Here is a 142992-nt window from a genome sequence, read left to right as displayed (position 1 = left end):
TTTGAAGGAGTCAAGGGATTCGCATGTCTTAATGACAGTTGGTAGGGCGTTCCACATTTTGGTGGCATAGGAGCGAAAAGAATTTAGTCCCTTGTTTGTGCCGAATCTGGGTTGTACATGGTTCGTTGTACTCCCTCTGGTGTTGTGGGTGTGGACTTTGTTAACATTAAGGAAGTATCTAGACAGGTACATGGGTATCTTGGTGGTGTATCGAATCTTGTGGACCAGACCCATTGCAAGATGCTGTACTCTGTCGTCGACCCTAAGCCATTCCAGCCTGTCGAAGTGGGCAGGGGTGAGGTGGGTTCGGGGGGCTAGATCAAGTAGGAGCCTGACCAGTTTGTTTTGGGAAGTCTGGAGCCTGGTTTTAAGGGCCTTGGAGGTGCTGTGGTACCAGGAGGTGCATGCATAGTCAAAGAAACCCTGTACAAGGGCTCCTGTTAAGGTCTTCAAGGTGTTTTTGTTGACCAGTGAGGAGATCCTGTAGAGGAATCTTGTTCTATGGTTGACTTTTTTGATTACGTTGGTGGCCATTTTATCACCGGAAAGATTAGCCTCCAGGATGGAACCTAGGTAGGTAATTTCATCTTTACGTGTGATAACATTGTCACCCACTTTAACCAAGAAGCCATTTGCCTTGCTGAGATTACTAATAGAGCCAAAGAGAATGGATTCAGTTTTTCCCAGGTGTAAAGATAGTTTGTTATCAGCGAGCCAGGTGCAGATTCTACCGAGTTCAGAGCTGAGGGCGTTTTCAACCTGCAGTTTGTCCTTGTCCGAGACCAGCAGTGCTGAGTCATCTGCGAACAGGAACAAGTTGCAGTCACAGGCTGAAGTCATGTCGTTTACATATATTAGGAACAGTAGAGGCCCTAGTATGCTTCCTTGTGGAACGCCACAGCTCACTGGGAGGGGGGGGGACAGTGTTCCGTTCACTTCCACCATCTGTTCTCTCCCCTCCAGGTAGGATTGCATCCAGCTCACTGATGTGCTATATGCAGCATTTGATTAGACTTGCAGTCCTAAAACTAAAGAATTTGGTTATAAAATGTGTCCACAATATTGACAGATAATAACAGGCAAGCATTGATAAAATAAAATAAAAAATCTCCTACATTCTCTAATAGGCCATATTATCCAATGATGGCTATTTTATAAATCCAATGGCTTTTTATAAAAATGGGGGGGAGATACATATTATTTTGGGGGTCCTTGACGTGAACATATTTGGGAAAAACACTAGTTTGAAGCGAGCGTCCCAATAGGAAGGAAGCCCAAATAAGCAACTTGTCTCCAACTTAATCTACACTTTAGAAACCGCAACCCGCAACGAGCACAAAGTATTTTAGAATAAAAAGGACATGGCAACGCTGACCAGATGTGTGTGTGTGTGTGTGTGGTGGTGGTGGTGGGGGGTGGTGACTGCTGGCTGCAAGTCTACCAAGGACGGTGAAGGACCAGATTACTCGGGAAATACCCCCCATTTGTATATGCATGTATTACTAGGACACGGTCGGAAAACCATTTGGTGCGATTTTAGCCCATCTCTGGGAATGTCGGCGACCCCCAATCTACACTGTTAAATTTGTCAACTCGTGACATTGACCATTGTACAAATAGAGTTCAATTTGTACCTCTTAAGGGTTCAGCCCGTTCAGCCTCAGCTCAGAGCGTGTCCACCACACAAACCAGTGAACCATTGGCAGGCTCGATCGTTGTGGTTTTTGCGTTTAGACTGATTTGATGTAAGAGTTTATTTTATGAACAGTTTGTAGAATGGGTATACAGACATCAGTTCAACGAAAGTACAAGTCAATACAAAATCTGTTACGAGGATTAAACCAGAAAAAGCACCAAGACTTCTTAAAATAAGGGTCCTCCATTTTCAATTCACCAGAAGACCATATAACACCATGCTGTGTGTGCCATGTGTATATGCACATTAAAGTTTCCAAAAATATGACATTGTATTCCTCTAAAATAGCAGATCTTGTACGTTGTGAGCTTGTAGATAGCTGCTATTTTCAAATAGCCTATATGTATATTATACAGTTAAGACTGGTTAAAAGAAAACCCATGATGGAACCCCATCAAGGAACCCACTTTGAGAACCACTTCCATATGCAGTTGTATATACACAACCATTAACCAATATGTATCATGTCTGCTAGAACTGCACACTTACCAAAGTCAATAGCTTTATGTAAAAACAAAAATAAGGATCATAATAAAGGGGGAAATGTTATTGTCACCATGTAATAATGGCTATAGGCAAATGGATCCTCCTCAGTGGTCACTTGATAGCTAGGGCCTAAATAACGTTATTTGTGGTGGATCGTGGGTGAATTTTACCATAAGGTGTCTGCCAGTTCAGAGCTGTCCAAGCTGGCTCATTAAGTCAAACAGTAGTTCAGCTAGTTTAGCTCAAGACCCCAAATAAAAGTATTAAGTGCACACGTCGCAATGAGACGTGTCATGATCTTGTATATCTGCCATTTCCCTCGTTTCTTTTTCCTAATGCAATTTATTTGATTCTTATATTATGAAATACTTTTGAATGTGTGAATGTTTTTATTTAATTTATTTGAGAGGGGTAAAAATGATTAATCTTGTTACCTCCAGCTGTTAACACCTGCACCTACATTTATAATGGATATATAACTTTGTTGCCTTTGTAATGAACCACACAACACTGATCAAAGTCAATAACTTTATTAGAAAAATAATTTACACTCGCCTCACTGTACAGTATAAAACAATTTGCAAGAATGCAAACACACTGGTTAGCAATTAACAAAAAACAAATAATGTTTTGACTGATAACATCTTTTCAAATGAAATGTGATAACGCAGAGTGAAAAGTACAAAACCTACAAACTCGTTCAGGTCCTTCTCCTTTTAACAATCCATGGAGAAAGAACAAAATGTGACAAAATGCGAACTGGATCACTGGTTCTCAATGTGGGGTCTGGGTGGTCCCCCATGGCATCCTGGAGGGGATTCCAGAGTTCCCCAGCTACATAGTTAGGAACCAAATGGGCCCTTATAGGTCTGTAACTCATGGAGTGACTGACAACACAGATTTCAATTAAAGTTGGTTGAAACCAGAAATGCTCAAATGCTACGGAAATGCTGGACATAATGCAGGTAGGCAGACCTGTCAAAATGTTGACAAGTATGCAGGGAGCCTACAAGATTGAAAAGCAATCCTACTTTTCCTGACTGTCGCACCACAATTTTTCTTCAAATGAATTACTGTTTTGTTTTGAAGGTATGCCAAATGTGATCAGGGATTAAAACAATTTTCCTAAAAATTGTATATAATAATTTAATATGCACGTTTTCAGTCTGTTGCCTTCAAGGCATCTAACCCTAACCCTCCCCCAGATCTTGATTATTTTCAGTATTTGTAAAGAATTTTGGCTGGTACACAATGCAACATAGGATGAACATCTCTGTAAGCCGTTATTATATATTACTTCATAGAACTGAAAATTACTTACTACTACTCAGTACAATATATTAAATGTAAAGTAGGTCAATGCCTACATACAATGTTTACCAAATTTGGGCTCAACTTCTTTTCCATAATTTCCAACCCTTACAAATGAAAATTCACAACTTCCACAAACCTGTGTAGGAATCCACAGTTGGCATTGCATTTCATCCATCATGTTATTCACAATAAAGGGACACAAAGTAAGCAGACTGTTCAAATACAATTTAGCACACACACATCATTACAATGATGGGTACAAAAAAAAAAAACGAATTAAGACTTGTTTTTCCCCATAATGGAAAGAGCAAGGAAGACCGATGCCTCTACTGACATGAATATTTTTATGTCAATGCATTGTTAAAAAAAAAAGTCACACTTCCCCTCTAAAACTATTATACAACCCAGCAAAACTATATGCTCAACATGGTTCAGACAGCGAATACTTCTTATTCAAGCTCATTTCATGAGATGAAGCTACACGATGTATATGGCTGCCGGCACTTGTAAAGCCAAGAGCCAAGCAGCGTACACACATCTAATATCAGTCAAGTGCTCTGGTGTTGCATGTGCATCTCTCTGACGAGGAGTTCAGATGGTGTGTTGCATGTGCATATCTCTGAAGAAGAGTTCAGATGGTGTTGCATGTGCATCTCTCTGAAGAGAGGAGTTCAGACACAGCCAGGCAATTCGTCTTAGACTGAGGTAGTAGACCAAACACTTTATCAATTTGACAAAGTACTTGAAAGAACAATTCATTCTCCTGGAATGAAAAAAAAAAAAAAAAGGGTAACCACAAGTAATACCATAACCAGTTAGTTCTCAACTGGTGTCTCACAACCACAGCGAGATCAGGAGCAAATATATTTTATAATACAAATGCATGTATTTCTATTTGAGTTTGTCTGCAAATCGGCCAAAACATCTCGACCACTTTTGAGTCCTGACCGGACCCCCTAAGCATTGCTCTAAATTTGCAGATTGTTTTCTTAAGGCCAGCAATCCTATAAAACAAATTCAAACATTTATTCCATTAAGATGCAGTTACAGACCACCATTAAAAGATGCAATTAAACATCCTCCACCAATTAATTTATCAAGCTCCTCTGAGCCACTGCAAACAGACCAAAAGTGCAAAATGTCCAGTCAAGCTTGCTGTAATTTCGTATATTTACGTCTTGTATCAGACAAGGGGACACAGAGGGAGATTGGGGCAGTGTCTTTACTATGTAAGGAAGCAGCTTCAAACTTTATTCTTGCTCTTCTATTTTGTTATCTTCATGTGAATGTGTTAATGTTATGTTTGGGCTCCTTAAATGACCTGTATTGTCAGTCATTTGTAAATACCATTGGACCATTCAGTCAAGGCTGTCAGTCAGGTGGACCTTACCATTCCATCCAATCCATTGGCAGCTTTGCAGTGTGTAAGCCCCATATACTGGTCAGTCTCTTCATAGTGACACTTCAGCACCGGCCTCTCCCCCTTTTCCCTGCTAGTCAGGTAACAAAAGGAGCCAGTTAGAGAATAGAACAGGAAGGGACAAATGACATCTAAACACTTCTACTGGTCTCTCACGCGCACAGAACCACAGACAACATGATGCATTAACTGTAGAGAAAAGCCTGTGTTGAATAAAAAGGTTTTTTTTTTAAAAATGCGTTACATCAGAAGCCAAAGATACTGAAGCATTCTCGGGTACTTCCACGACCTACAACTCCACACGCCATGCACATCACAATGCCTTAGTTTAAAGACAAGGCCAAGAAAGACCTTGCTGCTTTTTTCTTAAGACGATAATAGAGCAGTGATTAAACATGGGGTAAGGGTGGGGGAGTGAGATGTTAAAGCAGCCATTTCTGCTACCAAAGCAACAACAAAAAAAGTGTTTACACAAGCACAACAAGCAAAGACATGCACTTCAATTACTTTCCCACCATTACACAGGAATTAAAACTTAGGATAAAACATGCAAAGATTAGTATCCAGGCCTTCAACAGTTAGATAGATCCTTCTGGGTCAAAACAAACTCATTTAAATCTGGATCAAATTGTGCTTTTCAGTAGGTAATGTCAATAAAAAAAAGACATGTATGGAGGCTCTCCTAATTTCTCTTTCCTAACGTAACAATTTAATTTGGAATACCAATTTGTGAAAACTAATCTCACCAAGTATGGGGATTTGTTTTGGATGAGCGAAACTCAAAGGATGGAATATGTAACTACACATACATAAAAGCACTCTTGAAATGCCAACTATATTAGGTGAACTGGAAATTTGATGGCATGCAAGGTGACATTTGTAACATGTGGCCAACATTATGCCGGCAAACCTTTGGTCCATTTTCCTTCCACAAGGAGCCTTTAGAAAATTTGAAGACGAAATTTGAAGAGAAGAATTTGCCGAAACATGAATTTGCAACACAATTTGAGGTTTTTTGTACACGTGTGCGTGTAATGTTTATTAGAGCAGACAAACAGCAAAAGGATACAAGCCAAAAGGTCAAGCCAAAAAATAGGACTGCTGAGGTCCTTTTTTTTTTTCTTCAATAACAAGACACGCATTTACTTTGACAATACAAATTGTAGATTCATTGTAGATCGTTTTAAATACATGTTTAGGAGACATTAAGCTTTGCTGCTGTAGGCTACTTAAAACATGATAACCATAATTACTATAAAACATACATAAAGCTATAAGCCAAATAGACAGCTCCAGCACATGACTGCAATCTAATTCTTTTTTTTCTTCAAACTTTGTTATGGAAAACTTATCGACCAGCTTAAAAAACAAACAAAAAATAAAATAAAATAAAACCAGTTCGCCAGAAGCAGGGAGGGAGTGTGAGCTACTTGTTTCGAGTCCAAGCGGATTAAAATATGTACAAAAAGATACCTTGCCAGATGTCACCAATTTTTGGGGAGAACAAACAATACAAAAACAAAAAAAAAACAGAAACAGGCAACCGTATGGAATTTTTAGGGCCTGATCAGATCAAAGTCTCTAGAAAAAATGGTTTTGTTGTAGTTTATCAAAAAGCCCTATTTTGCACCACTCTACTTCCACTGTTGCCCAAAAGAATCCTGATAGAATTCCTGGTTGTCAGATTTGTAACCATAGTTACCAGAATGATCGCCACCCAGCGGCTGCTGAGCAATGGGTTGCGAGCCCCAGTTCTGACTATTGGTCTGCCGGCGTTTGGAATCGGGCTGGCTGTAACCATCAGCTTTGCGCTTCCCTCCTACATTTCCACCGCGGCCACCACCCCGAGCACCACGTACCCCGCCGCGGGCTCCTCCTCCTCCTCTCATCGGCACGCCTCCTCTGCCTCCTCCCCTCACTCCTCGGCTGGGGCCGCCGGGACCGCCTCCTCGTGGGGAGTAGCCACCGCGACCGCGAGGAGGGCCGCTCGCTCCGCGTGCTCCCCTCCCGCCAGGCGAGGACCCTCCACGCGGGCCCCCTCTGCCTCCTCCCCCACGGCCCCGGCTGGGGACCTGGAAGTCATCGTAGCCATAGTAGGGGTCTTCGTAGCCACCGCGGTAGTTGTGGTAGTCATAGCCATAGTAGTCATAGTAGTCGTCGTAGCCGCCATAGCCATAATCGGGCGCGTAGGCGCCGTAGCTGCCTCCCCGGCCACCGGCGGCGCCTCGGCCCCGGCCTCTGGGAGGAGGTGGCATGGGTGGAGGTGGCCCGTAGTAGTAATAGTCATCATACCTGTAGTGGGGGGGAAAAACACAGTAGTTACAATGCAGTCTTAACCACTTTCAACCTGGCATCGTTGGCAAAACTGACAAGCTCAAAACACACCATGACACGTTGCAACTTGCACATGTGTAGATCGGCTATTTTCGGTATTAGTCATTCGTATAAAGGGCTCAAGGTTTTTAAAGGTCCACTTCACCACTTTTCAACCCATCTTCATATAATAGGTCCTCACTAATAATCATGATAAAATGGCACGATTTTTTGGTACTCTGTCTGTCTCATAGGAGGGCTGTGGGCAGTTTAGAAACCGTCCTCCAGTGACATCATCATTAGGCAGATATTTTTATAAACAAGATTTTACAAAAATGTTTAGATTTTCATTATCGTGAGAATGATTGCTTCCATTTTCACATTGCTAGGACTAGAAAGCCTGCAGTTTCTATTAGCTTGTATTCCCCATCGATGTCACTGGAGGACGGTTTCTGAACTGCCCACAGCCATCCTATGAGACAGACCGAGTAGAAAAAAATTGCGCCATTTTTGCATGACTATTAGTGAGGACCTATTATTATATTATATAGGAAGAGTGGTCCTTTAAGACTGACAAGCAAATTCATAAATAGAATTTAACAGAAAATAAACAAAAGGGGAAAAAAATATGAAAACGTGCATGGATCTTTCTTACATTTGGGTTTTGGCTGCTTGTCTCTGGGCCTTGCGTTCTTTCCTTTTTTGATCAGGCGGCTTGGCAAATACAATCTCAACGCACTCTCCCTCCAATTCCTTCCCATTCATCCCGTCCAACCCCTATGAAGAAGAAATATTGAACATTAAGTAAATATTTTTATAAGCATCCCAGAGGTGCAAAGTTAAGCTGCATGGCTGTTTTTCAAGCAAAGTGAAGACCTGAATAGCAGGTCTGGGCCCTTAAAGTCAAAGCTTTTTAATTTGTCAGGACCAGTCAATTCTTTGAGTCAAGCAGTCTTTCCCGAAATTATGCCAGACAACTAGCATATGAGTTAACAGATTTATTGATTTTAAACCTTTTCAAGACACTTGACTGCTGTGTGTCAGTGCTGATGTAGATCAAGTTATTAACTATACTTTAAATATAAATCAATTTGTAATATTTAACTGCTGAATCCAATTAAGATCAAATAAAGTTCTTAGTGGTCACAGCTCTAACGTACACAGATTAAGAGCCTCATTAATAGTTCTACTCCTGCTTTGTGCAGGACAACAAATAGATACCTAACCACACAAGTTTTAATTTGCCATTTTATTATTCAATGACCGCTTTCATTCCCCAAAAGTGTGTTAATTTTTCAATAAGTTGCTGAACTGCTACATAACCGTACCTTGACTGCACCATCTCTATCTTCATAGTGGATGAAGGCGTAATCTTTCAGCTTTTTCACCCGCTCCAGTTTGCCGAACTCGCCAAAGGACTTTTCCAGGATTTCTTCTGTGACTCCATTTGCAAGATTTCGCACAAATAAAACCCTGACCTGTGGATTGTACAGTAAAATGAATAATTAAACACAGTACTTCCTGCTGCATATTATAAGGCATCCTTGGATTTAATCAAGTCAGCGATTTAATCAGCCACAAAGTTTTACCTGGTGGCATTTTCACACCCAGTCAACAAAATGGTCAGCTCATTAACTCAACTTAAACATTAACCCATTCAAGATGGGAACCCCTTTTGGTGTTTATGGATTATGTTATTCTTTGGCTATTGAAAAATAACAGATCTACAAGCTCATAGTGCGGCACTCGGTGCCACACTACGAGCTTGTAGATCTGTTATTTTTAAAAGAGAAATGTGGCCCAAATCTTTGAATAAAATATTCTTTCAGAGCGAATGTTTTTAACTGTTCCCTGGAACTACATATTTTCAGATGGGGGCCAAATACAGATCATTCTGGGTGTCCTTGACATGAAATAGTTTGAGAACCACTGACATAGGAAAAAAAGGATTTAGAAGACACTTTAAACCAGTGGTTCTAAAACCAATGACTTTCCGCCTGACCTACCTTTGACATCACGTCAGGGTCAGGGTCTTCGATGGGGTCAGCCCATTCCACAGTCACCACGTTACCCCAAACTTTAACCTTGCCGCTCATCAGCCGGCGGCGAGCTTGTGCTGCAGTTTTGTGGTCTTCATACTCTAGGAAACAGAAGCCCCTGTTCTTCTTCTTGTCATCCGGTTGGTGGTAAAGTATGACATCAGTGAGACCCTCTGTGTTTAAGAAAGAGTGGGGAGGGGAAAGGATTTGTACATGATACAAAGTTGGGATAGATAGATAGCGTCCTGTGACTGTGTCCAAGAATAGCAGACCTCCAAGCCTACAAGGCATTGCAGAAGTTGGCCGTTCTGAAGGAGCCTTAAACCATTATAAAATGGTATACAGAAGTACGTAAAAATATACCCAGGCCACTCAGGAAAATGTATGCAAGTCACGGTAAAATGCAAGATTATAGTTTCATTACACTTCCATTTTACTAGTGGAAAGGTGACTCACCTGTGACTTTACTAAACTCTTCAACAATCTGTTCCTTTGTTTTACTTTTGGGGATGGAACCCACAAAAAGCCGGTTATTGGCTACAGATATGCACACTCCAATGTGCTTGCCGGGTCGAATTTCGTGGTTATTACACTGTGGAATGAACAAAAACAGGTAACCAATTTTAACCTGCTGTTCCCATTTTATTTTGTCGGGAGGGGGGGGGGGGTCAAAAATAGAAGATCTACAAGCTCATGTTTCATAACACAGCAAGCTTGTAGATAGTGTGCCGCTTTCACTATTTTGGGGTAAAACAAACACTCACCAATTTGACAGCCTCCTGGGCAGATTCTTTTGCGCAAAAAGTGACAAAGGCGTAGCCCCTGTTCAAACCACTGAGAGGGTCCATCATTAGCCTCAGGTCCCAGATGGGACCGGCCTTCTCAAACAGGGGCACCAGCTCATCTTCAAACAGATCACGAGGAATCTTGCCAACAAAAATCTGAGGAGAAATGTGTAATCAGTCAAAAATAGAGGAACTAATGACATTTACCCTTCTTAATTGCAGATCACCTATTTCCGGCAAAGAGACTTGGTGTAGAGGGAAACATTACAATGTCTAGTATAGAGCACTTGGGGTCAACCAAGTCTAAAGGTTTTAAGTGAAGATGGTACCTCTGTTCCGATGGTGGGCTGAGCACCCGAGTGCACAGACTCTGGTGGAGGGCCGCCATACTTCCTCTGTCCCGTGGTGACATCTAGTGTGTAGTTGGTTCTGTCTAGGAGCTCTTTGATCTTACTCTCATCTGGTCCCTTGGTGGAATCTGAAACTTTGGTCCCTTGTTTCTCCCTCTGTCTGTAAGTCTTCATTACTCCACAGAGAAAAGCACTTTTGTTCTGTTAAGAGAAAGCATGGATATCAATTTACAATTTACAATTTAGGCATTTAGCAGACGCTCTTAATCCAGAGCGACTTACAATAGGCAAGAACAAAAAGCATGGGAATACATCACATATGTAACAAAATGCATTTATCGCGAAACATGCGTAAGCTAAGACCGTGACTAGAACATATCTATATAATGACACTATACATATAAACTATAACTAGAACATATCTATATAATGACACTATACATATAAACTACACATATGTGCTATACTATGCTGTACATATATACTATGAAGTGCTATGACTACATACAATGCACTTATTGTGCTGTCTACATGACATGCTATAAGTCTGTTTCAAATGCTATATAAGTCTAAGAAGTGCTGTCTAAGGGGGTAGGGTAAGTGCTATGGGCCATGATGGAGTCTGAAAAGGTGGGTTTTCAGACATGAGATAGGTATTAAAAAATCAACACCCCATTTATAAATACAAAACAAATTGTATATATAATAATTTTACAAATACCATACAATTAATTTTGACCACAACAAAATAATGGTAATGCTCATCACATCCGGCTCACATGTGAACCCCCTTTTTTATTGTTAAAAGCCTGCGTATAGTATATAGACCATTTCTCCTACTTACAAGATCCATCTTGCCAAACCAAATACAGCTGATATCTGGAAGTCATTGTTTGTACAAAAATGGTTCAAACAAGTCCCAGGGCAAAACTGGTGTGCTTTGATCAGTATAATTCATCATTGCATTCAACTTGGGGAAATAAGTTGATAATGTTGGAATAATGTTGACGTTAATCACAATGACAAATTATGCTGACCAAAGCAATAGTACAGCTCAGACACTCCTAACATTTCGTACAACAATGGAGTTGCATTGAATACTGTGGGATATTGTTTTGGCAAGATTGAGATCGATCTCCATATATGGACACAGACAGGCGGTAAAAACGGGTGCTATGACAGATCTCCATATATGGAGACGGGTGCTATGACAACAGGTATTGCATACTAGGTTCCCAACTTGCATCGTTCCCAAGTAGGCCGGAGGCTGACGGGCACAGGTTTAGTGTTGATAAGCAAAATTTTAAATGACACTGTGGCCATATCCTTTCAGATGTTTACACAGGAGAGACAAGTTTCATGTTATGCGCAACAAACATTCCAAACGGATTAATTTTAAACAACCTTAAACGGTGCTGTACATTACCCATTACTAAAATGTTATTTGATACATTCAGTAGACCATTTATATTGTTACCAATTTCACACCCCTAAACACAAGCTCCAACTCCATGACCAACTTACTTGCACGTGAGACAGGTCACTCTCTTTGAATTGGACCAAGACTTGTAGAGCTCCCTCCTCGTTGAATTCTTTCAAAGCTTCAATCGCCCTCTCATCTAGGTCACTATGTGCTACCAGTCCTAGGGATAGAATGTGAAACAGTAAGTATAAATACACAACTCTACAGACCAATGGGGGACAAATACATGCTTTCATTACAAGACCATGGCAGAGAGACCGATAACCTAATGATGATGCTTTGAATATTGGCTTTAATTTAATTATAAGACATTAGTCAAAATCTATCTCTTTGGTCACAAGATTATTGAATGTATTGTTCTGAAATCCTAATTGATCTCCAAGCTGCTTTAAAAAGTACCCAAGATAAAGCCGAAGAAAAGGGGGGGGGGGGGGTCAATGTTTCACCGTTTGTAATATCCATACTATTCAGACTCACAATTTGCCATTGAATACATCTCTGCTGCATTACATTATTACAGTTCTGCTGTCTGACAGTTATGTATTATAATAAAGCCGTTCTTGATCAACTTTAATATTGATGAAAATCAATCAGCAGTGGGGTACATGCAGTATTAACACAAAAAGCCAATAATGTTGACTACCAATAAAATCAGTTTGTACAGCAGAAGCTGATGTGTGACCCCAAACTAGAGGTGAGGTGCTCCAATTTTCACTCAAAATGACTCAATCAGTTTGATGTGGGTTTGATTTTGAGAGCACCTCTAGCCCAAACCTAGAATGCATTAAACCTAAACACCTGAACATACTTTGAGCTAGCCGTACACATTGTAGTCTAGTCCCGTTTAACAAGTTCCTACCATCTGCACCAGTCACACAATCACTTCTATTGTTCTCGACATTCTACTGATCCGGTCTTGATGCCAGCTGGTCTTGCACCAACCCCCTTGAACCCTACTAAAGACAACACCCACCCTTTCACTAAAGTGAAACTAATTCATATGAATGACAATGGCATGCTGCTCCAACAGTGACCAGATAGTGATAATTAACGTTAGAAAAGACAGACCACCTTAAAACTGTGGCAGGTTTTAATCACTGCCAGGGAGAGATAATGATCAACATGTAGCTTCAAAGAACAGATGCCATCTGTGAATACAGTAAAACCCCCAGTGCTTTTAAGAAGCTTTAAACAAACAGACTTTAATGTATTGCACCAATCTATTTGCAATCTGTAACTTTCATGCCCTGCCTAGGATTGGAAACCATGTATTCTACAAGTTAACTTTTTACCACCAGATGCCAACTCTGCTTTAGTCATGGAGATATTGCACACTAACAAGCTAGGCAGGAGAACTATAGGCAGGGCAACAGGTAAACCAGAAGGTGGCCTACCAGACACAAGGGTGTAAATGTATCAATGGAAGTCAGAAATCCCCCCTCCTCCATGCAGATATGCTAGTTAACCTATTGCATTCACATACTCTGCACAACAGTGGTTTCCCCCCCCCCCCCCCCCCCCCCCCCAACACACACAGCAAACAAATCGCCAGACAGCATAAGTGTGTATACACACACTATACAGGGTATCTGCACATGTCTTAAGTTATAATAATGAAATTAGTACGTTTAAGACGTTTTTTTTTAAATACCAAATGGTCAAATATTACACATTACCACCAGATCAAATATGATCATTCTGGGGGGCGTTGGTTGCTACCTGTGAAGTTTGGGAACCCTTTGTCTGCTCTACAATTACAGAGTGGTAGAGTTAAAATAAGTTCTGGATTGCAGCTTTAACTCAGTGATCATTACCTCTGAGAGCACAAATGGAACCAAGTTTCACATTAGGGTTTTACTGTACGTGTTGTGTTACACTGGGCTGATGGCGTTAGAAACAGAGATGGCTCTTTACCTGCAACATAGATCTCGTCTAGCTTCTCAGCGACCTTCTGGGGCAGCCCGGCCTCCAACAAGGTCTCGAAGTGCTCCGAGTGGGCTACCACGGCGCTGACGGCGGCCTCGGACGTCTCCATCGGTTCTTGTTCCTCTGTGCCCCCGTTCCCGTTAACATGATCCGTAGCCATGTCGTCAGACATCTGTGTGTGTTGAGATTAGAGAGACGTGGAGTGGGAACTTTAGATTAGAGGCAAATCAAATAAAAACACAGATCACAAAGCCGAGAGGGGGGTCCCACAACAGATAAGCAGCATGCACACCAAAAGTGTGCAGATTGGCGCCACTGATCTGATCTGGACGCTGCAAGAGTCTTTGAGGTAGCCCACACTGAAATACTCTGGTCATCCAAGGTCTAAGTCTGATTGTGTGAAACATGCAAAACCGACGATTTGACGATACATGAGTTTGTTTTGAGTTTACCAACTTAAACCTCTTATCATATCGATTAATCGAGGTATAATTTATGATCCGTGGACACCACGCCTCTGCATGCTAACCACCCTTTGCCTTAGCTAGTGTGTCGTGGATGAGCACTGAACAGGCCCCACCACGGCAACCCTCGGCGTGCGGAGGGGGGAAGCTAACGTCGGCTAGCGACGGTCAATGATAATAACAAGCATCCATCGCGTAGTCTTATTATGCTACTAATAAGAGTCATAACGTGTATAATGTAAATAACACGCAGGCGGAAAACGTTAACGTTACAACGAGGGGAAAAAAGCGGGACGGTTTTCAAAATGCCGGCTGGAGGGACGAGCAGCAAACAAGCCTTTATGGTCATGCTAACGTTAGCTAGCCGCGTTGTATCGTTTCGGTTTCTTATTGATTAACCGAGTCCCTCCGCAAAGGTTTAGAAGAAACACTCACCATGCGAAGATGCTGTAATGCACACGACGATGCCAATTTGCGTTGTCCAAGCAAGCTGCTTAAAAAAAAGAAAAGGGGAAGAAAGCTGCTGTTATTCTGATTCTTCTGAACGCCGGTGGTGTTGCTGCTGCCTTCCTTTACTCCCGTTCGTTTGGTGAGGCAAAATGGCGAAGACGTAACGTCGCGAGCTCTCTCAGAGTCTCACTGACTGCACGGGGTTTCTGCAGCCGCGGTACAGGGGCCTCTGGCTCAAGGGCAGTGTTGCCAGATTGTGTGAGAGAAACAAGACAACCAGATCTTTATGAAAACAAGCCCAAAAGAAGCGAGCACTTCGCCCTTACATGTATGTAAATACATAGGCTATTTAATAGCAGATCTAATATTTTCAAATTAATTTGACATTTTCATTTTTAACAACACAAATCTAAATCTTGTATCGGGTTCCTGGCATTTCAGATGGGGGTCTGCAGACTGCAGACAAATATGTATTCATTTGGGGGTTCCTTATTGACTTGGAAATGTAACCCTGGTTTAAACATTAGGAAACAAGCCCAAAAATGGGCTTGTGAAAATGTAACCCTGGTTTAAACATTAGGAAACAAGACCAAAAAACCGCAACCCGCAACTACAATCAACTTTACAGAAAAACAAGTCCAAAGTCGCTTATAATTAAGATATAAGATATGGCAACACTGCACAAGGGCTATGCTTAAGGGGAGGGATTACCTCCTCCCTCCCTCTGGAAAAGTAACTAAGTACATTTACTCCCCGGGACCCTCCCTTCAAGTGGTGGAAAGTAGCCTAACTACATCCTCCCTAAGTAACTTTGATTGATTGATTGAAGAATTTATTAACAGTTTGCAGAATTACAGTACATTTCAAGCACAAACTCAATACAAAGGCTGTTAACTGTGAGTGGACGACCCAATTAAGCATTACACTTGTTTCCAATAGGGTCCACCATGTTCAAATCATCAAAACATTTAGAGACGTACAAATAGACACTTCTATAGACAGAACAGGAATTCATCATAAAGGAGGTAAAAAGGGAAAAGAAACATATACAGTGAGGGGAAAAAAAGGGGTGGGCGGTGGGGGGGATTCACGTTCAGCTCCGTTAATTTGTTTGTTTTCCTTGGAGGAGCTGCGTTGGGTCCCCAAGTCGGCTCCGTGGCCGTACCTTGAGTTGGCTGTGTGGCCGTGACCGTCTCTTGTGTTGTCCTTGTGTTGGGTCCCCAAGTTGGCTCAGTGGCCATACCTTGAGTTGGCTGTGTGGCCGCGACCGTCTCTTGTGTTGTCCTTGCGTTCGTGTTTGAGGGATTCCGATTTTACAGGGGCCAGTTTCGAATTGCAGCCGTCCGTAGGTGCCCTTTGAGAGCGGTTTTGAAAGAGTCAAGGGATTCGCATGTCTTAATGACAGTTGGTAGGGCGTTCCACATTTTGGTGGCATAGGAGCGAAAAGAATTTAGTCCCTTGTTTGTGCCGAATCTGGGTTGTACATGGTTCGTTACATTTGTGGCAACACAAACATTAAATGCCATTGACAATGAAAGGAAAATCTATGTTATATGTAGACGAACAATTCGGCTTTTTTATTTTATTATTCTTTTTCATACAGTTTATATATATTTTTTAAATTAAATATACATAAATACATTAGTGGTTTATGAAGAAGATATATTCATTTCTTATTGGATGATGTACGACGACAAGAGCGCCCCTCATTTCACATGGGTGTGATTTTTTTTCCTCGTCAAATATTTATCCCACGATTTTGTAGCGCATTTTTTCACCTGGAGAGCCACAAACTGAGCGCACATGATTCCTTCAATGCATGAGGAGTGAGCAGGCCGCTTCTTATCACCTGAGGCTGACAGGGGGGAGTTTCCCCAGTAGGACGTAGCGGAGGGAACACGTTATTTAAACCAGTTTGGTTGCCCTCCATCAGGCACCCCACCTGACCAGGGGGTGGCAGTATGGAGACCATTCAGACTCAAATCCGGCACCTTTATAGCTGTGAGGCGACAGAGCTATCACTGCGCCACGCCGTGCCCCCACCCCTTTTTTTTCTTTTTTGGGGGGAGGAGGCCTCAGGATGGTGTGTGTCTGTTCCTGTTTGCAGCCATGGCTGCCAGTTCCCATCTGATGTCATGTGGGAGTTCCGACTGCTCCAGACCGTACATAATAACTGCTAGCTTGCATAACGTCTTCAGACTAGGACTTAGATCTAAGATATACAGGTCATCCTTTGTGTTACCTCCTCCAAAGAGGATGGCACAATCTCCCACCGTGGAACAGCCCATGTTAATTATATAACACAGACCTTTCCCCGGTTGAGCCATCTTCCAGGAGGGCTCAACCGTCTTCCAGGACAAGGTCGTTGGACTGAACTTACACATGGAATCGCACCACTCGCCGTGTACTTCTCCACCACCGTCTGCTTTGCCACCAAATATGTATAGCTCTCCATTGTAGGCAAAAGATAAATGATAGGTTCTGCATACTTCTGGAAGAAGCTGTGTGGGTGTGCTCAGCCAGTGGTTGGTCTCTGTATCAAACACTCTTAAGGGGTGGTCGTCGTCCAAGGTACTCATTCGATCTTCTCCCCCACATACAAACATCTTTGTCCCAATCATGGTGGCACTGTGCGATGTTGAAGGAAGGGCTGGAGTGCCCTTGGTGTTAATTAGAGACCAGACCATTGTGATGGTGTCCAACTTGTAGATGTCATTACTTGTGTAGTAAGTGTCTTGGGTACGTCCTCCATAGATATACATGAGCTTCCCCAATACACAGGCTGAGTGGTGCCTTCTACCCTCTGGTACAGTGCCGGAAACCACAGGGTTGAACCATTTGTGGGTGTCGACATCGAATGCATAAAACATATTTTCATTTCTAGGATAACCCCCGTACATGTAGATTATATGTTCTATCAGTACAGCTGTGTGCCAATGGCGTCCAGTGGGAACCTCAAGGGGACTTTCTCTCCCAGTTGTCAATAACGTCTTCCATCGTAAGGACACAGTGTTGAAGACATTGACATCAATCTCCTGGTGTAGGCAAGAGCGACAGCCTCCAATGGAGTACACCTTGCATCCCACTGTCACGGCAGCACCAACGCAGGAATTCAGTTGAGGTCCTTTCAGATGCACAGTCCAGCACAACATGGCTCACACACCAGCACCACTGTGTTGGTCAAGTCTTTCTTGCAGTGCAAAAGTATTCAGTGCACACTAAGCTGTCATAAACAAAAAGCAGACTTTAATGACACATGGGTGGCAGAAGGCCTTACTGAAGAATCTCAAATCGGGATAGCAGGAAAACCACAAACACTAAAAGGTTACAGAACAAAGTATTTGACTATCTTTTGTAATTTGCTGTTTAGTGGCAATTATATATGCTACTGTAGATTTGATGACAACATTGACGATGTCATGGGCTGACAGACACCACTCTGAGGTAAAACAGGGTTTACACACACTGAGGATGTCACTGATGATGTCAGCCTCACAAAAAGGTCATGAGTTACAAAGCCAAAGGAGGCTGATGCCTGTTCATCTCCCTATTAAGAAAAATTGATCACCATAGCAACCACTTTTCGAAATGTATCCCTTACGGGTTTTGCTTCCTTCATTATATGCATTAGGCCTTCATGGCCTGGACCCAATGTTGAGAATCAGTGATATAGGTGATTTGGGAGATTCCTCCACTTCATTGGCCTACAGCAATTTTTGAATACATTTATGAAACACTATAGAGTAGTATAGAGTAGACCATACTACACCTGTTAAACATTGCAAATCAGCCCCAGCATACAGGAAAACATCACTGTGCGCAGAGCAAAGACATCATATTATTCAAGTAGACTATACAGTCAGTACTGAGAGATGACATCAAACAACTTTGCTCAAGAACTGAAGCTCACGCAGTCATTCGTCAAAGGACCTCTGACCTCTAGGTCTCCCAATGAGTCAATTGAGTCAATTAGTCAATGATTTGCTCGATCCACTCTTGACATTAAAAAAAGCGATGTCAAGGAATTGACCTATAGCTAAGCTCCTCCCTAAACTGCTATGGTCCAATCACAGCTAAGCATAACATGGGTTAGACAAATACCAATAGTTTTCCTATATGATAAAACACTGTTTTAAAAAAGAAATGCCACGCACATATTTTTCCAGTGCATACAGTATGGCAGGCCCTGTTGACGGATTTGGAAGAGATTTTGAAGGTCTGGTTCCAAAAATTAACCAGTATTTAATGTGTAAAATCCATGATATTACATTGGAATGAATGAGCCCGGCTGGAAAGTGTCCAAGTGTGAGTGTCTAAGTGGAAGAGTCCGGGTCTTTCTATAGGTCCATTATGTAGGCTGGTTAACCACTCCCCCAATCAGCGTACCAAAAAAACTGTCATCTCCAGTCTCCAATCAGTGAACGACACTAGCCTGGAACACGGAAGCTGGACCCTGCTAATGCATGGTTCGCGGGGGTAACAAAAAGTGACGTCATCTCCAGTCTCCAACCTAATATTGTTAGTATGACATCACTCCTCTCTATATAACATTACTTATTAATTAATCATTGTAGTTACGTTAAAAATATGACACCCTGTGCTATGTGCTGAGTTCTCAACAGGCCTGAAAATGAAGGCCCAGCCCTATGGGCCCTAAGTGGTCCAGCCCGACTACATTTTAGGCCCGGCCGGCATGGTCGGGTTTGGGCAGAATTTGAGAACTCTATCACAGAGTAAAAGTGAAACGCCAATCAGCACCATCTTCATAATAAATAAATAAACACAAGCAGACAGAATAGAATTATTATTTTCACTATACAATATATATATATATATATTCTTTCTTTTTTCATGCAGCCCGGGGCCGACCCGGCCCTACTGATTAGCATACATTTTAGGCCCGGCCCGAAAACATCGGGTCGGGTTGGGTTTGGGCAGAATTCGAGAACTCTAATGTGCTGATTTTATTTTATTTTCATTTGACGTTTACCAAGTTTCACAAAAGTCCAAACTGATGGGAATGAATGGCTTATTATGTTTATCCTTCTGGTGCTACACAAACTGGTCTGTACAATTACCCTGTTAAGGCTGATGCTTTAAATGTAATCAAATAATAATAATAATAATAATAATAATAATAATAATAAACGATAAATTTTTAGGTCAATGTCCATGTTTTATTAGTGAGTGTTATACAGTACTAGTGACAGCATACTGTCTAGTGCTATAATCTGCTAGTCTGCAAACTATAGCAAGGCCACAGAAGGCATATAACATCCACATCTTGATGACCAAGGTTTGTTGCACCTTAAGATATTGGCATTAATAGAACACATTGGTGAAGCTTTTTTTTTCTTTTTTACAAATCAATGTTAGTCTCCCTTTTTTTTATCACTGGGTGGGGGTGTCTTCCAGACCTTGTTGAGGATCTTCACTATTTCCTCATAAATAATGAAGACGATGGCCATGTCCAATACACACGCGACCCAGTCAAGGTACGGTTCCTTTGTAGAAGCTGCATGGGACAGAGGAAGGAAGAGAGAGTTTATGTCCTTTGGGATACTGCATTTAGACCTGTTACACCTACTGTATATGTTGTTATACCTAACGCCATTTTTTTGTTGTTGCAATATATTGTTGCTGTCGGGTAGAAACTATAAACCTCTTACCTCCGTTTGTTGTAGCAGATCCACTACTAGTAGGTCTACTACTTTAGCTAAAGCAACAGTTTTGGACATGAGTTTTCCACTCGACAAAAAACAATATAGCAACACCATTCTTTTGAATTTGATCTAAGGTCTAAGTGGGATAATGTAGCATTTGTCCATTCCTGACATTTCAATTGTTTGTTTTTATTCCATGGATGATCTCTGTGCTTTATCCTTATAAATGGCACCCTTCTATGAATCTGTCATGATGTAACCTCTATTCTCAGTGTGAGGGCTGCCTCAGCAGCCTCACATTGAGACAGCCTATATTGTATGGTGACTTTTCCTTTTTGTCTATTTGTTTAGGTTATATACATTCTCATGATGTTTTACATACACGCAACACACAAACCCATTGAAATAACTATACACAAGACACACAGCTGGAATGACAATTTATTATTTAGTTTTGTCTGTTTATTTACATTTTGAGCTGACTGAGTTTTCTTTGAGTTTCCAGTTCACCGATTGGCTGGCCAGAGCAAGGGGAGCCAGCTGCTCCATATTGGCAGCTGCTGGGGACAATCGGACTGCACCACAGTCTCTCTGCACCATGGGGAGGGGCAGGGGTTGTTGATAGTGTGTTTGAGTTACAGTCTTTGTATTTACCCCCTTGTGTTTCTGATGGTTTGACCCATCCCTATATATGTTCCCCTCATGTGCCATTCTGGTTAGATCAGTTGTGTTGTTCAGTTCAGTTTTTGTTTAGTTATATTTAAGTTGATCTCATTTCGTTTGGGCCCACATTTGTTATTCGTTTATTATTATTTGGAACCAAGATAAAAATACAACAAATGAACTTTTAAGTTAAACCCACAACAAGTTTCCCTGTGTCTCTCCTTCCAACCAACTCGGTCCCTGACAGATGGTGGCAGTGGTGGGATCGGCCGGTGGAGAGCACAGGAGGGTTTCAGTATTCTTTTTTTTGTTTGTTAAAAAACAAAAAAAAACAAACAAACAGATGAATCATGTTACGTGGAAGAGGAACAAGAGCACCAACAAAACCAACACAGGAGGATGAGGAGGATAATCCAGAACTTGGAGCCACTGGAGAGGACACTGAGGAGACCAGCCGAGAGCCAACACTGGCAGACCTTGCTGGTATGTTTCAGGCCCACATGGCCATGCAGGAGACCCGGGATGCTCGTCAGGAGCAACGTTACAATGCACTGAAAAATCAGTTCCAACAGCTGCAGCTGGAGGTGGAGCAACAGTGTCTCCAGAGGGTTCTCCAGATGTCACCACCTCAGGTCGGTTTCGGTTCTCTCCAGAACCTAGATTAGAAAAACTATCTGAGAATGATGATATTGAGCATTTTCTGATGCATGCAGCATGTAGCATGTAGGTGGCCTAAATCAGATTGGGTTTTCCGCCTAATTCCACTGCTTACTGGCAAGGCGAGAAGTGCCTATGTACATATGGATGTTGATGAGACTCATGATTACGAGAATGTTAAAAATGCCATTCTAAGAAAGTATGACATTAATCCAGAGACTTATAGGCAGAGATTTCGCAACACTGATGTTGAATCGGGTGAAACGCCCAAAGAACTGAGTAACCCTTAATTTTACGGTACGGTAATTACCAGGTAACTACCAGGTAATAATAGGTAAGTACCTGGTATTACCTGGTAACAACCAGGTAGTAGTTATAAGTATTTACCCATTAATTACCTGGTAATTACATGGTAACTTCCAGATACATTACTCAGTAATTACTATGTAATTACCAAGTATTGCCCAGTATGTATAACTATTTACTGTATAATCTCCTGGTAATTATATGGAACTTACCATGGTAAATGACACACTGGTTGCCAGGTAATTACCAAGTATGTTCCTGACAATTACCAGGTATTTATACATTTTTACTATGTAATTACCAGGTAACTACCCGGTATTTATAAGTATTTACTCTGCAACCAGTCACGATACCCTGGTTGCAGGTACTATAGGTATGTAGGTACTATAGGTATACCAAGTATTTTCAACAACTACCAGGTATTTACTCTGCTACCAGGCAAGTTACCCAGTAGGTACTAGGTCATTACCAAGTAATTTCCTGACAACTACCAGGTAATAACATGGTAACTGTGTTTACATGGGTACTACCCATGAAACACAAACAAACAAAATTACCAGTTGTTACTAGGTAATTTCCTGACAACTACCATGTAATTACCTGATAGGTACCCAGTAAGAAAGGAGGAACTGTACTGTGAAAGGAAGTGTGCTCTATTTCCATGATATTACCATGTACCTACCTCAGTGATGTAAATAGGGTGCGTTTTGCGTCCCAAAACGCACTTTATAGTTTTGGGCCGCACTTCAAAAACATGCGTGCGTCCACGGGATGCACTACTGTACTCGGTGTACAGTAATAATAATCCACGTGAGAAATAAAAATCGCGGGAAAAAAATGCGGTAAAACAAATAATCTACGGACACGATCATTTTGCATGGCCGCATGCGACCTCATCCTACGTTATAAACGATAAAATCCACGTAGGACTCGTTGTAGAACCACTAGTTTGTAAGTTAACAACAACACAGTCTGACGGGCGCCGCCATCTTGCTCAGAGTCGAGCGCTGAGCGGAGCGCAGCCTGGAGACCAGAGCCGTTTAGAGAGAGAGAGTGACGACAACTGCAGGGCAACAAAAAATATTAGCAACCCTATTTTCTAAATCTAACATCATCATCTGCTAATGATGATGATGTGTGCTGCTGTGCACAGCCTACCTCCTCCATGACTGCTTCTACTTAATCTCCAGGTTAGTTTTGTAGCATTCATTTTTATTTTGTATGTATTGTGTAATGTGTCATGAAAACTGAGATTTTTAACAGTTAAAACTGGCAGAATTATTATAGATTTCATATAGCCAAAATCATATGAAATATGTATGTAGTATGAATGTTTTTTTTATTATAATTTATTTTGCTAGCTTTAGTTATAATAATAATTTCTTCTTCGTTTTCTACATGAATATAACCACATTATAACCATATAAGATGAAATGGGAGTTAAATGCTGCAATTTGTAAAAATGGCAAAATATGACTCTTAAACGTCGCTGAAGTGGGACTCATCAAATGTCCCTGGGACTCATCTAAAAGACCACCCCTGCATCCCGGGACTCATTACATTGAAAACCTATTTACATCACTGCTACCTGGTAATTGTAGATTATAATTGTACTGTGAAAGGAAGTGTGGTTTGTTACAGTGAAAGTACAGGGTAATATTATGGAAACAAACCACGCTTCCTTTCACAGTACAGTTCCACCTTTCTTACACAGTAACTTGCAAGGTTTTACCTGTTAATTTACACAGTAAATACCTGGTAATTAACAGTTATTGCCAGTTCAAAATTCAAAGTTCCAAGTCTAAAATACACCCTGATGGGTAATGGGGAGGATTATAATCTACAATTACCAGGTAGGTACATGGTAATATCATGGAAATAGAGCTCACTTCCTTTCACAGTACAGTTCCTCCTTTCTTACTGGATACCTATCAGGTAATTACATGGTAGTTGTCAGGAAATTACCTAGTAACAACTGGTAATTTCCTGGTAGGCTACCCATGCGTTTACATGGGTAGTACCCATGTAAACACAGTGCTTACAGTTACCATGTAATTACCTGGTAGTTGTCAGGAAAATACTTGGTAATGACCTAGTACCTACTGGGTAACTTGCCTGGTAGCAGAGTAAATACCTGGTAGTTGTTGAAAATACTTGGTATACCTATAGTACCTACATACCTATAGTACCTGCAGAGTAAATACTTATAAATACCGGGTAGTTACCTGGTAATTACATAGTAAAAATGTATAAATACCTGGTAATTGTCAGGAACATACTTGGTAATTACCTGGCAACCAGTGTGTCATTTACCATGGTAAATTCCATATAATTACCAGGAGATTATACAATAAATAGTTATACATACTGGGTAATACTTGGTAATTACATAGTAATTACTGAGTAATGTATCTGGAAGTTACCATGTAATTACCAGGTAATTAATGGGTACATACTTATAACTACTACCTGGTTGTTACCAGGTAATACCAGGTACTTACCTATTATTACCAGGTAATTACCTGTTAGTTACCTGGTAATTGCCGTACCGTAAAATGAAGGGTTACCAAGAACGGTATGTAAGGTTAAAGGAGCTCTATCAGAAGTGGATCCGACCTAAAGATAAAACTGTTAAGGATGTGGGTGAAATTATCATTTTGGAGCAATACTTACGCATGTTGACCCCTGAGCTTCAGATATGGATCAAGGAGCGTGATCCCCAATCGGCAGCAGAGGCTGCGTCTCTAGCTGATACGTTTGTGGCCGCCAGGAGGACAGGACAACCATGGAGCTACAGCACCTGGAGGGCTGCAAAAGACAATCGCTGGCCTGCCTCTCCTCAATACCACCAGAAGGCAACACCAGGTGTGGGTAAGGCTCCCATCAGGGAAAACCAGCCAACACAAACTAAACAGGCTAATAGACTACCCACTTGCTACTTGTGTGGAGAGGAAGGCCATATCAAACCCAATTGCCCGAAGAACCCAATGAAGCTCACTCAAATGTGTGTGGTGCCACGAAAAAATTATTTAAAAACGAATAATGATCAAAGCATGAATATGGCAACTGTTAAAATTAATGGGAAGACACTGAAGGCCCTAATTGACACGGGCAGTGATCAGACCCTTGTGCACCAGAAATTTGTGCCACCCAATGTTATTTGCCCTTTTGAGACAATCCCCATTTGCTGTGTGCATGGAGATAAGAAGCCGTACCCCACAGCAGACATGTACATTGAAGTGCAAGGGCAAACGTATCTGTTGAACATTGGAGTGGCCGATAATCTGACAGGAGGTCTGCCTGGACCGCTACGCGCTTCTCCGCTTCACTGCAACATGTAGAAATAAGTGCCTTCATGTTTTGCACAGGCACCTGCAGAGCTCTGCTGGCTGTAGCCAGACCGCCAAAGCGGGTCTCGTTGTTAATGGCCAGCAGGCTGAGCTGGCTTTGGAGACACTGGATCGCTTGATCCATCTCCAGCTGTTGGGTTTCTGACTCTTGTTGGATCCGTTGAGACAGACTGTCATGTTCGGCCTCCAATGAACAGAGAGCATCCAGGGAGGATGTCCTCAGCTCAGCCAGTGCCTGAACATGACTGGTCAGAAACATATTGACCTCCTTCATTGCCTCCACCTTGTCAGCCTGGGCTCTGTGGTCTTCCACGGTCTTCCTCATGGCCTCATTCAGCGTTCTGATGGATGCGACACTGGGAAGAAGGGAGACCGCAAGAGCCTCCTGCATCTAGCAATGTGTATAGTATGTGGTCTCTCTCTTCCAGCTGGACAGTGCACTGCTCCAGTTGGCTCTGGCTGTCGGTGAAGAGCTCCATCACCTTCTTCAGCTCCTCCTCTGCAGCAGAGATCTTTTCCAAATAGCCAGTTATAGTCTCGTCCTGGTTGGTGATCTGCGCCGTCATGTGGCTGTAGTTCTCAGCGGACAAGTACACCCCATTCTTGTCTCGAGCGGCAGCCAGGTCACGCTTCAAGCGCTCAATGTCCTCAATGTATTTTGTCCTCAATGTATTTTGAGCGTCTTCTCGGTCATCTTCTGGTTTATCTCCGGCTTATTCATGATGTTCTTGGCTCTGCTCAAACTGTATGTCCAACCTCCTCAAACAGGTTTACCAACTGCTAGGCATCAAGAGGGTACGAACGACACCTTACCATCCACAGACGGATGGACTAACAGAGGTTCAACCAGACTCTTGAACAAATGCTCCGTAAGTTTGTTGATGACACTGGCTCTGACTGGGACCAATGGCTACCTTACCTCCTGTTTGCATATAGGGAAGTACCCCAAGCCTCAACTGGGTTCTCTCTATTTGAACTGCTGTATGGGCATGAGGTGAGGGGACCTCTGACCTTGCTGAAGGAGACCTGGGAAGGGGACCGGAGGGAGATGTCGATGTAATAACCTATGTGTTTCAGATGCGAGAAAAGCTACAGAGGATGACAAAACTGGCTCAGCAGCACATGGCAGAGGCCCAACAGTATCAAAAAACGTGGTATGATAAGTCAGCACGACAGAGGTCCTTTAGCCCAGGACAGAAAGTTCTGGTCATGCTACCCACCAGCGACAACAAGCTACTGGCAAAGTGGCAAGGGCCATTTGAGGTGGAGAAACAACTTGGACCTACCACCTACCAGGTTGCAACACCAGGACGGCCACGTTCAAGTAAGGTGTTGCATGTGAACCTCAAAGAATGGGCTGAAAGACCAGAGAAGACTGCAGGGGTTATGATGATCAAAGTGGTGGACGAGGAGGAGGCTGTAGACGACCAATATTTGCCCTCACCTGCCCCAGCAGTGCTTGATCTAGGCCATCTGTCAACTGATCAACAAAACCAGGTGAAAGCTTTATGTAATCCGCAAATATTTCAAGAATATCCAGGCCGCACAAATATTGTTGAACATGACATTGTCTTAACAGAAAAAGCTGACATAAAACGTATGAGTTACAGGATCCCAGAACGCCTCCAGGACTCCCTGAAAAAGGAGGTGGATCTGATGCTGTCCCTGGGCACCATTGAGGAGTCTAAAAGTGAGTGGTGTAACCCAGTTGTTCTAGTCCCAAAGAAAGATGGCACAATACGATTTTGTATTGATTTTAGATACCTGAACTCTGTGTCAAAATTTGATTCTTACCCAACACCACGTATTGATGACCTGATTGAACGGCTGGGCAAAGCAAAGTACCTGACCACCATTGACTTATGCAAGGGCTACTGGCAAGTCAATCTTTCCAGGCGGTCTAGGGAGCTGACAGCCTTTCGGACTCCATGGGGGCTTTTCCAGTTCTGTGTTATGCCATTTGGGTTGCATGGGGCCCCAGCAACCTTTCAAAGACTTATGGATCAGGTATTGAGAGGATGTTATGACAATGCATGTTCATATCTTGATGATGTAGTTATTTTCAGTGCCTCTTGGGACGAACATCTTCGACATCTGGGGGAGGTCCTGGGGCGGATCCAATCGGCAGGCCTGACCATTAACCCTGCAAAATGTGTGTTCGCCAAGGAGGAGACGGAGTACTTGGGGTTTGTAATTGGGAGGGGGGTTATCAAACCACAGGTCCACAAGGTCCATGCCATCAACTCCTGTCCCCTACCTCATACCAAGAAGCAGCTGAGGTCCTTCCTGGGCATGGCAGGCTTCTATCATCGGTTTATACGCAATATGTCAGACAGAGCGGCTATCCTCACAGACATGACCGGAAAAACACACCCCAATGGTCTCCGGTGGACGAAGGAGGCAATGGCAGCCTTTAGAGACATTCAGCAGGCTCTGGGTACGAATCCTGTCCTACACAGTCCTGACTTTGAGAAGCCGTTCGTTTTACGGGAACTGCCCATAGATCCGAAGTCCCGTTAGTCCGAACATGCACTGCTCCCGTGCTTGCGGTTATGTTTAGGTTAGGATTAGAGATAGGGATAGTAATTTCGGAACAAGGAACCTTCTGACTAACGACACGGCACCCGTTTTACAGACTGATGCTTCAGACAGGGGGATCGGAGCTGTTCTTCTGCAGGGCCCGATGGAGGACCAACACCCCCTGGCATTCATCAGCCGCAAGCTGGTGCCGAGAGGTTCGTTATTCCACGGTAGAAAAATAAGCCCTGGCCATCAAGTGGGCCCTCGACTCATTCAAGTATTACCTCCTGGGGAGGGAATTCACTATCCAGACTGACCATAGAGCCCTCCAGTGGATGCAGCGGATGAAAGACACCAATGGCCGCATCACAAGGTGGTACCTGGCCATGCAACCCTTCCGCTTTACAGTGCAGCACATCCCCGGCAAACTCAACGTGACTTCAGATTACCTCTCTCGTTGTTTCAGCGAGAGTTCCGAAGGGGGGGAGTGTGTGAGGGCTGCCTCAGCAGCCTCACATTGAGACAGCCTATATTGTATGGTGACTTTTCCTTTTTGTCTATTTGTTTAGGTTATATACATTCTCATGATGTTTTACATACACACAAACACATTGAAATAACTATACACAAGACACACAGCTGGAATGACAATTTATTATTTAGTTTTGTCTGTTTATTTACATTTTGAGCTGACTGAGTTTTCTTTGAGTTTCCAGTTCACTGATTGGCTGGCCAGAGCAAGGGGAGCCAGCTGCTCCATATTGGCAGCTGCTGGGGACAATCGGACTGCACCACAGTCTCTCTGCACCATGGGGAGGGGCAGGGGTTGTTGATAGTGTGTTTGAGTTACAGTCTTTGTATTTACCCCCTTGTGTTTCTGATGGTTTGACCCTAACCAAGAAATAAATACAACAAATTAACTTTTAAGTTAAACCCACAACAAGTTTCCCTGTGTGTCTCCTTCCAACCAACTCCCTGACACTCAGTAAAAACTGACCTAATTTCTGGGACAGCTTTTTTCTGTCAACACCAAGTTCTTTACCAAACATAGCTGATTTACAAGTGTGGGCTTGCAGATCGGCTATGTTTGGCTTCTCCCCAGAATAGGCATAGCAGGGTAGTTAATGTGGTTAATGATATTCATAATGATGTTTTCATATTTGTCAAGGTGGTGCACTGTTTTCATATTGCTGGATAACAGGGATACAATTTATATTTTATATTTCATGTGCATATATACCATAATCCTAAATTCATACAATACTATACGGGAATCATTTGTTTTTCAAGCTACCTATTTTTTCTGTCTCCCTTTGATGTACACGTAGGCATCCTTTCCTTTCTCATAATAGTTCTCCACGTAGAGATCCTCCTCAAATCCCATGACCTTGTAGAACTTCTGGGCCTGCTCGTTATCTGTGGCGACATGTCTGCAGGGTAGGGGAAATGGGATTGAGAATTAGTTACAGCAAAATGAAAGGAGGTGAAAATAACTCTTTAATTAGTGGGTAGAATCTCTTCAGTTTGCGATGGCAGTCAAAGTAATCAAACAGGTGCTTCATCATTATGGTTGCTAGAATGAGAGTACAGAGGGTTTTAAACAAAGTCCATATTTGATCTCAAGTGAACTCCACTGTTAAGTACTAATTGTACTGTATAGATACTGAACACCGTACCAAGTCCTCGTCTTTTCCAGTTTTCTTCCGTGGCAAGGGCCATCAAATATAGGTGCTGACCAGAGTGGAGATGTGCAGAACGTCTGCTGCTGTGTTGAACTGGATTGATGGCACGTCCATCAACGCAGCAGCAGACCCCTCCAGCCAAATGCCACTCTTTATCTTGCTTGGCGAATGCTGAAGTACAAAACAGGGAAGATTAGCAGCAGCATCAATAGCCAGGGAAACCATAACATCTTTGTGCAAATAAATATGGTTAATTACTAATGGATTGGTGAGTGCAACTGTTTGCATGCAATGTTAAAAATATATTTTAGTGATCCGATTGTCAAGTTATGTAACACATGTCTCTCACCCGCCCTGGACTGATTTGGGTCTTTTGTTGCATCCTTCCGTTCTTTGACATCAAACGCGTGTTTCAACTCGTCTTTGAAAATTACATTTAAAATGTTCCATTTGTCAGAGTTGAGTATCTTCAATTCGACCTCCCTATTGGAACAAGAGTAAATATTATGAGCTTGTAGATCGTCTATTTTCACATTTTAAAATGTTTTTCAAAATACAAAATAAGATTAGACATAAGGTACTGTATAAGGTGCTGCAAATACCATGGTGTATTATCTATTACATGTCATCACTCTTTGCTCATTAACACCAAATAAAAGTTTAACCACATATTTCATACTTCACGATTGTTGAAAATGAGTGAACACATTGAAAACTAGAAAAAGTGCCCTTCGGCACAGGTCTCCACCAGGAGGATAGGACTGAGATGTTTGGCAAAATGTTTAGGATTAATATAAACATGTTTTTGAGGCATTTTGTTCCAAAAATGTGTTTTGCAAAAATAAACCTGTTTGTGGCGCTATAACAGGCCAATGTGAAAAGGGTGGGATATATTCCTCAGCCTAGTAAGAAAATGTGTGAAAGATTTCACGTAAATTGCATGCTGCGTTTATGATTTGAGGCTTTTTGTTCAAAACGAGGCAATCTTGCAAACTGAAAGCCAATTATAGCCAATTAGGATAGAATATGAAATATCGGACAGATCCGACTTGAGCACATGACCATAGAGATACTGTGTAACGATTTGTGAGATTTTTGGACAGAATCTGGAGGAGTAATATCAAAAAATGTGTTTTACAAAAGTCAGCCTCCTGGTGGCGCTATAAAAGGCAGATGCGGAAAATACAGGTCAAAGGTTTGTCCTTGGCCTCTAGGGAGTGTGCATGCAACGTTTCACGCAGATCGGTGCAGTTCCAGGTAAAAAATGTGAAAAGATGCCTCATGGTGGCGCTATAACAGGCCGTTCTGGAAAATGTGGGGCAGAGGTTCATTGTTGGCATCCAGGGAGTGTGTGTGCAAAGTTTGGCATCGACCGGGTTAACGGTGCCGGAGATTAGCTGGTAACAGACGGACAGAAGGACGGACGGACACACACACGGACGGAGTGCAAAACATACTCTCTCCCCATGCCTTCGGCCTGGTGGAGACAATAAATACATATTTTAATGTTGGCCTAAAATAGTGGCCTAAAATAGTGATGCCAAGTTGAAACTAAAGCTGTTAAAAAAATGGCTTCAATATACAGGTGACTCACTCAGACTCAAGCTTCATGGGCTTGGGCTGGGGCTTGGGCTGCATTTGCCTTTGGTTTTTCTTTTTATTCCATTTGTCCCTAAAAAATAAAGATACTGGTTAAATATGTATTGCTATCTTATATTATTTATATGAGATAGCAAGAAGAACAGGATATGAATAGAATGGATAGAATACTTTATTGACAAAATGGCAATGATAAAACAGCAGCGCCAAATGCATTGAACACAAAAAATGTGGTCCATTGTGGTCCATTAAAACAACACAAACAATAATAAATACTAATATAGACAGTTAAGAACAGTATAGGACAAGCAACTCAACAAAGAAAGAGCAGCCATGGGGAAGTCCAGCCAGGTGAAATGTTTATCTTAAGCCATGATTTCAGATCAGTCTTACACTTTAGAAGAATAAGGCATTGAGTTTAGTAAAGCTTCAATCATAGGGACAATCATAAAGACCATTCCTTTTTTTCCTTCCTGTTTTACAGATTGAGGCCAAGAAGTGAGTTACCAAATGTCCATCCCTATTATGCTACTTTTACAGTGTCAGTCGGCTAGTTGAACTATTTTAAAATGTTTTTCAAGATAGCAAAATATGGCAAAGACGTTTAGGGATAATGGGTAAGGCATGCCCAAGATAGGGCCAATATGCAATAATATCTTACACATACATACAGTATTGTCATTTAAAGGTATAATACTGTAAGCAGAGGTGGATTACAAAGCGGGCCTACTGGGCCCAGGCCCAATAACTCAGATTTAAGCCAAACTGTTGCTTTTGTTTTTTTCCAAGAAAGAGTTTGTGTGGGCTACAGATGTTGTACATTCTGACTGAGTGTCTGAGACTCAGAGTACAGACACTGGTCAGGAGGCCATTGTGAATGGAAGACAAGTCACAGAGGGCATGAAGTCAATCTGAGTTTGAACTTGGGCAGAATTTAAAATGAATTTATGACAAATATAATCAGTCCAGCTAACACTGGACTGATTATATTGTGGATGATTTAGCATGAAGCAGAACCAGGGGGAAAATGGATTGCTTCAGCCAGACAGTGGATCTCAAAGTGGGGTCTGAGGACCTCCAGGGGTCGTTGAGGGGGTTCCTGGGGAGGTCAACATTACTTAATATAGCATCAAAAATGTTTTAACCCCTTTTACCCTAGTATTACATTGGCTATCCAAAAATAGCCCGTCTACAAGCTCACAATGCTTCCCAATACGATGCATTGGATCTTGTAGATCCAAAACTTCCTTCAGCTCAATTCCAACAAAACAGAGATTTTAATCATAGGCCCTGAAAGCATCACCAACGCCGTTCGGCTCTCTCTAGGCCCTCTGGCATCCAATATAAACGATTCCGCCAGAAATCTGGGTGTCCTCTTCGACAACCGCATGAACCTGGAATCCCATGTTAAGAAGGCAGGGCTTAAAGCCAAAAACAATCCCAAGACTGAAAATGTTTTTTTGCAAATCTGCACTGATCTCATTAAATGACCCCTATGAGATCCTCCGGACTGAAATCAGTCCCCAGGACTGAGAACTTTAAGCCCTGTAAGAAGGTCACCCAGTCCTGTTTCTTTCACCTTCGTAACATCTCAAAAATCAAACCAGTCCTTACTCCCCAAGACCTAGAAAAAAATCATCCATGCTTTCATCTCCTCCCGCCTCGACTATTGTAATGGACGCTACACCACCCTCAGCTCCTCCTCAATCCATAAACTTCAACTAGTACAGAATACAGCTGCCAGGATTCTTACAAACACACACCGCAGATCTCACATTACTCCCGTGCTTGCTGCACTCCATTGGCTGCCCGTCAAATCCAGGATCAATTTCAAAATTATCTTAATAACATATAAGGCATTACACGGACTGGCTCCACTTTACATCTCTGAACTACTGCATGCAAAGCCAAACATACGTTCTCTCAGGTTCTCTGATAAGCAGCCAGGATTGGTTTAATGTGGTCCCGCCTCCGAGACCTTGTTAGTAGTCTAGCTGCGGAGTTTTGCACAAGTTGAAGACGGGAGATAACCTTTTTGTTGAGCCCTGAGTATAGTGAATTGCAGTAGTCTAAACGAGATGAAATAAAAACATGAATGACTTTTTCAAGGTCTGAAAAAATGACTTAATTTTAGAAATATTTCTAAGTTGAAAGAAACAAGATTGTACCACTTTCGTTACTTGCACATTAAAAGATAAATCCGAATCAAACATCACGCCCAAGTTGCGGGCCGAGGTCTTAACATTGTTTGACAGAGTGCCAAGATGTGAGTGGAAGGGGATGGTGGAGTGTGAAGGGCCAAATAGGAGGATCTCAGTTTTTGACTCATTAAGTTGGAGAGAGTTCTGGGACATCCAACATTTGATTTCAGATAAACAGGTGAGAATTTGGGTCATGTTACTGGTGTCACCGGGCTTGAGTGGAATGTATAACTGTGTGTCATCTGCATAACAATGGAAATTGATGTTGTGTCTGCGTATTATGTGGCCTAGAGGAAGCATATAGATAGAGAACAGTAGCGGCCCCAAAATTGAGCCCTGGGGGACGCCAGAGCACAGGGGGGCCTGTGAGGATGAGGCCTTCCCAATGACGACCGAAAAACTCCTATCCATGAGGTAGGAGCGGAACCATCAGGCATCTGATGAATGTCTGACGACCGAAACGTTGCAATAAAAACCAACCTAAGTGAAGACAGTGTGCGGGATTCTCTTTTTTCTAACCACTGAATTAAAATTGAGTGGTCGACTGTGTCAAATGCTGAGCTAAGGTCAAGAAGGAGCAACACAGAACAATTACCAGAGTCGGCAGCGAGCAGAAGGTCATTGGTGACTTTTACCCAGTGTTGTAACTAACGCCCTTACATCACGTTACGTTACCTAACGGCGCTACTTTTTGCAGTAACTTGTAACGGAGGCTTTACATTTCCATATTCCATAACGGCCTTATAGTTATTGTCCGAGCGTTACCCGCGTTATAGCGTTATTATGTCAACGTATGATCCAAGTGAAAAGTTTCCCCATACAGCGCCGTGAGTCTGTCATACAGGCTCTGTGCTGACTGCTGCTGAGAGAGCGCGCCGCTCTCTGTGTTGTACTGTGTTGACAGTTTCGTTTGTGCTCTCATACTAGCCTCTGAGCCCACATGGCTACGCACCCTAACATGAACAAAGCATGTCGCAGAAGAGGTCATTGATTGGCTAACGTAGGGACAGATTTCAGGGTAAGCCAATCAGAGACAGTCTCACAGAGTAGGGCGGGTCTTTCGTATGGCTGTGGTAAACAGTTCTAAACTCAGACACACAAACCCTCGTAACGCATAAACAGAAAACGCCGGTTGAACGAACATTATTACCACACGCTACAATGGCAAATACGGAACGGATGACAGCGAGATCGGATGCTTTGTGGGTTGGAAATACAAGCATTATTTGAGTACTTGCGGGTCAAGGAAATGTTTTAACATGCCATGGCGTGTCCCCGCTGTGTGTGATTCGATTCACCGTACTGCCTTTATTATTACTGCTGCGTCCCTCCTGCGCAGCACAGTGCCTGACGTTAGCCGTGCGTTAGCCTTGCACACCGTTGCATGCAACCGGGGACCCGTGGCCACCTCCCCGGGCACAGTGATAGGGCTGCCCTCTCCCCCCCAGAAAAGCATTGAGGTGAAAATGCTAATTATGTGGCGGACAGAAAGCATTGTCCACAATGCAAATCTAAGAAAGCATCTTAAATCAGTCCATGAGCTAGGCTGCCTCACATCACCAAAACAGACAAAGATCGATTTTAAATCGCCACAGAGGCATGTCACCAAGAGTCAACTTGACAAAATGATTGCCACTTGCCAGGTATGTTGTTGAGGAAATGCTTCCCCTCAACGGTGGAGTCTGTTCCTTTCAGAGCACTGGTCAGCAAAATACTAGTGAAAGCAGGGCCAATGTGCAGAAATACATTTTCCAAATACCTGAACAGTGAATATTCTAAAATGGAAGATGAGCTCAAAAATAAATTTGATGAATTAGAATATCTCTCTACCACTGCAAATAGGCCTATATGGACTCATTTTTTATTTGATTATTATTTATTTTTTTCATATTGCAAATTTGCACAGCACCATTGGTTTTGAAGGCAAGTTGAGGCTACAATGCCTGTCAAAATTTCTGAACATGTTATTGTTCCACTACATTTCATAATGTTAGGAGGGAGTTGTCTTTTCTCTTACTGTGCGGCAGAACAAAAAACCTTCTTTTAAATCGTTTTTTATATTATTATTTCTTAAAGTAAAGTAAAGTAACTTTTCAAGTTACTTTCATAAAGTAAAGTAAAGTAAAGTAACTTATCTAAAAAAAGTTACTTTTTTAGATAAGTAACTATAACTATAACTCTTTACTTTTTAAAAGTAACTTGAACAACACTGCTTTTACCAGTGTGGTTTCTGTGCTGTGACACGCACGGAACCCGGATTGAAAATCTTCAAAGAGGCTGTTAGAATTCATAAAAGAGATAAGTTGGGTAGATACAATTCTTTCTAAAATTTTAGATAAAAAAGAGAGCTTTGAAATAGGTCTAAAATTATTTAGAATTGAGGGGTCCAGTGATGGCCTTTTCAGGAGAGGCTGAACCAGAGCTGCTTTGAGACTGGATGGAAAGATGCCTGATGATAGTGAGCGATTTATGATTGTTAAAATGTTAGGGCCTATTGTAGGCAAGACATCCTTGAGAACTCTGGTTGGGATAATGTCCAGAGGACAGGTGGAGGATTTCATTTTAGAGATGATTTTTTTCCAGGGTTGACAGGGGAATCTGTTCAAAATGGATCAGCAGTGTAGGGGGGGGATTGCAGTCAGCGAGGCCTCCAGGCCCCGGGGTAAACTGTTGCCTAATTTCTTCTATTTTACTAATAAAGTGTAATAGGAACTCTTCACACTTTTCAGGGGATGCTTCTAATTGCTGAGTGGGAGGTGGGCCAACTACAGAGTCTATAGCCTGGAAAAGGACTCTGGGATTGTGGCTATTTGAAGTGACTAAATTAGAAAAATAAGACGTTCTTGCCTCCTTGACAGCATTCTTGTAGGCAGCCATGCTCTCTCGGAGTGTGTTGTAGGAGGTAATAAGTTTGTCTTTATTCCATCTTCGCTCTGCTCTTCTGCATTGTCTTTTGCTCTCTCTTGTCTGCTCATTAGACCAATACAGGGCGTTAGATTTACGAAGTTTTGTTTTAAAAGGAGCAATTTTGTCTAGGATAGTAGTGCAATTATTGTTAAACTGATAAAGCAACTCATCAACAGAAAAGTGAGAGTGAGTGGTGGGATTTGATGGGGCAGCTAAGAAGGCCTGATGGAACTGGCTGGCTGTGTTTGAATTAAAAACACGGGAGCAGGTGGATAGAGGGGGCTTGGGGTCAGGAGAGGGAAGCAAGGACTGAAAAGTCACAGCTCTATGGTCAGACCTAGGAAATACTGTTGCTATAGTGCCATTCACATTAAAGCCAGATGATAGAACCAGGTCGAGTATGTGACCCTTGTCATGAGTGGGACTGATGACAGATTGAACAAAATTAAAAGATTCATAAAGTGTAATAAAATCTGAGGCTAAGACACAAGATGATGCACAACATACGTGGGTATTCAGATCTCCAAGAATCAGAACCCTGTCGTATAGGGGCATAATGATGGTTAGTAGGTCTGAGAATTCATTTAAGAACCCAGAGCTTTTTGGAGGTCTGTAAATTAAAACACATAAGAGTGGGATATTGCCATTGATTAGAAATCCAAAACTTTCAAATGAGGAGAAAGTGCCAAGAGAAATTTGGGAACATTTAAAACCAGTGGCGGGCCGTGCCGAAATGAACTAGGCCTTCAACCCCCCCCCCCCCCCCCAACAACCTGTCATATGTTCTTATACAACTTTGTAAAATTGGTGGAACTGAACCATCAGGCTCTGTAATATCCCAGCTATGCTGCACCGGCGGGGACTAAACACACACGGCGCGCGCGCGCCACACACACACACACACACACACACACGCACACACTCAAGTGGCTCCGCAGCGCACAGCCAAATGAGACTCGGCCACACACACACACACTGTCAGCACGGACAACCTCAAGTCCTGAAGTCCACAACCATAGCCTATAAAACGATCAATCATCAATAAGCTGCGTCGCATCGCGATCGCATGTATATAAATATTATATAAAGATCCTTACCATGGCTGCCTGCATCATACCAATGGTCGACCCTGCAAGCTTTTCTTGAAGTCCTTCATTCTCGAAAAATGCTGTAAATCCACCACTAAATCTGTTTATTCTCCTCCTTCAGCCGTTTTCCGCGTTTGTTTGTGAGTTAAATCTATTTAGCTCCTCAATCAACCCACATATGGGAACGCGCGCAGAAAGTTTGAAACACCCAGTTCTCTTTTCTCATTTGACAATATTTCCCCCCCAGTGATGGGATCCAAGCAAGACGTTAACGTCACCAAAGGCCAGCTAGCTGGCGCTGGTACATGAAAGAAAACGCCCAGCAGGGCAAACTCGAAATCTGATTGGCTAAGGAACCTGTCAATCTCTATATTGCTCCCATTAATTTCAACGGCAAGGGGATTCACTGGAGTTTCTGCAGGCCTCCCGGTAGAGAATTTTACCCGGAGACAACACAATGAAATAATCTCATTGGTTAAAAAAAAACAAGGGCTGTTGTACCTGCACAGAATGGAAGCAGAGCATCCAGCTGTCTGAGTGAGAAACAGTGCAGTGGCAGCGAAATAAATATAATATTATATATAATATTATAGATATAATATTTGTTAAAAATAAAAACGTATTATAAAATATAAATTTTAATTTCTGCATCAGGCAAGTGGGCCAGCAGAGAAGGCCTTGCTGGCCCACTATCTCTATAGATAATGGCAAGGCCACCACCAGTTTTGTTTTTTCTGGGCTGATTAAAACAATATTGGGGGACATGCCTCTTTAAGAGGGGCAGTGTTCTCAGGAGTTAGCCATGTCTCAGTAATCATAAATAAATCAATATTATTGTCTATAATAAAATCTCGACATAAAAAAGACTTATCCTTTAATGCCCTAATGTTCAGAAGACCCATTGAAATTGGGGGGATGGCAGGTGGAGCAAAGTTGTGAAATTGACAGTTAATAGAGGGGTTTATTAAATTGCTAAGGTTGACTGAATGTACTGGGCGGTCATAAGGTAGGTACATGGGTATCTTGGTGGTGTATCGAATCTTGTGGACCAGACCCATTGCAAGATGCTGTACTCTGTCATCGACCCTAAGCCATTCCAGCCTGTCAAAGTGGGCAGGGGTGAGGTGGGTTCGGGGGGTGAGGCCAAGGGAGGAAGGAAGAGAGAGTGTGATGGAACATGTTCCTTATTTTACTTTCTGCCACTTGGGGGCATAGTTGTTCCATTTTTCCTTAGTTAGTTCTTCCCTGTCTCCAGGGGGCGCTGTTTTTGTTGTCTTTCTACTTCTGTTGCTTGGCCTCTAATGTTACAGGAAGTGTCCTAGACTTCCTTTTTCACTGTGTAAACTCCAAAAAAGATCATTGCTGAGTCTGTAGAATGATCCAAAGCCATCAGTCTGTTTCAAACCCTTTGAGTGGCAAAATATGTAAGTGGGCATATTATATAACATTGTGACAATGCATATTGGTATATATTGTGAGATATTTTCTACTCTTGCATGTTATGTTTGATGTATGGCATTGCAGTCTGCAGTGGTGGTAGTTTCGGCTTTGAGGCCATGTGGATGTTCATCTACTACAATATAACAAATAACTACTTCCATTTCTCCCATGTATTCCTTACCTCGTTGTATGCGTACAGGAGATACTTTGTTGTTAGTTCACTATTGTGTGACATTAGCAATATGTTCTTTGTATTCCCTGTATTAATTGTGCCTTCTGTTTCTGTATTTTGTGTTTCAGTTTTACACTTTCTTGTATAATAAAACTACTCCTGTGCAACATCCGCCTGTTCTTTGGAGGACTTTAAACATGGCAAGAGAGAGTGAAGCCCAATCCCCATTTACATTGGGTGTAGCAGCACAGTAAAAATATTGCACTCTACGAGGGACTTCTACAAACTGTGTTTGGACATCTTTCTAACCGGTCAACACAATGGAGGGATCTTCAGAGAAGCTCTCTGTTAGATCATCAGCAAGATCATCTGCATCAACTACAGCCAGTATGGCAGCAGCAGAGGCACTGGCTGAAGCACAGGCTGCCAAAGCCAGAGCAGCCTATGCTGACAAAAAAAATTAACATTAAAAAGGAGAAGGCCCTCCTAGCAGCTGAAGCAAATTATCAACAAGCCTGCTTGGATGCAACAATTGAAGCACTACAACTCCATAAAGAAGCAGATGCTGCGGTGGCCAAAGCGGAGGTAATGGAGTCTTTTGTTGCTCAGTTTGACATTACAGAACCATGTGAAGATTTGGAGTTCCTACCCATACAAGCAACTCCAGTGCAGAAAGTGAGTGAGTACATAAATAAACACACAAGTAACCACACTGAGCTCACTGAAACTCAGAGCGACACGCCAACTCTCTGTGATGACACCCCCCACCTATCAACTCTCCGTGACGACACCACCCACCTATCAACTCTCCGTGACGACACCACCCACCTATCAACTCTCCGTGACGACACCACCCACCTATCAACTCTCCGTGACGACACCACCCACCTATCAACTCTCCGTGACGACACCACCCACCTATCAACTCTCCGTGACGACACCACCCACCTATCAACTCTCCGTGACGACACCACCCACCTATCAACTCTCCGTGACGACACCACCCACCTATCAACTCACCATGACGGTGCCCACCTATCAACTCACCAGGACGGTGCCCACCTATCAACTCACCATGACAGTGCCCACCTATCAACTCACCATGACGGAGCCCACCTATCAACTCAGCCAGACGGAGCCCACCTATCAACTCACCATGACAGTGCCCACCTATCAACTCACCATGACGGAGCCCACCTATCAACTCACCATGACAGTGCCCACCTATCAACTCACCATGACGGAGCCCACCTATCAACTCAGCCAGACGGAGCCCACCTATCAACTCACCACAACAACACTGTCCATCTATCAACACGCCGAGACGATCACAGCTCTCACCTGCTACACCGAGACGAACGCTCTCACCTGCTACACCGAGACGACAGCTCTCACCTGCCACGCCGAGACGACAGCTCTCACCTGCGACGCTGTGACGACAGCCGTGAAGACAGCTCTCATCTGCTACGCCGTGACGACGGCCTTGAAGACAGCTCTCACCTGCGACGCCGTGACTACAGCCGTGAAGACGGCTCTCACCTGCAACGCCGTGACTACAGCCGTGAAGACAGCTCTCATCTACTACGCCGTGACGACAGCTCTCATCTGCGACGCCGTGACGACAGCCATGAAGACAGCTCTCATCTGCTACGCCGTGACGGCGGTCGTGAAGACAGCTCTCACCTACTACGCCGTGAAGACAGCTCTCACCTACTACGCCGTGAAGACAGCTCACGCCTGCGACGCTGTGACGACAGCCGTGAAGACAGCTCACACCTGCGACGCCGTGACGACAGCCGTGAAGACGGCTCTCACCTGCGACGCCGTGACGACAGCCGTGAAGACAGCTCTCACCTGCGACGCCGTGACGCCGGCTACCTCCTCTCATCACCCGTTGGCAGCAACCCAAACACTACTGACCAGGTAACAAGTGACCTCGCCAGATTCCTAGCAAAAAGTCAGTTGGTAACTGGAGGACTGTCCAGGTTTGATGACAAGCCAGAGAATTATCTGAGCTGGAAGGCTACATTTCAAAGTACCACTGCAGACCTGGGTCTTACTGCCAGTGAAGAAGTAAACCTCATCAAATGGCTAGGCCCAGAATCATCGGAACATGCTAAAAGGGTCAAAGCAGTCAACATACGCCACCCGTCTAATGGTTTGAATATGATTTGGACAAGACTCCAGGAATGCTATGGCTCAGCAGAGGCAATAGAACAGTCCCTGTCCACCAGAATAGACAATTTCCACAAACTCTCCAGCAAAGAACCTCACAAGCTCCGGGAGTTGTCAGACTTGCTCTGTGAGCTAGAAGTTGCAAAACTCGATGGGTATCTGCCTGGTTTATGTTACTTTGATACAGCCAAGGGAAAGTGGAGAGCAGTTGGCTCAAGATTTAAAGATGAACACAGAGTTTCCTTTCCACCCTTCTATGTGTTTTCTGAGTTTGTAGAAATATTGCTGGATAACATTGATACAATTTATATTTTATATTGCATGTGCATATATACCATAATCCTAAATTCATACAATACTATACGGGAATCATTGTTTTTCAAGCTACCTATTTTTTCTGTCTCCCTTTGATGTACACGTAGGCATCCTTTCCTTTCCCATAATAGTTCTTTACGAAGTTATCCTCCTCAAATCCCATGACATTGTAAAAGTTCTGGGCCTGCTTGTTGTCTATGGCGACATGTCTGCATGGTAGGGGAAATGGGATTGAGAATTAGTTACAGCAAAATGAAAGGTGAAAATAACTCTTTAATTAGTGGGTACTATCACTCACAGGTAGAAGCTCTTAAGTTTGCGATTGCAGTCAAAGTAATCGAACAGGTGCTTCATCATTATGGTTGCTAGAATGTACACGTAGGCATCCGTTCCTTTCCCATAATAGTTCTTCACGAAGTTATCCTCCTCAAATCCCATGACATCGTAAAAGTTCTGGGCCTGCTTGTTGTCTATGGCGACATGTCTGCATGGTAGGGGAAATGGGATTGAGAATTAGTTACAGCAAAATGAAAGGTGAAAATAACTCTTTAATTAGTGGGTACTATCACTCACAGGTAGAAGCTCTTAAGTTTGCGATTGCAGTCAAAGTAATCGAACAGGTGCTTCATCATTATCGTTGCTAGAATGTACACGTAGGCATCCTTTCCTTTCCCATAATAGTTCTTCACGAAGTTATCCTCCTCAAATCCCATGACATCGTAAAAGTTCTGGGCCTGCTTGTTGTCTATGGCGACATGTCTGCATGGTAGGGGAAATGGGATTGAGAATTAGTTACAGCAAAATGAAAGGTGAAAATAACTCTTTAATTAGTGGGTACTATCACTCACAGGTAGAAGCTCTTAAGTTTGCGATTGCAGTCAAAGTAATCAAACAGGTGCTTCATCATTATGGTTGCTAGAATGAGAGTACAGAGGGTTTTAAACAAAGTCCATATTTGATGTCAAGTGAACTCCACTGTTAAGTACTAATTGTACTGTATAGATACTGAACACCGTACCAAGTCCTCGTCTTTTCCAGTTTTCTTCCGTGGCAAGGCCCATCAAATATAGGTGCTGACCAGAGTGGAGATGTGCAGAACGTCTGCTGCTGTGTTGAACTGGATTGATGGCACGTCCATCATCAACGCAGCAGCAGACCCCTCCAGCCAAATGCTCTTCTTTATCTTGCTTGGTGAATGCTGAAATACAAAACAGGGAAGATTAGCAGCAGCATCAATAGCCAGGGAAACCATAACATCTTTGTGCAAATAAATATGGTTAATTACTAATAGATTGGTGAGTGCAACTGTTTGCATGCAATGTTAAAAATATATTTTAGTGATCCGATTGTCAAGTTATGTAACACATGTCTCTCACCCGCCCTGGACTGATTTGGGTCTTTTGTTGCATCCTTCCGTTCTTTGACATCAAACGCGTGTTTCAACAAAATTACATTTAAAATGTTCCATTTGTCAGAGTTGAGTATCTTCAATTCGACCTCCCTATTGGAACAAGAGTAAATATTATGAGCTTGTAGATCGTCTATTTTCACATTTTAAAATGTTTTTCAAAATACAAAATAAGATTCGACATAAGGTACTGTATAAGGTGCCGTGCAAGATGGGGGTGTGGCCTGGCAAAACACATCCCAAATACCATGGTGTATTATCTATTACATGTCATCACTCTTTGCTCATTAACACCAAATAAAAGTTTAACCACATATTTCATACTTCACGATTGTTGAAAATGAGTGAACACATTGAAAACTAGAAAAAGTGCCCTTCGGCACAGGTCTCCACCAGGAGGATAGGACTGTGTGAGATGTTTGGCAAAATGTTTAGGATTAATATAAACATGTTTTTGAGGCATTTTGTTCCAAAAATGTGTTTTGCAAAAATCAACCTGTTGGTGGTGCTATAACAGGCCAATGTGAAAAGGGTGGGATATATTCCTCAGTCTAGTAAGAAAATGTGTGAAAGATTTCACGTAAATTGCATGCTGCGTTTATGATTTGAGGCTTTTTGTTCAAAACGGGGCAATCTTGCAAACTGTGAAAGCCAATTATAGCCAATTAGGATAGAATATGAAATATCGGACAGATCCGACTTGAGCACATGACCATAGAGATACTGTGTAACGATTTGTGAGATTTTTGGACAGAATCTGGAGGAGTAATATCAAAAAATGTGTTTTACAAAAGTCAGCCTCCTGGTGGCGCTATAAAAGGCAGATGCGGAAAATACAGGTCAAAGGTTTGTCCTTGGCCTCTAGGGAGTGTGCATGCAACGTTTCACGCAGATCGGTGCAGTTCCAGGTAAAAAATGTGAAAAGATGCCTCATGGTGGTGCTATAAAATGTGGGGCAGAGGTTCATCGTTGGCATCCAGGGAGTGTGTGTGCAAAGTTTGGCATCGACCGGGTTAACGGTGCCGGAGATTAGCTGGTAACAGACGGACAGAAGGACGGACGGACGGACACACACACGGACGGAGTGCAAAACATACTCTCTCCCCATGCCTTCGGCCTGGTGGAGACAATAAATACATATTTTAATGTTGGCCTAAAATAGTGGCCTAAAATAGTGATGCCAAGTTGAAACTAAAGCTGTTCAATATGGCTTCAATATACAGGTGACTCACTCAGACTCAAGCTTCATGGGCTTGGGCTGGGGCTTGGGCTGCATTTGCCTTTGGTTTTTCTTTTTAGACCCCCCATTCCATTTGTCCCTAAAAAATAAAGATACTGGTTAAATATGTATTGCTATCTTATATTATTTATATGAGATAGCAAGAAGAACAGGATATGGATAGAATACTTTATTGACAAAATGGCAATGATAAAACAGCAGCGCCAAATGCATTGAACACAAAAAATTTGGTCCATTAAAACAACACAAACAATAATAAATACTAATATAGACAGTTAAGAACAGTATAGGACAAGCAACTCAACAAAGAAAGAGCAGCCATGGGGCAGTCCAGCCAGGTGAAATGTTTATCTTAAGCCATGATTTCAGATCAGTCTTACACTTTAGAAGAATAAGGCATTGAGTTTAGAAAGCTTCAATCATAGGGACAATCATAAAGACCATTCCTTTTTTTCCTTCCTGTTTTACAGATTGAGGCCAAGAAGTGAGTTACCAAATGTCCATCCCTATTATGCTACTTTTACAGTGTCAGTCGGCTAGTTGAACTATTTTAAAATGTTTTTCAAGATATGGCAAAAAATATGGCAAAGACGTTTAGGGATAATGGGTAACACCGGGGCTCCACCGGGCGCGTCAGCGTCGCGTCTCCGTCACCGTCAGGGAATGTTCCCTTTTTAATCAATGAAGGGTGGCTCCACTGCCCGCGTTGCGTGACATTAACGCGTGCATTAAAATTGAACCGGTGCGTTTTTTGACGCACGCGACGGAGACGCAACGCGTCCGGTGGAGCCCTGGCGTAAGGCATGCCCAAGATAGGGCCAATATGCAATAATATCTTACACATACATACAGTATTGTTATTTAAAGGTATAATACTGTAAGCAGAGGTGGATTACAAAGCGGGCCTACTGGGCCCAGGCCCAAGAACTCAGATTTAAGCCAAACTGTTGCTTTTGTTTTTTTTTTCCAAGAAAGAGTTTGTGTGGGCTAGAATGGCTACAGATGTTGTACAGACACTGGTCAGGAGGCCATTGTGAACGGAAGACAAGTCACAAAGGGCATGAAGTCAATCTGAGTTTGAACTTGGGCAGAATTTAAAATAGATTTATGACAAATATAATCAGTCCAGCTAACACTGGACTGATTATATTGTGGATGATTTAGCATGAAACAGAACCAGGGGGAAAATGGATTGCTTCAGTCAGACAGTGGATCTCAAAGTGGGGTCTGAGGACCTCCACCGGGTCGTTGAGGGGGTTCCTGGGGAGGTCAACATTACTTAATATAGCATCAAAAATGTTTTAACCCCTTTTACCCTAGTATTACATTGGCTATCCAAAAATAGCCCGTCTACAAGCTCACAATGCTTCCCAATACGATGCATTGGATCTTGTAGATCCAAAACTTCCTTCAGCTCAATTCCAACAAAACAGAGATTTTAATCATAGGCCCTGAAAGCATCACCAACGCTGTTCGGCTCTCTCTAGGCCCTCTGGCATCCAATATAAACGATTCCGCCAGAAATCTTGGTGTCGACAACCGCATGAACCTGGAATCCCATGTTAAGAAGGTCACCCAGTCCTGTTTCTTTCACCTTCGTAACATCTCAAAAATCAAACCAGTCCTCACTCCCCAAGACCTAGAAAAAATCATCAATGCTTTCATCTCCTCCCGCCTCGACTATTGTAATGGACTCTACACCACCCTCAGCTCCTCCTCAATCCATAAACTTCAACTAGTACAGAATACAGCTGCCAGGATTCTTACAAACACACACCGCAGATCTCACATTACTCCCGTGCTTGCTGCACTCCATTGGCTGCCCGTCAAATCCAGGATCAATTTCAAAATTATCTTAATAACATATAAGGCATTACACGGACTGGCTCCACTTTACATCTCTGAACTACTGCATGCAAAGCCAAACATACGTTCTCTCAGGTCCTCTGATAAAGGCCTTCTGTCTATTCCAACCACTAGACTCAAAACAAAAGGTGACCGTGCATTTGCAGTGGTTGCCCCCACTTTGTGGAATGCCCTGCCCTTTGAGCTAAAGAATGCAGAGTCTGTCGACGGTTTAAGACCTTGTTAAAAACTTATTTATTTCGTCAGTACTTTATTTTATGATGTATTTTTACTTGAATTATTTGCATTTCAATGTTTTACCTTCTATTGCTTGTTTGTTTCAAGCCCTTGTTTTAACATGATTGTTTTACCTTGTTGTACAGCACTTTGTAACATTGTTTTGAAAGGTGCTCTATAAATAAAATGTACTTACTTACTTACTTTTTTAAAAAAAAATAGAATATTTTAAAAACATTTTCACAATAAAAATCCAGTATGGGGGTCCCTTCCTAGCACGAAAAATGTTCAGATGAGGGTCTGTAGCTAAATAAATATTAATTTGGGGGTCCTTGACATAACAAGTTTGAGATTCACTGGCGATTACGTTAATTTATGATTCATTGTATTATTCATTCAGATTTTAGACTTTGTTTGTCTTCATATTGGAGGTGGTAAATGGTAAATTTATATAGCGCCTTTATCCAAGGCGCTTTACATAGGTTGTGCATTACATTCACCCATTCACACACACATTCATACACCGATGGCGGGCATTGGCGGCGGAAACCATGCAAGGCACCAACCAGCAATTAGGGGTTCAGTGTCTTGCTTGACACTTCGACACTCTCTCTGGGAGCTCTCCCCCGGGTTCGAACTGGCAACCTTGTGGTTACCATCCAGCCACTCTACCCCTGACCCACCGCCGCCCCTCAGGTGGCTTAAACGTATCTCTTCTTTGAGTTTGAGAGTGGTGTATAGCAACATTATCATGTCAAGGACCCCAAATTGACATGGCTCTAGCTGAGATTTTCAACCATTTTAATTTCAAGGACCCCCAGTTTGACATGCGTTAGGCTACGGACCCCCATGTAATGGCCTTTCTATCTCTGGGATCCCAATTTATATTTAAAATTGATGTTAATTCAAGTCAAAGAGTGTACAAATGTAGACTCTCTGAGTTACCGACCCATAAGGGTCAATTTGGTTCCTACTTCCTAACTATCTATCATTTAGCTGTGGACCCCCTGGAACTCTCACTTTGAGAACCAATGGATGTATACTATAGGCTGATTCCAACACAGTCTCTGTGTTGCTTATTCTTAATGAGCTGTACCTTCGGTGGGTCAAATCATTTGTATTTGTTGTGTTCTATGTGCTTCAAAACACATCAATGTATTTACATCACAGAGTAACAGGTGTCTCTCTGTCTCTTATTATATTATATAATACATGTTCATCCAATGAGGAGAGAGAACCCATGTATCAGTGTTACAGTTCCAAATGTTCTGCTAATTTAAATGTTTCATTACTTCCAACTTGTGAATTCTATATCCTGATTGGATGAGATTGGTATCCTGACCAAAACGTTTCTGTATAGGCTTAGACTACTAGTACTAAAGAGTTGGAGATGGACCCGAAACCCCCTGCACTCTATATTATATAGCAATGCTTTCTTCGATTGATTGATTGATTTATTAACACTAACAGCAGAATTACAGTACATTTCAAGCACAACTCAATACAAAAACTGTTAACTGTGAGTGGACGAGACCATAAATAAAGCATTACACTTTCGATGCGATTCTGTTTACTAGACATCGCCAACTCTTTGGGTTCAAATTTACAGCCATTTACGACATTTTGAATCCTTAAAATAATACAATATCAATCTCAATCTCAAATTTATTTGTAGGCTACTCACCAATTCCTTCCATCCTTCTCCATGAACTGGTAATCGCCTTCTTCCCAGTCCCACTCTCCCAGCATGATCCTCAGTTTACGACGGTATTTGAAAGAAAACTATCCACAAACAAAAACGAGAAATCACAGGTATAAACACGTAATTTCACAAACAAATGAAAAAGACAGAAAAAATAATGCGTATTTAGTTAGTGTAACGTAAAAACATCAACCTATACCGTGTTTCAAGTTGTTTGAGACTGTCTCTGACGGTTGACGTACAGCTGTCTGTCGTAGCCAGGCCTCGCTATACTGTCCACATGTCCAGTGTATCTCAATTTGAATTCATCATTAACGTCAAACGTCACGGTCGCTGCGCAGCGCTGCGCAGCACTGAGCCATATATCACACAGGCTGGAACGCACCTCGCAGTTTCGCCAGAGATGTACTTTGTAGATCTGTTCTTTTTGGGGAAACTAGGATCATCTCTCCCCAAAAATAATATAATCATATACACGTCGTGACGTGTGGCTAATGTATATTATTCTTTACTGATGTGTTTGTTGTTGTTGTCTCTATAATACTAACTTGCACTTCCAGATACAGTGCAAAATTGTTGTAACAACTTTGTTGTATTAAAGTGTGCCTAATTTATATAATACATCTTTATAAGATTTAATATAGCAGCACTCACGGCCCCCGGAGTTGTCATTTATTAAAAGGCACTTTTATTTAAATATGTAAATGGCAAATTGGCAATAAGGCGCTTTCAAGGACAGTTCGCCTTGAGTGCTGGTATTGTCTTATAGAGCTTTGTTTTATAAAATAAATGCAATAAACAATAATAAACTGTCTATTTACCATTTAGGGGAGGGAGAGAGAGAGAGAGAGAGGGGGGGGGGGGAGTCAACTGTCGACCGACTCTTCTCTTCCGACTGAAATGGGATAGTCCTACTCTACTGGAACATTAGCTCTGGCTACCTGACTGGCTGCAGTCAACGTAGCACACCGATCGAGTGGAAAAGTTGGAAAAGAGTGGAGATAATTTGACCAAATACACGTTTTCTACCATGAATGAACTAAAGTTGACAACTGTGAGTCTGTAACAAGAGAAGCTGACCCAAGTCTGCAGCAACATTTCTTGGGTGAGTAGTCTGAGAGCTAGAACAGAGAATATGAGACACTTGAGAGTACTATATCTATTTATATTAGTAGGATATATTTTCGATGCGCGATCCAGGCGTCACCAACACGATGCGAAACCTGGGAAAATGGCCAGTGGGGTGTGGCGTGTGGGGGACTGACTTTTTTTTATTTTTTTATTACAGGGGTCAGTAGGTGCCTTTTGGGCCAGTTTATTGATAGTTTGTTTATGGATTGAATTTGAATTTGACTGAGCCTCTGTGTGTGTGTGTGTGTGTGTGTGTGTGTGTGTGTGTGTGTGTGTGTGTGTGTGTGTGTGTGTGTGTGTGTGTGTGTGTGTGTGTGTTTTGTATTTCAGAGGCATCCAGACTTCCTTTAACTCCTGTGAGTCTCTTGAACCCAAACCCATCTGTCAAGAAATCACCATTCTCAGTTCCAGCACAGAGAACAACAAAAAGGTATGCAGAGGCATAGGGATTTAATGTACTTGGTGACGTGGACCTAAACACTATTATTATTGAAATGCATTGTTAATATTTACAGATATTGGAGATAGTCCTTGAACCTACTTTATTTATTTAGAAGCAAATGGACGTGCTGACCTACTGACCTGGTGCATAAAGTACTCAATTGTTTTTGTTTTAAGTAAAACAAAAGTACCAATACTGCAATATAGAAGTACTCTGTTACAATTAAAAGTCTGGAATTCAAAATGTACTTGAGTAAAAGTACAAAAGTAGTGACATCAAAATGTACTTAAAGTATGAAAAGTAAAATACCCATTACGCAGAATGTCCTGTTTAAGGTTTTCAAATGTATACAAATCTTTTGAAGATAGCAGATCTACGACGCATTGTGCAGATCTAAAAGCTCTCAATGCATAGCATTGCAATGCATTGTGAGCTTGTAGATCGTTTGTAGATTGTGTTTATAGCAGACTCCTCACTGTCATGTGCACTTGCAGTTTCGGCAACTCGAAAGCAAACTCCACATGCCCCAACATTTTATTTACCTGTGTGTCAACCCCTTACCTCGGATCGGTGGCTAGACTGGCATATTCACCGATACCGATATGACCCAATATGACAAATAAGGCCCGATACCGATACTTTTCCGATACCGATACAGTATCGGGACATCTATAGCCGAAATGTATAGTGCTGACGTCGTTAATGTATGTTTTCTAATAAAAGTCAAAATGTAACAAAGTAAATAGTAACTCAAGTTTTCAAATAATTGTAGTGACGTAAAAGTATAATATTTGCCTCTGAGATGTAGTGGAGTAGAAGTACTGAAAATTGGAAATACTCCAGTTTCTTCAAGTCTTGCTTCTAGCTAACAATCTTATCTAGAGTGTCCTACAATCAGTGAGGTTTCACATTTTGTATGATTGCTTCGACAAATCCTTGGCACCTTTTATCCTAGTCTTTTCAACCAGCAACATATGTCAGCTGGTGCATAGGGCAGTAACAAAGTCTCTCCACTTCCATCTGTCTTTGGCCATCTTCTCTATGGACCCCCAGCTCTGATGGTTTTGTTGCCGGAGCGCCTTCTCTATTCCAGTGGTTCTCGCATGATATCGGAGGGGTCCCTACGCCCCAGATGCCGGAAGGGGGGTCATTTGGGTCTGAATGTCCCTGCACTATTGGGGGATGACTGGTCTAGTTATATATTTAAGCAGCAGATACCCGAGGCGGGGCTTGCAGGAAAAAAATGAAAAAGACCATTACTATAACTGTAAAATATTAGTAGCCGAATGGAGGCATGTACGCTTAGGGGGTTGATGCTATATGCCCACCACAGGGCTCCGGTCAGAGAGCATGAGTTGAAAGGATGACATATTGTTGGCATTTTTATGGTCTTTATATTAAGTTGTCATGGATGAGTCGAATTAATGGTATTTCCTCAAGAACACATTCTGTTGGTCAGGTTTGTCTGTGCAGCTGCATGTAAAACTGCACAGTACACACAATGGGGTCCTGTTGCATTAGGGAGTGCCCAAACAGAAGCCTGAACGAAAGTAGAACAGGTTGGGTCCTAAAGGGTTGCCCAAAATAGGCCTGCACAAATAAGGCAAATAAATGAAGCTATGGGGAATTTTCTACAATAACTATACTATGAAACTGGTCAAACAAACCAAATTGTCAATATAAGAAAGAGAAAACAAATCTACAAGCTCACAACCTCGGCTATTTTCACAATATTTATCTAGTCTAACAACATGTAATGCCACAACTCCTACAATTTCAAGTGCTTATCGTGGTTGGAGTGGGATAAAAATTATAAAAAATAAATAAAAAGACATCATCATACGTCATCATCAAATACTTAATAGTGGGTGCAGCAGCATTGTGAGGTCACAATTACCTCAAAAGCACCGCTAACTTAACACTGGGGTGTGATTTAAAGACAGTAGCAGTGAATAAAGAGTAAAGACCTACCCTGGTATACAGGAACAGTGTTCATCATTAATGTGCTTGTAAAGCCTGCTTTACTTTGTTACCTGTAGCTTCAGCATCTTTTTAACCTGTGTCCACAGCTGAGACACTTTGACAACCCGGACAAGTCCTTCAAACACATAATGTACACTGCAGTGCAGACAGCAGGCAAGTGAGTATAGCTACAAAGGCCAAGAATAGTTTTCTGCTGGTCTCACACCAAATAGAGCCACAAGGTGGAATAATTGTACATTAGTTTTAAATATTTCAGACATGAGGGCATCTTTACAGAATTAAGTCTTTTAAACCAATACAAAGTTGCATGCTGCCATAAATAGGAATGCAATGATTCTGACATTACTCTGTCATACAGCTGCATTTTATAAATTTGGCCCTTAGAAGATGGAGACTGTGGAATTTATTTTAACCGTTTTATTGTTTAATAATGCTACTTTAGAGGAGGCGAGATTCAATGAATATACCTGTACACAAGAATTAACAATACAAATCACATTGAGCTTGGGCTGGTCAATTAACTGAAAATTATTTAAAAAAACTAAATTTAGAAGAAATTAGCGATCTTCAAAGAAGCATGTTTTTTAAATGTTCTATTGCTGAATTGTTTCATCGGATTAATCACTAATTGTCTTCTTCATTATACTTTGGTTGAATCAAAAAAGAATCAAGGAGAATCCTGTCAAATCAGGCACAAGCTGTACAGTAAGCCAGGCACACACTTGGACAAGTACGTGTATGCATATTGCTCAGCCTCTGATTGGACAACAGACCAAGGTGGAACAGCCACATAGATTTGTCCTCTGATGAGTCTTTGATTGTATAGCACCCAGCCAAGACCCGGCCCACAACAGTCCTGTCATTCAGGGTCAGCCCTATTGGCATGATACGATATAGGCTGTGTGTTGGTCTGGCGAGTGGGAGACTGGGGTTCAATCCCCACTACCTGCGAATCACTAGCCTGGCTAATAAGCCAGACCGAATCAGCCGTTGGCAAAAAAAAAATTGCCTGCCGGCGGATTACGGTCTGGAGAGGCTCAATTGTACGCCCATTTCCTACACCAGAGAACTGGTGTGGCCAATAGGGACACGGTATGCAATATGGGCGGGCTTTGGTACAGTGACGTTCAACGCTTGAGACCTTTGACTGACAGTAGCTCTGACCAATTGCGTCAAAGAGAAAATGTTTGAACCCGCCCCCCAGGAAACAAGATCCATAGACAGCATCTCCAGACTCAAATACCACATGACAGTGTGATTTGAGTCTGGCTTATTAGCCAGGCTAGCGAATCACTACAATCACATGACTTCACACCACACAATGTACTGTGTGTGTCCTGAGTCAAAGCAGTTTCCAGTTGAATAGAGTGCTCATCTGAAAAAACTGATTTAGGTTGTAATGAAAATACTAATGCTTATATGCAGAGTGCAAGACACCGGCAGGGTTTCCATAGTTAAGCTTCAAAAACGGAAGCTCCACGGCGGAGTGGAGTGGGCATTTAAGTCTTAAACTCCTGATTTCTTCTCTGAACATAGCAGGTGTACAAGCTCACAAGATAAGTCTATTTTTGGTGGGCTGCGTGACACGATGTGCAGTGATGCTGATTCAAGGTTGAACCCAAACACAGGAATTCAAAACACCAAACTCAGAAAACACATGAAAATTGACTTACTTTACTTATATACTAAACGAATAATACATGACACTTCAGCATAAATATTAAATACATAATCGTAACAACTTGAACCTATACCTAGACAGGTTAGAGAGTAGCTGACAAACACGAGAAGTGAAAAAAAATATTACTGTACAGAACAGAATGTAATGTATATGATATTATTCCATACAGTCTTAGGTTATACAATAACAATAATGCTATATGTATAGTATAGCACCTTTCAAAACAAAGTTACAAAGTGTTTCAGAGATTCAAATTCAGTAGGACACAATACGATATACGTTAAAACATTTGGGGAATAAAGGCAGCTTCAACACAACATAAACCAAGGGTTCCCAAACTTTTCAGGCCGCAACCCCCCAAAATAATATTTGAACCGGGGACCCCCCCACCCTGATAAGCACTTGGAAGTGGAGATGAGGTGTTACATTTTGTTTGACTCAGTTCAACAGGTAAATATTGTGGAAAATTGCCACACTACAAGCTCACTACAAGCTGTGATCTAGCCGCACTACAAGCTCACTGCTGTGATCTGCTTGTAGATTGGCTATTTTCACAATGTTTGCCTCTTTCTTAGGTCACTTTTGACAATTTGGCAGGCTATTAAAAAGGTCTTAAGGTGGCCTTACACTAGCCGATAATCGGGCATTTTTGACACTCGGGGGGTGCCCGACCGCTCAAAGCGCGATCGGGATCGGCCCGATCAACATAAAGAATGTTTGGTATTTGCTCTGCTCCGCTCCGATTATCCTGTAGTGTGTGGTGCTATCAGATTTCAGATTGAAAAAAATCGGCTAGTGTAAGGCCACCTTTAGTCATTCAATTGTATATTAGAAAAGTGCAGACACGCTGTACTGTATGTTGGGTTTGTATTGTATGTCCATCCTCGGCAAGGCTCAAGAGGAGCCAGAGCAACACACATGGCCAGTTTGGGAACCACTGCCCTAGACCAGGGGTTCTCAACCCGTGGGTCGCGACCCCTCGGGGGGTCGCCAAATTATTTTAGGGGGTCCCCAAATTATTTTCAAAAAAAAAAAAAGATTTTTTTTTAAATTTTATTTTCACAATTTTTCAAAAATAGCAGACCTACAAGCTCGTAGCGCGCCACTCGGTGGCGCGCTATGAGCTTGTAGATCTGCTATTTTTCAATAGCTAAATTATAACAATGCTTAAAACACCAAAAGGGGTTCCCGCCCAAAATGGTTTAAGGTTATTGTAGCAGTCAATTTATATTGGGGGTCGGGAGGGGGCGGGGCGGGGGTCCCGAGACATTGCCAAAGCATTTCCAGGGGTCCCCGGCCAAAAACGTTGAGAACCCCTGCCCTAGACAACAGAGTACCTGACAAACATTACAGGGACCAAAACATATCACGTAGGCCTACTGTATGTATAAGATATTGTGTACACACAGTTTTATACTATAAACGGCCTAAAATGTACACATTTCATTATATGGATGGACATTTAGTAACCAACTTCTTGTAATTATCTGTTAAGCACGATTGAAGCTTTAATTAACTCAAAGCCTTGCTGTGCTTCTTACTCCTCAAATAATTGAAACTCTGTTGTAGTAGGGACATTTAAGAACGTTCAACCTGGCAGCACAATTTTATAGATTTTACATTTTCAAATGTTCTGAAATTCAACACTTTCAACACATCACAAGCTGTAGATGTGAAACGTCGAGCTCCAGAACCAAACAAGAATTCACATTTCACAGAGACCACAGCTAAAAAGGGAAAGATGGCTGTTCTAAACTCCCTCTTCTCTTTACAGCCGAGTTCAATTGACACATAATAATAATAATTTACACATCTGATTTCCCTTAAGCAAATTAATGTATAATTTACACATCTGATTTCCACTTTTCCGCTTTTTACCCTTTATCGTGTGGGTGGGGCTTAGCAGGATATTATTAAGGTGAGACTTGATGCTCATTATGATTTCACTTCTGCAAGAGTGTGCATCTGTGAGGTAAGTTCTGTATTTTACATTTAAGGGGTTCATGTATGTTAGTAATTGTTTAGTAGGGCACACTCACACAGACCCACAGGAACGCATCCAGGGTGCGTTCCTGTGAGCCGCCCCACGTCCGAAACGGTTGAGAAATGACAGTTACCGTGTGGGGGTCCCTCTACTGTACCCTCTACTACTGTACTGTCACTGTACTGTACTGGCACACCCGAAATCACCATACAGTTAATATGTGCGTGTATGTTTGTGTGTGTGTTAGGTTGCACACAGGTGGTGAAAAACAACCATGCTGTTTTCGTGCTACCTACCCACCCACCCAGCCAGGCAACCACACACATAGCTCCATAAGGGACACCACTCAAAAATTGAATGTAAATCAGATCCTGTCCTCTTACAAAACCCATGTCAATATCAGGTACTCTTGAAACTACTCAATGTGTTTACAATCATGTGACTGCATCTGTCTGTTGTGTATGTGTGATGTTGTCTTTGCACACTTAACAGTGTGCAAAGACGAGCACAGTTCAATTCAAGGTCTGCTAATGGGAGTGGGACTAAACACCAAAGAAAGCACTATGGCTTGTTTCCATTGGGGTCCTTCGTACTCAATTCATCAAAACATTTAATGGTGATGCATCCCTCTTCTCTGCCCAGTAATAGATTTCCACTACCGCCAGAGTGAGAGCACCATGACACCCAGACCAGGGGGCATAACTTGGTACGGAGTCTACGGACGTCCCCCAACCCCCTGACGTTCGATTTGGGCCCATCTCCTCAACAATGTTTATTCTGGGTTTCCACCCTGCCTAACTGCCCCAGTGCCAGGCCCCATCATCCGCCCGCAGGTGAGCCGTCTCCCAATGAGGATCACCAAAAAGAAGGTAAAATTTGTGCATAGTCCCAGAAGCTATACAGCAACATTGGATTTGATCAACTTGACTTGGCTGAAATAGTTTTACAAAAAAGAAAAAAGTATGTTCTTCAGTATACAGTTACTGTCAGTAGTTCATCTTGTATACTAGAATTTAAACAATACATGATTAATATCAAATTAATCATGTTTGTTCTAAATTCTAGTATACAATATGATGATGCATGTTTGCTACTGAAAATTGGTGATGATTGCAACGTATAGCTGGTGTAATCAGAGCAAACTGTTCCACTCATCAATCCATTAGTAATTAATTATATTTAGACAAAGACATTAGTTTACCTGCCCAGTTATGATACCATTACTTAGCTAATTTTCACCCTCTTCTTATTTTGTATTTCAGCACTCGGCAGTCTAAGACAACAGAAAACAGCAATGTGTGGGTGCTGTGTGCCTCACAGTGAATACTTTCTGAGAACTTTATATCAAATTGGTTGGAGTCCGACCAGACAGGGGAATTGGTATGCTGTTCAGTATCTATACAACTATCAGTATATACTTCACAGTGGAGTTCACTTGAAATAAATCATGGATTATGTTTTAAAAACAAAACTAAAAACATGATTAATGTATAAAGTCTGTGCTCTTATTCTAGGATACAAGATGAGCTACAGTTCTATACTGAAAGAAATCGGATTGGGACATCTTTCTGTGAGTGGTAGTATTTTCAACAAACGTAATGATGATTGTGTTTGGTTTTCACAAACACTAATTCACCCCCAAAAATCCATTAAACAAACAATAATGTAGCTGTTAACTAATCCTGAAACACATTTCCTTCCCTGCAGTCATGTCGAGGCTGAAGATGAGAAAGTCCAAGCATGGTACACCAAACTTGGATTCAAGAAGGACATTGGAAGTACGGGATTATTACAAGAACACGCCAGGGGCTAAATGCAACGACGCAAATATTATGATAAACTTTAGCACATCAGGCCATCAATGCAGCAGCAGGCACCGGTCGGCACCTATGTGATGGCACTTGCCACGGCCCAAAACTGGCAAAGACAAACTTGGCACCAGACAAGCCCTATACTGAAAAGAAAGCCCTACTCTCAGATTGGAATGGGCTGTGCAACCGTTTGCTCTATTGGTAATTAACTATATTTACACAAAGCAGTCAAAGCATCCCTGTACATAGCAACAATTGCTGTGTATAAACAGTTTCGCAATACAATACTGTCACTAGCTTTGAAATTAATCATGTTTTTAGTTTCGTTTTTTAAGTCTGTGCTCTCATTCTAGGATACATGATGATGAGACGTGCTACAGTTTCATACAGACAATAAAGCTGAGTGAGTGATAGTATTTTCAACAAACGTAATGATGATTGTGTTTGGTTTTCACAAACACTAATTCACCCCCAAAAATCAACAAACAATAATTTAGCTGTTAACTAATCCTGAAACACATTTCCTTCCCTGCAGTCATGTCGAGGCTGAAGATGAGAAAGTATGGTACACTAAACTTGGATTCAAGAAGGACATGGAAGTACGGGATTATTACAAGAACACACCCGGGGCTAAATGCAACGACGCAAATATGATAAACTTTAGCACATCAGGCCATCAATGCAGCAGCAGGCACCTATGTGATGGCACTTGCCACGGCCCAAAACTGGCAAAGACGAAAACCATATGAATAGGGCAAAGCCCTATTCATATGGCCTCTGGACAAACCTCCCCACCAAGGCAACCAGGACCCCACCGATCCACACCTGTGGTATGCGGTGGATTCCATGCAGACATGTGGATGAGACCAATACAGGGGCCTAGGATTTATGGAGGTAGCTCGAATCCAACACTACTACGGGAAGGGAAAACCAGCAGCGATTGCGATGAGGCTCAGAACAGTTGATTTGCTGTGTGAGTTTGGGCTGTAATTTCTTATGATATTTGGCTTTTAGAGAGAGATCGACAGCCACGCTCAATGCTCCTCCCTATCCCTTTCTCGGGGACTTTGACAATTAACCTGCTTGTGAATCACCAGTGGTGGAAAAAGCACTCAAATATTATCAATACTAAGTAGAACTACTCCTTTACAAGTAAAAGTCCAGAATTCAAAATGTACTTAAGTAAAAGTACAAAAGTATTGGTATCAAAAATTGTTAAAGACGAAAGTTCAACTGAGAGGTGGAACGAGCCGTCATCAAACTCTGTTCCCATAATTCAACCCATTCGGCCCTGCTCCAATCAGATCGGTGTAACTCATGTCTGTGCTCCTTAAAAGGACACCTCCTCCTTGCTTGTCTCACTTGTGCTATCTGTTCAGTTCAGGGCGGGCTCCGGAGCACCTGCCTTCCATCAGGCAGGATTTGATCCGAGGCTCGTGACCAGATCCTCCGATGGGGACCACCATTTCTGTTTCTTTTCTGTAATAAATATCATCGCATTCATTAATTCTGTGTAGTGAAATCTCTTTAAGTTGAAATATACGTAAAGTATAAAAGTATCCATTATATAGTATGTACCATTTCACAAGTTTTCAAATATGTATTAGCTATGATGCCAGGCTGGGGACAAAATCTAATGCATCAAACAAAGGGAGGCATACTGGATTTATACCATTAAGGGCACCAGTTACGGAGCGAGTTACGGGGCGACTGTGGGGGCGACTGTGGCTCAAGAGGTAGAGCAGGTCGTCCAATGATCCATGGGTCGGCGGTTTGAATCCCGGCTCCTCCTGTCTACATGTCGAAGTGTCCTTGGGCAAGACACTGAACCCCAAATTGCTCCCGATGTGCTGGTTGGTACCTTGCATGGCTTCCGCCGCAATCGGTGTATGAATGAGTGTGTGTGAATGGGTGAATGTAATGCACAATCTATGTAAAGCGCCTTGGATAAAGGCGCTATATAAATGCACCATTTACCATTTACCATTTAGTTACACTCAATGAGGACTTATAGTTCATTATATTATAGGCTACTGCATGTTTCGTTATCTCTCAAAATAAACTATTGAACTGGGTATTTTAAGATATGATTGGCCAATGTTTACAAACTGTTATGATGTACATATGTTCCAATGTTTCCCTTTGTTTACACCATTTGAGTATGGAAAGGTATTTAATAGACTGACTGGGTAGACCATGATTGGGTTTCAACTTTCTTGTCATGTTTTATATTTGTGCGATGCCACAATGCACACAGGTATATGCTCTGAATTCTTGCCTATGTTCTGCTTACACACCATCTCTTGGTACATATTTCTTTGGTCTCAGTCACAAAGGGCATCTTCTCGGTGTCTCTGGGGGAGAGGGGGGGGCAGAGCAGCTCACAATTAATTTCCAATGGGAGTCACATGGTTTTGGAGATAAGCTTCCCTGCTTGCTCCATGGGGAGGGCAGAAGACAGCCATAGAGCAAGCTTGTATTGTCAAAACCTCGCGACTCCCATTGGAAATGAATTGTGAGCTGCTCTGCCCCCCCCCCCCCCCCTCTCCCCCAGAGACAGCACGAGAGCACCCTGTCTTTCATATGTGAGCAAGGCCTGTTTTACTTGCTCATACATATTGCCGTTTTGTTTTGTTTTTTTACTTGTATTACCTTGCTCTGTGTGTTTGTTCTTTTCAATTCTTCTTAGCCAGGGTTCACTTCACGTCATGTTTCAGGGCTAAGCACATATGCTTCACCATAGCCGCAGTGCACACACAAGTAGCCTTTTCTTTTTTTCAGAGTGAATAAAGACCTACCCTGGCATAATAGTTTCATCATCAATGTGGTTGTAAAGCCTGGAGACGTCATGCAGGTTGATGTTGATCTTGATGCTAAACTTTTACATAGTCACCTGTAGCTTGTTGATCTTTTTAACCCGTTTCCACAGCTGACTGCTGAGACACTTTGACAACCTGGACATGTCCTTCAAAGTAAACACATAATGTAATATGTACACTGTTCTGTCTGCTTCTATGAAATAAATGTATCCTTGGCTTTTACTGGGATGCCATTCTTCTTTTACTTTAATGGCGTGTTGCAATGCTTTAAGGTGCACACCGCCACGACACCTACTGGCGTGTAATTGTATCACCTCCTGCCTGGATTAATTCACATTATTAAGCAGATTCATCATCATTGCTAATAATACTACAGTATTTTATATTACTTGGTACTACTGTTAATAGTAATAATAGTTAGAAGAAGAAAATCAGTAACTACTAATAGGTGATAATAGTAAATACTGAAATACATTTAAATCTGGATTTTGTGCTGCGTAACATTTCCAATTTGTTTTTGTTCCCTTAAATCTAGATATTTAGCCTATTATTGACAGAAATCTTAAAACAGCTAGGCGTAACATTGAAATTATATATGTTGTAATATAGTGTATAGGCTGTATGAACTGCAATTAGAAACTTTATCAGAACAAATCAATATCCAAATCAATACAATTACAAGTATTCCAATTAAAACACACATTACACAATATGTATTTATAGATAGATAACCAATCAGTGCATCATATCACAAAACAACTATGAAACAACAAAACACTTCCTGTTATTGCACAACCCCTGTAGCACTAGGCATAGGCCTATATATTGCATAAACCCTTATTGCACTTAAGACAGCAGAAAAGAACAAAACATGTATCGCAGCAACAGATAATTTCTTAGCAGCATTGAGTGCAACTACCGCTGTGTGTGTGTACAGTCATAGGCTGCACAGTTCTACGTTTATATCAAACATGCTTCAAAGACACAGACAAATAGTCCGGCAGCCGGTGGTGTGAAGTGAGACATTTGGTAGCCTATAGTTTTGGTTTGGTTTTGGTTGCAAGGAGTTGCATGGTGACCCATTGGTGTGGTTTGGCTTTAAAAGTAAAAATATATATATAAATATCAACATCATGTGCAAGTGAAAAATATTGATTCTTTCTACTTGCCTACACAATTTTGGCTGGGACGAGCATGACGTTTTTTTCCCCAATTAACAAGTCTATCTTTGATCACATGCTATGCGACACCAGGCCTGTCCCTGGAGCCGCCCCTGATTTGCATCCCTCTGGATAAAACTAAACTAAAACCTACCAACCCAAAAATAATGAGTAATGGAAAAAGTATTACAGAAACTAAACTAAACTAAACTAAGCCCAGAGCTTCTTGTAACAGGTGTGCTCAGCCAGAGAGACACAGAGAGCACTTCACTTCCCCAGACACTGTGTGTGTGTGTGTGTGTGTGTGTGTGTGTGTGTGTGTGTGTGTGTGTGTGTGTGTGTGTGTGTGTGTGTGTGTGTGTGTGTGTGTGTGTGTGTGTGTGTGTGTGTGTGTGTGTGTTTTGCTTGTTGGGGTGTGGAGGCCTCCCTCAGACTGAATCCTCAGCTGCTGCTGAAAGAGAGAGAGACTGCAGACTAGAGCAGCAGTTAAATATAGCCCAATCCAGACTCTACTGGGCTCTAGATTCTTCTGTCTAGCAACAAAAGCAGAGAAGTGTCTCCTTCCTTCTGACAGAGTATAAGAGGCCCTTCGTGCTCCTCTCCAGAGCTGAAAGCAACACATACAAGTATACATCTGGATGTGAGTGAAATCAGTGAATGAGCAACTTCTTCAAAGCAGAAACGGACAACTAGAAGGAAGAGAGGACTAATATGATTTGTCTGAACTATCCCTCACACTGTCTGTAGCTCTCTCGTTATCTCGCTGTACCACTCTCTTTCTTTCTGTCTCTAACACCCCCTCCTCCCTCTCTCCTGCTCACTCTGGTGCTCTCTCTCTCTCTCACACACACACACACACACACACCTCCTCTCAGTGAGCGCTGTCAGACTGTCAGACCAAACTTCTGGAGACAAGACGAGGCTCTCCGCTCTTCTCCACATCAATCTTCTACTGTGCTTTTGGACTTGGATGGAAGAGAAGGAAAAAAGAGGAGCAAAATAAAAAAAGAACAGTTTAGGTGGAAAAAAGGAGAAACTATACATTTCAGGAGAAAGATAAACGCTGATAGAACTAAAGTTGTGTTGGGAAGGACTACTCTACTGTGACTTTGGATGCTGACAGAGAAGGACCACATTTAAAGGAGAAAGAAGATTAATGAATACAAGAAAAACAAACAAAAACACTGTTCAAACAATATGTGTGACCTCTTCTACATGCTACTAATCTGACATAACACATACATTGACTGCTACTGAATAGGACGGTTGAAATTCTGGAATTTACTTCACTACCTCATTTATTGGTACATCTGCAAAATCCAGGTAAGACTGCCTGCCTTAATGACATATCATTTCTCTAACTTCAGTGGTTCCCAAAGTGGTGTCTGGGGTGGGGAGGGGGATGCAATAGGTCTCCAGCAAAACATGCATGAGCATCAAAAATCAGTTTGACCACTTTAAACCTATACATCGGCAAGCTCTTCTATTAACAGAAAAATGTTGAATATTTTAAAAACACAAATCTTTTATCGGGGTCCCCTGGCATCAATTATTTTGTTAATTTGGGGGTCCTTGACATGAAAAGTTTGAGAAGCACTGCTCCAATCACAGGCTACAGTAAGTCAATGTTTACGAATGAATGTACTTAAAGGGTAAGACCACTTTTGTAGAGGTTTGGGTTGTGTAGTTACCTTGCCATCATGTAACTAAATAAAATAAATCAAGTGACCAGTGATTAGAAATTGATCATTAAAAATATTCTCCTCATTGACTTACATTGTACACTGTATGAATCAACTTTGTTTGTGTTGATTTACGTTCTAAGAGTGACTTTGAGAGGTGTTTCAGCGTACAATGTAAGTCAATGAGGAGCATATTTTGAATTATCAATTTCTAATCACGAGCAATGTTTTGGATTTCTTGTCCACATTTGGAGTTACATCATGGCAAGGTAACTACACAACCCAAACCTCTACAAAAGTGGTCTCACCCTTTAAGACATTGTGAAAGTGGAGCAAAAGTGAGCTGTGCTGATCAAGTCAAAGATCTTGATAATAAGAAACTTATTCAGGGATTTAAGCTAAAGAGGCAATGGTTACATGTGGGACAAAGATACTATTCTTTAAGGGGTTCTATAGATTAAACTACAGCTCTTGGTGTGCTCTGTTGTGTTGGCAAACTCTCATATCAATTAAATGAAGAAAGAAAACTTAAATAAATAAATCAGGGGGATATAATTATTTTGTTCAGTCAGCAGACTCGGCACTAATGCCTGTTTTGAAAGGGTTTTACAACAAAATATACTTAAATTAATTCCATTCCATCCATTTGGTTCCATTTTTACACTGTCAGGATACGGATCTACATCGTTTACCCCTGATCATATTAACAAGAATCTTACTAACTTTACAACCTTATCCAAGCCAATGACAAGTGCTGCTTAACCACTAAATCATAAATACACCCCTTGTGCATTGTGTCAGTGGCACAGTGGTTGAGGTGCCTCCATGGCCACATGCTCCCTGAATTGGTGGGTAATCGTTGGCCCCGCATGCCACATAATCATATAGGCTCTCTGGCCTGACAGCGCGTCGCGTGTTCGAGTCCCATTCATGACGACCTTTGCTGCATGTCTTTCCCCAACTCTCTGTGCCTCTTTCCTGTCCATCTTCACTTGTAACTTTCAATAAAGGCAGAAAAGCCTAAAACAATTCAATCTTAAAAAATAAAATAATAAATCGCATCCATAGGAATGCCACATTTTTGGGTCGGCTGACAATCTCAATTTTGGAGTGATTTTCTTGACCGATATTGTTTGTCAAACAGTGTAACATTTTCAAATCAATTTGAGAAACTTTGAGTTTTATTTTATGTTATGAGAACATTTAACTTATGAACAAAACATGTAAACATTTCTCCTGTCATGTCATTTTGCCCAAATTATAGGGACGCCAGGTTAAAGCTGTTAAAAACCCGGACACAGATGTCATTCAAAAAAAGTCAACTAATGGCCGACATATCGGCCAAATGGATGTATCAGTCTGGCCCTATATGTAGACTTGAGTCATGAATGGACCCGCGTCAGTGAGCTATGATGAGGCACCCCTTACACAGCCAGTAAATGTCTGTGTTTCAGGAAATGGTGCATTAGTGGAAGCATTAATTGAATAGATCTTTTACCAGAGTACTTTGAAAGCTTTCCCCTTGGGGAATGAACTGCAGCACTATAATAGTTGCAGCATCAAGATGCGAGGGGAAGTAACAGTGATGCAGCAATAATACAGTGAACCACAAGTCCTGATGATCATGGCCATGGTTTTATGAAGAGGAATTGTAGCTTCATTAGTTTTACTGTTACTCTACGGTTGAGTGATGAAAGGTACAGTAAATGCACTTTGTTGTTATTGTCCACCACTGGATATCACCACCACAGCCAGCTTGCGATGCCCGGCCCAGACATCTCTAGGGACAATTCATTAATAGACCCTTTTCCTCTGTTTTCATTGCAAGTTATTTTGAAGACCTTTCCTTTGTTTAGATACAGTTAGTGGGAAATAGTTGGACAGTGAGTGGGAAAATCCTTTTCTTTTTCTCCTTCTTTTTTTTGCTGCATACTCTGGAAATATACAAATCTTTGATATACTGTAAGAACAAATATCTTATTTATAGCATTTGTTGTTTCAAACCTGATATAATTTACATATAATTATGAATTAATTTCATAGGGCCTAAATGGAAACCGCAAGGACATTTGTTTGGTGCTATCCCTTTTGGACCAAGTGTATTGACTGTACTCTGTTGCTGTTTTACATTTCTGGCTTATATACTATTCAATCAATCAATTGAGCATTGGGAAAAAATATATATATAGCAAAACTATTCAATGTACAGGGTCATGTGATGCATTGTGAGCCTAGATCAACTATTTTTTAATTTGCTTTGAAAAAAACAAATCATTATTACATGAACATTTGGTTACAGTTGTACATCTCTCAGAGTTAAATAAACACTGAGGATCTTACTGTGTAGACTCAGAGAAATGTGGAAATTCATCAGTCTCCATGTGCATTCAGATCATTTCTGGGTGACGCACCCCTTTAACTCCTTTAAATCATTTGCCCCATTATGACGCTGCCGTCATGCCTCTCCCAGCGGCAGCCAAAGGCCAAGTGATAAGACTTGGAACCATGAGATCACTTTTCTAATTCAGCTCAGCAATCTCTGTGTATACGTGACGTGTGTGTGTGTGTGTGTGTGTGTGTGTGTGTGTGTGTGTGTGTGTGTGTGTGTGTGTGTGTGTGTGTGTGTCTATTAAGGTGGGGGGTTGGGGGGTGCGGGTGACAGAAATGTCTGCCCTCGTGTTTGGTTTCATAACAACTACTGTTGCCATGCCATCAAAACAGAAAGCTGAGCACACAGATGGATTGTTCGTTTGGGTGTCATTTCTGTCACCCAAGGACAATCATACCAAAACACTGCGGTGACATCACACCAAAATACAGCTGACAACATCAGTGGTGGACAAAATACTCAAATCCAGCAGGCCTACTTGGGTCAAAGTATAGATACAAAAGAATACTAATTAATTACAAAGTACATTTTCTTTTTTATATCAACACACATTGCTGTATTAAGATTTAGATTAAGATTTAGACAATTACCCCCAAAATATTTCTAGAAATGTCCATAATGGTGACAATAACAAAGGTCACACATTGTACACCAGGACGGCTTAATGACGGCCAGTGAACTGAGAATGTAACCTCAAATCCTAAAGCGGTTATAAATTACTATTCATTGTCTCCACCAGGCCGAAGGCATGGTGAGAGAGTATGTTTTGCACTCCGTCCGTGTGTGTGTCCGTCCGTGTGTGTGTGTGTGTGTCCGTCCGTGTGTCCTTCCGTCCGTCCGTTACCAGCTAATCTCCGGCACCGTTAACCCGGTCGATGCCAAACTTTGCACACACACTCCCTAGATGCCAACGATGAACCTCTGCCCCGCATTTTCCAGAACAGCCTGTTATAGCGCCACCATGAGGCAGCTTTTCACATTTGTTACCTAAAACTGCACCGATCTGCGTGAAACGTTGCATGCACACTCCCTAGAGGCCAAGGACAAACCTTTGACCTGCATTTTCCGCATCTGCCTTTTATAGCGCCACCAGGAGGCCGACTTTTGTAAAACACATTTTTGGATATTACTCCTCCAGATTCTGTCCAAAAATCTCACAAATCGTTACACAGTATCTCTATGGTCATGTACTCAAGTCGGATCTGTCCGATATTTCATATTCCACCCTAATTGGCTATAATTGCCTTTCACAGTTTGCAAGATTGCCCCGTTTTGAACAAAAGCCTCAAATCATGAACACAGCATGCAATTTACGTGAAATCTTTCACACATTTTCTTACTAGGCTGAGGAATATATCCCACCCTTTTCACATTGGCCTGTTATAGCGCCACCAACAGGTTGATTTTTGCACAACAGGTTGATTGGAACAAAATGCCTCAAATCATCCAATTGCCATACAAGGCAAACATGTTTATATTACTACTAAACATTTTGCCAAACATCTCACACAGTCCTATCCTCCTGGTGGAGACCTGTGCCCAGAAGGGCACTTTTTCTAGTTTCTATTACATTTGAACAGTCCTCTGTGCGACTCAGTGTGAGTCCTGGTATACTGTTGAAGCTAAGCTAAAACAGACAGCAAATGTGAGATATTTTCCTTTCCTATCCTTCCCATCCTCTCTCATAAACCTGCCTCTGTTTCCATCTCTCTTATCTCTTTCCTGCCACACCTGCGGCTTGGTTTTCCTGTCTCCCTTCTCTTGCCCTTTTTCTTCTTCCAGTCCATCAATCCATCCCCTTCTCTTGCAGTTCTCTTATTCCCTCTCCCGCTCCCTACCTTGACCCACCACCAATCAACCCTCCCCCCCACCCCAAACACCACTCTTTGTTTAAGTATAAGTACTTGAGTAAATGGACTTATAGCTACTTTATATTACACCACTTTCTGTCTGCCTTTATGGGGGAAGTGACATCATGCTGGTTCAAATGTGAAGTCTGGCCGGCCTGTTTGACAACCCCATGCATCTGTGGGAGTGGTGATGTCATAGCTCTGGACCCGTTCCCACTGATTAGGCTCTGGGATAAAAGGAGTGGCATGAGGACAAAAAGGTGACACATGTGTCCCCTGTGATAGTGTCATGGCTCTTCTTTTTTACATTTAAAGTATATTTCTCTCCCCTTTTTCTCCCCAAATCAGTCATTATGCCAATGAATTCCTCCAAATGCTTGCCACTGCTATCATTTCACAGCTTGGGAGCCATGAGTGTGAAGAGCCCTGGACACTTGGGCCCCATTTAGACTGCAGTCACATGAAGTAAAATCCGATTCAAATCTTCATGGCCCGACCTTTCACACTATACCGTTTGCAAGTGACCAGATCCGATCTGTGTGTTCAGACTGGTTTTAACAACTCAACCCAAAAGCCACATCATCAGGTTGTTGCATTCAGACTGAGACAGATCTCCTCAAATCGGATTTGACTACAAATGTGACGTAAAAATCGGATTCCATGCGACCTGTCTGCATTTAAACTTTTTGTCTAAATGCAGACATGGTGCTATTGAACACCCTTTACGTCTGTGTATTGGTTCAAAGAAATTACATTTTGGAGTTACAGGCTCCATGTACATTGTACATGGCTGGATTGATCACATGCAGTCATCACACTATGACTCTAAAGATATTTTAAAATATTTATTGTGAACGGAAATTACATATGGTCATATAATTATTTGCTTAGGAATGTGACAAAAACAAAAAACAAATTATCCATGAATTCAAGTCTCCATGGCACGAGTAATCGATAGAAAAAAAGATTATTTTTTGGGGTGAAATATATACCTTTAATTAATAACCCAATAACATTTATAGCGCATTCATAAACCTGCTCTTTCTGGCTATAGTTCAGATAATATCACCCACCTCAGCACAGAAATAGCAGCATTTGTGACGTGGTCATACGGTATAGCACGTGCCACCGCTACAAGTTGTCACTAGCAAGTGGCAATAATGATCTGTCTATTTATGCTATATCCGTGACCTTGCTAAAGATGGTAACTGGACACCGAACTGATATTCAGGTCCTCACCGTTAAAGTGTCACTATTTCAAGCACGGGTGCTTGATGCCGATAACGTACAGTACTGTACGGTACATTATGCCCTACAATGTTGAGTGGTTGCTTCTCCACGGGTGGATCAGAAACGATCACATCAACGTGCACATTCCGTTCAGATTCTATTCAGTCAAATGGCTTCAGTAAATACTGAGTCAAACAACTTAAATACTGTCCGGGGTGCTCACAAAAGCCTGAGTAGACATTACAATGACCCCAAACATGTTTGAAAGTGAAATAATATCCCACTGGCAATGTTTATAAAAATGAAACATAAAGGACGTCTGTATTTTACAAATGATTTATTTAATAAACCTCTTTTGCTTTTACCGGTCTATAAAAGCATACACATTTTGGATACTTTTTTTGGGGCGCTAGCCCTTCCTATATACAGGTTTAATGTTTGTCTTTAGTTCAATGTTTGTTTTAGAAACACCATTGACTAACACAAACATTAAATGCCATTAACAATAAAGAGAATTGAATGTTTGTTTTGACACCATTTGTTTTACATCACCATTACATCACCTAATCAACATGAGTTTAGCCTCGGAAACCCAGACGTTTTATTTCCTGGAAGAAAGAAAATAACATGAGTTAGACTTTAATATATTAGCGCCCCTCACTTCACACAGTGATTTTTTAAATCAAGTTAACTCGAGTACAAAATGACAGAGCAACCCTAACTTGAAGACTCAACTTTTTGTCACTGGTATTAGCATTGGCAACAGTGTATACTGTACTGCACACCCCACTCTGCTTGTGTGAGTTACAATGACAGGAGCATCCTCATAATCCCTCCGTCCCAGACCTTTCATTCCCTTATTTGGTCATGTCAGAGAGTGTGCCTGTGTGCGTGCCAGAGTGTCTGCAGACTTTGCATGGCGGAACAAAATTCTTCACAGGATACAAATGGTTACTGTCCGGTAGAAACCTTGTATGACCAACATAAAAACCTTACTTTCAGATAGGAAACACTCACGTCAAAGTAGATTAACAATTTATTGACAAATGGAATACAGTTAAACTTGGCGTTAAAGGCTCCGCGCTCTGGGAGATATTCTCTGAATTTTGTCGAAGCAGCATGCTAAGCAAATCAGAGAACATTAGCAAACCCCCCCCCCCCATGGGTATACAAGAACAGGCACATATCAAGACAGTACTGCGTCAGGCACCCAGAACTTAAACGTAAATTGATTCTATGGGAGCCACGTGACAGCTTAGCTAACAACACTGTAGAGCTCAACAACCTGATGTTGGATAGGAAAGTGTGGAGGGCAGTGATCCAGGAGTGCCGAGTTGGTGTTGGCTAGACCTCACTCTCTCAGTAGACCTGTAACTAACTAATTGAGTCATGCAAACTTGAAACATACAACTTGAATGCATTTCAACATTAAAGCAACGAATTAGATTAGAGCTATGCAACATTCAGTTTGCGCATTTGAGCAATACGTAAACAATACATTGACATTAATTTAGCTTGAATCAGCAGACATATTTCCCAAGTATTTGAGCCTATGCCAGACTTATCAAAAGGTGGTGGCTGGGGTGGTGGAGGCAAGCTTTGCCAGCAGCCGCAGTTCTGTGAGCGATGAAGCAGCTGTCTGTAGCCAAGAGTAATATTTAAAGGAGCCGCTCTCCGCTCTGTTAAGACCGTGAGCTCTGATTGGATAATGGATGTGTGACGGTCAGCTGAGATTGTGAATGAGGAATAGATGCTAGGCTGATTAATAGCTGAATGACAGCTGAGTCATTCGGACTAACGTTCCCCTATATCACTGGCTTAATTTCCAGGAACTGGAGAAAATAAATTGTGTTCCAATGGATCAAATGTAGGCCTAGTTATTGCTCTTTTCATTGGTTCAATATTCATAAAACAAAGACACAATTAACCACGTTCATTTTCACTTAAAATAAATGTAAAAAATCACACCCGTGTGAAGTGAGGGCGCTCTTGTCATCGTCCAAATTTACGTCATATTTGGCGGACATTTGACCTAATTTCTCCTTTCATTGTCAATGGCAAATATGAGACATGTGGTGACAAGATTTACGTCATATTTGGCAGACAATTGACCTAATTTTCCCCTTCATTGTCAATGGCATTTAATGTTTGTGTTGCCACAAATTTCCGTCATATTTGGCGGACATTTTACCTAATTTCTCCTTTCATTGTCAATGGCAAATATTGAGACGTGTGTGGACAAAAGCTGTATAAAAATCACACCCGTGTGAAGTGAGGGGTGCTCTTATCATCATACGTCAACATCAGCATACATCATCTTATTCCCGACCAATCACAATTTGCGTCCTCACCTTCGTCTTCAATGTTTGTGTTTAGACAATGTTTGTGTTTACACAAACACTCAAAGCTGGCCATTCATTGTCATTGGCATTCAATGTTGGTGTTATGTTTGTGTTTACACATAGCCTACCATCAAAGCTGGCTAGCGCCCCTCAAAAAAGGAAAGTGAGCTTGTAGATCGTCTTTTTTCCCAACCTGAAAATGTATATTCTGTTTACTAAAGAGCAATGATTGTTATTGGAATATATAAGTAAGTACCGGTAAGTAAGTAGCCTTGGGAACCAAACTTTCCTGAGCCATGAATGAGGCCCATAGGTCAGGAGCCTATCTCCTGTTTTCGTAGCATGAGAAAGCTAGTAGTAAAGTACACACCCTGGACATGCCGCTAGTACAGGGCTTCTCAAACTGGAGAGGGTTTCAGGGGGTCCCCTAGCTAAATGATTGATAGTTACAATTTACAATTTAGGCATTTAGCAGACGCTCTTAATCCAGAGCGACTTACATTAGGCAGGAACAAAAGTATGGGAATACATCACATATATAAAATGCATTTATCAAGAAACATGCGTAAGCTAAGAACGTAACTAGAACATATCTATATAATGACACTATACATATTAACTATACTATACTACTACTATATAGTTAGGAACCAAATGGATCCTTGCAAGTCTGTAACTTTGATAGTGTACACAACATTGTGACACACTGTGAGCTTGTAGATCTGCTCTTTTGGTGAATGTTCATCCCAGAATAGGAATGTTGGGTTAGTGGCTAGTGGTTGGATAAGTGGTTAAACAGAAAGTATAAAAGTTATTTTCAGTCTGTCTGTCCTAAATGGAAACAAATATCTTCTCTCAAGTTTTCCTCATGACATACGGCATCGTTCGGGGGAAAGATGTATATCTACACGTACCATTAATGTGACATTAATGTGCTGCTAAGTCACAATGTCATTCAGGGGTGCCGTGGATTAAAAGGTTATTTACAGGGGTGACCTGATTGAGACAAAACTGTTTGAGAACCACTGCGCTAGTATGTCACAGGGACTTATTGGGTATCGTTTTATAGGCATGACTCGACTCGGGATTGAATCGTGACTTACTTATCCAACTTGGGCAAAGTGTACAGTACATTATATTAGTGGTTTTCAACACGTTTCATCTCAAGGTCCATTATTTATTCGGCAGATTTGATGAGATTTAGCCTCTCAGACGCAAGACTTAGAATATTTTGTTTCCATCCATGCAGCATTGATGTGGTACGATCAAAATAACAAATCTTCTACATTATCTAATTGTGTAGACTTCTTGTAAATTAAGTAGGCCTAATGCAGATGTTTAATAACAATGTAACTCCATTTGTTACCCATTGTAACAAATGGGTTTCATTTTACACTCTCAAGAGTTAAAGATCTATAAGTGTCCATCTGGTCATTTAGCTGGGGACCACCTGGAATCCCTTCAAGGACAACCGGTTGTCCCCGGACCGCTGGTTGAGAACCACTGCAGTATGCATACATGCATTGTGTATATTTATGTACAGTGAGTGAAAGCTGATGGGTCAGTTCCAGTTGGTGTACAGTATTAAAGTATGAAACCATGTTTGTGTGACGGAAACGATTATTCCATAGATTGACTGACTGACTGACTGACTGACTGACTTGTACTGTTAACAGTACAAGTATACCGTAGTACAGTTAAGGATAACACAAAAAGCCCCAGGGGGCTTGTTTCCATTGTAGTCCATTGTACTCAATTCATCATACAATAGTACAAATACAATACAAAACATGTTGAAATAAAGCTCAGTAGAATCAATTATATATATACAATTATACTATCAAGGCGTTCAATGACAGTGATTATTTTAGTTTAGTTCTGAATGCAGGTAGGGAGTCGAGAACCTTTATGTCTTTTATAGGTCATTCCACATTTTGGTGGCAGCATAGAACAAGGTCATATGATCTCCTTCTGGTGTTATGCCCGTGGGCATCACTCACTCTAGAGAAGTCATTTGACAGGTAATATTATTGGCAGTGGCACTGGGTGGCAGTGCTCAGGAGGTAGAGTGGACGTCTTGGAATCCGAAGGTTCCAGGTTCGATCCCAGGCTTCTCTTGGCAAAGCACTATATAAAATAAATGCGGTCCATGTAGGCACTGATCCTAGTAGTAGTAAAGACCAGACCCATTGAAAGATGTTGCACTCTGCCTTCAACTGTGAGCCAACACGATAGTAGTCTTATTAGTTAAATAAGGTTAAAAAAAATGTGTTGCAGTCAAGAGATGCTCAATATAATAATTATACCCGTCACATTTCTGCTATACACGGGGACATGTGTTTTTGAATACCAAAGCATCTGAACAACTTGCTGAGAATTATTAATAGCTGTGTGTTTGGTTATCAGCAGCAACTGCTCCATTCACTTCAAGCTTGCCCCAATGGTCCTTGGCATCTGAGGCGCAGCTGTTTGTCTGGTGAGATTTTAAATGGGTATTTTTAGTGTCTCATTATGACCCATAAGGGTGTAGCTGCAGGGATATCACTATGTGTTTAGTTATTATTATTATTATTATTATTATTATTATTACTGTAAGTCATCAGCAGTATAAAAGATGACAATATTTCTATTTCATTCACAGTAGAGCAGTAGTTCTCAAAGTGGGGACCAGGGGTCCTTGAAGTAGTTCCAGGGGTTCCCAATGCCGCAAAATGTGTTAATATAGCATCAAAATGTGTTTAACCACTATAATACATTGGCTATTTTCAAAGAATCTTAAATAACTAAATAAATAAGAATATAGAATATTTGTAATTTTTTCAGATGGGGGGGGGTCAAGATATATCTCTGCTGTTGGGCAGAATTATGTCCAAAATATTAAAGTGCAAGACCACTTTGGTAGAGGTTTGGGTTGTGTAGTTACCTTGCATTGATGTAACTCCAAATGTGGACAAGATATCTAAAATAATTGTTCCAGTGATTAGAAATTGATCATTCAAAATATGCTCCTCATTGACTTATACATTGTATGCTGAAACAGCTCTCAAAGTCACTCTTTAGTACGTAAACACACACAAAGTTGATTCAGACAATATAGACTATAGAGCATCACCAAACCTCAGTTTTCTTTTTTTTAAATAAAAATGTTAACTTCCTGTTGATTTTACTATCCAGTCCGGGTTTTCTTCCATATAAAAATGACACCGACGCACACACGCACGCATGTATGCACGCATGCACGCACGCACGCATGCACGCACACACGCACACACGCACACACAACAACAACAACTACTAATAATATCACCCGGCTGCTGAACGGTTGCTGCCGATCCGCTGCCAGGATTCTCAGTGCCTGAGTCACTGTACTGCTTTCATCACCAGCACCCCCAGGCTTTAACGCATTCAGAATCAGGACGGGAACCCCTTTTGGGAATCAAGCCATCCAGGATCCTGGTGAATCATGAGCATAAAACCTTTGATTCTGTGAAAATAAATATTTTAATATTTAATTATATGATATTCTACATTTAATAAATACCCTTTGTTTAGCATTTATTTTCCCAAGTACATTTTGATGCCAATACTTTTGTACATTTTGAATTCCGGACTTTTCCTTTGAACTGAGTAGTTCTACATTGCAATATTGATACATTTTTTACTTGAGTACTTTTTCCACCACTGCTTCCAGGTGACAATGAGATCGAGGAGCAGCACCGTCCAGCCCACTCCAGAGGAGGAGGGGGCGGAGGAGCAGGTGAGCACTGTTTTGACAGCAAATTTAGATTTTTAGTTTTAGTCTTAAATGAGTAGTTTTCATTTAGTTTCAGTCACAATTTAGTCACCTGGAATGTTTTAGTGTGTAGTGTAGTTTTAGTTGACTAAATATCATAAGATTTTAGTCGACTAAATCTACAGTTGTTTTAGTCGACTAAAATGTATTTTGGCGGGCCTTGATGGCGTGCGTCGTAATGGCTGATTTTACACTTGCTGAAATATTACAGATCTACAAGCGTTGTGAGCTTGTAGATCTGCTATTTTCAGCATGCAACAAAGTACAAAATGACTTATGTCTTTTACTTATACTGGATCTCTTGTCCACTAGTCCCTTCCTAACATTTCAGTCTAGTTTTTATTTGTTTAATCATCGTCATCGTATAGCTTAGTTTTCATTCAGTTTTCGTGACTGAAAAAAGGGTAGTTGTCGAGCATTTTTCGTCATAGTTTTACAGTCGACAAAATCAACACTGCAGGTGAGACACGCCAAGCCCTGCGCAGAGAAAACCTTCATCCAGGAGGAAGAGGAGGAGGAGAACACGCCCATGATGAAGCTGACCAAGAGGAGCAAGAAGAACAACGTCCTGCAGCCAGAGGAGGGGACCGGGATCATAAAGAAAGCCCAGAATGCACCACAGCAGCAGCCCACGAAGCCTTTAGGCGTGGTGGATCTCTCCAAGGAGGACCTAGTGCATCTCCTGGGGGTGATGGAGGGTGAGGTCCAGGTGAGCATATAGAACGCTAATGCCTAGAATGAGAAACGCTTTAGCTGCCAATGAAATCAGACACAATGGGCTAGCTCAGTCGTTTTCAAGGTTCCAGGTGGTCCCCAGCTAAATGATGGAGAGTTGGTGATCAAATGGACCCTTAAAGATCTTTAACTCTCTCTTATTGTACGCTCTCAATAGTTTGATTATTGTTAAACATCTGCATTACTTAATTTACAAGATGTCTACACTATTAGAGAATGTAGATTTTTATATATTTTTTGATCAACCTGTTATCTCTACTATGGTACCACATCAAAATCATATCCAACAACAGGCTAAATGTCATCAAATGGTGGTCTGGACACAACAGCACCCTCTAGTGGGTGAACTCTGCTGGTTGTTCAACATTGTCTACTTACTCAACCGACACCACCTTGTGGTTAGCGAGAGATTGTATGGGTACAGCATTTACTGTTAAACACGCACGCACGCACGCACGCACTGTGGCGGACCGCCACACACACACACACACACACACACACACACACACACACACACACACACACACACACACACACACACACACACACACACACACACACACACACACACACACACACACACACACACACACACACAGAAATATATGCACCTCTGTTACAACCATGTTCTCTGTCAAAAGCCATCTGTCTAAAAAACACAGACCTCAAGATGAAATCTCTATTTATCTACAGAGCTACGCTTTTCTCTAATTAGGGAATAGGGGTCAAGCACGAAGGTGCAAATACCCCTAATTGTATTTGTACGGCTTCCGCCATTGTTTGCAGTTTTGTCAGTTCTGTGCTGACAGTGCTGTCATTTTCCATGAAATTCGGCAATATGGTAGAGGGTTGTGAGAATGGCTCTGACCTTTAGATCTCCCAATGAATGAATTATATGATCTGCTCTATCCACTTTTCTGATGTCAAAAAGGCGACGTCAAAGATTTTCATAGCCTGGTTAAAAAAAAAACACTCCCCTTGAAATCACATTTTCTTGTGTGGAGTCTGGACCCTGCTGCTAATGCATGGTTGTCTGCGGGAGTACAGCGTTGATAGACAACCCCTTCAGCCAATCAGTGTAACAAAAAAAAAGTGAAAAATGTGCCCAAAGTATAGTGACTTTTTGAAGATGAATGTGGTTAATGTCTCGGCATGTAGGCCAGAGAAGACATTATCGGCATGCTGAGATCAGAGCGAACGGGTCCAGAGATGCTTGAGGCTCACTACGGCTCTGCCGTGCCCGCCAAACCGCTGCAGGCCCTGCAGAGGGACCGCCTCCTCGCCAACACTCGGACCCCCACAGACGACGTGTACCAAACACCCATGGCTGAGGTAGGTGACACTTTGAATGGAGAACTTCACACAGAGAACATTTGCTTGCATGAATTCCCTAAATCTCTGACATTTTTTGAAAAAACTATGAACTCAATTGCACCCAAAAAACCTGAGGAACATTCAGTAGATTGTCTGTGGTCTGGGGTTTTCTGAATAAAACAAGTGCTCTGATTTGCCTGTGGACTGTGATGTAAAAGTCCACAAATCCCTGCATATATGACATAACAATTTGCCAGCAAATATCACTGTTGAGGGATTTTGCCTGTTTTCATTGCAGCTCAAAAGGCTTCAGAACACACAGAAAAATGTTCAAAGTTCAGGTTGTTTGGGTGTAATTGAAGTCATAAAACCTAAAAGAAAAAAGAAAAATAAATGAAAATGAATGTCATGAGACCTTTAAGTAAATGTGCTTGGTTACTTTCCACCTCTGGTCCCCCGTATGTCTGTCCGTCCTGTCAGCTGGACAGACTGGAGGACAAGCAAAGGGAGACGTACAGGAGGATGCTGGAGCAGCTGCTGGTGGCTGAGAAGTGGCACCGCCGCACGGTGAGCGAGCTGGACAACGAGAAGCGCACACACTCCGACTTCATGAACAAGAGCGATGACTTCACCAATCTACTGGAGCAGGAGAGGGAGAGGTGAGGGTGTGTGTGTGTGTGTGTGTGTGTGTGTGTGTGTGTGTGTATGTGTGTGTATGTGTGTGTGTGTGTGTGTGTGTGTGTGTGTGTGTGTGTGTGTGTGTCTGTGTGTCTGTGTGTCTGTACGTGTGTACGTGTGTGTATGTGTGTGTGTGTGTGTGTACGTGAAATAGACCATTTTCCTGGTCCACACAAGAGAAATGGTTGTTTTAAGGTTAGGCTTTATGGCAGTGCTACTCAACCCATGGCCCGTGGGCCGCATGCAGCCCCTGCTTAATGTATCTGCGGCCCGCCATGGTCATACCAATACAAATATTGTTTTCATTGTTTATACGTATTCTTTTTTCCAAGAGAAAGTGATATGGCCTGATCTGTAACTTCATCATTAATCACAATGTTTTTGTTAATTGAGATTTGGCCTTATAGATCGAAATGTGGCTTTTTACTGTGTGTTTCCTTAACTTTTAGACTAGTCGTGTAGTCTGTTACAAAATACATTTGTAAATGTTTCAAAAATAATGGATCCTGGGGTTCATGTGGCCAACACTGGGGACCCCCTGGGACCCCTTCAAGGCCCCCGGGGGGTACTTGCATGCACCCCACGCTGAGAACCATTGCTGCTACGAAAAAGTTTACTGTAAGTTCAGAGAGTTTCCTGATTCTCAAGGCATTTGGAAATTACGTTATCTTGTTGGACTGTACGACTCAATCATAACTTAAAGTACATGGCTATTTATCCATTTATTGGGAACTTTACAGCCTCTACTACAGTGTGTAATAATAATCCATGTAGAAATGATACGTAGCTTGCAGAGTTAGTTCAGGCAGGTATACTCGAGCGGCTCCATGATCTGCTCAAGGGTGCATACATATACTCAAGGGGTTAATATGCTGCATTACCATGTGGGTGTATTCAGTGTTTGCAAGACCCACATGTCATTCGCTGATGTGGCAGTCAGCTGACCAATTGGGCGGGGTATTTAAGCTCCCCTAGACATATAAACATAGACGCCCTTTCCGGCTCTGGAGCGTATGTGCTCAAGGGAGGTGCAAAACATTTCCGAGATTCCTTGCGAAGCCCCGCGGAAGCATGAGCGTGCGTCACAGAGCGCATGTTCGGGTCTGTAAGTCCCGGAAAAGATGCGCTGTGATTGGCCAGTAATCACTTGAGTGGCAGCGTGACGTAACGTGCCTTCCACACTTCCGGCGTACTTCCTCTCCCAGTGTAAATTCTTCTGCCCCTCCTTCAACACACATCACTCCAACGAACGGCAGCGGCCAATGAGGCATCTATTTTTTTAATATCTATGCCCTAGACTGCATGCTCTTTATGTGTTTCCTGGTTTTTATGTGATGCTTTCTCCCACCACCACCCCAGTACCACCGGTGGGCTCTGCTATTTATGTTCCTCATGGGGGGTTGTTATTGTATAATGTATATCTATCTCCCTGCTCTTAATGTTTAATGGTGTTTAAATGTGCCGAGCAGAGAGAAAAATGTAGCAGAGCCGACCGCCAAGATAACATTTTGCACACTTTATTCTCATTCTATAATAAATATTGGTTAAATCTATTCGTGAGTTATCTGACTGAAGCAAGGTTTATATGTCATATGGAGAACCGTTTTTTTCTCTGTCTTCTCGACAAATTTTGCACATTGTTTTTTTGCATGCTAGGAGCCTCAGATAAGGCCCTCAGCAGATTGCTGTGATAGTGAATGTCTTATCAACGCTCCATGGACGATGGTTTCCATCAACACAGATATGATCCACACAGAACTACACACAACACAACAGTGTTTCCCAAGCAATGGGTCAGGACCCATATGTGATATTTTTATGGGGTCTCGACTTGCAAGTGAATCCCTGCTTCATCGTGGGTCCCTGCTTCATCTCTCTCTCAGCTGTGAGGTCCTTGGTCTGAAAAACGTTGGAGACCCCTGGTTTAAGTGGTTGAGACTTGGAACCATTGAGACGTGGAGACGCAGAATGACGTTTGCACATGGTTCAATGTGTTTTCTGGACGACAAGAATTTAATTGTATTATAAATGCACCTCCAATGTGTTCGCATCTGCTGTCCATACAGCATGAAATTTCAAATACCTGGTGCTGTGCGTCAGACAACTCTGTGAAATATTGCATCAAAGGACTCCATTCAACATGCTGATGCTGAACAGGATAGAGCTGCCTGGCGAGGCTCGCTTCACTTGATAAGTCTGAGGAATGCTCCCCACCATATGAACTATTTTTCTAAAGGGAGAAATCCACCATCTAAAATAAATAAATCAACAATAATCGTTATAACAAAGAAGAAGAAGAAGAAGAAGAAGAAGAAGAAGAAGAAGTGAAGTGTATAGTCTGGACTCTGGAGATGTCACATAATGCGAACATTCTGCAAAATAAATAGTTGACAAATTGGCATGCATTTGGCGAAAACAGACAATCTACAAGCGTTTTTGTTATTTGCCGTACAACAAGGTACTACTGTATAATGCTGTTTAGCATTACATTTACATTGGATTTAGCTTTTGGGAGAAAAGGCAGTACAAAAGGACAAATGGAACTAAATCCATTTGTATGCTCTCAGAGTTAAATTAACAGTGGGACTGGGGTCCCAGAAATAAAGAATGGTATCAAATGGGGGTTCATGACCATACTGTATACAATGCATATCAAGCTGAGGTCCATGATATCACAGCTTTGACATACTGTACTCCTCCTCCTGACCCATCTTCAGCACCCCCCCCCCCCCACCCCTATGGAGTGCCACCGCTGTATCATAACACATTCCTGTATGTTGGAGTCAGTCTGGATGGGAGATGTACCACAGCTGATATCACAACAGCCCTAAACACACAAAGGGAATGACATCATTTATAAGACAGTGGTTCTCAAAATCATTTCAATTTCAAGGACTCCCAGTTTAGGACCACGTACGGACCCCCAAAACTCTAAGAATGTAGGCTACAAATGGAATGCTTTCGGGTCCATTTGTACACTATCAAAGTTAGAGACTCGCAAGGATCCATTTGGTTCCTAACTATCAATCATTTAGCTAGGGGACCCTGTGGAACACTCAAGAACTGGGGGTCCCCCCGGACCCCAATTTGTTTGAGAACCACTGACTGTTCTAAGAAACAAGCAATCCAGAACGATCTGAGGCTCTGTGATTTGTCTAATAATAAGTGAACACGCTTACCCATGTGATCCCTAACTTAACTGTCCCATAATGAATTGAATACGTAGGACCACAATGGAAACAAGCCTTTTTGCGTTATCCTTTTAGCGTCAATGTAGCCACACAGGAGTAAACAGCTCTTTACCAAGACTTTCAACAGGGAGCAGGGACATTTTAACCACAGTTAACCTGTCACCCTGATGTCCCTAATTTGCAAATGTTTTCAAAAAGTTTCCAAAGGTTTCAACAATACAGCAGCTCTCAACTTGTTGCGTTATGACGCATTATGAGCAGCTTGTAGATCAGCTATTTTCACCACATGACACAGCTGCACACAGAAGTATAAAATAGGGCTTAGATGGTTGTTAAGGCATTGCAGTATTAGAGTTATGTTCCTTTCATGAATCACAACACTGGAGTGACTCACCCAGAGAATTCAAACAACAAATGGGCATTCCTCATTGGTGCAGAATGTTATGGTTAACTGTGACTTAAGATAGAAATGACATCAGCATCTCCAGGCCTGCTGTGTTTGCTCTGATGGGCTCCGCTAGGATTAAGTCTCACCAGTGTTAATTTCGTCAACTAAAACTATGACGAAGAATGTTCGTCGACTACCTTTTTTCACTGACGAAAACTAAATCAAAACCTGACTAAATATATTGATCATTTCATCAACAAATTGAACGTAGACTGTCTCACAAGACTTTCACTACCAACCCTTTTCACATCAAGGTCCATTATTTATTCAGCATTTGAGCCACGGACCACCATTTGATGACATTTGGCCTCTCAGACCCAAAACGAAAAAACATTTTGTTATCGTTGGATAAGATTTTATCCACAGTTCCATGCTGTGTTTCAGATGTTTAACAGGAATTTAAAGGACCACTTCACCACTTTTCAACCCATGTTCATATAATAGGTCCTCACTAATAATCATGATAAAATACCACCATTCTTTTCTACTCAGTCTGTGTCTCACAGGAGGGCTGTGGGCAGTTCGGAAACAAGATGTTTTTTACAAAAATGTTTAGATTTTTATTACCGTGAGAACGATGGCTTCCTTTTTCGCATTGCAACTTTTCAGGACTAGAAAGCCTGCAGTTTCTATTAGCTTGGATTCCCCATTGATGATGTCACTGGTGGACGGGTTTGTAAACTGCCCACAGCCCTCCTATGAGACACAGACTGAGTAGAAAACAATTGTGCCATTTTATCACGATTATTAGTGAGGACCTATTATATGAAGATAGGTTGAAAAGTGGTGAAGTGGTCCTTGAGAGTGTAAAAATATAAAAATAAAAAAGAAGAAGAATTACGCTCTCAAGATGTAAAGATCTACAAGGGTTCATTTGGTTAGCAACTGTCCATAATTTAGCTGGAGACCACCTGGAACCACCTCAAAGACCACTGGTGGTCCCCGGACCACTATTTGAAAACCACTGGCCTACAGTGTGTAATGTGTATGTCATGATGACAGACACTATGAATCGGTCTGTAGGCAGGGGGACAGACACTATGAATAGGTCTGTAGGCAGGGGGACAGACACTATGAATAGGTCTGTAGGCAGGGGGACAGACACTATGAATAGGTCTGTAGGCAGGGGGACAGACACTATGAATATAGGTCTGTAGGCAGGGGGACAGACACTATGAATAGGTCTGTAGGCAGGGGGACAGACACTATGAATATAGGTCTGTAGGCAGGGGGACAGACACTATGAATAGGTCTGTAGGCAGGGGGACAGACACTATGAATAGGTCTGTAGGCAGGGGGACAGACACTATGAATATAGGTCTGTAGGCAGGGGGACAGACACTATGAATAGGTCTGTAGGCAGGGGGACAGACACTATGAATATAGGTCTGTAGGCAGGGGGACAGACACTATGAATAGGTCTGTAGGCAGGGGGACAGACAGACGTTCAGGAGAAACGCCAGCTGCTTGAAAGTTATATTACTGTACACTGTAGCTAACAACAGCCGAGTATATCAGTCATCTTTACATATCACATTGCATATTTACATTCAGCGAAAACTACGTGTTAGTAAATATTGCCGGGGCAGATCAGATCAAATAGGTGGATGAACGGTTATAGCTGAATGGTTAGGGTGCACATTATAGTCTGTTGAGACAGACTTTATGTGGCTTGCACAATTTTGAAATGCTTCCGTCAAACGGTGTAATGCAAGCGCTGAAATTGCGGCGACCCACATGTTGCACGCTATTGACGATTTTTTTTACTGTAATTATTGCATTTAAGTTATGATTTAGAATTGTGAACAGCATGCACAATTGTACGCTCGCAGGCACGCACGCAGGCACGCACGCACGCACGCACGCACACACGCACGCGTACACACGCACACACGCACACACGCACACACACACACACACACACACACACACACACACAGCGCTACTCCCGTATTTCAGTGGCAGAAATCCATATCACTTGCTGCTAAAAGCTGCACTGTCAGTCCACATTCATGATCTCATACACAGTAAAATGCTCGGTCATAAATTGATCCATTCCTAAGTCGGAGAGTATACAAATGCATTTGAATGGACCCATAACATTTGCATACTCTCATAGATAAAACAAACGAATGAATGATATGTAGCTTGCAGAGTTAGTTCAGTCAGATATAAAGGGGCTCATTCAGTGTTATGCAATACCCACGGCCACATGTCATTCGCTGACGTGGCAATCAGCTGACCAATTGGGCGGGGTATTTAAGGTCACCTAAGTCTGGATTCTTCTTGCGTTCCTTCCTTGCATATGTGTTCCTGGTGTTGTTATGCACTGTTTGGTCCCACCGCTACCCCAGCACCACCAGTGGGCCCTGCTATTTCTGTTCCCCATGGGGGGGTTGTTGTATATCTGTCTCCATGTTCATAATAGTTAATGATGGTTGTATAATTGTGCCGAGCAGGGAGAAAAATGTAGCGGAGCCGAACGCCAAGATAAAATGTTATATGCACACTTGTATTCTCATTCTATAATAAATATTTGTTCAATCTATGCGTGAGTTATCCGACTGAACCTAGATATTAGTTACTGTGTAGAATAGACGCAGCTACTGAAAATCCATGCGGTTGCAATGACTCTTTCTGCAGCGAGCGACACACCGGATTCTAATGAAGGGGGATGTGCAGCGAGGGTCTGCCATTGTCACGGCCCGCAACAAAACTCTCCTCTTGCATTGTCGCCTCGTTTCTATGGAAACGCTGCCGGCCGGCGAGGCAGACAGGCCGGAATAGAGCAACAGTTTGGATAAGAAAATCCAACACCAAAATATGCAAATGGTGTATTTCAGTGAGTCCTCAAACGAAACTAAAGTCCTCAAACGTTTTCATGTCAAGGTCCCCCAAAATGATGGGACCTCCAGGTTACATTTGAGTTTAAAATGTTCGCTTTCAAAAGAAATAATTAAGATTCATGATGCTCTATGAGCTTATAGGCTATCTGCAAACTTTGAACAGCCAAAGTATAAAATATGGTTAAAGTGGTTAAAATGATTGTGACACTATATTAACACATTTTGCAGCCCCCCCCCCCCCTCTCCCCAAGGACCCCGACTTTCGGTTCCACTGGTATTTAACACCTGCCGAATGAGATTATTTCACGTGCACTGCTGGCCCTTGTTTGCCTGCTCCCACCCTGGGAAAATGCAGACTCCCTCCTTCCTGGCCTGATGAGCCCCTCCTCCTCCCTCCCTTTTCCCCCAAAAAGAGGGCAAGTGCCATTCTGTGCCATATATGGACTAAATGACATCACCAAGCAGTGTGGAGCTAAGAGCGGCGCTCTCCTAAAACACAACATTCACCTTGCATTGTCCTGCTGCTGATGACATGTTGCTTGGAATGTGACGGGTCTGATTCCCATTGGAGTGGAGCGAGGGTGGGCTGAGGGGGCTCACATGCAGACTTTAATGCCATAGTCCGGCTTCTCTGCTTCCAGTCCAGCTTCCTGCAAGAATCCCCCAAAACACATTATTATTAGATAATATGGACCAACCTGCCTTGCATCCTAACTTGTGGGTAAGTTTAGCCGAGTTTTACAAGTTGGCTTATTTGCACGTCACACACTTTTTTCTCTTTAACAGTCTATTATGTAGAATGCTATTGGCACTGCTTTGCACATCACGTTCATTTTTGAGAAATGTCTTTAGGTAGAATGCTTTGGGCGATTTGTTTCCATGCAGAGTAATGCAGTCCAACCAAAGACCATTTAAATGTCTATTTAGGCTTTTGGTGCCAGTTCAATTCATGCTCCATATGAAAACAGGACCTAGCTGTTTCAGAGTCAGTCTCCCTGCATCAAGGGGTTGTGCAGAAGTCCAGAGAGACTCCCGCAGAGTTTGGGCTAAACATCTACTGAACACACAGTAGACAGTACCTACAGTACATTAAATCTTAGGTTAATCTTTGTTTTGTAGCTCTGTGGTTGTCTTTGCTCTGACTCAAGAGATGTTTTACTATCAACTCCGACAAACGCGTTTTGGCGCGCCGGCCTTCGTCAGTGTCGGTATTCGCGTCTGTCTGGTTTGACTGCAGGTATATTAAACACTAATTCTACTATTCTATTATTACTATTAGAGGTGTACCGATCTGATCACGTGATCGCAAATCAGGGCCGAAAAGATCGGCTGCTATGTTTCTGAATTGGAAAACCTTATTTATTTTTGCTTGTAGTCAAAATAAGAATAATCTTGCATTAAGATAAGATTTTGTTTGTTAAAAAAGGTAATTATTTTAATAACTGATCTGATTATGGACCCATAATAAGTTTTGCCATAATCATGCAGCTCTATAACAGTGACACAGACATGACAGCAATGGTACAAAACCTGTTTATGCAGTAGTACTACATTTGTATTATTTTGTACTCACTTTAAGCTTTCGGTGCATGTGCATTTAGATATTGAAATAGCCTACTATTGTGATAAAAATATAAATATCGGATCGGGACAAATCGGTATCGGCATATACTCAAAATCAAATGATCGGAATCAGATCGGGAGCAAAAACACGTGATTGGGATAACCCATATTACTATTACTGAGAGTGCGTATTCCCTGAATCTGCACCCAGCATACACCTGAGCCCCCACAGACTGTCAACTTCTTGAGTTGAGATAGCCTTTCCCTTGAAGTGAGTTGTGTCACTATCAACACCCTCATCATTGTCTTTGGCTGTTTAAAGTCCCTGTGTCTACTGTTGTTCTGTGATGTTACTGATGTGCTGCATGGGGGAGAATCACATGCACTGGTGCAACTTACCAAATGCCAAATACATCATTACTCAAGTACTGTGTAGTGCAACTTTGAGATACTTTGAGTATTTCCATTTTTCAATACTTTATGCAAATATTGCACTTTTCTTTAGCGGTGCTAACCCCTCCAGCATGTGACTTTGTGTGTACATTAGTCGGTAGTAGCACAGTTACTGTGGTTACTGCGTCTCAGCGGCTGCGTCTATACTTCATCACTCCATTGCAATTGTTTGACAGCTTTCACTAGTTACTTTTCAGATTTAGATTATAAATAGAAAATATACATTAACCATATAGCGGAGTGTTTTGTTTTTTCCATTGTGCTGTGTTACTTAGTTTAAACAAAATAATGTGAGTATTTCTTCCACCACTGGTCTATAATAATGTTGTTGATGTTAGCGATGTGCACTTTGCTTAGCATGGCTGGCCAGTGTCAGTGTCTCTGCTGGCCTGGCTGGGAGAAGAATCACATGAGAATCCAGGCACTAATCTGTCCCCCCCCCCCCCCCCCTAGTCTTCTGTCATGCTGCGTACCATTTATTCTGCTCACTCGCACACTCATCCGGGCTCCCATGCAGTGCCCACAGACTCAGAGGTCTAATGCACTCAACTTTGACAGTCTCATAAGCCAGGGAGAAGCCGTGAGAGGATGTACTTCAGCGATTCCATTCCCAACCAGTGTGGGCCGGGGGCCCACTGGTGGGCCGTGAGTAAGGATGGACCTCGTTCATTTTGTATTGATAACGAGCACCTTATCGATCAGGCTTATCATGCCGGGTTCTTATCGAGCCCACTATCGAGCATTTTCTATCATTTTGTAGGAACTGTTAACTGGTTCATGTAAAAGCGTAATCTTGTTTACCCGGGCAGCGCTGGTTGGCAAGTATCAATACACTTTTAGTCCAACATGTTTGTGCCAGCGTGAGGTTTGTGCCAGCGGTGATTAGATTATTTCTTGATCGCCTCTTGTCTCGTTTGTTGACGTCATGGGCCTCTATGTTCGATAACAGGCTTGATAAGCCCAAAGCTTATTGATACCGGGTACTCAATAAGCTTGTTATCGGGTCTTTTCGGGTATCGGGTTTCGAGCTCCATCCCTACCCGTGAGGGTATTGAAAGTGAGCCCCCAAACAATTGGCAAAACACTAAGATTTGAATGATGATGTAACATTAATATTAAATATATACCGGTATGTATTATTATCCCATGAAAACTGTGCTTTCATAGTGATACTAATAAATAGGAACTTAACATACACTAAATATCAATACATTGTGGACAAAACCTTATCGAACGAAAACAAAATATTAGTCTGAGAGACTATCTCATCAAATGGTGGTCAATGGCTCAAATGTCAAATAAATAATGGACCTTGATATGAAAAGGATTGAAAACCACTGGTGTACAGTATGATCACACAAGTGCAGTTACAATAAGTATATGGAAAATGATGCTGCTATATCCACCCTTCAATTTCTTAGCCTAAATATATGCTTCAACTTCTGATAAATGAGGAACATACACAAAAGAGTGGAAATATGAGTACTTGATTATATCACTCTCATTATCTCACATGTCCTTTCCCTCTGTGTCTTCTCAGACTAAAAAGGCTGCTGGAACAGGAGAAGGCCTTCCAGGCTCGTAAGGACAAAGAGCACAGCCGGCGGTTGGAAAAGGTGAGAGCAGAGCTGGTCAAACTCAAGTCCTTTGCCCTGATGCTGGTGGACGAACGGCAGCTGCACGCGGATCAGATTGACCAGCAGAGTCAGAAGATTCAAGATCTCACACAGAAGCTCCAGGAGAAGGAGCAGCGGCTGGCGGCAGCCAGCAGTGCGGCAAAGGAGGACAGCCAGAAGGTCCTGAAGCTTGAGGCGGAGCTGGAGCAGAGGGCAGCCAAGTTCACCCAGGAGCATGACGACATGGCCGCCAAACTAGCCGACCGGGAATCCCAGAGTAGTCAGCTCAGGCTGAAGCTGGCTTGTCTGGCAAACAAAATCGAGGAGCTGGAGGAGAGCAACGGGACGTTGCAGAAGTCTGAGCAGGACCTCCAAGAACTGAGGGAGAAGATGAGCCGGGGTGAATGTGGGAACTCCACTCTCATGGCTGAGCTGGAGAATCTGAGGAAGCGAGTGCTGGAGATGGAAGGCAAGGATGAGGAGATAACTAAGGCAGAGGCACAGTGCAAGGAATTGAGAAAGAGGCTGCAAGATGAAGAGAATCACAGCAAGGAGTTGAGGCTAGAGGTGGACAAGCTACAGAAGAGAATGGTTGAACTGGAGAAACTGGAGGTAGCTTTCAACAGGAGCAAAACAGAGTGTTCCCAGCTTCACGCAAACCTAGAAAAGGAGAAACATGTAGTGAAAGACATGGCTGGAGAGCTGGAGACAGTGAAGAGCCGCATGAAAGAACTGGAATGCTCAGAGTCCAAGTTTGAAAAGGCGGAACTGGTCCTGAAAGACGACCTTATGAAACTGAAATCATTTACAGTAATGCTGGTGGATGAAAGAAAAAACATGGCTGGGAGACTCAAACAGGAGGAACAAAAAAGTGACGATCTGAATAAGATTTTCAAGGCTGAGCAGGGAAAGGTCATGGAGGTCACAGAGAAGCTTATTGAGGAGAGCAAAAAACTCCTTAAGCTCAAATCAGAAATGGAGGTCAAACTCACGACACTCACTAAGGAGAAAGATGAACTCAAAACTAAACTTGCAAGTGAGGAGGAAAAGTGTGGAGAGTTAACCACCAAAGTAGGTGTGATGAAAAAGAGAATGGATGGACTGGAGGAGGTGGAGAGGGAATTTTTGAAAAGACGTGCCAACGTGGACAGCAACAGAATCCCTGATGACGACAACAAGATAAAAGAGCTCACTCTGGAAATCGAGAGACTGAAAAAGCGTCTCAAACAGCTTGAGGTGGTAGAGGGGGATCTGATGAAGACAGAGGACGAGTACGACCTCCTGGAGAAGAAATTCAGGACAGAGCAGGACAAAGCAAACGTGCTCTCTCAGCTGCTGGAGGACATGAAGTGCCAGATCGCCAGGAACAAAGCCATAGAAAAGGGCGAGGTGGTGAACTCTGAGGCGGAGCTGCGAATGCGCTGCAAAATCGAGGAGACCAAAACGAGAGAGCTGCAGACCGACGTCCAAGCCCTGAAGGAGAAGATCCATGAACTGATGAACAAGGAGGACCAGCTCTCCCAGCTGCAGGTGGACTACTTGGTCCTCAAACAGAGGTTCATCGAGGAAGAGGAAAAGAAAAACAGCATAACCCAGGAGGTGGCCAACCTCACCAAAGAGCTGGAGGCCACTAAGCGCTACAGCCGCGCACTGAGGCCCAGCATGAACGGCCGCAGAATGATCGACGTTCCCGTCACTTCCACTGGAGTGCAGACAGATGCCACAGCCAGTGAGCCCCACGAGGACGAAACGCCGGCGGTATTTATCAGAAAGTCGGTCTTGGAGGAGAACCACATTATGAGCAACCTAAGACAAAGGGGCCTCAAGAAACCGACCGTTCTGGAGCGCTACCCTCCGGCGGCATCAGAACTCGGGGAGAGGAAATCCAGCATCCCGTGGATGAGAAAGAAGGAAGCGATCACCATCACGCAGACGGGTCCACAGCGGATGGACCCTCAACTCAACGGGGACTTCTCTTTCCGCCAGCCAGCTGAGCTGACCATGTCACAAAAGCCAGGACAGCCGCTGCATATACGAGTAACCCCCAGTCCTGAGAACTGCACGGCCACTTTGGAGATCACCAGCCCTCGAGCAGAAGACTTCTTCTCCAGCACGACCATCATCCCTACGCTGGGCCTGCAGAAACCTAGGATCACCATTGTCCCCAAACCCACCACGGTGTTCTCAAAGGCCAAAGCTGGTGAGACAGTCCCTGACAGAGTGAAATCTCCGGTCACCATAACCACCATCTCCAGGACGAAGTCTCCAGAGCAAGGCAACAGGGGATCAAGTTGTGACGGCGCCCCATCACTGATGTCCATCATTACGGTTTGCACCACCCCTGTAGCCGAGTTAGCTGCCGCCTCCTCGCCCGGGCTCCAGGAAGCAACCACAGGCCGTGCGGTATTCAAGGTGACGCCAGACAAGGAAAAGGTCCCCATGTCCATCAAGAACTCCAACTCCAATGCTAACATAATCACTACAGAGGACAATAAGATCCACATACACCTACTGGGCCCACAGTTCAAGAGGCCCACGGAGAGCTGCAACAGTCCTGTCGTGACACTCCGGCCACTTGGTTCGGGCTCAGAGAGCAAGGAGACAATGGGCACTGTACTCCGCTCCCCGCGGCAACCCAACACCACTGCAGTGGGCAAGGTGACTCCTAGCAAAGTGATGAGTAGCATAACAATCACACCCATCACCTCGGCACACTCCAGGTCAACGCAGTCAGTGGTGAGACATCTACAGATTGTTCAATGTTAATTGCTTTCCTACACTAAAAGGTTATTGTTGTATGCTTGCCTAATTGGTTAAAGGCCCCATGAAATGACTAGAGAGAGAGTCCCCTTAGGCTACACATATCTACGTGTTTCCTGTAAAAAGTCGTTTCATCTCGGGGGTGGCGCCTGGGGCATCTTGTCAAGTTAAGCAGAACCTTTTAATAACCTAATCTTTGCTTAAACCAAAAACTTTAACTTACATGGAAATCACATGCCTAATTGTAAATTTAAACTAAGATGGTTTATTGTGACGATTCGCGTCGGTGGTTAATCAATAATCAGCTTGTCGGTGATTTATCTATAAACAATGACCACTCAGCCATACATTATCCTGCTTATTACACGGCTACTTTAATACATACATTAATAAATTGACCCAAAACACAACAAAACAAGGTATTTCCTTGCTTGGTAATTAAAGTGTCCAAGTGTCGCGCTGGCCAGCGTCTGCCCAGCTGCAGCACAGTCGGAAAACAAGGAAGTGAGTTGATCAAATAGAATCCATTTTCGGGTACTGCATCGTCTATTCCTCGCTCAAATGTTTTCAAAAACATTTTTGAGAGCATATGTTTAGCTGTAATTTCTTTGTTTTGTGTGTGTATGTAAACGCTATCATGTTGGAAACAGCAGTAAATCAGCGGGGCACAGCAGGTGCTCAGAGGGTTTGATTAGGCATCGGTCTGTTATAGAGTGGAGCGGTCATTATCCAGAAATAACAGAGCGCTGAATTTGGCGATTGACCAATCAGAATTAAGCATTCAACCAAGCCGTGTAATAATATTAGTTAGTTACTGCGAGTGTGGTCTAGCTAAGACCAACAAGGGACTCATGGGTCGCTGCCCTCCACACTCTCCATCCAACATCAGATTGCCGAGCTCTACAGTGTTGTTAGCTATAAGCTGTTGCGCCGCAGTGCATCTACGATAATTATTATATTATTGTTGTTGTTATTATCTTGTGATAGTCAATTGACAAATATTATAGAACTTACAGTAGATGTTTTCCTGCTCCTTCTCCTTGTAGTCTACTGCTGCATCCTGGTGACCAGAGGAAAAAAACATTGTCATTGTATGTTTCTGCAAACCATAGATACCCGTTATAACGTTGTTGACGTTGTTTAATGCAATCAGATTCTAGCTGTCAAGGCCAGAAAGTAGTTTTTTGCCAGGCCCACTCAGTAGGCGTTCCCGCATAACTTCCAGGTATGATGATGATGTCACACGCATACCCTATAACATAGGTGAAATTCATCGCAGGACATGGGTGATGAACAAATTTAAACGGTTTCATTTCATGGGGCCTTTAAAGGACCACTTCACCACTTTTCAACCTATCTTCATATAATAGGTCCTCACTAATAATCATGAAAAAAATGGCACAATTTTTTTTCTACTCGGTCTGTGTCTCATAGGAGGGCTGTGGGCAGTTCAGAAACTGTCCTCCAGTGACATCATCGATGGGGAATCCAAGCTGCAGGCTTTCTAGTCCTGAAAAGTTGCAATGCGAAAATGGAAGCCATCGTTCTCACGATAATGAAAATCTAAACATTTTTGTAAAGAAATCTTGTTTAAAAAAATCTGCCTAATGATGATGTCACTGGAGGACGGTTTCTAAACTGCCCACAGGCCTCCTATGAGACACAGACTGAGTAGAAAAAAATTGTGCCATTTTATCATGATTATTAGTGAGGAGTCGGACCTATTATATGAAGAAGTTGAAAAGTGGTGAAGTGGTCCTTTAAGACACACATTTTTAAACACAACATATGTATAGCAGCAGGCCTACTACAGTATGCTGTCGTTAACTAAATGTGCTGGGCAAAGCAAACAAATGTGTGTTATGCATTTATTTTATTGTTTTAATCTTTGACATGTCCTCATAATCAGTCAGCAGTGATTTGAGGCATTTTCCTCTTCCAAAACAAAAATATCTGAAACAATGTCTAATCTTTTACATTGCAGTTGCTTCTGAAATGTTACAAAATCATATCGAGTGGTGTGTGCTCCCTAGATAGCACTCTCTCCAGGTATAGCACAGTCATGTCTCTTGCATATAAACCGTACTAACAAATGGAGTGACTTGACTTGCATTATCAACTGAACCCAGGCCTCTCATAAGGTCAGGTTAAGTTGATGCACACATTTCCCCTAGCTGGCACCAACTCACACATCCCCCCCCATTTTAACGGAACAGGAGTGCACTATAGAAATAACTGTGGGGCAGCACAGCTTGGAATTCCATTAATTCAATAAACTTGTATCATGTGACCATTAATCTCCAATTACCAGCCACTGTCAATACCTTATGAATTGGTATAAATAGAGCTTGTCTTTCATTTACATGAAATTCTCACTCGACACACTCACCCACTGCCTAGCAAGTCACGACACTTGACTTGATATTTTTGACACAGAGTATGCTACTTAACCTCTTTCAACGTGGCGTCTCTTTTTGGGCCTGTGATAGGTGAACATTAAAAAAAAACATTCGAAAGTAGCCGATCTACAAACTCACAATGGGTCGTCACACATCGCAAGTTTGTAAATCTACCAGTTTTGAAAAGAAAATTCACATATTTTTTTTAAGGCTTAAGTGAATTACTATGATGCAAATGTCTTCTCGGCAATTATTTTCTTACGTTATTTGTGATCTTTTCCAGCCCGTCTCGGATGTGCAGTCAACTCGGACGGCGGGCTCACGAATCCCTATGTCCAAAGGTATGAAAACAGGTGGCAATAAGGCCACACTGAGTGTCGCCACACTAACAAGGGTAGAATCACGGGCTGAGGGCCAGTCCATGAAAATTGAACTGCGGAAAACGACGGCTGTGTGTGGCAGGCACGTGCACACATAGACGTCAAAGGGGTCTTGAGCCTCTGCCTTTTTACCCGTGTCTGAAAAAAAGCCCTTTCCAGACCATGAATGCAGCATGTACTATGGTGAAATAAATGCAAATCCCCCCCCTCCATGCCATACCCGAAGGCAGCATTCAGGAGAATTGCCTTTTCCCGAACTCTCCTGAACTTGAATGCAGCATTATATTGTACGGCGAAAGAGAGAGAGAGAGATTTTATATTCTATATAAAAGGCAGGTTGTGTGCCTGTTTTCAGGTTATTTTTCATTTCCACTTCTGATTCAAAAAGCATCTCTGCATGTGTTGATGTGACTGCTGAACCACTGCTTAATGAATGACTGTAGTTAACTGCGTCTGGATGGACCACTGGGGCTTGCTGTAGATCAGTGCTTCTCAACCTGTGGGTCGGGGTCGCCACTTGATTTGTGTGTTGAGCTTGTAGATCTGGGAGGGTCCCCACTAGTTAAAATATGATCATTTGGGAGGGGGGGGGTATGTCCCCAGTTCATATGATCATTTGGGAGGGGGGACACGTCCCCAGTTCATATGATCATTTGGGAGGGGGGTACGTCCCCAGTTCATATGATCATTTGGGAGGGGGGGCACGTCCCCAGTTCATATGATCATTTGGGAGGGGGGACACGTCCCCAGTTCATATGATCATTTGGGAGGGGGGACACGTCCCCAGTTCATATGATCATTTGGGAGGGGGGGCACGTCCCCAGTTCATATGATCATTTGGGAGGGGGGGTACGTCCCCAGTTCAAATATGATCATTTGGGAGGGGGGGTACGTCCCCAGTTCAAATATGATCATTTGGGAGGGGGGGCACGTCCCCAGTTCATATGATCATTTGGGAGGGGGGGCACGTCCCCAGTTCAAATATGATCATTTGGTAACGAAGTACATTTACTTGAGTAATGTTACTTGTGAATGTGAACATTGTTTGAGTATTTGTATTAAAGTTCAGTATTTTTTTATTTGGATACTCCACTACATCTGAAAGACATGTATAGTACTGTATAGTACTTTCCTGTAGTATACCAGGACAGGGGAAAAGTGCATGATGAATCACTGGGGTACTCAGAGTTGAATACTTTGTTCACCACTGTTCTTTATGTTGGTATTTCATCGTATCATACCGTGACCGTACATCAGTGGTGGAAAAAGTACTCAAATGTCTTACTTTAAGTAAAAGTATAAATATTGTAGATCTGCTATTTTCAAATGGCCGAAATGTATATAGGGCTGAAGTGGTTAATGCATGTTTTCTAATCAAAATTAAAATCTCCAAAGTAACTAGTAACTAAAGTTTTCAAATAATTGTAGTGGAGTAAAAGTACAATATTTGGATCCAAAATGTAGCGATGTAGAAGTGAAAGTATTGGAAATTGGAAATACTCAAGTAAAGTACACATTCCTCACAACTGTACTTAAGTACAATGCTTGAGTAAATGTACTTGGTTACTTTCCGCCACTGCCGTCCATGCAGTGTTACATGTCACCATTTCCTATGGAGGTTTCCAAAGACGATTCCTTATGTGTGGATTCTGTGGAAGTAATTGTTATGATTTTATTGAAGACACGCTGTGGAATCTAAATAGTAAAATAAACATTTATCTCCAAACCAAGTACAGCATTGTCTGTTATATATTCATTTTTCCCCCGGATTTTTTGTGTGATCTTGCAGCAACATTTTGTTAAAAACCAAAGTAAGCCTACCTACCTAGTACCGGCATGTAATAATAGGAAACCTTCATAATTCTTTACCCATCCTTCTATTGATAACTACTACTACACTGACCGACCTGGAGCTATCATGAATTTAAACGGCATTAATTGAGCTCCTTAAGACAGTGGTTCTCAAACCTTTTCTTGTAAAGGACCCCCAAAATGATACTCATTAGCCTGCGGACCCCCCATTTGAAAATATATGCCATGGACCCCCATAAGATAAGACCTTTACAACTCTAGCAGTGATTTTCAACCATTTTCATTTCAAGGGCCCCTAGTTTGAAATAATTAGGCTACGGTCCCCCATTTAATGGTATTTCTATCTCTGGGACCCAGTGCTGGGTCAAGAATGTTGTCATGTCATGACATGACAGGAATCTCTTCTAAAAAAATAGGCTATATTATGCAAATAATAAATAAAATGTCTGTCTGTCTGTCTGTCTGTCTGTCTGTCTGTCTGTTTCACATATAGCAATCAGAGTATAATTTTAACCAACTAGAGTTTGTAGTAGTGATATTTCACAGTGATTTGAATAAAGTTTACATTTGATGGTCTTGTTTTTCCAATCATCTAGCTCCCCCACATGGTCAGATAAAGCAACTGTTCCTGGACATACAAAGCAGCTGCATATCAATCACTGATACTCTGCAAGAGCTGATAAAACAAGATTTAAAATGGCCTACACTTAATAATTCCCTCCTAAGGACAGATGATTTTATTTTTACAAATATTACTGGAAGGTTAAAATGAACAGGATCTACAAAGCATCATGTTTGAAAACAAAAAGTTAAAGTTAAGAAAGGAAAGTGACTTATATAATTTGGAATTGAATAGCTTTTCAAATAAATAATTACTTTGGGACACAGATATGATGTGGTGGTAAAGACCTCTGCCTTTTGAAACATACTTAGTAGTTCCTTTGAGCTGCGTTCTGTTTGGAAATGTGTGCACATCAAAATATATAAATGTTTAAGGAACTGCAATATTTCTTCCCAAAATTGATTTTATTCAAATCAATGTTTTATAATCAATTAAATTGATGAGTTTGATTGAGTGCGTCTTTCATGATTTACTAACAATTAATACATTTATTTTTGCGTTGACTAAATAGCAGACATACGCAGACATACAGAGCGCATCACCACGCTGCGACCCTGTACATCTGCTATTGTTGAGTGTGAGAACTACCAGGTTGTGGAGCAGTGAGTACTGACTGAGTAGTACATAACTAGCTAGCATGTATTTTGGTGTGGGTGCGAACACAACACAAACACAGGGGGTTCACAGTCACACACCCATGGGAGGCCGATCCCCACAAACCCATCATACCTTCTTGCTGTGAAGCAACAAGGCCATAACCACTGACTGAACTGCCCATGATTGTATGTTGGATCACATAAGTATTTCCGTGGCACTATGGTCGAAGCCTTCTGTCACAGTTTGTCTCTCCCTCAGTCTGTGACTCCACCCTGGCCACTCCCATATCCCATTCCAGCCTTAGGCCTGACTCACACCTTTACAACAGACTGATGTATAGCTGATGCATGAGATTTATTTACTGATGCAAGCTCGCAATTCATTTCCAATGGGAGTCACATGGTTTGACACAACATTGTTGTTGTATGAGGGGGTGGGGGGCAGTCGAAACACAGCCGAAAGCCATACAACACAAATGTTGTGTCAAACCATGTGACTTCCATTGGAAATGCATTGGGGCAAGATGTAAACAAACCCTTTCATACATCTAGCATGCATCAATGTTGTATGCTAGATGCAAAGGTGTGAGTCGCCCCTTAGAGTATACTCTGATTCCAGCACATTCAGTTCCATTTACACACCTGTCTTCAACTCCCTCATCAGCCCAGCAGTGAACACTTCTCCAATAAACCTGCTCCCTATAGAGCGTCGCAGTCCCGCCCCCTACCAGGGCCCAGGAAATGATTCCCTGTTCATTTTCCTCATAGACATTTCAAAAAGTATTTATTTAAAGACCTTTACAACAAATAATTAGAAAGAAGAAAAAAACGGCAGGTTACAACACTTTTTTTTGTTGTTTTTCTTCTTTGTAATAATTTTTTTTGTCCGAAATATTGTGTTTGTTGTCATGATTTGTCACAACTCGAGTTGGCTTTGTACGATGCTTAAAAGGTCTTTAAATAATTACTTTTTGAAACGTCTATGGGAAAAATGCATTGGGAATTATTTCCTGGGCCTGGCGTCGTCATGAAAGGGGGCGGGACTGCGACGCTCTATAAAACTGGACTGAAAGCCAATGTTAGCCAATTAGGATGGAATATGAAATATCGGACAGATCCGTCTTGAACACATGACTATAGAGATAGTGTGTAACGATTTGTCGGATTTTTGGACAGAATCTGGAGCAGTAATATCAAAACATTTTTTTTGGACAGAATTTGGAGCAGTATTATCAAAAAATTTGTTTTTCAAAAGTCGGACTCCTGGTGGTGCTATAACAGGCCATTCTGGAAAATTTGGGGCAGAGGTTCATCGTTGGCATCCAGGTAGTGTGTGCAAAATTTGGCATCGACCAGGTTAACGGTGCCAGAGATTAACTGCACACACACACACACACACACACACACACACACACACACACACACACACACACACACACACACACACACACACACACACACAGTCACACAGTCACACACACACACACTTGCCGCCCGATGGCAAGTGCCTCTGAGACCTAATGTCGACCCCTGGTGTGCGTGCGTGTGCATGAGCAGCAACCTCACTGTCATTCACTGTCTATTAAGAATTCTCTTTATCTTCCAGGAAACGTTATGCACTATGTGAAGATGATACATGGAGGTCCCTACTAGTCCTCTGTGGTCAGTGGCCTTCGAGAACAGCCTGTCTACGGCAGCAACCTGTGAGGAGGATACTGCAAGTGGGCCCCCAAATTATTGGTGAAATAATAATATTAATGATATAACTAAACCCTAGGAGAAGCTCTCGTCATCCTGCTAAATACCTAACCAACACTGACTTCGCTGATGGCACTTACACCCGCCTTCTAATGAGAGCGCAAAATCTGTCTTGGAAGAGCCACCCATCGACTAACCTAATATACGGCAACCTTCCCCGTGTTTCTCTATGGTTTCTTCACTAGTCCGATCCAGAAGAACACAGTTTGCCAGCCACTGCTACAGAGCTGACAATGAGGTTATATCTTCTCTTCTTCTCTGGAGTCCTGCCTCAAAGCAGACCAGAGGTAGAAAACTGTCGTTCCCTGATGTCATCGCTAGGGACACATGCATCAGTAAGCAGGAACTGGGGATGGCAATGAAGGACCGGAAAGTCTGGTGTGGCATTGTGAAATCCATGATCTCGACCGCGGTCGAAAAATGATGATGATGATGATTGGTGAAAACAATGAGATTTTAATGATAATTATAACATTATCATAAAAGAATAACCTTAAGAAATTGTATTGTATTATGGTTTCATTCGCACACTGTTTCGTAGCGCCCACAGGAAATGTATTTATTGTAAAATAATGTACAGTGCAACTCAGGTCCATTTGACTAAGATATAGATAGGGGGTCTAAGTGGTAAAACAGAAGTGACATTCTGGACTTGCACGCCTGGACTTGCATCACGGCACTGTAGGGTGCCTCAGCACCCACTTTGAGAAACCCTGTTCTACACACATACTTTGGTGGAGAAGGTTACGCTCTTAAATCTATACTCTTCAATGAAGCAGGCATGCTTTTATTGTTATTCTTCCGGTTTGAGGAAAAGAAAGTTCCAGATTGATGGTTCCGGCCTCAGCGGCCTGATAACTACAAAACAATGACTACAACATGACGTAACGATATCATCCACTCCCGACCAGATCACATGGCAATTTTGTAAGACTTTCTTTCCTCTGAGGTGGAAAGTCTGGTGACGCAAGGTTAGTTGGCGAGAGATAACAGCAACAGGGCCATCAATTCACTCCACATTTAGAGGTTGCATACAATTATTTATTTATATTTATGATTTCTAGACATTTAGAGTCATCTGGCTAAGAAAATACATTGCCTCATTTTAAAAGATGTGTATCAAAGCTTTAAGATTATGCTTGATCGCGAATACTGTTGAGATGAAAAGTTACAGTAAGGGAAGTTGAAAATTGCATAGGACATGAAGATGGAATGGCAAATGTATGCATCATTATGAAACGTCTAAGTAAGTATAATAAATCAGAATTGATTTGAATATTAAGTGTGTATGAGACAGAAGTGTTGTAGACAAATTAAAGTATCAATTAAAATGGGGATAAAACAAATGTAAGTCTATATATGTTAAAATACAGTTTTTGGTTCTTCATAAGAATTAATCACAGATTTTTGTGTGTGTAAGGAGTGGTTTGGATTAAAATGAGGCCTATTATCGACAGGCCTCATAATCTGTATTGCCAAACAGTGGACCTCTCTGATGTTTTGAATGAAGCGATAAAATTTTACCTCCACAGAAGAGGCTGAGTGTATGTCTTTACTTTAAATGCAATAACATTGAAGATTTTAACATTTTAACAATAGCTACGTCTCAGGTCTGTCAAGTTCAAGAACACTGAGCCTTCATATGGAAAAAAAATCACACCTGTGTGAAGAAGTGAACGGTGGAACTATACTGTAATTGTTATACTTACTGAACTCCTGTACAGACGTGCTGAAAAAGACTGGTGTTACACAAAAAACTCAGCTTCCCATCATGCACAGTATGAAGCTCAACAGTGCCACTTTCTCACCTGTTGGTACCCTAAACAGACAGACATAGGGACACACAAAGCTACATGATGGCCACCGCTCAAAAACTCAAAAGATACTGTAAATGTAAAACTTTGTGTGCCATTAACAAACATAGAGGAAGTAAGCGCGGTGTGACGCATTGTGAGCTAGCTATATATATATATATATATATATATATATATATATATATATATATATATATATATAATTTTGCTACTTTTTTGCGACACAGTAGTATGGAACAACATTTTCGGCACTCACACCCACGTTGCACCGCCGAACTGATTGATATGCCCATATTATGAAGATCTCTGTATCTGTCAGTCCTTGACCCTTTAATGCCCATATATGGGCATGACATGCCCCCTTTTGTGCCCATATATGGAGCTGACTGATTTGTTGGTTGATGCCATGAAGACACATTGAGGTTGGACAACAGGGCGCAGCTGCATTGGGAACTCCTTATATGGTTATGTCAGAGGTCCCCCATAAGCCATTTTTTTTAATATTTAATATTTCTTTAATATAAAATACTGTATACTTAACACTTTGATTGCTACAAGATCTCGGCAGGCCTATTTGGATGTTGCTACCGTTTAACATTGCACAAAGGCCTTGTTCGGGGGGCCACAGCAAAATGTTCTCTTATAGCGAGAATCACACGCATACATCAAAAGAAAGCTGAACTTGTCCACTTCAAATGATTTTACCATGTTCCATTCTGGAGATATTGACCTTTTTGCAACACCTGCATTTGCCTGGAAGTGGTTATCTTGAACAGCGAGCAGAGTTATGGATGGTTTAAAGTCAGAGACATTGACAGGCAGATATAAAATTGAACCCAATAAATATCCTATACATCCTATACACCGAATGAAAGCCCTGAATGTGTACTTTTACGAGGAAAAGAGTAAACATTGATCCCATGTACAGTTAGACAGTAATTGGTTATTGAATGCAGCTTGTGCCCACCAGATAACTTCAGAGAAGACATGGACGTGAACTCCTCAATATTCACAAAATAAGGCCTATAGCGACATATAAATACTATATACCGTATGAAACAGAAGACTCTCTGCTTTCATAAGAAAAAAACTTCTACTGTAGTAATAATAAAAATCACACCCATGTGAAGTGAGTGGTGCAACTCTGTCCCATATTCTGTTCTCTGCTTATTCAATACAGCTCGCTATATACGGACTGAGGCAGAAAGTCATGTAAACCTTTTATTTACAGTTTGGTCTGTAAACTTCTACTGTAATAATAAAAATCACACCCCTGTGAAGTGAGCGTTGCAACTGTTCTGTACTTATTCACTACAGCTCGCTATATACGGACTGAGACAGAAAGTCATGTAAACCTTTTATTTACAGTTTGGTCTGTAAACTTCTACTGTAATAATAAAAATCACACCCCTGTGAAGTGAGCGGTGCAACTGTTCTCTACAGTTGCGCGGTGCTTTTCAAAAAAGCGTTACAATCACACGTCCGAGCGATCTCCGATTATGACGGCTCTGCATGGCGATACGTGATCCCCCAACGGTAGACTGTCTGTTGTCATGGCGGCCCCTCTCGATAATGTAGTTTGTTTGTTAGTTCGTAGTATTGTAGGCTCGGGGATCGTTTGGTCGCTACAGTATGAAGAAGGAAACATGCATCTGTCCATGTGTGTTGCAGATTGCAGAATGCAATGCCGATCGGATCCGGTGCATATGTGTTTAGGCAGCGATCCGTTCATCATGTTTTTTTCCGAGAGACAGAGCCAGGACAGAGCCCCCATCTCGCAAGGCCCTCCTCCTGCAGGAGAAACAGGAGGGGAGGGGGGAATCGAGTACTATAGTGTTGGGTAAAAGCCAATAGGTGGAGGAAAGCCTGGTGAGGCGAGGTTAGGTGAAATTTGATTCTTTTCACACACCGACTAGATCGGCATGGGCGCATCCATTTTACACTGGCTTATACACGTAAAGCGGCCCGCCCTCCTGTTTTCAGGATGGGAGGGGTTTTTTTTTTTTTTTTTTTTTTTTCTGATCACGTGAGCGGGACTAAGCAGCAATGATAGGGGGATGGTTCTTCATTGTCCGGGTGGGTAAAAAGATGAATGAAAGTATGCTATAAAAAAGTGATTAGAACGTATGGATACGTGGTTCGCACCGGACGTTTGATTAATTGATAACGTATTGATATGCGATTAGCGTCGGCTGTGTTAAACTAAACAAAATACATACATACATGGATGCACCTGGGACGTATCCTCAGTGATGTATCCCAAGGTCATCGGGGTTTCGGGTCTCGCAACATCATACCCCTCACTCAGGTGACCCAGCCGGGGTGATCAAGTCCCGACTTACGTCCCAGTAGCTACCCTCGATCAGTCCCATTAGGGAAAAACCAGGGCCACACAATCCGTTCCTCCTGAACTACTCTGCCGGGACTGGGAGGTACCATTCTGGCGCGTGGAAGGACTAGGCTCTGTGGGTTGACTCCTGTCCGGGCCCCTCCTACGTCTCACCAGGTCCACTCCTGCTCTCACCAGGTCAGGCCCTGTGCGTTGCACCAGACTCCCAGCACCAGGCACTTTATTCAGGAATGGTGGATTCTCGAGCCGCAACAGTTCCGCAGGCTCCACCTTGCCCTTGGTGGTGCCGCAGGCTCCGCTTGAGGCCCGAATGGTCCTCCTAAAGGCCTCACCGTGGGTTTGTTGGGCTTCTTCCTCACGGAAGACACAGGCTGGGGCGCCAACCCATACTGCTCCCGGGTGCCGTCTAATTTCCGGCTGCCACCCGTCTCTCCGGTGGTCACCAGACTATTCCTGGTTGTCACGTAGTCTATTCCTATGAGTCACTATAAATAGAATAACTAAACAAAATACATACATACATGGATGCACCTGGGACGTATCCTCAGTGATGTATCCCAAGGTCATCGGGGTTTCGGGTCTCGCAACATCATACCCCTCACTCAGGTGACCCAGCCGGGGTGATCAAGTCCCGACTTACGTCCCAGTAGCTACCCTCGATCAGTCCCATTAGGGAAAAACCAGGGCCACACAATCCGTTCCTCCTGAACTACTCTGCCGGGACTGGGAGGTACCATTCTGGCGCGTGGAAGGACTAGGCTCTGTGGGTTGACTCCTGTCCGGGCCCCTCCTACGTCTCACCAGGTCCACTCCTGCTCTCACCAGGTCAGGCCCTGTGCGTTGCACCAGACTCCCAGCACCAGGCACTTTATTCTTAACTGTATATATACTATATAACATCAAAAGTTTAAATAGGAGATACAAGGCTTTTGACCGACAACGATCTTCAAGACATAGCAGGGTGGCCCACTATGCACAACACGTGTCTAGTGTGTATTCCCTTGCCCTGGGTGTGACTCCTCCTAAACCTATTATTTGTGCTTCGCCTAAGACTACAACAACACCATTTCATGAGTCACACTCATTTTGTCCTTATGTTATCTTGCATAATACAAATAGATACCCATTACTAAAAATAGATATATGACCACATTACTATATGACTGAAAAGAAAATCCAAAAGCAGTCAAACTCTGTAGTTATCAATTATATTTAAAAACTAGGGCACCGGCCTACTCTGGGACCACGCAAGTCAGGAATTATGTAAATCAGGGAATATGCACGTTGGGAATTCATTCCCCACCCAATTATACAATACCTGTTGTACCTACAGTAGTCAGGGTACTTGCTGGTAAGCACTCGCACCGGCCTACTAAATGATCATACAGGTCGGGAGCGATGCAAGTTGGGAATGCGTGGCCATCCATTCACTTCATGGGGCCAGTCCAATGGCGGCTCTTCTACATAGACTTCTATTGAGCGTGGGGATAACCGGAAGTTTACGGAATGCATTGGAGTCTATATGGGCTCGCGCGAGTACATGAACCACGTGACCGGGTTTTCTGCCCCCTCAATATTGCAACTCTTCTATTAGATGGCTCTGCCACTACCACAAGACCAATGGGCTAAATATGGAGATACGAGGATCCCTGATGTTCTCAAGACATCATGCTGACGTACAAGAGCATATAGAGTTCAATTGTACAGGTACAGCAGCACAAACGTTATGCAAAGCTCGGCCAATTGGTCTGCTGCAGAACACATGTTCTCATGTGGCGGTGGCTCAGGGGTAGAGTGGCTGGATGGTAACCGCAAGGTTGCCAGTTCGAACCGGGGCTCCCCCAGAGTTAGTGTCAAAGTGTCCTTGAGCAAGACAGTGAACCCCTAATTTCTCCTGATGTGCTGGTTGGTGCCTTGGATGGTTTCCGCCACCATCAGTGTATGAATGTGTGTGTGAATGGGTGAATGTAATGCACAATCTATGTAATGTGCCTTGGATAAAGGTGCTATATAAATGCACCATTTACCATTGCTCACATTTCAATGGAAAACATTGGGGGGAATACTACAGGTAAGCATGGAACATGGGCTGACTATTAAGGATTTCAGCTTGCCGTTAGCAGTTTTAAACACCAGCTAAAATAACAAACTGATGGGAGGGAGGGTTACGTGAAACTTGGTTGATTTTTAACACTGTGCTATGCAGCAAGCCTTTGGCATACTCAGTCACTGATGGACGAACTGAAACCTGTGTCTGCAGACTCTGCATAAATCGACATGGTTAGATAAGCCTGGCAACGGCTTGTGTCATCGCATCACAGGCCTATATAAGGTGTTATAAAGAGGGAAGGATGGAGTCAGAGTGAATCAAACAATTTGATTGTACAGAGCTAGAGAACTAGAAAGAGACTGCTGAAAGTGACAGAGAGAGACTGAGAAAGACAGAGAGAATTGATGTTTTTTTAGAATCAGGCATGGTCTTCGAAGGTGTTGTGGTAGAACTCCTCAATACATTTTTAGGGGACTACGTTATTAACCTTGACAGCTCTAAACTGAAGCTTGGCATATGGGGAGGTGATGCTGTTCTCAGAGAGCTTGAAATCAAGGAAAGTTGCTTGAGTGATCTTGGCATTCCCTTTAAAGTTAAAGTGGGACAAATAAAACGTCTCGAGCTGAAGATCCCATGGAAAAACCTCTACACCCAGTCAGTGGAGGCAACACTGGATGGTGTCTATCTGCTGTTAGTACCGACAACCCATATAAAATATGATGCTGAGAAGGAAGAAAAACAATTGCAAGACACTCGCCAGAGGGAACTGAAGAGGATAGAAGAGACAAAGCGGAAGGCCTCCGAAAAAGACAATCCTACGCTAGAGAAGCAGAACACCTTTATTGAGAAGCTGATCACTCAGGTCATCAAGAACCTACAGGTCAAGATTTCCAACATCCATGTACGCTATGAGGATGACATGACAAATCCCAGTCGTCCATTGTCATTTGGTGTGTCGCTGAAAGATCTTAGCTTCCACACCGCTGATGAGAACTGGGAACCTTGCCTTCTGGATGAGAATACCAAACATTTCTTTAAGCTTGTGCAGCTTAACAACGTGTTTGCCTACTGGAATGTCAACTCGTTGCTCTACTCTAATCACAGTCCAGATGAAGCTATACAACGTCTCCACAACTCCGTTCACTCCAGTCATGACTTCATATTTCATCTGATGACAGCTGATGCCAAACTCCGGATGAATCCAAGGTCAGGTGTGGACTTCTCCTCTCCCAAAGTGGACCTGGCAGTAAATCTGCCATCTGTGGCCATTGAGCTCAATAGACCACAGTATATAAGCATTCTGGAGTTTATGGACTCGGTGTATATGATGGCACGGAAACTGCCGTATAGGAAATACCGGCCTGAGGTCCACATTCACACCAATGCCCCAATATGGTGGCGCTATGTGATCACGAGCATCCTGGAGGTGGATGTGAAGCACCGCTTCCACATGTGGTCGTGGCAGCACATCCGCCGACACCGGAAGACAGTGAAACGCTACCGGGAGCTCTACAAGGATAAGATCACCAGCAATAAACCTGTCTGGGAATTGCTGAAAGAGCTGGAGGAGACTGAAAGGACACTGGATGTATTTAACATCACGTTGGCCAGGCAGCAGGCTGAGATGGAGGCGAGCAAGGCAGGCCTGCGTATCTATCGTCCTGGTATGAAGATGGAAGCAGAGCAGTCACAGGGATGGTTTGGATGGGTGTGGAAATGGGGAGGAGAGCCAGATAAACATGTTGCACAAGTGAAAACTGGAGCTTTGGATGACTTGATGACCCCAGCCGAGAAGGCCAAGCTTTACACCGCCATTGGATACAGTGAGGTTGCTGTCAATGACAACATGCCAAAGACCTTTGTGGATATGAAGGTTGATTTCCACATGGAGAATCTCTCTGTGTCCTTCAAAGACAACACCATAGATCAGAATGAGATTATCAAGATTACAGTTGGAGAGCTCAGGGCCATTCTTACACAGAGACCAGGAGCAAAAGCCATCAAACTTGAACTTGAGCTCAATATGTTTGAGGTCACAGGCTTGGCCGATAAACGGGTCACCCCCACCCTAGTGTCGTCAAGGAAGGCTGCGATGGAAAAAGGAACTCAGCTGCTAAGCATTAACTTTGAGACCAACCCGCTGGACGAGACTGTTGACCAGAAGATTTACGTTGAGTCACAACCCCTGGAAATCATATATGATGCTGTAACAGTGAACAGCATGTTAGAGTTCTTCAGGCCCCCTGACAACCAGCAGTTAGACCAGCTGACCAATGTTACCCTGATGAAACTGGAGCAGTTCAGAGACCGTACATCCTCAGGTCTGATGTATGTAATTGAGACACAGACCACTCTAGACCTGGAAGTGAAACTGTTGGCATCCTATGTCATCATTCCCCAGACCGGCTTCTATGACTCCACTCAAAATATCATGGTGTTGGACCTGGGAGACTTAAAAGTGTCAAGTCAGAGCAAGAAGGGCCTTCCCCAGCTGTCAGTGGGCAGCAGTGCCATTGTGGACATCATGTCCAGAGCATACGACAGCTTTGACGTACAGCTCAACAGTTTGCAGTTTCTCTACAGCAAACCAGATGGGGACTGGAAGAAGGCTCGTAAGCAGAAGCAGTCAGTGCTCCACATCCTAGAGCCGGTGGATCTTAAGGTGGTGTTCAGCAGGGCAATGGTCACCACAGACTCGCGCATGGCCAAGTTTAAGATCTCTGGGGAGCTACCTTTGCTATCTCTTTGTATCTCTGAGGATAGGGTTCGAGGTGTTCTTGATCTGATAGACAGCATCCCAGTGTCTAATAGAAAACCTGCCCCATGCAGGCCTGCAAGTAAAAGAGCAGATCTGGTCAAGAAGGATCCTCAGAAGAACATGACCGATTTCCTTGTGACATTTGAGATCAACGAGATGTCCATAAAGCTGTGTCATCTATCAGTGGGTCGGGAGGTCACCATCCTACACCTGGACATAGAAGGAGTGGGAACTGAACTTAAATTGCAAACCTTCGACACGTCCTCATACACGTTTGTGCGCGAGATCTGCCTAAAGTGCCCCGAGTATATGGATTCTCAAGGACAGGAGGTTCATCTCATCACCACTCTAGACAACACGGAGGATGACTTGCTCACTCTGGAGTACATCAAGGCTGATAGGAATGGTCCTGAATTCAGGTCTCGACACAACAACACAGAACAGCTAATAAAGGTGAACCTCTCATCACTGGACATGCACCTTTACACTGAGCCTCTCCTCAACATCATGAACATCTTCAAGAACCTCCCCCCTTTTTCTTGGGGGATGGAAGGAGGAGGACAGGAGGAAGACAGGGGCAGGAAGAATGAGGAATATGTGGTTGCCAAGAGATATAGTTCAAAGAAATCAACGTTTGAGGATGTTGTGCATCTGCATATCAGAACAGAACTCAACTGTCTGAAGATTTTCATCGAAGGAGACAAAGCAAGGATCTCCGACATCAGCATTGAAGGCTTGGGTTCAGAGGTTCTGCTGAGGGAAAATAAGATGGAGGTTCTTGCCAACCTGAAGAATATTGTTGTCCTGGACTGTGACAAAGATGCTATTTACAAGAAGGTGGTGTCCATAGCAGATAAGGAGGTGTTTGCCTTCCACATGGTGAACTATACAGATGCCACAGTGGGAGATGCATATCTGGATATGTCAAAAGTAGACACTTCAATCACACTGACGGTGGGATCTATCCAAGTCATCATCCTCAACAAGTTCATCTCTTCCATACTGGCTTTCATCAACAATTTCCAACAAGTAAAGCCTGCAAAGAAGGCTGCCATAGGTATGTTGGAGCTTGCGGAGCACATCAAACGGATTGCTCTCAATGTCCAGTTCAACACACCCGTCATCTTCCTCCCCGGGTCCTCCTCATCTAATGTCATCGTAGCTCACCTGGGCCTGATCTCTGTCAAGAACCACTTTGCCAAGATGCCATCCAAAACCCAAGCCAAAATCCCCCCTGTAGTTGATATGATGACAGTGGGACTAAGTGACCTCAGGGTGTACAGAACCACACATGAGGCAGGTTGGTTTCAAGGGGAGACTCAGCTGCTGAAACCAGTTAGCATGGATTTGTCAATATGGAGAAACCTGTCATCCACCTGGTACCATGACATACCTGACATAGAGATCACAGGTCACCTCAAAACCATGACTGTGATGCAGAGTCAGGCCGACATGACATTGTTACTAATTACGCTTAGAGAAGTCCTTTTGCGGACATCGGACACAGTGCCCACTCCTCCCAATAAATTTAAAAGCACACTCAAGCTGGACTTCAAGTTTGACTCCATGACCCTGATCCTGTACAGCCCCATTGCAAACGAAGTGCAGCTCCTGGAGTGCCACGATGAGCAGCAGAAGCTGGCAGAGTTTACTTTAGAATCCATCTCGTCCTCCCTCCACATGTATTCTGACAGTTCCTTGAAGGTCTCATTTAAACTGGCCAACTGCCTACTGGATGACAAGAATCCCAGGATCAAAATGGCCACTCCTACAATGATGGCTATGCGTACCAGTGCTGAGCAGAACATGTTGATGGAGGTGAACTACAGTGAGGGCCGCGATGGCTTCACTCTGGACTCAGTTATTCAGGACCTCTACCTGTGTGCCAGCATGGAGTTCCTGCTTAAAGTTGCAGACATCTTCCTCAAGGCCATCGAGCAAGGCTTTGCTCCAGCCTCGCAGCCCAAGGCCACAAACAATCCCACTTCAAGAAATTCTGCAGATATAGTGACAGCATCCAACATCAACATTCTTGTGCGGAACCCAGAGATTGTCTTTGTGGCAGACTTAACACGTGCCAACTCCCCTGCCCTAGTGGTGCGAGTGACGCAATGTGAACTGGTGCAGAAGAATGATGCAGAGGGATTGCTGCAGACTGCTGTCATCAAGGACCTCAATGTTGTGGCATGTCCCTTCCTATGGGACAAGAGGAAAAACAACATAACTACGGTGCTCCAGCCATGTCAGGTGTTCTACCAAGGGAACCAAGCATCCACCTCCCCTCCAGCTATGGAGGTCTGCATCAATGCCCTCTCAATGAAAGTATCTCCCACCATCATCAACACATTGATCACCATTGTCCATTCAGTGCTGACACTTAATGCAGAGACTCCACAGGAGCTAAATAGCCCTGTACCCCATGACTTATGGGAGCAACGAAGCTGGAAGGATCTTAAGTTGTGGTTCCTGGAGGATGAAGTGGATGAGGATGCACAGTCACTGGCCCCACTGATGCCACAGGGAGAGTCACTACAGGTAGCCATCAACTCTATCTGCCTGACTCTGGAGGGAGGGGTTGGGCATGGGACCATTCCCATGCTTCTGGCCAAGTCCTCCTTCCATGCAGATGTCAGGAACTGGAGCACGTTCATTAACTTCCACGGGCAGCTCAATCTGGAAGTTCACTATTACAATGAGATGATGGGAGTGTGGGAGCCATTCCTGGAACCATTGGAGGAACAATTAGAGGATGAAAGACCCTGGACTCTACAACTGAAGATGAATAAGATGCCAGTGAAATACACAGGAATATCATCTGAGGTTGATTTCAGTGTTCCAGATTATAAAACAATCATCAACATCAGCAGCAAGGACCATCTCAACATCACCCTCTCAAAATGTGGACTGGGCATGCTCAGTAACTTGCACATGGCATTTGTGGAGGCTGCGAAGCAGACAACCGAATGCTTCCAAAAGGATGAGGCTCCATTTGCGGTGAAGAACTGTCTAGGCCTGCCGGTGTCTGTCGTCTACAGTGAGATGTTCAGCCCCACCAATGGACAGCACGACAACCGTAAAGTAGAGTTGCAGGATGGAGAGAGCCTCAATATGGACTACTCAAGTACTGCCAACAAGTCTGCTATAATTTCCCTAAGCGAAAAGGATTATTACATACAGCCCACTCCATTGGGCCACACATCAGCCAGTGTCATGCCACTGATCAAGGTGGGCCGGGGGATGTACAGTGTGATGCACAGCAAGTCGGGCGTCACTCGCTTTGTGGTGTGTCAAATCTACTCTGTGGAGGGCAACAAGTACATTAAGATTCGCTCTCCCTTTCAGATTATCAATCACTTTTCTATCCCTTTCAAAGTGTTTGAAGGGTCAACATGTCTGGGTATGTCTCTCCCCAATGAGGAATTCTGTGTGCCTCTGGATTCTTATAGGTCTAAACTGAGCCTGCAGCCATTAACAGAGGAAGGTGAAGGCAGTCAGGCGATAAAGTTTGAGTGTTCCAAGGGTTTCAGCTATGAGGATGTCAGCAAACAGGAACCTGGCACACACCTTCAGCAGATCTGCTGCCGTTGTAGAGAAAGGGCAGGCTTTCTGATGATCAATATTGTGTCATTGAGGGATGCAGTGACATCCAAACACACAGGATGTCTAGGGGAGAATTTTGACGAGCCCTACATACTCCACCTGTGGCCCTCTATTCTGCTGCGTAATCTGCTGCCATACACGGTCACCTACAAACTACAGAACAGTGGAGACATCGCCCCTGAGGCCACTCTGGAACCAGGCCATTCTGCACAGCTACACACTGCTGTCATCAATCAGTCAAGTCTCACTCTCCGCCTCCTTGACTACTTGGTTCGGGATTGGTCTGCTGAATACAGTCTCCTCAGTGAACAGGAAGAGTTTACCTTCGCTGTGTTCAAGTCTCTTGGCAAGGACGATAAGAATGGAGCGAGTGGTGGGACGAATAGCAAGAGGGCAGAGCTCAACATAGCGGTGCACGTCAAATATGACCCGGGACAAACCGTGGTGGCCATCTATTCACCTTATTGGATGGAGAACAAGACAGGCCGGCTGCTGCAGTACAAGGCTGATGATATCTTTTTCAAACACCCACTGGACTATGACATGCCACTGCTCTTCTCCTTCAAGCCACAAAACTTTCTGGAAAAGAACAAAGTCCGTCTGATGATCTCAGACAGTGAGCTCTCGCAAGAATTCTCTCTGGATACTGTTGGTAACTATGGAGACATGAAATGTAAAGGCACATACAAAGATTACCATGTTGGGGTGAAGATCGATGCGAGTAGCTTCGGCCTTACACGCTTTGTGACTTTCCTGCCATTTTACATGCTGGTCAACAGAACCAAACACACCATCTACATCAGTGAGCAAGGACAGGATAAGTGGACCCAGGTACAGCCTGAACAGTCAGCCGTTCCATTCTGGCCAGAGAGAGACAGCAGGTACCTGAAGATCAAAGTTGAAGGTTGTGAATCTCCTCCTCGGACCATTGACTTCACACGGGCAGAGAACTGCTTATTGCTGCATCTGGACAGGACACTGGGTGGGATCACGGTCGATGTGAACCTATCAGAGCACTCAGCTGTGATTTGTTTCTCCGACTACCATGATGGTGCTGCTCCCTTCCTCATCATCAACCATACCAAGGACCAGGTTCTACAGTTCTACCAGAGCTCGCAGAAGAAGAAGGAGGAGTTGGAGCCAGGTAAAGCTGTGTACTACACCTGGACTGAACCCAGTGGGTCTAGAGAGCTACGATGGAAATGTGGCAGTTACCATCACACACTTAAGAGTGAGGGGGACTTATGTAAGAATATGAATGATGAGGGAAAACTTTTCTTGATATCCTTCTATGAAGGTCTCCAGCGGGTGGTGCTATTTACAGAAGAGCGTCAGATCTACAAGTACCTTTGCAAGTGTGAGAAAGCTAAGTTGGCTGATAAGGAAATAATTCTGTCCCTCCAAGATGTAGGGCTGTCTCTGGTAAACAACACTACCAGCCAGGAGGTCTGTTTCATCGGGATTACAAGTTCTGATGTGGTGTGGGAGTATGAAGAGGTGGATAAGTCCAGATGGAAGGCCCTGGGTGGTAAAGCGGCAGAGATGCTGGAAAATACCTACAGAGACTATATAGACCGTGAGCCCTTAGAAAATGCCATAGTTGAATTGGCAAAAAACTTCCAGGTTTCTCTGACTCCCAATGGCAGGGATATGAAGCTGCTTCAACCATTCAAGGCTCGCCTCAGGAGGACCTTCCTGCCTGGGGTGAGAGTGGAGTACAGTGTCTCCTCACGACAGTGCTCCTACCGCATCCAAATCAACCGCATACAGATCCAGAATCAACTTCCAGGAGCCATCTTCCCATATGTCTTCTCACCCGTCAAACTGCCCAAGTCTGTCACAGAGGATTCTAGGCCTAAACCCATAACAGACATCTGCATTGTTACCAGAGCGGCAGGACACTCTAATATCTCTCGCATCAAGTACTTCAAGGTGTTGATTCAGGAGATGGATTTGAAGCTGGACCTGGGTTTCCTAAATGCCATTCGAGATCTTCTCACACCAGAGAACGGCAGCATTGCAACATCAGAACAGGAGGTGGAGCTGTTTGAAAAAGACATAGAGTATATACTATCAGAACTCAACCATGTCTCTGCTGCAGACACGTCTCCTATCAGCCTCTATGAGTACTTTCACATCTCCCCCATCAAGCTACACTTGAGTTTCTCTCTGAGTACGGGTGGAGAAGACGGTCTGAAGAAGAGAAATACAGAACTCTTCCCTATTGAGTCCCTCAACCTGCTGCTGAAGAGTATAGGAGCCACACTCACTGATGTACAGGACGTTGTCTTCAAACTGGCCTCCTTTGAGATGACCTTCCAGTTCTGCACAACTCAACAGCTCCAAAGGGAGGTTCAAAGTCATTATAAAAAGCAGGCCATTAAACAAATGTATGTGTTGGTGTTCGGTCTTGATGTGCTGGGAAATCCCTTTGGGCTAATCAGAGGGCTGTCTAAAGGAGTGAAGACATTATTCTATGAGCCCTATCAGGGAGCCATTCAGGGGCCTGAAGAATTTGTGGAAGGCATGGCTCTCGGAGTAAAAGCACTGGTCGGCAGTGCTGTAGAGGGCCTAGCCGGGACAGCCTCCAGGATAGCCGGGACAGCCTCCAGGATCACGGGTGCCGCGGCAAAGGGTCTTGCTGCCATGACAATGGATGAAAAGTACCAGCAGGAGAGACAGTCCAGAGGTGGCGATGCCCTGTTGTCTGGGGTGACAGGGATTGTCAGTGGGGTGACAGGGATTGTCAGCAAACCCATAGAAGGTGCTCAGAAGAATGGTGCAACAGGCTTCTTTAAGGGTGTAGTGAAGGGTTTGGTGGGAGCAGTGGCCAAACCTGCGGGAGGCATTATCGATATGTTTGGAAGTACCTTCCAAGGGATCAAGAGGGTGGCAGAGACCTCACAGGACATTGAGTCTCTGCGTCCTCCTCGCTTTATCCATGACGATGGGGTCATACGACCATACAAAGAGAGGGAGGCTATCGGCAGACAAATGCTTCGGGAAATTGTGAATGGACGTTTTGCAAACTATAGATACTTTGCTCACGCCAACATTGACGACTCCAACTTCCTTATCATTACCAAGAGGGGTATCTTATTTGTGACAAAGGGCACATGTGATAAACCTACCTGTGAGTGGCAGTATCGGTTTGATGAGTTCACCAAGGACCCTTGTATAGTCAACGACCAATACCTTTGCATAGAGGCTGAGGAGAAAGGCAGATCTATCTTACATCCCAAAGTGGGTGGATCTTGCAAAATCATTAAATTAAAAACTCCAGATATAGGAAAGTGGGTTCTTGCTAAATTGGAGGAGGCAAGGAAGCAAGAACCAGACTGCATGCAACAGAAATGAGCAACAAACCAGAATGGAAAAAATAAAAGTGTGCACAAACGCGCACGCACGCACACACACACACACACACACACACACACACACACACACACACACACACACACACACACACACACACACACACACACACACACACACACGACACACACACACATTTACAATTAAACCTATTTACCTTTCATTTACAATGGAACCTTTTTTGTGCCACGATTCAAACTAGTAAGCTTGTCAGAACACATGCTATTTCTAGTATAAAAAGTGGGGGAAGACATTTCACTTCATACTTCTGGGGTAAAAAGCTCCTCTGTCTCTAATAACTAAACTACTTGATAGATCCAAATGAAAAAAAAAGAATGAAATCTAAAAGTAAAAAAGAATGACCCTGCCCTCGTTTCCTCCAGAACCCCCCCCCCCCCCCCACACAAATATTGAATGGTCCCTACCATCAAAAACCTACTACAGCAACATTGATTACCAAATTAACTTGAACACCATGACACAGACACTACATTACATATAGACGCCCACAACATAATCTCATAATGCATTCCCATTATTCAACCTGGGATAATATTCAACAAAATAATAAACCCAATGAAAGAACTTTCTGTGCCCCATGGCATGGTGGTAAATCCTACTTTCCCCTATAGCCACCTAAATCAACCTGACAAAACCCTACAAGCTCAAACATAATGCAATACCCAAATCTTTACTTTAATGCGAGGTTAAACCTAAAGGAGACATCACACCATTTTAAATTTAATTTTTTGTTTTGTACGAAACTGACGAAGTAACTGTCTGCTTATCCTTTGTTCGTATGTTTCCACTGCTCTCGTTCTGTCCAAATGGTTAGTTTGTCCCGATCACGTTTTTTTGCTCCCGATCCGATTCCGATCATTTAATTTTGAGTATCTGCCAATACTGATTATTCCCGATACGATATATATATTTTTATAGAACACTTACGCCATATCACAATAGTACAAAATCTGAAATCACAGACCATTTCCAGTCTAATATCATGATATGGATATAATATTGATATTGGCGATGTCCCGATCACGTTTTCTTGCTCCCGATCCAATTCCGATCATTTGAAAATGACGTGATCGGCCCCGATTTCCGATCACGTGATCGGATCGGGACAATTCAAGTTTATATAAATGGGGCAGGATCTAAAATTCCAGGTAATTTGACTTAATTGCGTTTAATTAGTATACACCCGAGAGTGCAGGGCTCCACCAGGCTTGGTTTGAAGAAAAATAGCAATACAAGCTCACAATACTGTATGTCACTTTCAGATTTGTAATTTTCGGTGATTTGCCTTGGGTTCAAGTGGATAAACACCAGCTTAAATCACAGATGACACATGACAGGTGTCAGTTTATAAACTAATTCATTACCAGATTAAATACATAAATAATCCACTCACTGCCAGCATTTTTTCTCACATTTCCTTTCCTTTTAAGGAGGGTAGAAGGAGGATTACATGAAACTCTTCATTTGTGATGTACAAAAGCAAAGGAAGACGCCCCTCATTTCAGATTATTTTCCAATTGTGCCGGCGAGCAAGCCATGTGCAAACAATGTCAGGACACTCATGAATGACTTACAATTTACAGCTGCGCAAATTGGCCTTGTTAAAAGCAAAGGTATGTCCTGTGTACGACATCAGACCAGAGACTTATATAAGCTCTTACAGTGGTGAAAAGGGACGAAAAGAGAGACTGTTACTGCCAGTGATGTGAAAATGGTGTTAGAATCGCTGGTTGTACAACTCCTGAACAGAGTTTTAGGGGATTACGTTCAGCTCGACAGCTCAGAAGTTCAGCTTGGCATATGGGGAGGTAATGCTGTTCTCCGAAAGCTTGAAATAAAGGAAAATGCATTGAGTCAACTTGACATTCCTTTTAAAGTTATAGCGGGACAGATAGGACATCTAGAGCTGAAGATCCCATGGTCCCAACTCTACACCCAGTCAGTGGAGGTAACACTGAGTGGTGTCAGTCTGCTCATAGTCCCGACAGCCCGTATAAAGTATGATGCCGAGAAGGAAGAAAAACAATTGCAAGAGGCTCGCCAGAGTGAGCTGAATAGGATAGAGGAGAACAGGCAGAAGGCCGCCGAACAAAATAACCCTGAGATAGAGAAGCAGGACACCTTTATGGAGAAGCTGATCACTCAGATCATCAAGAACCTACAGGTCACAATTTCTAACATCCATGTCCGCTATGAGGATGACATGACGAATCCCCACTGTCCTTTGTCATTTGGTGTGACGCTGAAAGACCTTAGCTTCCACACTGCTGATGAGAATTGGGAACCCTGCATTCTGGATGAGAATGCCAAGCTTTTCTTTAAGCTTGTGCAGATTAAGAACCTTTTTGCCTACTGGAATGTTAACTCCAAGATCTATTCTAATTACAGTCCAGTTAAAATTTTGCAACATCTAGAGGCCGACATGGAGATCAACAACTTGTACTTATTTCGTCTGATGACAGTGGATGCTAAGCTCCGGATGAATCCAAGGTCGGATGTGGACTTATCCTGTCCTAAAGTGGACCTGGATGTCGAGCTCCCAGCCGTGGTGGCCATTGAGCTCAATAGACCACAGTATATCAGCATTCTGGAGCTGATGGACTCAGTGTCTATGATGAAACTGAACCTGCCCTATAGAAAGTACAGACCAGAGGTTCATGTTCACACCAATGCCCCCATATGGTGGCGGTATGTGATCACGGGAATACTGGAGGTGGATGTGAAGCCCCGTGTCCACATGTGGTCGTGGCAGCACATCCACCGACACCGGGAGTCGGTGAAACGCTACCGGGAGCTCTACAAGGATAAGATCACTGGCAATAAACCTGTTGAGGAACTACTCAATGATCTGGATGAGACTGAGAGGATGCTGGATATATTTAACATCACGTTGGCCCGGCAGCAGGCTGAGATGGAGGCGAGCAATGTCAACCGTCCTGGAGTGAAGACGGAAAAAGAGTCCAAAGGTTGGTTTGGATGGGTGTTTACCAACACAGGTGAGCCTGATAGCCAGGATAAAGATGTCACTGAAGTTTTGACCCCTGCTGAGAAAGCCAAGTTGTACACTGCCATTGGATACAGTGAGGTTGCTGTCAATGACAACATGCCAAAGGCCTTTGTGGATATGAAGGTTGATTTCCACATGGAGAAGCTCTCTGTTTCCTTTAAAGACAACACCACAGATCAGAATGAGATTATCAAGATTACAGTTGGAGAGCTCAGGGCCAAATTTACACAGAGACCAGGAGCAAAAGCCATCAAACTTGAAGTTGAGCTCAATATGTTTGAGGTCACAGGCTTGGCCGATAAACGGGTCACCCCCACCCTAGTGTCGTCAAGGAAGGCTGCCATGGAAAAAGGAACTCAGCTGCTAAGCATTAACTTCGAGACCAACCCGCTGGACGAAACTGTTGACCAGAAGATTTACATTGAGTCACAACCCCTGGAAATCATATATGATGCTGTAACAGTGAACAGCATGTTAGAGTTCTTCAGGCCCCCTGACAACCAGCAGTTAGACCAGCTGACCAATGTTACCCTGATGAAACTGGAGCAGTTCAGGGACCGTACATCCTCGGGTCTGATGTATGTAATTGAGACACAGACCACTCTAGACCTGGAAGTGAAACTGTTGGCGTCCTATGTCATCATTCCCCAGACTGGCTTCTATCATTCTGCTCAGAAAATCATGGTGCTGGACTTGGGAGACTTGAAGGTGACGAGTCAGAGCAAGGAGGGCCTTCCCCAGCTGTCAGTGGGCAGCAGCACAATTGGGGACATCATGTCCAGAGCGTACGACATCTTTGACATACAGCTCAACGGACTGCAGTTTCTCTTCAGCAAACCAGATGAGGACTGGAAGAAAGCTCGTAAACAGAAAAAGTCGGCGCTGCACATTCTAGAGCCGGTGGATCTGAAGGTGGTGTTCAGCAGGGCCATGGTCGCCACAGACTCACGCATGGCCAAGTTTAAAATGTCCGGAGATATACCTTTGCTATCCCTTCGGATCTTTGACAAGAAGATTCATGGCATTCTGGAGCTGATAGACAGCATCCCCCTGCCTAAGAGCAGACCTGCCCCACAAAGCACTGCTTCCCACACACCCATAAATACAGAACCCACCAAGAAACCTCACCAGAAGAACATGACAGATTTCATTATAAACTTTGAGATAACTAAGGTGTCCGTACAAGTGTGTCATCTATCAGAGAGTCAGGAGGTCACCATCCTTCAACTGGACATGGAAGGACTGAAAACTGAACTCAAATTGTGCACCTTTGACATGTTATCATCCATTTCTATCCACAACATCTGCCTCAAGTGCCCTGAGTACATTGATTCTGATGGAAAGGAGGTTCATCTCATCACCACTCTAGACAACACAAAGAATGATGTATTTCTCATTATGGAGTACATTTCGGCTGATAGGTATGGTCCTGAGTTCAAGTCTCAACACATAAATACAGAACAGCTAATTAAAGTGAACCTCTCATCACTAGACATGCACCTCTACACTGAGGCTCTACTCAATGTCGTGAACTTCTTCAACAACCTTATCCCTCCTTCTAAGTCAAAGGAGAGAGGGCAGGAGGAGGACAATAGCATGAGGAATAATAAGGTGGAACCTGTGATTGCCGAGAGACAGACTTCAAAGACATCTAAGTTTGAAGATGTGGTAAATCTGAACATTGGAGCAGATCTCAATAATCTGAAGATTTTCCTTAGAGGAGAGAAAGCCAGAATCTCTGAGATTAGTATTGAAAGTCTGGTGTCAGATGTTCTGATGATGCAAAAGAAGATGGAGGTTCGAGCCAAGATAAAGAACATTTCGGTCCTGGACTGTGACAAAGATGCCGTTTACAAGAAAGTGGTGTCCATAGCATCAGGCCATACATCAGCAGACGAGGCAATCGCATTCCACATGGTAAACTATACAGATGCCACAGAGGGAGATTCCTATCTGGATATGTCTAAAGTTGACAGTTCCATCACACTGACTGTGGGAGGCATCCAAGTCATGTATCTCAAGAAGTTTGTCTCTTCCATAATGGCTTTCATAAACAACCTCCAAAATGACCAACCTGCAGTGAAGGATGCCACGGGTGTCCAGCCTGTAGAGAAGGCTGCCGTAGTGGAGGCTGGTGTAGTGGAGCTGGCGGAACGCAGTGCACGGATGGCTCTCGACATCCACATAAATATGCCTTTCTTCTTCCTTCCCCAATCTTCTGATTGGGGGAGGAATGTCATCGTAGCCCACCTGGGCCGGATATCCATTAAGAACCACTATGTCAAGATGCCATGCACAACCCACACAGAGATCCCCCCCATAGTGGATATGATGGAAGTGGGGCTGAGTGACCTCAGGCTTTACAGAACCACATTTGAGGCAGATCAGTTTCAAGGAGAAACTCAGCTGCTCAAACCAGTTAACATGGAGGTGTCTATCTCGAGAAACATGTCATCCACCTGGTACTATGAAATACCTGACATGGAGATTGCAGCTCACATCAAACCCATGACTCTGATGCAGAGGCAGACTGACGTGACGGCGTTACTGTGTACACTGTTGTCCATGCAGGAGGGTGAGGTAGCTGAGGAGGTAGCTGAAGTTGTGCCACCCCCCTCTCCCCCCTGCCCCTCCAATGTGAAAAACACACTCAAACTGGATGTAAAGCTTGACTCTATTACTCTAACCCTGTACAACCCTAGTGGGAACGAGGTGCAGGAAGAGGAGCAGAAACTGGCAAAGTTTACCCTGGGAACCATCACCACCTCTCTCCTCCAGTACTCGGACCGGTCCATGAAGATCTTAGTTAAACTTAACAACTGCCTGCTGGATGACAAGAATCCCAGTTGTCATCCCAGAATGATGCGGATTGCTGAACTGAACCTCATGAGGGAGGTGGCCTTTTGTGAGGGCCGCGATTTCACCACTATGGACATAGATATGGACTTCTACCTGTGTGCCAACATGGAGTTCCTTCTCAATGTTGCAAACATCTTCCTCAAGGGCAGCCAGGAAGCCTATGCCGTTTATGATCCAGCTCCAGCTCCAGCTCCGGCTCCAGCTCCGGCTGCAGCTCCGGCTGCAGCTCCAGCTCCGGCTCCAACGAGTGGATTCAAGTACAACATTCTGTTGAAGAACCCAGAGATTGTCTTTGTGGCAGACCTAACACGTGCCAACGCTCCCACCCTGGTGATGCAAGTCATGCAGTGTGACCTGGTGATGAAGAATGATGCAGAGGAATCACTGACGACTGCCATCATCAAGGACCTCAAGGTTGTGGCATGCCCCTTCCTGAGGGGCAATAGGAGAAATATAACCATGGTGCTACAGCCCTGTGAGGTCTCCTTCAAAAGCACCCAGAAGCCCACCTTCCCTGAAGCTATGGAGTTCAGCATCAGTGCCCTCTCAATGACAGTATCTCCTATAGTCATTAACACAGTGAGCACCATCGTCCAGTCTTTGCCAAAGGCTGCTGCAGAAGCTCCACATGAGCTAGGCAGCTCCATACCCCCCAAGTTATGGGAGCGGCAGAGCTGGAAGGAGTTAAAGTTGTGGTTCCTGGAAGTGGAAGTGGATAAGGCCCCACTGATAGCAAAGGGAGAGACACTACAGGTACCCATCAAGATACCACAGGGAGAGGTACTACAGGTAGCCATCAACTCTATCTGCCTGACTGTGGAGGGAGGGATCGGGCATGACACTGTCCCCATGCTTCTGACAAAGTCCTCCTTCCATGCAGATGTCAAGAACTGGAACACGTTAATTAACTTCAAAGGTCAGCTTAGTCTAGAAGTTCACTACTACAATGAGATGATGGAAGTGTGGGAGCCATTTCTGGAACCACTAGAGGAACCATTGCAGGATGAAAGACCCTGGGCTCTAGACCTGAAGATGAAGAAGGAACGTACAGGAAAAACCCCAGAATATCAGACAGTTATCAGCATAAGCAGCAAAGACCATCTCAACATCACCCTCTCAAAATGTGGACTGGGCATTCTCAGTAAATTGCAGATGACATTTGCAGAGGAAGGCAAGCAGACAAACGAGTACTTCCAAAAGCATCCATTTGTAGTGAAGAACTGTCTAGGCCTGCCGGTGTCTGTCCTCTACAGTGAGATGTTCAGCCCCACCGATGGACAGTGCGACAACCGTACAGTGGAGTTGCAGGATGGAGAGATCCTCAATATGGACTATTCAAGTACCACCACAGACTCTGATGAATTCTCCACTATAATCCCCCTAAGTGAAAAGAATTACTACATAAGGTCCACTCCAGTGGGCCACATTCTCCAGTCATCCAGTGTCATGCAGCTGGTCAAGGTGGGCCAAGGGATGTACAGTGTGAAGCATATTGCTTCAGGGCTGACTCGCTTCCTGGTGTGTCAGATCTACACTGTGAAGGGCAACAAGTACATAAAAATCCGCTCTCCTGTTCTGATCATCAATCACTTTTCTATCCCATTCAACGTGTTTGAAGGATCAACACATCAATGTCTGGGTATGTCTCTCCCGAATGAGGAATTCTGTGTGCCTCTGGAATACTACAGGTCTGAGCTGAGTCTGCAGCCAGTAATAGAGGCAGGCGAAAGCGGTCAGATAGAGTTTGAGTGCTCAGAGGGTTTCAACTACAAGGACGTCATTGGACAGGAACCTGACACTCGTCTTCAGCAGACCTGTTACCACTGCGGAGAAAAAGCCGGCATGCTGATTGTCAATATTGTACCGCTGAAGGACACAGTGACAACATCCAAACATGCAGGAAGCATCGAGGATAATTATGATGAGCCCTACATCCTCCACCTGTGGCCATCCATCTTGCTGCGTAATCTGTTGCCATACATGATCACCTACAAACTACATGACAGGGGAAATATCGCCCCCGAGGCCACTCTGAAACCAGGCAACTCTGCACAACTGCAAACCGCCGTTATCAACCAGTCCATTCTCAATCTCCGCCTCCTCAATTACTTGGCTCAGGATTGGTCTGCTGAGTACAGTCTCCTCAGTGAACAGGAAGAGATCACCTATACTGTGTTCAAGGGGGATGACAAGAGTGAACGGCGTGGCCACACAAAGAGGACGAGGGCATCACTCAACATAGCGATGCATGTCAAATATGACCCAAAACAAACCATAGTGTCCATCTATTCACCTTACTGGATGGAGAACAAGACAGGCCGGCTGCTGCAGTACAAGGCTGGTGATGATATCAATTTCAAACACCCACTGGACTATGGCACACCACTGCTCTTCTCCTTCAAGCCACGAATGTTCCTGCAAAACAAAAAGGTGCGTGTGATTATCTCAGACAGTGAGCCTTCAAAAGAATTCTCTCTGGATACTGTCGGTAGCCAAGGAGACATACAATGTAAAGGCACATATAAGGATTACCGTCTTGGGGTGAAGATCGACACCAGTAGCTTCAGTTTGACATGCATCGTGACCATCATGCCATACTACCTTCTGGTCAACAGAACCAAACACACCATCTGCATCAGTGAGCAGGGACAGCATAAGTGGACACAGGTACAGCCTGAACAGTCAGCCATTCCATTCTGGCCTGAGAGAGACAGCAAGTACCTGAAGATCAAAGTTGAAGGTTGTGAATCTCCTCCTCGAAAAATTGACTTCACACGGCCAGAGAACTGCTTATTGCTGCATCTGGACAAGACACTGGGTGGGATCACGGTCGATGTGAACCTATCGGAGCACTCCACTGTGATTTGTTTCTCTGACTACCATGATGGTGCTGCTCCCTTCCTCATCATCAACCATACCAAGGACCAGGTTCTACAGTTCTACCAGAGCTCACTGGAGGAGAGGAAGAAGGAAGAGTTAGAGCCAGGTAAAGCTGTGTATTACACGTGGACAGAGCCCACTGGGTCTAGAGAGCTACACTGGATATGTGGCCAGTACCATGACACTCTGAAGAGTGAGGGAGATCTACGTAAGAATATGGAAAATGAGGGGGAACTTTTTGTGATCTCCTTCTATGAAGGTCTCCAACGGGTGTTGCTCTTTACAGGAGAGAAACACTACGAGTTACTATGCAAGACCGAGATAGCTCAGCTGGCCGAGACAGAAATAGTTATATCCCTCCAACATGTAGGCGTGTCTCTGGTAAACAACACTACCAGCCAGGAAGTCTGTTTCATCGGGATTACAAGTTCTGATGTGGTGTGGGAGTTCAAGATGGAGAGATCGAAGTCAAGATGGAAGTCACTGACTGGTAAAACGGCCGAGTTGCTGGAAAAAACCTTCAGAGAGTATACAGAGTGTGAGCCCATAAATAACACCATAGTTGGTTTGGGGAAGAAATACAAGGTTTCTCTGACTCCCAATGGTCACAATATGGAAGTGCTTAAACCATTCAAGGCTCGGCTCAGAAGGACATTCTTGCCTGGGGTTAAGGTGCAGTACAGTGCCTCCCCACAACAGACATCATACCGCATCCGAATCAACCGTGTACAAATCCAGAATCAGCTGATAGGAGCCATCTTCCCCTACGTGTTCTATCCCATCAAACAGGCCAAGTCCATCACAGGGCATTCTACGCCGAAACCCCTGGCAGATATATACCTTGTTACCAGAGCGGCAGGACATCGCATCAAGTTCTGCAAGGCGTTGATCCAGGAGATGTGTTTGAAGCTGGACTTGGGGTTCCTCAATGCCATCGTAGATCTGTTCACACCTGAGAACGCCAGTATAACAACCTCAGAACAGCAGCAGCAGCAGTTTGACAATGACATACAGTATACATTGGCAGAACTCGACCACATCTCGGCTACTGACACCTCTCCTGTCAGCCTCTATGAGTACTTCCACATCTCGGACGTAAAGGTGCGCCTCAGTTTCACTCTTAGTGCAGGTGGAGAGGATAAGAGAAATACAGAACTCATCCCCATCGAGTCCCTCAAACTGCTTCTGAAGAGTATAGGAGCCACACTCACTGACATACAGGACGTTGTCTTCAGACTGGCCAAACTGGAGTTTACCTCCCAGTTGTACACAACTCAACAGTTCAATGCAGAAGTTATGAATCATTATTTCAAGCAGGCCATTAATCAAATGTATGTGTTGGTGTTTGGTCTTGATGTGCTGGGAAATCCCTTTGGGTTGATCAGGGTTGTGGCTGAAGGAGTGGAGACTTTCATCCTTGAGACCTATCATGGAGCCACCCAGGGGGAACTTGCGGGAGGCATTGCTATTGGAACAAAAGCAGTACTGACCAGTACTGTAGTGGGCGTCACCGGGTCACTCACCAGTGTCACGGGTACCCTGGCAAAGGGTCTTGCTGCTATAACGATGGATGATGAGTACCAGCAGGAGAGACAAGAGAACATCAATGATCTACAGCGTATCAGCCGGGCAGAGCAGATATCCAGAACCGGAAACGCACTGATGTCAAGTGTTGTTGGTGGAGTCACAGGTGTTCTCACCAAACCCATAGAAGGTGCTCAGAAAGGTGGCGTGACAGGCTTCTGTAAGGGTTGTGTGAAGGGTCTAGTAGGATTGGTGGCCAAACCTACAGGAGGCGTTGTCGATGTTTTCAGAAGTACCTTCCAAGGGATAAAGAGGATGGTAGAGACCTCACAGGACCTTGAGTCCCTGCGTCCTCCTCGCTTCATCCACGAGAATGGGGTCATACAACCATATAAGGGTACGGAGGTTGTCGGCAGGCAGATTCTTCAGGTAATTGAGAACAGACGTTTTGCAAAGTGTACATACTTTGCTCATGCCAAGATCAATGACAACAACTTCCTCATCATTACCAAGAGCGGCCTCTTATTTGTGACGAAGCGTCCATATGGCCAAATGACCTGTATGTGGCAGTATCTGTTCGATGAGTTCACCAAGGACCCTCATTTAATCGAGGGCCAATGCCTTCGCATCGAGGCTGCAGAGAGAGTCAAATATCATAAGGATGTCATCCGTCGCGAAGAGGATGGATTTGGCAAGATTATTCATTTCCAAACTCCAGAGATAGCAAAGTGGTTTCTTGCTAAGTTGGAGGAAGCAAGGAAGCAAGGACCTGACCCCTCGGGGGACCTGACCCCTGATCCCTGAGCGAGCGCACGCACGCACACAAACACACACACACACACACACACACACACACACACACACACACACACACACACACACACACACACACACACACACACACACACACACACACACACACCAGTGCCTTTGTTCTTTGATAGTTTTGTTTACCTGCATTACCTGCTTCTCAAACACTGTTCTGATTGTTAGACTGTGTGCACGATAGAGGGAGTAATGTGGGTGCGTGTCTAGTGAGAGTGCAATAGTTAATGCGTTTGCATGTGTTTGCATGCTTATGAGCGTAATAGGTTCTGTGTTTCCCGTTTCCAGAAGGTGGCATTCCCGTTTCCTTTTCTGGTTCAGTATCTCAACTTAATTTGATTGGCTCAGCAGCAGATTTCAACCGCAAATGCATAAGGTATTGTGTGTTCAGTTCAAATTTGCTGCTGATTTTCTTTGAAACTTATTTTTGTGCCAATACTTTTCTGATTGTTGTCGGTGCTGCTTGTTCAGATGTCAGCGTTCACGTGATTCTGTGATTATAATGTGATTCATGGATTGTACTATGATATGTGGTATCTAGTTCTGTTATGGGTATCAGTGATTATAACGGGTTTTATGGATTGTATTATTATCATATGCTCTGCTCTGGGGGTTGTTGTTGATATCAGAGCTGTGTCTCGTGGCACAGGTAATCATATATCAATCATATGATATTTAAGACTTCAGACAACTTAAATTGAACTCTGCTACTAAACAAACTGCAATGATTTACATTCAGACACTGACATTATGTGATTTTTTCAGAAAAAAATGTCTGAATGTAAATCATTACATCATCATGTTTATTAGCAGTAACACCACGCAGTGACTGAGTGTGAGTTAATGGTTAATTATTGTTGTATAATTGCGCCGAGTGTGCATGTATCTTACATGCACACTTGTATTTCTCATTCTATAATAAATATTTGTTCAATCTATTCGTGAGTTATCTGACTGAAATATAGTTTTAATTTATTACCATAAATATCAACGAATGAACACGAAGACATATATTTAATCTAATATTTGGTGAAATTCATTAACCACTTAATATTATTAGCCTATTATACTTTTTACAGAACTATAGAGAACTATAAGGGCTATAATCATTAATTAATTGTAATAGAGGCAGAAGTTTGAAATAATTAGGCTATTGATTTGAAGTCATATCGCTCAGGCCTACTAGGCTGAACCGCCATGCCACGCTGTAAAAAATGCATTAAGCAGACCCAAAACTAAAGAATGTCCACATCTCCATGCTGTATTGATGTTGGTACCACAGGAGAGAGAACAGGCAAACATCTACATGCTGTATTGATGTTGGTACCACAGGAGAGAGAACAGGCAAACATCTCCATGCTGTATTGATGTTGGTACCACAGGAGAGAGAACAGGCAAACGTTGATCAAAATAACAATTCTTCTACATTCTCTAATTGTGTAGATGTCTTGTAAATTAACTTAAGTAATGCAGATGTTTAACAATAATTTAACTTTTGAGAGTGTAAAATGAAACCAAATTGACCTGTAAGGGACAAATGGCTGTTTTAACAGTTGTCAAGCAATAAACAACAATCTTGCTTTCCCCTCATTTCTCTTCCGCCAACGTCTTTTCATCCTTAACACTTACAGCGCTTTAGTTTACGATCTACAAAATAGCTTCACTTGCAGGAGTTTAATAATTATAAAGTAATAATAAAGTGTTAATAATGAATTAATTCCCTCCCTCACTCCACAGCAACAACAAAAAAACATCCCCTCTGGTATTCTTTACACATCATTCTTTTGTGCCCCCTTTCTGTATACAAATGCATACAGCAACACGCAGGAGATCCCACGTGGTAGTGATTTGACACCGAATCCATAAGTCTGAATGATGTATTCTTTTTAGTGCTTTTATAGGTCACTTGGTGCTCAACATGTGGGTCTGGCAACCACCAGGATGGACCCTGAGTGTACAAATGGAACCAAATTTGTACGTTAAGACTGTGAATTCTACAGTGTACGTTTACGGGATCTTACGGATCCGTAAAGGTCCAGTTGGACCGCTGGTGGCCGCCAGATCCGACGTTGAGAACCAGTGCTTTAGGTTGTCGTGACAGTGGCAGGGCTCCCAAAGGTGACAGGCGGGAGCTGTTCTTCACTCGCAATATCACAGGTCAAATCACCATGGGCAGCGGGGCCATCCGACACATCCGGGATAGTGATTCGCTCCTCCCAATACTCCTCGGACCGCAATTGGTCGATGACATATCGTTCCGACTCCTCTGGCAACTGGCCTTCCTTCTTCTTCTTCCTCTCCTCCTCCTCCTTCTTCTGCCTGTCATGTTGATCGATGGCATACTGATACTTGGCCGACGATATGCCGAGGAGGTCGGCAAACTTCTCTCCCAGGTAGTCGCAAGCAGAGAGGGTGGAATAGGCGGCCTTGGAGAGGTGGAACCAGACGTAGGGGCCCACGTTCTTTGGCGGGGGCGCTTTGATCTCGGGCTGCTCCAAGTCCTCCTCCTCCTCCTCATCTGTGCTGTACTCCTCCATCGTCTCCCCGCTGACAAAATGGATGATTCTACGAGGAACCTTCACCTTCCTTTCCTGCTGCGTCGTCCCCTGTTGCTCCCTTGCGTTCTCTTCCATATCGCCTAGCTCCACAGCATCCATGTTTTGCCCTATCGAACCACCATAGTCGGTGAGAGAGTCCTCCATGTTCGCTGTTGCGTCTTTGTGTCCCCCAGATGCTGCACCCACGCTTCTCTGTTGCTTGCCAGAAAGGACTTCAAAGAACTGACAGGGTACTCAGTCTTGTCTATGATGTATCTCTCTGTCTCTGTGTCTTATATACTGTATGGTTTTGAGCAGTTACGTCATAGGAGCCCAATGACAGTTTTGTCATAACTAGAGGGTTGTGTCCCTACTCCCTGGCTAAACTCACAAACTAATACACCTACAGTCAACATTCTAAAGTTTAAATTACTTTATTAAGTTCATAATTGTGAAAGTATGAAAGAGTAGGTATTGTGAGTAAAGTACAACAAAATCCCACCCGTGTGAAGTGAGGGGTGCTCTTATCATTATACATCATCATACATCATCTCATGAACAACTGAATTTATGTGATTGGTTAGCCAATTTGCTTGTCTACTGTACATATGACATATTTTCCCTTCATTGTCAATGGCATTTAATGTTTGTGTTGCCACAAACTTCATATTTGAGGGACATATGACCTAATTTCTCCTTTCATTGTCAATGGCAAACATGAGACATGAGGGGGCAAGTGATGTCAAACATGCGGGCCGGTTGAGATGATTGTAAGTTAAACGCCGTTAACAATAAAGAGACAATATGACGTAATGAGGCACATTATGACGTAAAATTTCCCTTCATTGTCAATGGCGTTTTTAAAACAAACATTGAACTAAAGACAAACATTAAACCTGTATATATGAGGGGCTAGCGCCCCTCAAAAATAGACACTATGCCGATTTTCTCAGACACTATGACGTAAAATTCTCCATTCATTGTCAATGGGAATTTATTGTTTGTGTAGGACAAAGTTTGTGAACATACACTAAAAGCTAAATATAGGAGGGAAAATCACACTTGTGTGAAGTGAGGGGTGCCCAGATTTTGGGGGCCATGTATTGTTTTCATGTCCACATTTTTAATTAAATACATTTATTACTAGAGTTACCCTAAACATTCATTAAAGTCCATAGACTTGGCTGGCACAGATTACATCATAATTTACCCTAAACAAACAAAATTAAAGTCCATAGTCTTTGGCTGGGATGGGAAATTAATAATTTGGCTCTTGACAAACATTAAAAGTCCATGGACTTGGTTGGCCTATGAAAGCCATGCATTGCATTGGAGGGGCTAGCGGCCCTCAAAAATCACTCGTCTGAAGTGAGAGGTGCCTTACTTCTTTAAACCAACATTGTACTCTATGTTTGTTTAAAGTGCTCTAAACAAACATTAGAATGTCCATAGACTTGGCTGCTACTCTGTTTGATTAAGGTTTAACAGAGCAGGACCAAGGTCTGGAGGGCACTTTCCTGGGATGCCTTGCATGGGATGAGGAGATTGTGGAAATCAGACATGGTAGGAGACCTCGAGAGGCGGCTGTTTGTAGCTACAGTGGAGTCAGTACTGCTGTACGGGACTGAGACATGGACCCTCACAGTGGAGTCAGTACTGCTGTATGGGACTGAGACATGGACCCTCACAGTGGAGTCAGTACTGCTGTATGGGACTGAGACATGGACCCTCACAGTGGAATCAGTACTGCTTTATGGGGCCGAGACATGGACCCTCACAGTGGAGTCAGTACTGCTGTATGGGGCCGAGACATGGACCCTCACAGTGGAGTCAGTACTGCTTTATGGGGCAGAGACATGGACCCTCACAGTGGAGTCAGTACTGCTGTATGGGGCCGAGACATGGACCCTCACAGTGGAGTCAGTACTGCTGTATGGGGCCGAGACATGCATGGACCCTCACAGCACAACAGGAAAGGGCACTGGATGGAGTCTACACAAGAATGCTACGAATGGCACTGACAAGCTGGTTTCACATGGACGGACCACATCAGAAATGTGATCCTCTACGGGGGACCGGGGAGTCGGGAACCAAGTGGCATTCCGACACACCGCCATTCCGACTACGTGGCTTCCGCTTGCGGTTAGGGTTTGGGAGAGGGTTAGTAACGTGGCGAGTCGGAGTGGCGGTGCACATGTCACCACGAGTCACAGACAAAGGAGAGAAGGATGAGGCTGGCGCCAACTCAGGGCAAAGCCAGGAAAGGCAAGAAGCGCAATACCTATGTAGATCACACTTCACCCATCTTTAAATAGCACTATGTTGTGATAGTAATCATTGCTATAGTGTTTGTTCAGTAACAGGGGTCTTCCTGTCTCTCCAGCTCTTCAGTAAACACAGAAAAGAAACTAATATGCATTAGGCCACAGACCCCTATTAGCTGGGGACCCCCTGGAACACCCTCAAGCAACCCTGGGGGTCCGCAGACCCAGTTTTGAAAACCACTGACTGCACTATCAAGAATGAGCACACCATTCAAATTAAAGGGAGGTTAGATGAATTCTGCACAATGACTAGGCCTACTTTTACTTTTGGTAGGCCTAAGTATATTTAGGTGCCAACACTTTAGTACTTTTACTCAAGTACATTTGGAATTCCAGACTTTCACTTGTAACAAATGTGAGCACTTATTCCACCACTGGCCTCTGCTCTGTTTACTCGACTGTCGTTCACAGTATCACACTCAGGGAAATGTAACTCTGAAAGTTTGGAAATGTAATGGACGTGGTGTCCAATACATTTCCAAACTTTCAGAGTTAAATTAGCACTGAAGATTTTACTGTGTGGCAACTGGCAAAATAATATATATTGAATAAACATAATAGCCTCTTGCCATAATGGTAATGACAGCAGGTGCTCTATACATAATACACTCAAATAGATCTGGCAGATTCGTAGACCTGTCCTCTGCAATAGTAAAAACAGGTGTTACCAATACATTAATCATTTTAATAAGCATCCTGTAGGCTGTGTTTGGGGCATGATTGGAGCGCAAATAATGATCATTGCCTTACACACTTGTGTACCTTTTCACACGACTAGTCGTGTTTTTACGACCTTCGACCTACATCAAGTATACATGACAAATGTCTATATGAATCAAAACCAGCCTAAAAAAGTAAACCATTTCTCACCTTCATTACTCATTGGTCTATTTCTCTTTTTGCAGATGAGTAAGGCTGGGACAGATATAGGCCTACTTTCTTTCACGTTTTCTTCCTTGTAGTGTCGTATCCGCAATGGTCAACTGACAACTCTCTAGTCTGTCTAACTCCGTCGTACGTACATTTCGGATGTTTTTGGAGAAAATGATGAAACGAAAGAACATGTCTCATATGTGCTGCCTAAGCACCGCTGCATGGGTCTGCAGTCTGCTCTACTGTGCTGCATCTCTGACTGACTGAAGTCACTGAACAAACTTGTGTGAACTGACCGCTCGATCGAGTCGAGCGTCTAATTACTAATTTTGATATAGCCACAAAGTATAAACCAGCTGTAATCTGATTGAACTCTCTCTCTCTCTCTCTCTCTCTCTATCTCTCACTCTATATAAATCGTAATAAAACAGCATTGCAGCCTGAATTGTAACATATAAATCATGTTATATTATGAGGACCAGTATGCCTATTAAATCATTGTGAAAGAGAAAGGGAAATAAAGCATGACAAATAGACAAAAAATAAAATATATTAAAAAAGAAAGGAAAGTCACAATAGGCCTACTGACTTTCTGTATTTTAACTGTTAACACTTTATAATTTGATTGGATCCACAATCATCAGGACTATGGTGTGCCTCTACTAATTAGGAGGGACAGCATATTGTGTGTGTGTGTGTGTGTGTGTGTGTGTGTGTGTGTGTGTGTGTGTGTGTGTGTGTGTGTGTGTGTGTGTGTGTGTGTATTTGTGTGAACACGTATCACTGCCATGAGTGCAGTCCATGCGTGACAGATGCAGACAGACACCGGCTGGCCAAGTGGGCACTGGGGCGAATATGACAGGAGGGGGTTGAGGGTTGGAGGGGTCTGTCGTGGGGTGGGGGTGGGGTTGGCTAAGGTGAGAGAGGGACAGGGTGGCGGGCTGGACAGATATGGGCGAGGTTGGACAATGGACAGGGTGCGAGCAGAATGGAGATTTGAGGTAAGTATAGGGTGGCGTGGTGATTCTCAACCTTTTTAATTTCAAGGACCAGTTTGATATAAATTAGGCCACCCGACTTAGGCCTTACATTTCACACCCTCTGGGTTACAAACCCAGACAAAGTGTCTGTTTGGTTCCTATAACTTGTCAATAATTTAGCCAGGGACTCCCTGGAACCCCCTTAAGGACCCTTGAGGGTCTCCGCACCCTCAAGGATGAGAATGGTGTAATAAGGGAAGATGAGGGGCTGGGCATAGGGTGTAAGACAACATTAAGGGGCTAGGAGGGAGGGTGTACTAAGGGTTCCCACACTTTTCAGGCCATGACCCTCCAAAATAATATAATCATATTTGAACTGACAAGCACTTGGAATAGAGGGTATATGCACATGCTTAAAGTGAGTTTAACGTTGTTTAATGCAATCAGATAGGACTTTTCTGTTTGGATGTATGGGATGTCCAGGCCAGAAAATAGATTTTGCCACTCAGTAGGCGTTCCCGCACATAACCGCTATAGTGAGCATTACATTTACTTTGACTCGGTTCCACAGATAAATACAGTAAAAATAACCAAACTACAGCTCACAACGCCTCACACACACTGCGAGGTGTTGTGAGCTTGTAATCGGCCACAATGTTTGCCTCTTTCACACAATATTTGGCCCATTCGTTATTAAAAATGTCTTGAAGGTCATTATAACTTTACAAATGTGTGCATACCCTATACCAGGGGTGCCCACACATTTATGACATGAGATCTACTTTCAAAATGACCAGCTCAACAAGATCTACCCACTGAAAAAACAAGTGTACCATTGCTGAAAATAGTTTAAATATATAATGTACCTGGGGGGGCTTTGGAATAGGGAGAAATTATGACAGGCAGTTTCGTATTTAACTTAAACGCCCAATGCATTCTCAATGGCAATAGCACAAACTTTGGCATGCTACTAGTCCTACATACTTACACCTAGAAACCCCATTCAAACCTATTTAGGTTCATCTTACGGTGGACAAATGTTTCATAGTTTTAGAAATATAGTGCTTTCAAATTTGAGAAATTCACAATGGGGCTCAATGGCAGATATTGGCACATCAAAAAAGCACTTTCACCTAGAAACTCCATTCACACTTTTTATAATTGCTTACTGTGGAGACACATGCTGGAACTTTTTACTTTAAAATGATTTGTAGTTTCGGAGTTATTTAACTTAAACGCCCAATGCATTCTCAATGGAAATAGCACAAACTTTGGCATGCTACTAGTCCTACATCAGGGGTTTGGTGCCAGTGCGCGGAGACCCCTGCACCCCTAGTCTAAAGTAGGCTACTTCATGCTATGACCACTGGCCCTTAGCTTTGCGCATAACGCCACCACAGACGACTTTTAAAGGGAATGGGAACCCGCCACACTGATTGGGTTGATGGAGGTGACTCAGGTGATGCCCAAAACACAACCATGACTATTCAGGGCCGTTTTTACACACCGTTTTACTGCACCCATAATAGCAAAATGGCATTGGTCAGGCCTCCACGTCTTAAATTAAGACATATGACCTGGCAGTAAGTTTGATGTTCAAAATAGCGACCTGAGAGTGTACAAATGGAACCAAATAGAGGGCCTATACACTTGTTTTGTACTGTTTGTAGGTTTGTTAACTGTTGAGTGAGAAAACAATGTTGCACATTAAGCTAATCATCTGGGGACACCCCAAAATAATATGTCCTGACTCCTGACCCCCATGCAGTTTGGGAACCACAGTACTAGGCTACTACCAGAGGTACAGGGGTGGGAGGGGACAGCATAATGGGTGTGTCAGTCATCCTGTGTGCACAGAGACGAGGCAGAGTTCAGGCATGGATCCATGGGCACCGGGGCCCCTGCCCATTGCTTACTGCCTCGTCCCTAGAATGTCTGTCTTGTATGCAGCCACGCAGGCAGGGCTGGACTGAGACAAAAATTCGGCCCTGACATTTTCGTGGAATTTGGCCCACCACAACCAGCGCACAGATAGCCTATATTCTACCGACTTTTTGGGTCGAGGCACATACAAATCTAAAACTCAAGTCTCTGTACGTCTGTACAGTATGTCTGTAATCCAAAAAGTCCCTCTCCCCGTGCTCTCGACAGTCCCCTGCCCAGTCCATATATGTCCATATATGGAGCTGGCCTGTTCTGACATCATTCTGACGTCAGCATAGACTCCATATTTGGGCATGCCTGACAATAACTCCATATATGGGCATAAAAGTAGGTTCCAAGTAGGCCAGTGCCGAACGGGCACCGCTGTAGAGGTTCCAACGGGCACCGCTGTAGAGGCTCCAACGGGCACCGCTCTAGTACTTGAAATACATAAGCCCTTAATTAATATACCACCACTTTTACAGAACAACATAAATGATACACAACCAACAGACAACTACACTGAAACAGACAACTTGGCCCACCCACTACGGGTCGGCCCACCGGACATATGTCTTGTACGTTAAGTGGCCAGTCCAGGCGTGTACGCAAGCCAAAGAGTACACCTTCGTGATGTCACTGATCACATGACCCCAAGTTCTAAACCTCCAGTTCTTAGGCTACACAGAATGAAGGGACATTTTATTATTTCCACACAACTTTCAGGTATATACTTTCAGAGTGAGTAGACAGAAAAAGTGCCATCTTAAAATGAGCATTAGTGAGGAGGAGAGGACCAATTATTTGAAGATCATAAGGTTGAATATGGGTGGATTACCTGCATTACTTTAACTGATGCATGTGATACTGGAATGTTCAGTTCTGGTGCATGCATCTGATTGGTTTAGGGCTGCAACTATATACTATGTAGTTGAGGTGGATTTATCAGTGATATGGGTGATATTCATTCAGTGATATATTAATTCATTCACACAGCTAGAATCACACAGGTGCAGCCAAATATTTGACCCATGAGCAACAGTAAACATACTTCTGAATTGAAATGGCTTCCCATCTTTCCCCATTGAGCATGAGCATGAGCATGAGCACACATCCCAACCGCCATATAACTACCAAAATCAGACTCGTCTGAACTGAGTGGTGCCAGCTGTACTGTACGTACGTGTGTGTGTGTGTGTGTGTGTGTGTTGCACAACATTGACACTTGGTGGTGGAAAAGATGCTATTTCCGTGCTCGGACAGACCCAGGGACCCAGCCAGCCAGGGACACACATTGCTGGGCAATGGAGTGGCTGCACCACTAAAAGAAATCACACCCGTGTGAAGTAAGTGGTGCAACTCCGTGGGGGGGGGGGGGGGAGTTCCACAGGAACGCACCCAGGGTGCCGGCCCGATTCCGGCGAGCCGCCCCGCGTCAGAAACGGTTGAGAAATGACAGTTACCGTGTGGGGGTCCCTCTACTGTACTGTACTATACTGGCACACCCGGAATCACCATATATATAGTTAATATGTGCGTGTGTTTGTGTGTTACGTTTTCGTGCTCAGACGCACCCAGCCAGCCAGCCACCCACACAGTCACTTAAGGAAGTGGTTGCACCACTTAAAAAAAATGTAACATTACTTTACCCATTTCCAATCATTTCCCCTGTAAAACACTCAGGCTCCACCTGCTGTTCATTTGTTAATACTGCAGGTCCTTCTGTAAACTTAACTCAACATAATGTTACTTTTAGTCTTAAGTACTACTTCCACATCTAGTCCAGGGACCACCATGGGTTCAAACAGACCCTTGTCTGTAACTAAAGTGTACAAGCGGAACTGCAAGGGTACATTTGGTTCCATACGTACAGAACAATTGAAATAAAAAAGGATAACTTTTTCATCCACGGCACCTCTGCATTACACTGATCATTTTTAGTATCTTATGGCATATCACGGTACGTAAATTTCCCCCCTAAGAGAGTATGTCACGGAGGAAAACAAATTTAAAAGGACATTTCACTGCAGGAAGAAACTGCAGTCATCACTCAATGTTAAGTCTAGAGGGCCTAAGCCCTAAGTGATTGTGATGTTGATCAATTCCAAATACCAAGTATTCTAATCTAAGGCAACCCTGGCCTAATACCCAACTATGCAGCTTCCACCTGAAGAATCGAGACACGAGAAAAGAACTGAGCGTCACTTGGTATGGTCACAAACTCTCCAACCATACATATTATAGGTTAACCCTATAAGCATTATCTTAGCATTAGAAGATTGAAAGATTCATATAATTTGCTTTACCCAGCTGTCTCACAATATCTGAGGGTTCAAACCCTACTTTCTTCACATCAACTGAAATATTTATATTTGCAACAGAAAACATCTGTATTCAAACAAAAACGCATTAAAAAAACAACAATGACAGTAAACAATTAAACAATTTTATTTTGTAATCTTTTTCCACAACTGAAATATTTGACAAAAAACACAAAACAAAGACGGTTCAATCGAATTGAATCTTTACAGATCACATTCCTCGAATTTGAAGACGACATCTTTGCCTGTGAGCTTTTTGTAGACACCAGTGAAGGTCTCAACCTAACAGAAAAAAAACACACAGGACATGTTGTTGACTTCAATCATTCACTGCAATGACTCAAGGTTTTTATAACATTCTACATAAAAGGGGGATGAAAACCTAGACAGAATTTGGTTTCAGCTTTCAGGTAAAAATATACAGCAGATAAAAACATCATGGCAGGCTGCATACGGCTGACCTGACACTGATGTAAAAACAATACATGTGCAGCTGATCGAATGAACGGCAGGTCAATTATAGCGGTGTGCCACAGCCAACAGTAATACTTTACTTTTCACTGTTGATAAAAAAATAAAAAGGATGAATGGAAAATTCACTGTTAAATACCGGTACTAGATGTAACGTAAGGACTAGGAAACAGAAACTTGCATTTAAACGTTTTAAGGATTTCTAAATTAAGACTTCTCCAGGACTTCCATCCCCTCCCTTTACTCACTTTGTGTTCTACATTGTTCTGTTGAGCCTTGTCCAGGTGGATCTTGATGAGGCGACTGCCGTCGATTTTAACCCTGATCCTCTTGCCCACAATCTCACTGGGAAACACCAGGTCTTCCAGGATGGCGTCATGCACGGCCGTCAGTGTACGGCTGGGCAAAAAAGACAAACACCATGTTAGACATCATCTACTGCACCTCTAGTACTGCTGGTTTTATCTCCTACCAGGACCTCTAGTACTGCTGGTTTTATCTCCTACCAGGACCACTAGTACTGCTGGTTTTTTCTCCTACCAGGACCTGTAGTACTGCTGGTTTTATCTCCTACCAGGACCTCTAGTACTGCCGTTTTCTATCTACCATTTAACAGTGTTGAACATTAAGACAGTCCACAAGTACATAATTACATAATATATTTAAACGTCAAGTATAACTCAGTCTCAGGTTTGTTGGCTGTATTTGAAATGTGCCGTTTAACACAACACAAACTGATAGTTCACATTTCACTTAATAATGTCCCCTGCATGGTTTAACTCCGCAGTAATGGCCCAAAAGACTGGGGAGGACATGTTGAATAGTCAAAATAAGACATTATTACCAGCAGTGGAAAATATTAATAGTTTAGCAAAAACGTTAGCGTTATGAATTGTTACAAAGTAATTTCTGCTATACAATGCAAGGCACCAACCTGCTCATAAAGCCGTTGGGGGTTCAGAGTCTTGCTAAATGACTCCAACAAGACATGCAGCCAGGAGGAGGCTAGGAGCCAGGGATCGAATCTGACCTGAGCCACTGGCTGCCCCATTTCTGATTTTTAAAGTATGTGTGGATTCTGAATCTGTGATTAAGGTCATATTCACACCAGAAAGCTTTACTGCGATTAAAACGAATTCTGCACATCGTCAGAAAGTGTGCTTCGTTTGGTAGGTGTGAAGCCTCATTCGAATCCTAAGGCGCATCAAAGAACCGCATTCTACTCGCCAAAAAACGGGGGTTTCGCTTCGCTTCCAATCGCACTTGATTTAGTTTATGAATTGAACACATTGATAAAAAGGTCCCTGCTGGGACAAAAATGATGCAACTTCTCCGCCCATTCGCATCGAGTCTACCGAAGTAGAGGTGTGAATGCAAATTAAGTTACCGTTTTGACCCGAATTATTTCAGCTGAGATTGTTGGCTTTTGTGTGAAATGTACATGCCCGGAGGGACAGCCAGGCCCTGTCACAGCTCGAACATAACATGTTCTGACACAGAACTCTAACTCACCTCCTGGGGCGCTTCTGCTTATTCTGTGTGCGACTTTTCCTGGTGGGTTTGGACAGGATTCTCCTCTGTAAGGACAGAATATACATGTTAATTAACCAAGGGATTCTGCAGAGATTAAACATCTTTCAGTTGACCCAACCACAGAACAGCATCATCAACATAAAAATACAAGAATGATCAGCTCACAGTCCAAGAATACATCAATCCATTATGTAAATTTGTTCCCTGCATGTTTTAGCTCCCCAGTAAAGGCCCAAAGGACTATGGGAAGTTTTAGGAATATATACAGCCTGTCCTCACCGGCCAGAGAGCCGGGGACAGAGCTTGCGGTCCAAGATCGTGGAACGGAACTGTACGTCACAGCATGAACGCTACACTCCCATACGCCACAAGGACAGAGCCATGTGGGAGAATAACCTCACAGGATGTCCATGTTGAATGCACATAAAAGCACAAGTGAACTTTCTGATCACATTTACAACAAAATTCTTCTACAAGCTTAGCTCTGGCCACGTTAACGTGCGTTATGAAAACCTTACCTGTGCGATGAAGACGACATGCTTTCCGCTGAACTTCTTCTCCAGTTCTCTCACCAGTCGAACCTGAATCTTCTGGAAAGCCTTCAGCTGAGGAACAGGAACGAAGATGATGATTGCTTTATAAGCCCCACCAACATCAATTTCCTTAAGAAAAAAGAGAAAACAAATTAGACAAACCGTTCAACTGTAATACTAATCACAATAATACATAAAAATATTAAAATGCAAGAAGCAATTAAGCATATTTGCTAAATCTAGGCAGTTCACACAGTATTGTGCTTTTTACTGACACTACAACATAAAATCCACAGAAACTTCAACAGGTTTGTGCCCTGCATGGTTTAGCTCCCCTGGCCCAAAGGACTCTGGGAAGATGTAGGAATATACAGGACGCCCGTCCTTACCAGCCCGAGAGCCCAGGGACAGAGCTTGTTGTACAACGTTGTGGAACGGGACTATACGTCACAGCACGAATGCTACGCTCCCATAGGCCACAAGGACAGAGCCATGTGAGAGAGTAACCTCACAGGATGTCCACATTGAACATATACTGTATGTAAACACACTGTTCAATTCACATCAAGCACACCTGTGACACAACTGATTTGTGTCTTTGCAGCACCAGGGGTGTTAAAAGTCAAACAATGTTCATAAAAGTGCTGAAAAGCAAAACGGTGGTGGCTGTGCTAAAGTAAAACAACCTTTAAGAAATAAACAATGTTTTAACCTAAAGAATACAACTCAAATACTTGTACCTTTGCAGCTGTGATGTTCAGTTCTCTGAGCTGAGCTTTCAGATCCGAGTTCATCTCCAACTCGAGGAGAGCCTGTGAGACATTGGACACAATCCAGTTCAATATCAAACGGGTACAATACATCATATAGACTTTAACATAGCTTTCACCACTCAATCACTTCTTACCTGGGAGATCCCAGATTCAAACTCATCTGGCTTTTCGCCATTCGGCTTCACAATTTTGGCGCTGGTACTGAACATGATATCTTGGTATGTCTGTGTAAAAAGAATAAACACTCACAGTTTAGTTATAAGTCTACATTATGATATCTATAAATTCCACAAATGTGCCCTTCACATAATCGATAACTGTTCTACTTCACTCAGCAGGTGTATGGCAGAGAACAGTTTGTGTCCTGCATGGAAGATGTAGGATTATACAGTATAAAATACTGTTCGATTAGGACTAGTTGTTTGAGTTAGGACCCACCGTAGTAGTGTGATGAGAACTTAACCGGGATGTCTAAATCTCTGGCACAATATCTGGGTTGTAAAGCCAAATATTCTGGAAGCGTAATAAATATTTTCACGAACAACATCTGTAATGTTGTCGTGATATATATAGGGTTCCACAGGATGCGTGTCACGATGACGATGCCAATCGTTTATGTCCATATATGGGTTTTCTATATTGATCTGATGTCAGCACTAAATGTCTCCATCTATGGAGCTCTAGGTCAGCCCGGGCCAAATATGGAGAATATTGAATAAATGAGTAAGATATGTCTAACATCTCCATGTATGAAAATCAAAGTCAATTGGATAACCAGCACTGACCAGCCTGCTCCAGGTCATATAGCCACTAGCATCTTAAACTCATTGTAAACCTGTTGCAAACCCAAGCATGTGATCGATAGTCAAGAAGTTCCCAATGGAGTCTTACAATGGACACATAACTCTTACAATTATTGTACAACAGGACAGAAGCCAGTTGAACCACCTCACACCAAGTTCAAACTAAGCCTAGTTATAGCTTAAATGGCTTTTTAAGTCAAGCCAGTCAAAGGCGCAACTGGCTACTGGAACCAAATGGACCCTTATGGGGCTGTAACTCTGACAGTGGTACAAATTGATTCTTATGGGGAATTAACTATATGCAAAATGGAACCCTACAGTAAGGAGTTTGCAGTGTAAACCTGTTTAGTCCTGTGTAAAAAGCATCTCTGCAGCCTCTGCCTGACATGCTTGTTGCCAGCCACTGCCAATGGACCCAAATTGATCCTACCTACACACATCTAACTAGGACAAAATTGACCCAAATAAGTAGGCTATTGCAGAAAACACTGATAATTAAACCATCATCCTGCCTGACATGCTGGGTGCCAGCTAGCTGTGACGCTATAGGCTCTGGGAAACATTAGCTAAATGAAGGGTTCTGAATTCTGATCATTCAACTCCACATGACTCCAGCACTTATTTCCAACCAACCCGGACCAGACTGACAGACAGCAAAGTGGAAACATTATTAACGGAACAAATAAAGTTAATTTAGCTACACAAAGCGAACATGGTATGCTAACAGCTGGGCTTGGCTAACAGTTTGACAGTCAATGTAAAAGCCAATGCTGTACAAACACACCTGTAGGCCTACTGGACTAACAGAGGAGCCACTTGCCCACTTTTACACCACAGACATTAACCTCAACATTATGACTTATACAATTGCCATCCATAGCTACAAACCACTCAATCTAAAGCATCAGATGTCCATGAAGCGATATCATGCGGAAAATTGGGAACAAATGTGTTTTAATTCCATGTTTAATGTTAAAAAGTGTCAGAGTGAATCGTTCTCACTAACCTCAGTCAGAATCAAAGAAGAGGAAGCACTCTCGCGAGATCTGACGCCATAGATGTTTTCGGCAGGTGTAAACTTTAGTGTAAAGAAGAAGAAAGACTTTAGTGTAAGGCTGCCCTCTACAGGCGAGGGTACTATGGCAAGTTATTATTTTTTTGTTTATAGTCTAACACTAGTTAGTTTGATTGAATAGTTTAAAGGTGCAGTCAAATACTTACCGGTAATGCAAAAGGGATAGCAAAAAAAACGTCATTGCTGTCTTGTTTCCATTTAGGCTCTATCAATTCATAGACATGAGGAATAACAACCACATTCAATATCATCAATAACCAAAAAACAATATCATTACAGGAAAAAAATAAAACACTGTAGCCTATACATACAGAGTGGGGGGAAAGGAAGGGGACGGTGGTGTGATCACCTGTTTATAAGGGAGAAGCTTATTTTTATACTCTAAGGGGAGAAGTGATCATTTCCTCTTAGAGTATTCATTTATTTAATCCACGTTCATTATTTCACATTTTTATTATTATTTATTATTATTTTATTATTATTTCACATTTTTCACAAGAAAGAAAAATAACTGTCAATAGTTATGCATGTTTGTCTTGTAGCCTAATATCTCGCTCTGTCACTATTATTTTTCATTTGTTAATTAAATGTAATCTCACGTTTAGTGAGAGAGGACTGCCTTCCTTATTAGGCGACTCTACCATACCATCAGTTTTCCACCACAGAAAACAAATATCTTGTAGGCCTACTGCATTCTTTAAGCATGAAGATGCTTAAACTATACTTTATGAGTTCTAGGTTTTAAATCCATCCACACACCAAGAAATGTGAAAGCATTTAGGCTACTCTTTCTACAAGGGACATTCATACATAGAAAGATAATTCAAATCAGGACTTTTCCTCTTGATGCCAAATAATGAATAACCTTATGAGTTAACTCATACTGTACCGAAGACCAATATCTTCCCTCTCCTCTAGATGGCGGAAATGTCTTCAGAGATTTCCCAAAACCTTGGTTCATTTATCTTGACCGTGTTAAAATGCCAGGTTTATCATGATAGAGTAGCCTAATTGATGGAATACAGTGTTACAGCCAGCAAGCGAAACAAGTGGCCATGGTCCACGAAAACATGAAGCCCACAAAAGAATCAACCAGTTTTACCTCTTGAACCCTATGTCAATGGGAGATAAGATAACAGGAAAACGTTGACCAAATAATTCTTCTACATTCTCTAATTGTGTACACTTCTTGTAAATTAAGTAGGCCATGATGCTGATGTTTAACAATAATTTAACTCCCGAGAGCATATGATATGAAACCAAATTGATTCGTAAGTGTCCATTTGGTTAAGGGTTCATTCAACACTCTCAAGAGTAGAGTTTAAAGATCTACAAAGAGTCCATTGGTTACCAACTTTCCATCATTTAGCTGGGCACCACCTGGAACCCCCTCAGGGACTGGTGGTCCCCCGACCACTGGTTGAGAACCACTGTAGAAGTCTGCATCCACAATCATACTGTATAATAAGTGTAATGCTGCATTCACATGGAATCAGGCAAGCGGTAGACGGCAACCGGACTTCATTTTAGTGGACGGGAGCAGGACGGTAAAAGGAACAGGGCGGCACGGCAGCCCGGAAGCCAGAACCGGCCAGAATATTTTTACCGTTCCGTGCCATCCAGCAGTTTTGCCGTTTGCCCTCTACCTGATTCCATGTGAATGCAGTATAAGGTAAAGCGTAGGCCTACTGAAAACAAGTAGGCCTATAATGCTGCATTCACATGGAATCAGGCAAGCGGGAGACAGCAAACAGCAAAACCTGCTGGATGGCACGGAACGGTAAAAAGATTAAATATTTTAAGATTGATGCCGTCTGCCGTTACTGTCACCGGTTCTGGCTGCCGTGCCGTCCTGTTCCATTTACCGTCCTGCTCCCGTCCACTAAAATGAAGTCCGGTTGCGTTGCCGTCTACCGCTTGCCTGATTCCATGTGAATGCAGCATTATACTAATCACGATTATTTTTGCAACATTGTTTCCATGTTGAAACATTTTCATAAAAATTCGATTTATAAAAAATAGAAAACATTTGCTTTGGTGGAGACAAAAAGAGACAAGCTGGGCTTGCTATACTAAGGAGGACAAAAATAATAATCATTCTGAAAAGTGCGCTTCTTGGAGCACAAATCTCCACCAGGCTGGGTTGCCTACCCAGGGCTGCAAGTGGTGGTGTGTAACCAGCAGGACCTGAGGAAGCTGGGGTGAAATAGAGTTTGTATGACAGACGTAGCGTTCGTGGTGCAGAAGTGAAAGCACTTTTGGAGGTGCATTCTATAATGTCTATACCAGTCGAACCCACACACATGTATCTATAACATTTGTTCTCAAAGCTTGTACTAACATCTGTTGTTTTCAAAATAACTCATTTTCACAACACAAATTTCCCTCCCTGGCAACATATTATTTTGGGGGGTGTCGA

General features: G+C 43.0%; 5 protein-coding genes across 12 annotated transcripts; 3 read left to right on the top strand and 2 right to left on the bottom strand.

The window, feature by feature from the left end:
• Positions 1-2696: 2696 nt before the first annotated feature.
• On the bottom strand, positions 2697-14984 carry LOC306940441 (heterogeneous nuclear ribonucleoprotein Q-like). Its single transcript, XM_079525524.1, has 11 exons — positions 14712-14984; positions 13801-13984; positions 11928-12046; positions 10383-10604; positions 10033-10209; positions 9725-9860; positions 9236-9441; positions 8558-8707; positions 7885-8006; positions 4887-7208; positions 2697-4259 (listed from the first exon to the last, which is right to left on the bottom strand). The coding sequence occupies exons 1-10, from the start codon at positions 14712-14714 to the stop codon at positions 6551-6553; spliced, it is 1977 nt and encodes a 658-aa protein (XP_079381650.1). The 5' UTR covers positions 14715-14984; the 3' UTR covers positions 2697-4259; positions 4887-6550.
• A 46525-nt stretch (positions 14985-61509) lies between these two features.
• Positions 61510-97304, top strand: filip1b (filamin A interacting protein 1b). 6 transcript variants are annotated; one of them, XM_079525512.1, is made up of 9 exons: positions 61510-62230; positions 74092-74157; positions 74654-74902; positions 76087-76260; positions 76723-76901; positions 86962-89773; positions 91782-91846; positions 92480-92537; positions 97213-97304. In XM_079525512.1, the coding sequence occupies exons 2-9, from the start codon at positions 74098-74100 to the stop codon at positions 97231-97233; spliced, it is 3618 nt and encodes a 1205-aa protein (XP_079381638.1). In that variant the 5' UTR covers positions 61510-62230; positions 74092-74097; the 3' UTR covers positions 97234-97304. The 6 variants fall into 6 exon arrangements, with proteins under 6 accessions (XP_079381638.1, XP_079381639.1, XP_079381640.1 ...); XM_079525513.1 differs by lacking the exon at positions 97213-97304 and adding an exon at positions 94985-95123; XM_079525514.1 differs by lacking the exon at positions 91782-91846.
• Positions 97305-104002: 6698 nt separating this feature from the next.
• Positions 104003-113293, top strand: LOC306941016 (intermembrane lipid transfer protein VPS13A-like; the record flags this gene model as incomplete). Its single annotated transcript, XM_079526319.1, has 1 exon — positions 104003-113293. One exon carries the CDS (start codon positions 104003-104005, stop codon positions 113291-113293), a length of 9291 nt encoding a protein of 3096 aa, XP_079382445.1.
• Positions 113294-115043: 1750 nt separating this feature from the next.
• On the top strand, positions 115044-124406 carry LOC306941015 (intermembrane lipid transfer protein VPS13A-like; the record flags this gene model as incomplete). Its single annotated transcript, XM_079526318.1, has 1 exon — positions 115044-124406. The coding sequence occupies one exon, from the start codon at positions 115044-115046 to the stop codon at positions 124404-124406; it is 9363 nt and encodes a 3120-aa protein (XP_079382444.1).
• An 11082-nt stretch (positions 124407-135488) lies between these two features.
• On the bottom strand, positions 135489-140571 carry LOC306940670 (small ribosomal subunit protein eS7-like). Of its 3 annotated transcripts, none has more exons than XM_079525785.1 (7): positions 140505-140571; positions 138830-138919; positions 138663-138734; positions 137908-138051; positions 137369-137433; positions 136105-136255; positions 135489-135667 (listed from the first exon to the last, which is right to left on the bottom strand). In XM_079525785.1, exons 2-7 carry the CDS (start codon positions 138902-138904, stop codon positions 135590-135592), a joined length of 585 nt encoding a protein of 194 aa, XP_079381911.1. In that variant the 5' UTR covers positions 138905-138919; positions 140505-140571; the 3' UTR covers positions 135489-135589. The 3 variants fall into 3 exon arrangements, with proteins under 3 accessions (XP_079381911.1, XP_079381913.1, XP_079381912.1); XM_079525787.1 differs by lacking the exon at positions 140505-140571 and adding an exon at positions 140283-140337; XM_079525786.1 differs by lacking the exon at positions 140505-140571 and adding an exon at positions 139134-140247.
• Between the last annotated feature and the right edge of the window lie 2421 nt (positions 140572-142992).

This window comes from Electrona antarctica, assembly GCF_951216825.1.
Source record: "Electrona antarctica genome assembly, chromosome: 17".
Classification (NCBI taxonomy): Eukaryota; Metazoa; Chordata; class Actinopteri; order Myctophiformes; family Myctophidae; genus Electrona; species Electrona antarctica.
Note: the sequence above shows the minus strand (reverse complement) of the source record. Positions and strands in the feature narration are given on the sequence as shown.

Coding starts and splice junctions, on each gene's coding strand:
- LOC306940441 (XM_079525524.1), bottom strand. Junction 9,442..9,724: donor AGAGTTTAGTAAAGTCACAG/GTGAGTCACCTT, acceptor TCTTAAACACAG/AGGGTCTCACTGATGTCATA. Junction 7,209..7,884: donor CAAGCAGCCAAAACCCAAAT/GTAAGAAAGATC, acceptor CCCCCACTACAG/GTATGATGACTATTACTACT.
- LOC306940670 (XM_079525785.1), bottom strand. CDS start 138,904: ATGTTCAGTACCAGCGCCAAAATTGTGAAGCCGAATGGCGAAAAGCCA. Junction 138,052..138,662: donor TGAACATCACAGCTGCAAAG/GTACAAGTATTT, acceptor TTTTTTCTTAAG/GAAATTGATGTTGGTGGGGC. Junction 135,668..136,104: donor AGAACAATGTAGAACACAAA/GTGAGTAAAGGG, acceptor TTTTTCTGTTAG/GTTGAGACCTTCACTGGTGT.
- filip1b (XM_079525509.1), top strand. CDS start 74,098: ATGAGATCGAGGAGCAGCACCGTCCAGCCCACTCCAGAGGAGGAGGGG. Junction 76,902..86,961: donor CTGGAGCAGGAGAGGGAGAG/GTGAGGGTGTGT, acceptor GTGTCTTCTCAG/ACTAAAAAGGCTGCTGGAAC. Junction 89,774..92,479: donor CCAGGTCAACGCAGTCAGTG/GTGAGACATCTA, acceptor GATCTTTTCCAG/CCCGTCTCGGATGTGCAGTC.